This window comes from Nothobranchius furzeri, chromosome 6 (assembly GCF_043380555.1).
Source record: "Nothobranchius furzeri strain GRZ-AD chromosome 6, NfurGRZ-RIMD1, whole genome shotgun sequence".
Taxonomy (NCBI): domain Eukaryota; kingdom Metazoa; phylum Chordata; class Actinopteri; order Cyprinodontiformes; family Nothobranchiidae; genus Nothobranchius; species Nothobranchius furzeri.
This window is the reverse complement of record NC_091746.1, coordinates 60,893,913-61,034,953: the sequence shown is the minus strand read 5'-3', so window position 1 is coordinate 61,034,953 and position 141,041 is coordinate 60,893,913. Positions and strand designations below refer to the sequence as shown.

Here is a 141,041-nt window from a genome sequence, read left to right as displayed (position 1 = left end):
TTGTTCTTTTTCTTCTTCTTCTTCTTCTTCTACTTCTTCTTCTTCTTCTACTTCTTCTTCTACTTCTTCTACTTCTTCTACTTCTTCTACTTCTTCTTTTTCTTCTTTTTCTTCTTCTTCTTCTACTTCTTCTTCTTCTTCTTCTACTTCTTCTTAACAGAAACTGGAAAAGTTGTGTAGTCAAGCCTGTGATTCACCAGCTGTGTGCAACCACCTTCAGCAGCAATCTGTTTCTGCTTGACTTTGCTCATCTTTCACATCATTGTGAAGGAATTTTAGCCTAAATTTCCTTATGAAATTGCTTAAGTTCAATGAGATTTATGGGCACTTGTTCGTGTGCTCTCTTACGGTCCAATCACAGAATTTCAATCACTCACATCTGGCTCTTGGTCTAGATAGACAGATAGGTTCCTGGTTGACTCAGGTGTGTTTCCATTGTTGGAACTTCAGGGTAAATTCTGGGAGGGTGAAACTGAACAGGAGACATGATGGCCATGTCCTCTCAGGTGTTGTGTCTTCATACACATTCAGTCCTTTCAGGATTTTGCACAGATGTCAGCTTATGTGCATGCCAGGAAGTTCCAGTAAAATTACCCTGAAGTTCCAATGGTACAAACCCACCAAATGACAGCAAAGTGCCCAAATCATGAGCCCGTGCTGATTGCAAGTGTGAGGTATTTGTGCTGATATATCAATTTTTATTTTCTCCAAACATACAGTGTCCTTGAGGTTTTTTCAAGGTAATTATACCCGACCTTCACAATATGCTTATCTCCATTTCATCGTCCCGAAAGAACCATTTTCCGAGCCATTTCAAGGATCAACCATGTTCCTGTTGCATTATATACTCACACATGGCCCTGTAGAGCCACGCTGCTTAAAAATCACTGCTTCTAAAGTCCCAGTGCAAAAAACAGTGCTGATCAGAAACAATTCTCACTCCTGAAACGGTCGTGATATGCTGATATTTTAGCAAAGTTCTGAAAGCATTACAATTATTTTTAACACAGCAAAAGTGTTGTTATTCTGAGGCTGGCGTTTTGACTATCACTATAGCCTTCCTCAGAACTTTGCCACTGTTAGCGTCTTCTCCGTTTATCAGCGGGCAGCAGAGGACGATGTTACCCTGTACTGCCTGCAATCTCCTCGCAATGACAGCTCCATGCGTAATCCAATGTGAATACCCCATCGTCTCTATTCATGGTTGTGTGTCCACATCTCCTTATTTCTATTGCTTCCATAATCCATCGTTTGCGTTTCTGTTGTTCTGTGTTTATGATCTGTGTTCTGTCCCGGTCCATTATATTCCCTTGTGCAGTGGTCTGTTACGGCTGATTTCTTTAGTATACTTTCTGCTTCTTGTTTTGTGGCTCTTGTGTGTCTTCACTTTGTTTACTTTGGTTTGAAGACACCCAGGCTTGTAAGTCTAAGATGCAGCTCTTTTTCTTGCAAATGCCTCTGAAATTGACACGATTTGACCATAGTTTGAAGTCACCTAAGTGTTTTGATTAGCAGAACTTTGTTGTTATTTGCAAAACGGTTAATCTAGATGCCTTAAACATTTCTTTAGTTTTATACCATAACGCATGAAGAAAGGCTAAACACCTTATAACTTGAGTTTTGAAACAGCCTGATGATTTTTTTCTCTCACATTTCTTTACAAACTGGAAATGTTCTGCTCATCTTCACTCAAAAGCTTTCACTTTATCTGAAAACACAATAATAAAAAAAACAATAATAATTAAACAAAGAAATTATATATATATATATATATATATATATATATATATATATATATATATATATATATATACATTATCACAATTCTGACTTTCTGAAGTATGGAAAGGATAATTAAAAAAACCTTTCATTATAATGGAATCAAATTTAGAAGCAAGAATTACATCATCAAAAAGTTTAGGAAAAATGTGCACCATGAAAAAAATGGTTCCTTTTCTAAACACAAAGAGAGCTTGTTCCATAATATCACTGTAACATTTATTGCTGTTTTCCACAGTACTGCCTCACATTGTCATCATTGTGAGAATGTGTTGGTTTCCATTCTCTCATCCAGTGACGAACACATGAAGTTCTATGCTGGTTTTCATATTGGATGAAATCATTAAGACATGCTTGCATGCAGCTTAAGCTAGGTTATGTTTTATTTTTATTTTTTATCATTTCCTTCCTGTTTGTCTTTTAATGATAAAATACTATTCTGAGGCAAAGTCTCTTTTATGCGAATTGTTATAATTAAACAATTCTCTTCATAATTTTGTGAGCTTTCACTTGAGGCACCAAGAACATTTTTTCATTAAAAAACCCCTAAAAACCCACAACCATACATGAAACCAGACATATTTTAAATGACTCATCTATTTGGATGAGTACATCCTAGACTTTCTTAACTCCCAGAAGCACAGATAAGGTTTATTTGTACTCCTCCCAAAAACTATTCAGATTTTACACTGTCTGTTTTTGGAAAAAGGTCCCAACCTTTGTGTGGCTCACTACATTTGGGAATAACATTATAAACCCAATGTCCAATGAAAAAATGTTTATTGACCATTTGTCTAAATCAGGGGCATTCAATTCTGAGCCTTGAGGGCCGGTATCCAATACGTTTTAGTTTTTAACTCTGTTTCAACACACCTGATTTCAATCGGCAGAAGATTAACAGGCTTCTGCAGAGCCCGATGATCTGCTGCACAGGTGAATCAAGCGTGTTGAATCTGAGAAACCAATAAAACGCGCTGGACCTCGAGGACTGGAATCGAATACCCCTGCTCTAAATACTTTTGTTGTTTACCCTTGTACTGCAACTATACAGTGCAGGTAGAGGTGTGGTGTTTTTTCCTTAATCCAAATCACTAAAAATATTTCAAGTTCAATGACAAAACATTAAACATACAATAAGTAAGGGACAGCGGTAGCTCAGGAGGTAGGGCGGGTTGTCCAGTAACTAGAAAATTGCTGGTTTGATTGTGGCTCTGACCATTCTGCTGTTGTGTCCTTGGGCAAGAGGCTTTACCCACCTTGCCTGCTGGTGGTGGTTGGAGGGACTAGTGGCGCCTGTGTTTGGCAGGCCTCACCTCTGTCAGTGCGCCCCAGGTCAACTGAGGCTTCACTTTAGCTCATCACCACCAGTGTGTGAATGTGTGTGCATGGGTGAATGACTGATTGCTGTTGAAGTTCCTTGGGGGTTGTAGAACCCAACGAAAGTGCTATACAAATGCAGGCCATTACCAATTTACAGTGAAATAATCACAAAACAGTCAAATGTCTAAGTCATGTTGGAAGGAAGGTTACAATGAAACAGATTTCGTTCTTTTCGTGTTAATTTTTACCACTAATCTCTGGAAATATCCATCGAAATGCAGTTGAAAATGAAGTAAATGATGCCAAGTTGTTGAAAAATGATGGCGGTTTCATAACATCTAAGCCATAAAAATCCAGTATAAAATACATTGGCGTGGGTCTAAGTCTCTGTACGATGCCATAGACACGATGTTTCCTTGTACGTGAGCCCGTGAGGACAAAACGCATTTACTGATTTGTAACAAGCGGTTACAATACATTTATCATTCATAAACGTTGTTTTGCACATTTACCTCTTCTCTTGTTGCCAGTGATGAAAGGGAGTTTGATGTGCTTGTCTTTTTGCTCGAAGTTGAACAATCTGACGAAGTACTTGTTTGAAAATTGCGGCTTTTTGATGGTAATGGCCATCTGTTGGTAAGGTCTTACTCAAAGACAAAAATACAGCTTGCTTGCAATGATTAAGGTATGTACTGTCCCCTATTGCCAGGGAAAATAAACATCTTCACTTAACCTTAATCACTTTTCTTTCCTAACCTAGTCTAGGTGTTTGATTTCACAAAGCTGAGTTGATGAACACAAAGTTCATCAACTCTGCATCAGCTGAGGTATTCCTTAAATTTGAAGCAAATAAGCGGTAGTCCAATGCTATTGGTTACTTCTGGTCGGCGCTCAGTTTCCTATTGCAGGGAGCTCTGCGGGGCAGGGGTCGTGCGTAGCAAAAAAAAAGACATATTGCTTACATTATATCATAGTACATGATAAGATGATCACTTTTACGGATTTCTGACAAATCGTACATACTTTCTGAAAGGGGAAAACTCCGGAAAGATACTTTATCATTTTTCTGCAGCATCATCCATCCACCCCCATGTTTAACTCCCCTGTCTTGGACATCTCTACAGATCTTCACTTTGCAGGGATGTTTCTCAATGTCATGGTGCCTGGCCTTGCGAGGCAATGTCTTGAGATGCCAGGCGCCTTGCTTATGAGGACACGGTCCTTCCTTGGTCAAAGAAAATGGTTAAATGGAACAGACTTGCATCACATGACCACAGCTTCCATGGCGGTCACATAATGTCACATGACACGGCAGATGGCGTTATATTTTATACGTATAAGTTTCAATATAAATACCGTAAATCCTCTAATACAGGCCCGGGCCTGTATTTGACTCAAGCTCATCAAGCTCCAGGCCTTTATTGGAAGGAGGACCAGAATTAGAGGCAGGCCTCTATTTCTATTTGAGCAAAATGAACTAATGGTTCGCTGGAGTTTTTGACAATTAAAATTGCGCCCACATTTTCAAAGTTAAACACATTTCTTTTAACAACGGTAGTTTCTGCTTCAGCCCTCTCCCCCCTCCCCCTGCGCAGCGGCCGCAAACTCACTGATGCGCCTGCAGCCTCTCGGAGTTCCTGCTGCTCTAAACATTAAAATAATTATTTCATTTTCTAATCCTCACTTCTGATTACCTTCAGTGGTGTCTGTTTGTTGCAACCACCAGGTACAAAAACTAACTTGTTTTTATTTGACTATTTTTCTGTCCTGCCTGTTTATTATCTTCCTGCATCTCCTCTCAATCCTAAAGAAAAACTGCTACCTGGGTTCATATATATTCACCTTATGAGTTACCTTTGAACTGCAGTTCTAAAAGATCTACCGACCGTGAAAACAGCGGAGCACTCCCTGCTTGGCTGCCGTATCAGTGATCAGTGCGTCGGAGGACAAGGTGATGCGCGCAGCGCCCCGCTCCACAGCATGCAGCGAAACGCATGAGGCGCAAATAAAAGACAGAAAACATCAAAGGAAATGAACTGACATGAACGATCGCGTGTCAGTACCGACGCTCTGCAGCGCGCCCCCCCCCACCCCCCACCCCCCGAGGGCTGCATCTTGCCGGTCATTATCACGTGACAGCGACTAGTCGACGACAGGCATAAAATGTCATAGTGAAGTCGACTAGTTCATACAACCCCTGCTACTGCTCCCCAGTGTGTTCTGCAGCATAATCAGCATGTTCGCTTTGAACTTGATATCAAATTGCCTCCTCTTCGTCTCCACAGAGTTAAAGTTACCCTCGCGGTCTATCACTGTCAAATCAAAAGTGAGACGATGACACAACCGCCCCCGTACTTGCTTGTTACCACATTCCACCCGGCCACAATAAGAGACCGGCCATTATTCACCTCCGCCGACTCTGACACCGGCCAAAATTGGAGACCCGGCCTTTAATTGAATACCGGCCTGTATTAGAGGATTTACGGTATATAACAAGCCTTTTACTTTTTAAATTGTGTATATATTTGTTAAATTAAATATATAAGTGAGTTACTTCCTGTTGGCCACTGAAGCTGCAACTACTAAGCAACTGATGGATAACTGCTTTGGATCTAAAAAAAAAACTTTTTAAATTAGTTGACTTACTTTTAAACTTGAAATTTGCCCCCGAAGCATCTGCCGGCTTTTGATCTGCCACCCTTTTGAAAATACCGCAGTGCATTCTGGGTAATTTTTGACCAAGGCTAGGCTACAAGACACCTCCCGTGTGTCCTCGCTCAGCTAGCTAAACGGCTAACAAACGGAGAACACATGCCTCGGTAGAACAAGAACATTGGAACACGTCTGATGAGGTATCTCCTAGGCAACCGGGACGGGGCCAAGACATCAAGGCGAGGTTCCTTGGCACTGAGAAACACCTCAGTTTCCTAAGTCATTCTAAAGGTGTTTTTCTTTCAATGCTGTGATACACTAATCCTTATGAAAAAGCATACTTTTGAAGCAGCTATATAAAACTGCAAACACGAGCATAAACCCAGTTCAGTAAGTAGCTGAGAAGAAAACGCCAAAGCATTTGGCATTTCTACATTTTTGGCACAGATCTGTAAGTGTATATGTTTAATCTTCTCATCTCAAGTTCATCACATTTCTGGGATGTTTCAGCCCCTCTAATCTCTAGTCTGTGTGGTGATGAAACAACATCTACAGACTAAAGCTCTTTCAACTGGAAAAACTCACTTTTCACCCTGATGACAGATGATCAGATTCTTTTTGAAACAAAAACCACGTCTCAGGACTCATAACTTGCTTTGTGCTGAACTGGATGTCCACTGTATGTGTGTTAGTCTGCTGCTCAGCTTCACATGAATGACCACAGAGTGACTTGTGCTCCCATTGAATATGGTCTCTATGCCCTTCTGTTATTTCTGAGGGAGGGAGCTGAGGAGAGGGACGAGCTATTCCACGGCCATTTCCAGCAGTAGTCAAACGCTTGTCCTGTCAGACCCAAGGAGGCTTTGAAACCCTCTGAACTCCTGTTCAAGTAAACATTCTGGGTCTACGGCCCCTCCTAGGGTCAATATGCCATTACATCACAGAGCCGGATTCATGGACACTTCACAACAAGAAGGACACAGTGCAGGTGTTTATGGTCACATTTATTAGACTCTTCTAATACACTTTTCTTGCTTTGTTTCTCTCGTTCTTCTAATCACTCCTTCCTTTGTCATTACAGGGCCAAATTCAGTATGTGTTGTCTCGCATGCATGTCTTTCATTGCAGACAGCACATATACTGTATTTACACTGCCATTCCATTTTCCTTGGATCAAGGTAAATGAAGGCTCTGAGAGAGGGTGAGGTGATTGTGGCCACTGGCTGCCCTCACCGCATGTTTAAACCAGCTTCATCATCTTCCCTGGGAGGGTTTGAATCTCTTATAAAAGCTTCATTGAGGAGAAGAAATGTTGCCTGATAGACTCCATGTTAATAAATCTGACCTTTTGAGTTCAAATCACTGCTCAAATTTCTAAGGGAAGTTTGACAGTAACACCCTCAAGAAGAATACTACCTCTGGTGGCAGTTTGTGTACAGTGCAGATCTAGGGCCATTTTAAGATTTCATTGAGTTAAAAATGTTTTATTCATCTCAAAAGGAAAATGTATGTTGTGAAAAGAGAAAATCCATGTAACAGAGTTTCAATTTACAGCGGCGAACTATGGGGAAATTATGTGGATTATTTATTACTGATTATTTACAATATTGTAACCAAAGACAGGTTAAATAGAAAGCTTTGCTTATTTTGTTGCAGGGATAAAGTGAGTAACACTTTATTTAAATTTAGTTTTCTTTGTTTTAACAGCATTTCACAATGAATGTCATCTCAGTCTATTTTACAAATGAGACAGGTTAATTCAACGTTACTGCGTATTAAATACAAACCAGTTGACATATAACAAAAGTTAGTCAACTTTAAAGTGGCGGTTCACTGAGAAAGGTGTTTGTTCTTTTGGAAATATGATCAGTCACTCCGAGTTTCACATGCTGCATTAGACGCAGAAAGGAAATATGGGAAAAGAAGCAAGTCAGAAAAAGCCAGTCTCTTTTATGTCATCAGGAAAAATTAGTTTTCATGGACTCACTCAACTTGGCTTGTGATGGGGAAGGTTGTGGTTGATTTAGTGTCCAGGAGAGAGCAGAGCATGTAGAAGATAACTGTTAGCATTAGCAACTCCACAACATGGTAGAACTAATTCAGGCTTGTGTTATTTGCGGGGATGAAACATCAGTGTTGCTAAGCAAACAAAGACAGTGAAAGAGTCTTGTTGCTGTTAGCCAATCAGAAGCAAGATGTCTGAATATCAGGACATAATAATTAGCAAGGCTCCAAATCTTGCGTTGACTAACTTCTACATCCTGAAACAAGAGCGCCAGAGCTTCTTTTTCCACAGAAAATGACTGCATTGCATTCATTTATGCAAGAGATGACTGCAGATTTATTGAAATAACAAGTGGATGAGCTTTAAATGTTAAAGGTATGGCAGAGGATGTTTTCAGGAATAAACCACCCTCCATATGTTTTGAAAAAAAAATGCTCATCAGAGACAATGCCTAGTTATTCTTGTGCACACTCTGTTTACAAGTGATATGTATATAAGCCTTCCTAACTGCAATTACAGATCTAATTAGAATTATGAGTGATGAGGCTATTTTTATTATATTCATAATTTCAACACTTTTCTAATCAGTTTCTCCAGAAAACGTTTGTTTTTGACTAGAAATATGATGAAATAGTGATTAAATATTTACATTTTTGACACGTTTTATTTAAACACATTAGAGACTAAGGTTTAGTGAGTATTTTTATATTATTATTTTTCAGCCAGTATTGCTGGCTGTTGGTTTAAAAAACCAGGAATAAGTTACAAGTTTTTTAAAGATTTATTACGTTTTTTTAATAAACCGTAATTGTTTTATGTATCTGCCCATAAACCATCATTTTTTAAGGAAGCAAATGGATAAGAAACATGTTAACAGTACAAATTTATTAAAAAATCTTGTTATTGAAATGCACCTTCCCACAACAGATCATGCAAATCTTGGCTGGCACGCTCTTTTCGGCACAACTGTTAAATTTTGCCACACCAAAAAAAATTTTTCGCCAGCCTCCACTGGCGGACAGCAGGATGTCATACAGCATTTGAATAAGGCTCACTTTGGAGTGCATGTTGAAGGATGTTAAAGGTCAAACACATATGACTTTGATACACAGCAAACATCCAGAGATTAAATGAAATTACAGATTTTTTACGCTAAACAATTAAAAGCTAGAATAAGAAAATCACAAACCAACTGAGCAAATCCAATCCCATAATCCCCATTACAAGGAGAGGGCTTGTTACTGAACGTCTAATAGTCAAGAGACAGAAAGAAAATTAGTAGCTAGCTCCAGCCAACTATATTTTTCTTTGAGCATATACAATAATTAACTTTTTATATATGTTCCCAGACCCAATGCTTAGCCATCCCCAGCCGTGTATTTTTAGTGCCAGCGACCAGGCTGAAGCCACTGTCATTTCCCAACAGGGATCCAGTCTTGTGCTGCCTGGGCTCCCAGCTGTAAACCACCACACTTGTCCCAGTAAACCAAACCTTAATGACAGGATAGTCTAAACTTGGGAGTCTGTAAAAATCCTTCAGGGCACTTCCATTTGTCTGTGTCTATTTCCTAAATATTCTGCTCCAAGTTTATGTGTTTTTTTTTTCTCGCTTTCTTTTTTTATTTGTGGTTTTTGTTTCCGGTTATGGAAGAAAATGTTATTGCAGCTGTAAAACAAAAAGAAATAAAATTTCATCACAGTGTTTGTCCTTCACCAACTTTAGAAGTTAAGTGAGATGCACTTTTCTTTTCTTGGAGCGGTAGGTAGGAAAGAAGCTCAGATAAAGCCTTGAGGGGCCCCTTTTTTCAGGAGCTGATTTGAATAGAACCCTTCTACAGAATTCATTAATATCACAGCACAGTCACACCTACCATGGCTGGATGAACTTCCTGCAGAAATCCAAACAGGGCAGAAAGGGACAGACTGACTTTTGAGAATTCCCCATGTTTGCCTCCTACTAGAAAAGCACATCTGTTTAGAGCTAGCGACCAGCTCTATGAAGGCCCCTCACTAAAGCATCGCCGTGATTCATTTAACTGAAAACATGCCTCACAAGGCTTCATTTAACTAAACATGAAAGGTGAGCCTCCCTTTACCCCGAGCCTGGCCTGTTGACTCTCTGATCTGTTTATGTTCAGATGCACAAACATGAAGAGCACCTCTGAGGCTCCTTCCTTTATGATAAGTGATCTCATATTGCTGCTGCTAGTCTCATATTCTACGTGATGAAACACTATTGCTGCCACGATAAATCAAATTCATCCTCTGTTTTGAAATTTATGCAGGAAGCTTAACAGGTAAGCTCAGCTCAACACTACTGGGCTTCATTCTCACAACGGATTTCAAAGCTGAACTATCCTTGCATCCAAAAAGTATATCACTACCACTGAATACTGAATATTTTAAGTACACTGATATTATGGAATTATTGCTATTTTGTGTAAAACTAAACACAATCACTTCATGCCGTATGGCTGCTCTCGCGGTCTGTCTGTATCTGTCCTGTCTATATGTGTGTATGTAATCTTGGTCAGGCTGGAGTCATGTTCCAATGCTCTGGATCGCTGGAGCGCTGGCAATTAAATTCTTTCTGATTCTGATTCTTTAATAAATCAACAATTTTTTCTCAATTTATAGTTTATTTTTAGTTTTCATAAAGAAGCTGTTTTCATGTCATGAATGCTTTGTCACGTCCAAACTAAAAAAGGTGAAGTGAAGTAAATTCTTACAACTAATTCAAATATTATACTACCGTAAATCCTCTAATACAGGCCAGTATTCAATTAAAGCTGGGTCTCCAATTTTGGCCGGTGTCGGAGTCGGCGGAGGTGAATAATGGCCGGTCTCTTATTGTGGCCGGGTGGAATGTGGTAACAAGCAAGTACGGGGGCGGTTGTGTCATCCGTCTCACTTTTGATTTGCCAGTGATAGACCGCGAGGGTAACTTTAACCGTGCGGAGACGAAGAGGAGACGAAAATTTGATATCAAGTTCAAAGAGAACATGCTGATTATGCTGCAGAATACTCTGGGTAGCAGTAGCAGGGGTTGTATGAACTAGTCAACTTCACTATAGTGACTTTTTATGCCTGTCGTCGACTAGTCGCTGTCACGTGATAATGACCGGCAAGATGCAGTCCTCGGAAAAGACAGCAGCCTGCTGTCAGCAGGTGACAAGCTCCTGCGCTGGGGGGGCAACGCGCTGTACCAGAGCGTTGGTACTGACACGCAATCGTTCATGTCGGTCCATTTCCTTTAATGTTTTCTGTCTTTTATTTGCGCCTGATGTGTTTCACTGCATGCTGTGGAGCGGGGCACATCACCTTGTCCTCCGGTGATGCACCGATCACTGATGCGGCCGCCAAGCACGGAGCACTCCGCTGTTTTTGCGGTCGGTAGATCTGCCTCCTGAGAACGGCCACAGTAACAATCAGGTGTCGCCACATTTAACACGCGATCGTTCATGTCGGTTCATTTCCTTTAATGTTTTCTGTCTTTTATTTGCGCCTGATGTGTTTGGCTGCTGTGGAGCGGAGCACATCACCTTGTCCTCCGACGCACCGATCACTGATGCGGCCGCCAAGCAGGGAGAAATCCGCTGTTTTTGCGGTCGGTAGATCTGCCTCCTGAGCACGGCCACAGTAACAATCAGGTGCCGCCATCTCAAAAAATTATTTAACACGCGATCGTTCATGTCGGTTCATTTCCTTTGATGTTTTCTGTCTTTTATTTGAGCCTGATGCGTTTCGCTGTGGAGCGGGGCGCATCACCTTGTCATCCGGTGACGCACCGATCACTGATGCGGCCACCAAGCAGCGAGCACTCCGCTGTTTTTGCGGTCGGTAGATCTTTTAGAACTGCAGTTCAAAGGTAACTCATAAGGTGAATATATATGAACCCAGGTAGCAGTTTCTCTTTAGGACTGAGAGGAGATGCAGGAAGATAATAAACAGGCAGGACAGAAAAATAGTCAAATAAAAACAAGTTAGTGTTGGCAAAAGGAGATCTGAGGCACTCAGGAGGTACAAAAATAAAAAGCCTTTATTAGTACATGGCTTAAATTGTTAAAAACATCAATGCCAACGCGTTTCAGCCCACAGGGCCTTCGTCAGGGCTCAAAAAACGCGTTGGCATTGATGTTTTTAACAATTTAAGCCATGTACTAATAAAGGCTTTTTATTTTTGTACCTCCTGAGTGCCTCAGATCTCCTTTTGCCAACATTTATGTGGATCCCTTGGCTGAAGAGCACCAGTGAGAGCACCAGATAAGATTTCTCACACCCCTGCAGCACTTCCAGCATTTTTTCTATTTGCATTTCTTAAAAACAAGTTAGTTTTTTTACCTGGTGGTTGCAACAAACAGACACCATTGAAGGTAATCAGAAGTGAGGAACAGAAAATGAAATAATTATTTTAATGTTTAGAGCAGCAGGAACTCTGAGAAGCTGCAGGCGCATCAGTGAGTTTGCGGATGCTGCGCAGGGGGAGGGGGGAGATGGCTGAAGCAGAAACTACCGTTGTTAAAAGAAATGTGTTTAACTTTGAAAATGTGGGCGCAATTTTAATTGTCAAAAACTCCAGCGAACCATTAGTTCATTTTGCTCAAATAGAAATAGAGGCCTGCCTCTAATACTGGCCCTCCTCCCAGTAAAGGCCTAGAGCTTGATGAGCTTGAGTCAAATACAGGCCCGGGCCTGTATAGAGGATTTACGGTATGTTCATCTCTTATATTAACAACAATTTTAAAATAATAATATTGTTTCAGGTTTTCACCTTAACAACATTTTTTTTACTGCGCTGTGTTTAAAAAAAGAACAAAGTCATGGAATATGGAACTAACAGCTTTTTCAGTTCCCTGACCATCAATTAAAAGCACAAGATGAAAAGGGAGAAGAATATTGTTTTTTACCTGGCATCATGGCGGAGCCTGGAGGTAAAAGAAACAGTAACGTCTTTTGAGGTGAAACAAAGCTAAAACCAGAGTAAACACCAGCATGGCCTACACTTATTTGAGTAAGCTAAATGGCACTTCTAAAACATGGACTGATGGTGACCTGGCTTTGTTGCTACTGGACTTCCAAGTAATAATTAATTTTTTCCATTAGTGTGGATCTTTTTACTTTGTGGCTTACTTTTGTACCAGTTAGCTAGTGTTAGCATTAGTCATAGCAGGCTGCATCGGGTTGTTTACGACAGTTGTAATTCCGCTTTCAACCAGTCAGAAGAAAAAGCAGGAAACCTATGTTGTGTTGCTTTAAGTGCAGCATTCTTCAGTAAGCTGTAGAAGCTAAAATCTGCATTTTGACCAGAATGTCAGTGAGTTGAAAAAAAAAATTCTGACTAATAAATCTAAACACATAGGGCAGCAGTATGTTTTTAACATTGAATAAGTTTAGTGGTGGTTAAAAAGTTAAAAAGAAAGCTCTTTTGCTGTGGTTAAATTTGCACCATGTATATGAAAGAGTTGTTGAGTTTTATTTCATTTTATTTTATTTTGTCATTTTAAAAGACTATATACTAATGAACACCATGTACCATCATTTGCCAAAAAGTTGTTTTTCATCTGTTGCATGTTCATGAACGTAATTTTGGGTGTGTGTGTGTGTGTGTGTGGGGGGGGGGGGGGGGGGGGGCATGTCCCCAACCCCCCCCCCCCCCCCCCCCCCCCCACTTTTACCGTCCAAAAACAATATTACACCATATTAAATAGGCACTGGTTGAGCACTAGGACCAAGTGGAAAACAGCTGTTTATGTGAAGCCCGTTTCCCATTTAGAACATACTGAAAAGCCCCCCCCCCCCGTCCTCATGCCGGTTGTGTGTCCCCACTGGACTAGCCAGCTCAAAAACAGCTAATCAGAAAAAGATGGAAAGGCCGACTGTACCTCGCGACACTGTAGTTTTCTAGCTGTAGTAAAAAATGGTGTCTGGAAACGGAGCAACTATCTTTTTTTTTAGAAGAAAGGCTTTTAGCGCTTCTACTTGTTGTGGCTTTAAAGACCAAGTTATTTAGAACAGAGGAAAGAGCCGCAGCGTACTCCGCTTCTGTCGCCATGTTTATGAAAAAGTACAAAGTAATGGATCAGGTTGTTGTTTATGGCCCAAGGAATGTTGGTCCACTCCTCTTCAATAGCTGTACAAAGTTGCTAAATATTGGCAGGAACTGGAACTCGATGTTGCATACGCCAATCCCAAACATGCTTTATATAGCGCCTTTCAGGGTTCAACCCTTAACTTAGTGACAAGCTGAACAGGCAGTCCAACCATTGAATCAGGTGTGTTGGAGTAGTGAAACAACTAAAACATGCATGGAAGTGACTTTTAAAGACCAGACGTGGACACCACTGCCTTAAAAAACACGTTTCACTCTAACAGATCATAAGGATGCATTTTTAAAGGCATCTGCTGTGCGTCACCTAAAATTTCCCAGTATACCTAGAAACAACAATAAAAACAAATTTTACTCTTTTAGATGTTTTTCATAGGATCTTCTATAAATTACTTTCAAACAAATCCAGTTGGCCAGTGTGTCCACACTTTCTTTCTATATTATTGATGTATTTATTTATTGTATATTTCAGGTAAGTATCTGACCAACTTAAACTCTTATACGGTGCATTACTGTGCATCATGCCATATTTTTTAATTTCATGCTCACAAGGTGCCAATCAGCTGTGGATGTGTGTAGTTACATGAATTCTGTCTATAAATTCACAACACACTAATCTTGCGTGTATGTTCATCAGATCTATTGTTTTCAAATGAAGGCATGATAAAAATACTTCATCAAAACTGAAAAAAAATCAACAATTTTGTTTTAGCATGTGATTCTGTAATTTAAATGGGACATATTGTGCAAAACTCATTGCATCCTTTAGTACTGGTGGGTCTCCACTGCCTCTATAAACACTCCCAAGCATGAAAAACCCAGCCATCTGTTTTCTGTCAGTGCTTGATTTTAGGGATTATGCGCCTAAAAACAGGTCCTTGTCATGAGGCGGTGGTGAGGACCCAAGATGCAGTACCCAGGATGACACGAGGCGAGGATGATGATAAAGTAAAAGTTCTTTATTTTTAGGTGAGCCAAAAACCAAGTATATCCAAGCTGGAAGCCAAAAATCCAAAAACCAGATAAATATCCGGGGATCAAAAACTCTGGAATAAACACAGAGGGACAAAACTGACAGAACTACAAACAACATTAATGGACGACACAGGACAAAGACAAGGCAGGGCTTAAATAGACTGGGAGAGGCAATCAGGAAAACAGGCAGCAGGTGTGCAGAGTGAGCTGCTGGAGAGAAGGCAGGTGACGATAATAATCTAAATGGGGAAAAAGAACAGAGAATGGCAGATAACCCTAAAATACAATATTTAAACCTAAAGACTGAGGGAAAGGCTCACACAAACTATCTGGAGGAGGACATAATACAAACACATATACACTCATACACACACACAAACACTAACTGGGCAGGACACGCACACACACAAACACAAAAACTCTGACACCTATAAACAGAACTGGGAAATGACCAAGCACTAACACACACACACACACACACACACACACACACACACACACACACACACACACACACACACACACACACACACACACACACACACACACACACACACACACACACACACACACACACACACACACACCGAGAGCAGGGGACTGAGAGGCTGGGGGCTACAAGGACGCAGAAAATGAAGACCTGGAAGGGCTGGGGAGGAATGAGGTGACACGGGACATGGGAGGAATAATTGTACCGGTACCACATAAGACACAAATACTGAGACGAAGACAAGGACACATGAGGGCGCTATGAGACACAGAAGGGAATCTAGAGAGGGATGGAGGACACCAGGAGGCACAAAAAAGGAGGGGGCCGACGCAGACCATGACAGTCCTGCCCCAAGTGGAGGAGTTTAACTATCTCAGGGTCTTGTTAACGAGTGAGGGAAAGATGGATCAGGATATCAATAGGTGGATTGGTGCTGCATCTCCAGTGATGCAGGTTTTGCACCGATCTGTTGTGGTGAAGAAAGAACTGAGCCGGAAGATAAAGTTCTCGATTTAACGATCAATCTAATTTCTTACCCTCGTCTATGGTCACGAGCTTTGGGCGGTGACTGAAAGAACGACATTGCGGATACAAGCAGCCGAAATGAGTTTTCTCTGCAGGGTGCCTGGGCTCTCTTTTAGAGACCTGCTGCTCCTCCACATTAAGAAGTGCCAGTTGAGGTGGCTTGTGCATCTAGTTATAATGCCTTCTGGACACCTCCATGGTGAGGCTTTTTGGTCACGTCAAACCGGGAGAAGATCAAAAGGAAGAACCCAGGACACCCTGGAGGGACTATGTCTCTTGAATGGCCAGGGAACGCCTTGGGATTCCGCTGGAGCAGCTGGCCCGAGTGGCTGGGGAGAGGGAAGTCTCAGCCTTCCCGCTTAGGCTGCTGCCCCTGCGATCCGACCTCAGATAAGTGGAAGTGAATGGACGTATGGATGGTGCCTAAAAACAAGCCATCGCAAAAAGTCCTTGTTTGTGATGTCATAAACAGGAAAAGCATGGAACCACCTCTCACATGCATGTGAGAGCTGCTGCTGCTGGAGGAGCAGAGTACTCCAAGCTCTTCCCAAATATTGGAGCTTCTCCGCTTATAGCAGCCTGAGCAGCAGATAGGTGGGCGGAGCCAGCTCCAGCTCGTTTTCTTAAAGATACAGAGTCCTGAAAGGGCTCATGCTAGAAGATATTGAAAAAAAAAACTGCTCAATCATTTTATGTGAGAGGGATTTTAAGCAAAGAAGTTCACAAACATGTTTTGTATTAACCATTGAACTACCATAAAATGTCCCCTTTAAAAATGACCTGACATGTTTTTTTTCATAGAGCCTAAAATAACTGCACAATCATCAGCAGACTGTTGCAGAATTAACGTGGCACTGACTCAAACAAAGATGGTTTGCACCGTATTTTGTGTATTTCAAATTTAAAAGGGTGGTGCTCATTTATTCCAATTAGAAGACTACACTCAGGCTGCCGCAGGATTAAAAAGGAATGAATGTGGGTGTGTTTGGAGCGCCCAGACTGAATATACAACACAAAGTGTAACTTGTAGTACATCAAAAGAAACTGCACCCCTGCTACAGAAGTCAGCACTGATTACGAACACACACCCTGCAGAAAGCTGGTAGTACATTAGCATATAACTGGTTATTAGCAGTACATCACAAACCTGAAGGATCCAGAGAAGATGCAGAGCAACATGCTCCTTTTATAATGTTTAGTAACTCTATAGCAAACTTATTTAAAACGTGCAACTTTATTTCTTCCAGGTACTCTATTCCTCTCTGAGTTTCTGCTGGCACGAGCTTTTTGCAAGACTTTTGTTTTGTCAATTACTTGTCAGTCTCATTGTCTGTTTTACTCATCATGTCAGTTAATTCCTGCCATTCAGAATTTTTTGATGTTTCTAAATTTACTCCCATAGAAGGCAATTCTCCATTTATGCTTTGTTTCCTATTCATAACAGTTTTTATGTATTGTTTAAAGAATCTCGTGTATAAATTGACTTATATTTGTTCAGAGTACCATGTGCATTGGAAGATGTCTTTGCAAACTCGCCTCCACTGAAAGTAGGTCTCTAATGCTAACTTTCTCTGAGTTGGGGGAAAAGATCTCCTTCCTGCAGCGGGGGTGTATCAGTCTCTGACTGAAGGGGCTGCTTAGCGCACCCACCGAGGGTGATGTGCATTGTTTAAGATGGATGTCAGTTTAGCTAACATCCTCCTCTCGCCCACCACCACAGACTCCAGAGGGCATCCCAGAGCAAGACCTCTGCACCAGTTTGTCAGTCCTGCTTCTGTCCCTGTCCTTGCATCTGCCCCCCCAACAGGCCACTGCACAGAAAAGGGCAGATGCTTCCACCGAATCTTAAAAAGTTTTTTACAGAGTCGCGCATACGCTGATGGACCTCAGTCTCCTCAGCAGGTGGAGTCGATTCTGGCCCTTCTTATACAAGGTGTCTGTTTTTGTAGACCAATCCATTTTATTGTTGAGGTGAACACCCAGGTACTTGTAAGAATCCACTATCCTATTATCTTTTCCCTGGATGTTCACCCCTATTGTAGGGGGTGACTTCCTCTTGAAGCCTATGGCCATTTCCTTTGTCTTGCTGGCATTGATCTGAAGAGCGTTGGTCCCACACCGTCCAATAAAGTCAAAGATGACCCCCCCATATTCCTAATTGTTCCCATTTGATACGCATCCGATGATGGCCGTATCATCCGATAACCTTTGTATGTGTACTGGCTGAACTGGAAGAGTAAGAGAACTGTGCCCTGTGGTGCTCCCATGCTGCCCCCGTGCTGCAGATTACCACCTCAGACACAGTCATGGAGCCTCATATGCTGTAGTCTGCTGGTTAGGAAATCAGTTATCAATGCTGTCAGCTGTTTACCCACACCGTCTTCTTCCCTTTTCCCTCTTATAGTGCAGGCTGGATGGTGTTGAAAGCACGGAAGAAGTCAAAAAATGCAACCTTCACAATGCTCTGTGCCTGCTCTAGGTGAGAGAGGAATTAGTGCAACAGGTAGATAACAGCGTCATCCACCCCGATTCCAGGCCGATATGCAAACTGCAGGGGGTCCAACGCTGAGCTTACCAGTGAGCAAAGGTGGTCCAGTGTCCTGCACCACTTTAAGTTTTACTTTAAGAAAATTCAATTATGAATAATATTTAAGGGTGTATGTTTAGCTTCTGATCAAACAGCAGAGATAAACATTCAACATTCTTTTTCTGGCAGAAAATCATGACAAGTGCACCAGTCTGCTTCTTTCAACTCCCAAAAGTTCTCTGTAGTCACCAAATACAGAACTTGATCTAAGTTTTCATATCTGACATGTCATTTGTGCTTGCACAAGTGGGAGTGGGAGTGACTAGGAGGATAATTGATGAGAAAATGAAATTGTATCTTTCAAAATTTAAAGAAATGGAAGACAGGTTAGAATCTGAAGCCTAGAATAATTCTCAATCAAAAATAAAACTACCAGAGCCGAACACATAAAGTCAAACATAACTAAACATTTCTGTGTCAATAAAATCTTTGTACAAAAAGAAAAAAGGATGAATCTTTTTTAAAGGTCTTAGAATATCTGTGGGTTCTATACTGCTAGCTGAACTGAAAGCATGTGCTGCATTACAGTAAAGGACAGTGGCTCCAGGCTGACGGTGGCATGCTGAATGTGAAGAATATTGACGATAATCTTATACTAACTTTAGCTTTAAATACATGAGCCAGCAAGGCAAGGCTACCAAACATCAAACCAATCATTTGCCAACCATTCTCATTTAAATGAGCCAAACAGTATGACACAAATGCCAGAATTGAAACCATATAATTTACACAATAAAGGAAAAATTATTGACAAAATACCAAAATATACAACATGGTACGCATACTGGTACGTATTTGGATTAAGATTTTTCAGAACAGAATATTCAGTTCTGCACCCACATGATAAATAAATGGTAAATTACCTGTACTTGATATAGCACCTTCTAGGGCTTTACAACCCCCCAAAGTGGTTTACAACACAGTCATAAACCACACACGTATGGCGTTCTCACATGGACATGTATTTGTGTTGCACACATCAGCCTCTAGCCATCAACACAAGCGTCTGTGACCAAATTCAGGGGCTGCATCCTTCAGAAGATCCAGCTTACCAGGTTAAGCCCATGTAGACTGGTGTCGATACATTGGGTCCCTCGCTGTCTTACCAGCTGTGGCATATGAAATTTTACATATTTTAAGGCAAATCGGAGCACCTGGAGAAAACCATATGTAGTCTGAAATAGGGATCTACATTTACGAATTCCATGGCATACTGGAGCACTAGACGAAAAGCTTACATAAATTTGAAATAGGAACCTAGTTTTTAAATATTCTAAGGCATACTGGTAGCCTAGAAAGCTAGACAGACCGTGGCCGAAGTAAAATAAATTTTCTCTGCATGTCAGTCTAGCCACACTCTACTGGAACCTCACACCAACAGCATGCGGAGAGTTTGACAGACAATCGTAGATTCTACCCCAAGACTGAGACCCATCGATGGGTCATGGCCAGACTACATATTTACATAGGACAGCTTGCCAGGCTAGCAAACTGGGGCAACTAGAAAAAAACAGTTCATCATTTTAACCTTGCCAGACTGTGTAGTTTTGAATAATGTTTTTAAAAAGTGCCTGAGAATTTCTGCTTTGTGCATCCATAGATAAGAATCTGTAATGTGGAAAATATTTATGTGGGTAGAAGCAACCTCCAGATGAAAGGGTTCCAGCAGGTTCAAACAAGGACCCTTCCTGCTGTAAGGTGGGTCCCACCCTGCACGATGCTATGAAAAGGTTACCACATTGGCCACTTTTCAAGGATCATTTCTACACATGTTAAGGTTTTTAGTGTGTCATTTTACGCTGCTAATATATCATGTTGATGTTAAATAAAACAAACTCTGTTGAACTTGCAGAACACTGAGGTATTTAAGCATTAACAGATGTCTTCATCCTCTGGCAACTGAAACAAAGCGAGGGGGAGGGACTCTGCCAGCGCAGAGTCCATCAACAAATTCAGTGAAAGCCTCTAATAATATGCGATCTGATATCCTCCAAACAGACACGAGTCTCCACCCATGACAGGAGTGAGTGAGGAGCTCTTTGATAAATCACTCAGTGCTTCAGGTCTTTGACAGGCTTGGCCCACCTTAATAGTTTCTTTGAACTGACAGATTTCAAGATGACTGCAGGAAAAGAAATCTGTCACATCATCTATCTATCACATGCCAATGTCTCGGAAGAACAGCGAACAAAAAAATAAATAAAAATGATGAGGTGCTGAGATAATTCTGTCTTTTTTACTACAAATGCAAGTTTTCCCAAGCTGTAATCCAAAAAATGGGATCTGGTGTAGATCCAGAGCTCTAGAAAACTACTTGGATGAAATCTGACCAGATTTAATTATTTTCTAAATAGCAAAGGTCCACATTATCTGCAGTTAAATTACAGTCAAAAGTTTGTTGAGTCCCAGAGGATGAACTATGAGGAGTCACCAGTGTGAGACCGGATGGGGAACTATGTGAAATTTAATGTTAATCACAGATAATTTTGAAGAGGATGTCTTTCAAACAATAGGGAGAAAAGAAAGTTAAAAAGTTGATTGTGTAATAAAGTACATATATTACAGTATAAAAGTGCTATCTGTTTCATTTTACAGTTTTGTTAACAATATAAAAGAGTTATTATTACTGTTTTAATAAAGTTCTTCATTCAAAAAGTGATGGATTTAATAAAGTGAGAGTGTCAGGCTTTTTATTATCCTCTTTTTCTCCACTCTTTGGCAATGACTGGCAGGAGGGTGTCAGAAAATGGTGCTTGTATCCCTTGGGTCTGAGCCAGATGCACCATCAGTGTCTTGGATTTGCTGAGTAATAAATTACGGTAAATGCTGTTACCTGTGGAGCAGAAAGCATGCAACCTCAGCATGACTCTTCCTCAGACTTTGACAGTCCTTCAGTTAATTCAGTTGAGAGAATGCAACGCTGATTGTAGTTTTCTGGCGCTGTAGTCAAGGACGCCTCCAGAAAATATTGATGGGGTGGCCAGACGGGGCCAAAGAAATTTTTGGGGTGGCACACCAAATTGGTTCTTGTGGTAACTCGGGAAGAGTTTAGCCTGTGGTGATGTATTGCATTGCTCCTTTATTCGTATGTGTATGTATATATATATATATATATATATATATATATATATATATATATATATATATATGGCTGCGCAGTGGCGCAGTGGTTAGAGCTGTTGCCTTGTAGCAAGAAGGTCCTGGGTTCGCTTCACTGCCTGGGTTAATTGGTCTGTCCAAATTGCCCTTAGGTGTGAGTGTGTATGTGCATGATTGTTTGTCCTGTGTGTCTCTGTGTTGCCCTGCGATGGACTGGCTCTCTGTCCAGGGTGTACCCCGCCTGATTGCCCGTTGACCGCTGGAGATAGGCACCAGCCCCCCCGCGACCTTGCATGGACAAAGCGGGTTCAGAAAATGGATGGATGTGTATATATATATATATATGTATATATATATATACATATATATATATATACATATATATATATATATATATATATAACAGTAAGTATCCAAAACATTTAACTTAAATTTTACAAACACAAATTCAGAAAAAAACATTTCAGTGATTAAAAATGTTATTTCTAAATCTATTTTAAAATGTATTTTTTTTTTGTTTAATTCACCTGTTGCTGTGTTCACAAAAAAACTATGGAGATTAAAACCTTTTTAAAATGGTGAGCAGCAGAAATTGTTTTTTATTCCGATTATTTCTTTACTCATTCATTTAATTCTTTTTATTTTGCTTTACAATTATGTCTTGAATAAACAAGATCAATTCATGGTTTGACTGAACATAATATGATTTATTAACACTGACTTTTCCGGGGGGGGGGGGGGGGGGCCTTGGGGGCGCCACTGGTTGTAGAATCTGGATCTGCTCAGGTCCTGCACCTGCCGATGACGTCACACTACGGCAATACTGCTCTCTTTTTCAATCCTGTTCTTCCACATAGGTTTTGAAAAGAGTTTAGCAATTCTGTTATTAAATTTATGTTTCTTACTGCTTCAATGTTTTTGAACATGGTCATACGTTCAGCCGATCATCTAGTGTGATGTCATCAACAGGCGCAGGACCCCAAGCTGGCCAGAAGGAAACATGGCGTCTGTCATGATGTGGAGATGTGGTGGTGGTGGTGGTGGTGGGGGGGGGGGTAACGAGGGGCAGGTGAGTTCAATCAACACTAACAAGGGAGCCTAGACACCAGAGACAGGGTATACCGAAGCAGGTCCTGACAACTAATATAACGTCCCCCAGAGGCCGCTGCCCTTTGTACTTCAGATACGATTTTTATGGTTATATGTTACGAAGTCGCCAACATTTTTCAACAACTGGACATCATTTTATTTATTTTCAACAACATTTCAATGGATATTTCCAGAGTTAACGGTAAAAATTACACATTTTATCTTTTAAAAAATTAAACTACGCACCCAGCTTTAATTACGCTCTTTTTAACCCAGTATTTACTAGGTGTGCTACAATTCTCTTGTGTATAAAGTATGTATGGGGTGACGGTACCACAGGAGTTAAGTGCTCGCCCCGTAATCAGAAGGTTGCAGGTTCGATCCCCGCTCAGTTGTTGCTTCCGTTGTATCCTTGGGTAAGACACTCAACCCAACTTGCCTGCTGGTGGTGGTCGGAGGGACTGGCGGCACCATTGTACGGCAGACTCGCCTCTGTCAGTGCGCCCCAGAACAGCTGTGGCTACATTGCACAGTAGCTCATCCCCACCGGGGTGTGAATGAGTGAATGACTGACTGTGTTGTAAAGCACCTTGGGGCATTCCAGGACTCTAGAAGGCGCTATATCAAATACAGGCCATTTTACCATTTACCATGTATTGCCTCAATAACCTTAAAAAAAAGCCTGCCGTCTCTTCACTGCTGCTTCTCTTCACCTCCATCTGGATTCTTCTCCTCCCATCAGAGCTTGGACCATTGCAGTGTATCTGTAATCCTTCAGTGCTTCTCTTGCACTTCATCATTCACCCGAGATTTGGGAGTGATGGTCTTTTCCCCTCCCCTGGAACACCCAAGCCTTCAATGTCTAGACATCAACCTTTACAGTAAACATTAATTTAACCCTAACCTTTATTGTCCACCTCAGTTGTGTCCAAGAGTTAAAAAGCACGGTCAATTCACTTTGAAATTTAAGCAGCAAATGTTAGACCTTTAGGGCTCGAAATGCAACGGTGGTAATGTTTATAGGTGAAACTCTACAAACAACTTTCTTACTGCTAACTCAAGATGTGCTGTGAAGTTTTTTCACTTGAATGCATGTATGTTTCTCCAGATGCATGTCTTCTTTTTTTGGACTAGAGGAGAAAGTCAAAGCCAAAACTTATAGAATCCATAATTAAAACGCAAGAAGTCAAACGCAGCTGTGCAGAAAGGCACAAACTTCTGGCTTGGAAAACATTCCAAAACCTCAAATCATGGATTATGGAGTGTACAAAAAGGGAAAGGAAAAATAAAACACTGAAAAAGAGGGTTTATCCTTGAGGTTACAGCTTCTATGTAAATGAGCGTGGGCTGGAGGATTACATAAAACACTGACCCCTCAGCTCTGAATGTAAAACCTTACAATTCATCAGCTTTGACACATAAAACACAAACTGCTTCTTCAGTTTCACATGTGATGAATAGCAAATTATTTCTTTCAACTGTTACATCAATTCCCACCGACCATCCCCTGAAATCACCAACCACGTCTGTGAAGTTCTTCAGCGTAAACACTCCAAATAAACTTGTCTCCTCTGGTTTGATGAGCTCCTCCCTTCAGCGATGCTTCTCTCTGAGGAGAGCTATTCATTAGACACACCACCCACATGCATCTCACCGACCCCTCAACCTCACATTAACAATCCCTACAGGCTTTCTTATGTCTGTCTGTGTGTGTGTGTGCCTACGCTCGGTTTTGGTTTAGGAGGAGGTGACTACTGATGGGTTCCCTCGCTACCCAGACCCTGTTTCCACTTTCTCTTGGAATTTTTTTTTGCAAACCTCAACAAAATTCAGAGCCAGAAGCTTCTGTGGAAGACTCTGAATGATGAATAGCTGGACTCAAACATGCTTTTGGAAAAAGCTGAATGCCACAGTAGCAGGAAAGCACAGACTATGAGTTTTGGAGTGTTATATGTATATATATATATACGCTAAGAAGGCGCTACACAAATACAAGCCATTTACCATTCTTCATGCAGTCAACTTCCTTGGAATTTCACTGGAAACAAGTGTGACGATAAGCTGGGACCACAGCAAGAAAGGTAAATGCAGATATGATAAAGAAATAGAAAGACAGATTATCAACCCTGCAAAACCATCAGAGTTTTCATAGATTAGACCCCACTCACTCTGCTGTAATGTTAATTGTCCGTCAGAAACACTTTACACACGCGCTGGGACGTCTTCTTTAAAATACGTTGGTCCACTGCAGGGGGACGGACGGCCCCAGGAAAAGATCTGCAGACACAGTGGAATGTTTCCCAGGTGGAATCGAGTGTTTCAGTGTAAACCACCGGCAGGAAGACGGTTGTAAAACAACCAAACATTTTGTTTGGTCAGCTCAAGATGCTGGGATGGAGACCAAACCTTCTTCTGTGGAATTTTATAACATAAGGACATAAAACTATGGTTTTTATTTATTTATTTTTGTCTGGCAAAGTCAAGAAAGTATCATATTGACCTGGAAGACTTTGTTCATATTTACTGTTTCACTTTTCAGGTCAGAAAAATAATTATTACTCAGTCAACGTAGTCTACAGAACACCTTTGATACAAGTCTTCATTCTCTTGTTGTTTATAGCGATTTTTACAGACTTGTATACTAAACCACAGTCAAGTGTATTAACTTTTAAATGAGCTAGCACTTAATTCAATAAAGCACTTTCACTGTTCATCTTCAGATGTCATTTCCTAAAACATCCTCATTATCTAAAATAATGTTCAATTGCATTTAGGTCTCCATGTAATTTAAAGGTGCATTATGTAGAAATAAAGTAAATATGACATCCTGTGGTAAAATGTGGTTACTGCAACCACTTTAAACAGCTCTGGAGCTTTTTGCTGGCCTTCGTCAAATTACAATCATCCGCGCTGCAGTATTAGCTCGCAGGAGACATGGCAACTCCACGCTCATTGATGGAAAACAGTGGCAACGTCCCTCCTTATGTTTTGGAAGGAGAAAAACTGACAATCCCTGCAGCCAGCTGGATATGAAATATGTTTCAGTTTAACCTTCCTTCCAAAAGGACCCTTTTGGGATTTTCTCACTGTAAAACTGAGAGAATTATTATTCATGTTTTCAATTATCATGTTTTATGCTTTTATTACAATTAAAGATTGTTTCATTTATGCTTTCATTACAATTAAAGAATGTTTCATTTGTCATGTTTTATGCTTAATGATTATACCATTTAAATGCTTAAACAGTTGCTGTATTGTAAAATTCCCTCATGAGACTTTAAGGGTGTTAAAATCTGACCTAATGTGATCCAAGGATGACCTGAGGAGATCTGCTGTTCTGTCAATTGCTGAATCGTGCAAACTGTTTGCTACTCATCGTGTGATTAGACACTGAAAGTTCTTCGTGTAATAATGAATGCTCTTTGTTTTAAACTTGTAACAATTTAGGACTGAGAGCTGTGTTTCCCCCCTCCCTTTAGATCAGCTCTCAGGCATGTAACCAGGGAAGCTCCAAATTTGTAATAAATAGAGGTGCTCGGATTTCAAAGGCCAGAATGGTTTGGGGAAGCGTCAGCTCAGTGGAGACTGGGTTGGTGTGACTTTATTCCATTCTCCTCGAGCTTAAACAGAATTCTGACTTTTGTGTCTCTTTCCTTGTGTTGTGTTGTTATATGGTGTCTTAGGTGCTTAAACCTGACAAAAACTATCACTATATTCTTACATATTGCACCTTTAAGGTACACTGAACAATTATTTTATAATGTTCCCTAAATTAATAAAGAAGTAGGTCGTTGTGCATTCAAATTCAAAGCTCCAATAGTCTCTTAATCTCTTTAAGGCATCATTATATGATCATATGCAAAATACATGCCCCTGCGTTTGACTATACCCACTCTTAACTGTCACTTAACTTCATTATGCTGAACTGTACTGTACTTGCACGTCACGTTTTATATCTGAACGTCTACGGTTACCGCATTGAAGCATTTAGAGGACAGGGATTTGAGAGAGGGTTAAGATTTGTTGAGCTGTATGAATGTTGTTGTGAATGGGAAGTTTTGTTAAGGGTATTGTTGCTTGTGCAGCTTGGAAACAAGATGATGCTTCTCAGGGGATTATCCTTCAAATATAGAGGATAAAGTATGACTGGAGCAAACTGGTCCTCAGCACTTTAAAAGGTGCAAAACAAACAGAACTGACGTTTCGACAGATTATGTCTTCTTCTTTTACTAAATTTCAAATATCTTTGATTTATTCAAAACTGATGATAAACTTGCAAATCTGTCCCTTAAAAGAATTCTGCATGCTGAATTTAGAGCAATTAAAATTGTTGTAGTCGAACTGGTAAGAAATGTGATGTCACTGCTGAAAAATTCAAACTGAAGGAAATGCTCACATAGGTGTTTTTTCTCACAGATTATTTATTGAAAAGGTTAAAATAGATCATAGTGGGTCCTGGCCACGGGTTGTTCCTGTTGTCTCAGAAGGATTACTCTTTCCAGAGTAAATATTTAGTACAAACATTACGTTTTAGTTTCCTTTAGTGGGATCTGTGACAGTACGTCTTTTGATACAATGTCAAAACAGTCTCCATTCCGTAAATATGTTTCCAAATAAATAAAAGCGGGAGTGTTAAAAGATTTTTCCTTTGTGGAATTCATTTATTAGAAAACACTTTTTTAATATTGAAGCTTTCACAAAAAAACAACTATGATGTATAATTTTTATAGATATAGCTTTATATGTATGGGGGAGGGGCTCCCTCTATTAAAGCCTCATTCCTCATAAGAAGTAAATTTTTACATAGCAGTGTTTGACATCAGACATTACAGGCTGAGCAGTGTACGCAAACAAGAAAAATACGATCAATTAGGGGTGTACCATTAATATTAACCAACACTGGTTTTAAATTGCAATATCTCTGTCAATTGTTACTTTTTTCATGAGAAAACATTTTCATCCCATGCCCTTCAGCTTCTTCTCCTCACACTCAAAATGCCAAAATATGACAGATCCACGGTTTCTATTTGATATACTTAAGTTTGTTTGGGACAACTGGCCTAACTTAAATCAAAGTAGTTGTCATAGTTTGCACATGATATGACATGGGGTGTTAGTTACCTAAAATTATTATATCATTTTTATTTTGGAAGGCGGGGGATGTGCGTTTGCATTTATTGGTACTGATTTATATCACATCGGAAATTAAGCGTTAGATTTTATCGATCTACTGGAAAATGGTAAAAAAGACAATATCAAACATCCCTAATTAGAATCCCGTTTCTCCGTTTCCACTGAAGAGGGACAGTTTGTCTAAATAGGTGCGAACCTTACAGACCACCAGGCCATAATACGTCTTTAACAGCGAACATCTTCCACCTCGCTGTTGTAGGTGAGTCCAGATCGTTTCTAACTCCTGGCTCCCCATTCTCGCTGAGCCGAACAGATACTTGTAGCAGCAGGCATTATAGTGGATGTGTTTCTCTCCTGGGAACCTGGCACTGTGGGCTGGTGTCACACCAGCTTTCTGAGCACAGAGACCCACAAAAACGTCAGCAGGCACAGGTAAAAGGATGGCTGCAGATGCCACGTACACTTTCCGGACAACATCCTGGGACAGAACATAAGCTGTTCCGTCGCAGTATTCAGGCAGGTGTTTTGGGGGATAGACCGAGGGAGGGAGGTAGCCAGGACTGTTGGAGTCCCTGTTAGGAGAGTCATTTTGGATCACCCTACCTAGATACAGGTCTTCGGGGTGCCTGTGAAGCCCCAACAAGTAGCTTCCAATGGCGGGGAGGTTGACAAACACAGCCTCATTAGTCAGCAGAACAAAACGTGCTAGAGGACAAAATGTGATGATCCAACGAAGAGCCAAGACTGTCCTCTCTCTGGATCCATGGAAGGATGAATCATCTGCAGAACGGCCCTGGACTATATCTCCATAATGCTCAGACTCTCTCAAGAGAACTTCCTGAGTGTCTGAAGTCTGAGATGCTCCTATAAAGAACAGTGTCTTTACCGGACACCCTTGAATTAGTGTTTGGTTTGCCCATGTTCTTCTGACTGCATCTCTCTGAGTGATGTTAGCAGGAGAGCTGAAGACTAGAGTCAGAAGGAGGAGGTCGGGGTTTCTGCAGGCTTCAGGATTGGTGATCGAGTATGCCTGGGATAGGTTCTCCTTTGCAGCGCTAAGGTCCAGTTTTCTCGCTTTCTCTCTCACACTAACGACCATACCATCCGTGTAAACAATAGGTGTGGGCTGCAGGAGATACTCCTCAACAAAATCTGCCCCAAACAACAAGGCATGGAAAAGCATCACGTTGAAGAAGAGGAAACACCACTGATGGGTGCGCAGCTTGCACAGGAAACACTGGAATTGAATTATTTGAAGAGAGACAGAGAGTATAGGTTAACAAGGTGATATAACTTAATCTACAATTTAGGAGTCAAATATAAAAAACATATCAGTACCTGCATGACAGCTGATGACGTTGGATTGTTGTTCACCTGTGTTCTAAGCTCCAGGTGATGAGTGGACCTGCTTTAGGCTTTACAACAATAACAGGGTTTCTGCTTTCATGACACTCTAGAAGCATGTAACCCTGCACCCCGCACCCAAAGTCAGTCCTCGTTTAGGGGAGTGTTCCGTGCATTGTTCATGCAACTTTAATGATATGTGGAAGGGAGCTGTTTCAAGCCAATACCCCTTCAAATACCAGCAATGAACTACTTTTACTGTGTACTTTTTCAGTTATTGTACTTCAAATTACATACAAAAAGCTCTATGTGCCGTGTTTGAGATAGGATAAAACGGTATTTGGGGAAAAGGACACTAGGCCACCTATACATGCTTACTAAGTACCTCGAGTACTACCTGGTACCAAAGTATGAACTACTTTTACTGTGTACTTTTTCAGTAATTGTACTACAAAATACGTACAAAAAGCCAAAAGTGGAGAGTTTGAGATAGGATAAAATGGCATTTTGGAAAAAGGACACTAGGCCACCTATACATGCTTACTAAATGCCTCTAGTACTACCTGTTACCAAAGTATGAACTACTTTTACTGTGAACTTTTTCAGTTACTGTACTTCAAATTACATACAAAACGCTCAATGTGCCGTGTTAGAGATAGGATAAAACAGTATTTGGGAAAAAGGACACTAGGCCACCTATACATGCATACTAAGTACCTCGAGTACTACCTGGTACCAAAGTATGAACTACTTTTACTGTGAACTTTTTCAGTTATTGTACTTCAAATTACGTACAAAAAGCCAAAAGTGGCGAGTTTGAGATAGGATAAAATGGCATTTTGAAAAAAGGACACTAGGCACCCTATACATGCTTACTACGTACCTCTAGTACTACCTGGTACCAAAGTATGAACTACTTTTACTGTGAACATTTTCAGTTAGTGTACTTCAAATTACGTACAAAATGCTCAATGTGCCGTGTTACAGATAGGATAAAACAGTATCTGGGAAAAAGGACACTAGGCCACCTATAAATGCATACTAAGTACCTCGAGTACTACCTGGTAACAAAGTATGAACTACTTTTACTGTGCACTTTTTCAGTAATTGTACTTCAAAGTATGTCCAAAAAGCTTAGGTGCCATGTTTGAGATAGGATCAAATGAGATTTGGGAAAAAGGACACTAGGCCACCTAAAAATGCATACTAAGTACCTGTGTCAGGTTTGTTGGCAGATCTGAAGCGTGACTGAGAGTTCTGTTGCCCAGACGCGGAGAGACGGAGATAACCGGCGTGGTTATTTCCTGTCGGTGTAGCTTGAGGGTTTAGAGGGCTGGTAACCCTGGAGGCTCGATGCAAAGTCTGGTGAGAACGATGACTGAGCAATGAATGAAACGCCGGCACTTCCTTAAGTAGTGTCGGCGTGATGACGTCAGTCGCCACGTTAGTGGCAGGAATGAATGGAATGCAGTCAGCTGGAGGAGTTCGTGACAGGACCCCCCCCTCTAGGGACGGCACCCGAAGTCCCAGGACGGCGGGCCCAGAAGTCTGCTAGCAGGGCAGGATCGACAAACGAGCTCGTGGGCTCCCAAGAGCATTCCTCAGGCCCGTACCCCTCCCAGTCCACGAGGTACTGCCAACCTCGTCCCCGGCGGCGGGCGTCCAGTATCCTGCGGACCGTGTAGGTGCGATCCGCCTCAACACCGCGGGGCGGAGGCACCCGGACCGGTGGAGGGTGGAGAGGAGAGGAGATCACCGGCTTAAGCTGGGAGACGTGAAAGACCGGGTGGATCCGGAGAGTAGCCGGGAGGCGTAGACGGCAGGTGACTGGATTGATGACCTTGAGGACAGGGAACGGACCCAGGAAGCGAGGAGTGAGCTTCCGGGAGCCAGCCGGCATCCTCAGGTTAGCGGAGGAGAGCCACACCTGGTCGCCAGACCGGAAGACGGGGCCAGGCCGGTGGCGGCGGCGATGCTGACGGGCATACTCCGTGTTGGCCCGGGTGATGGCCGCACGGGCCCGGATCCAGGCGAGCCGACAGCGGCGGACCAGCGTCTGGGCAGCAGGGACCTCCACCTCGGGCACCTGATGATCAAACAGAGGAGGCTGATACCCGTAACAGGTCTCGAAGGGAGACAGACTCGTGGCAGAGGAGGTCTGGAGGTTGTGCGACAGCTCCGCCCACAGGAGGAAGCGGGGCCAGGTGGTCGGCTGGGACGAAGCGAAGCAGCGCAGGTAGCGTCCAAGCTGCTGGTTAGCTCTCTCTGTCTGACCGTTTGTCTGCGGGTGGTATCCAGAGGACAGACTGGTGGAAGCACCGACCAGGCGACAGAACGCCTTCCAGAAGCGTGAGACGAACTGGGGTCCTCGGTCGGAAACCACGTCCTGAGGGAAACCATGGAGCCGCACCACCTGTTCCAGGAGCAGTTCGGCCGTTCTCTTGGCAGTGGGGAGGCCGGCCAGGGCCACTAAGTGCACGGCCTTGGAGAAACGGTCCGTGATAGTCATTATAGTGTCCAGGTGGTCGACCACCGGCAGTCCCGTGACAAAGTCCAGCCCGATGTGTGACCACGGCCGTTTGGGCACAGGGAGAGGCTGCAACTCTCCAGCGCCGGGTCGGTTGGAGGACTTGGAGCGAGCACACACATCACATGCAGCTGCAAACTCGCGGACGTCCTTCCTCATGGACGGCCACCAGAGAGCCCGACGGAGGAACTGGAGGGTACGGGCTTGTCCTTGATGTCCCGCGAGCCGCGAACAATGCCCCCACGTGAGCGCCTCTTGCCGGCAGGAGGCGGGAACGTAGAGACGGTTCGGTGGGGTCTCCGGCGGCGCTGGATCGCCAGGAAGTGCCGCCTGTATGGACTGCTCCAACGGCCATTGGAGGGAGGCCAGGAAGCGTTGAGTCGGCAGAATGGTCCGAGGCTCCGGGGGGGCGGCATCTGGTGCGAAACGCCGAGAGAGAGCGTCCGCCTTGAGGTTCTTGGAGCCGGGCCGGTAGGCGATATGGAAGTGGTACGGCTCGAAAAAGAGGGCCCACCGAGCCTGACGTGGGTTGAGCTGGCGGGCAGTCTGTAGATGAATGAGATTCTGGTGGTCGGTCCAGATCAGAAAGGGATCGGTGGTCCCCAGGAGCCACTGCCTCCATTCCTCCAGCGCCCATTTTATTGCCAGCAGCTCTCTGTCGCCGACCCCGTAGTTCTGCTGTGTGGGGGAAAACTTCCGGGAGAAGTAGGCACATGGGTGGAGCTTAGAGTCTGGACCCCGTTGTGAGAGAACGGCACCCGCTCCCACATCAGAGGCGTCCACCTCCACGACGAAGGGCCGGGTCTGGTCCGGGTGGAGGAGGATGGGTTCCTTAGTGAAACGTCCGACCAGCTCATGGAAAGCACGGACAGCCTCTGGAGTAAGGCGAAACGGGCGAGGCTGATTGGTGGTTTTGGTGAGTGAGGTCAGTGGTGCTGCGAGGGAGCTGAAGTTGCGTATAAACCTCCGGTAAAAGTTCGAGAAACCCAGGAAGCTTTGCAGCTGCTTCAGGGTCGTGGGTAGAGGCCACTGAGCTACGGCCTGAACCTTCTGGGGGTCCATCTTCAGGCCCTGGGAGGAGATGGTAAAACCCAGGAAGGAGGTGGACTCCTGGTGAAACGCACACTTCTCCAGTTTGCAGTAAAGTCCATGGTCCAGGAGGCGGGACAGAACCGCTCGAACATGACGGATGTGCTCTTCAGCCGTGCGGGAGTAGATGAGGATGTCATCTAGATAGACAAAGACCCAGCGGCCCAACATGTCTCTCAGCACATCTGTAATGAACCGCTGGAAGACGGCGGGGCTGTTGCAGAGTCCAAAAGGCATCACCAAATATTCATAGTGGCCAGTGGGCGTGATAAAAGCGGTCTTCCACTCCTCACCTTCCTTAATACGGATGAGGTTATAGGCGCTGCGCAGATCCAGTTTAGTGAACACTGCGGCTTGGGTGATGGCGTCCAGAGCGGTGCCCATGAGAGGGAGAGGGTGACGGTCCCTGATCGTTATTTTATTTAACCCTCGATAGTCTATGCAGGGCCGGAGTTCCCCCTCCTTCTTCTTAACAAAGAAAAACCCCGCGGCCCCGGGGGATGTTGAGGGTCGGATGAATCCCTTCTGCAGGGCATCAGTTATATAATTGTCCATAGCCCGGGTTTCCGCCGGAGAGAGGGAGAACAGGCGACCCCGAGGGGGGGTGGTGCCGGGCTGGAGCCTGATCTCCAGGTCGTAGGGTCGGTGAGGAGGTAACCTGGTAGTGGGTTCTTTAGCGAAGACCTGAGCGAGGTCATGGTATTGAGGAGGGATGAGCGTCAGGTCTACGTCTGTGGGAGTGGCTGCTCTGGTCCGAGGTGCAGGGGAGTCCCGGTGGTTATGGCAACCCGTGCCCCAGGCCAGGACTTTACTGGTGGACCAGGAGATGTGAGGCTCATGGCGGCAGAACCAGGAATGACCCAGGATGAGTGGCGTGGCCGGAGCCTGGATGACCAGGAAGTGGAGGGTCTCCCGGTGTTGGTCAATAGTCATGTGGAGACCCTGAGTTCGGTGGGTGAGAGGGTACGGCATGATGGGCCGGCCGTCCACAGAGATCACGGGAATGGGTCGGTCGAGGGCGGTGAGGGGTATCTTGAGCCGAGTAACCAGTCCGTGATCGATAAAACACTCCGCAGCCCCAGTGTCTAAAAGTGCCTCCAGTCTGGTCGGGCCTTGGTCCAGGTGGAGGGAGACCGGGAGAGTGGTTCGGTGTGGAGCCGGAAAGGTGGAGACTCCAGGTGGGACAGCTCCTACTCCGACCCGGAGGGACCTTTTCCCGGTCGTTTTGGGCACGTGCCACGGTGGTGACCCAAATCCCCACAGTAAGCGCAGCTTCCCTCCTGGTAGCGCCGTGCCCGTTCCTCAGGGGGAAGATGTCCCAGCTGCATCGGCTCCTCCGTCAGTTGGTGAGCCGGCCGGCGGGGTGACGTCCTGGTGTGTACGGGGGCTGACATGGTGCTCGGCCGGTTCAGGATGCAGCGGTCCAGTTGGAGAGCCAGATCCACTGCCAGGTCCAGGGAGGTTGGGACCTCGTGCCCGATCATGCCCTCCCGGATTCTCGGTGACAGTCCCTCCAGGTAAACGGCCTTTAGGGCGGCGTCATCCCACCTCAACCGAGCTGCTGTCGTCCGGAAGCGAGAGGTGTACTGAGCCGCCGTCTGGGAGCCCTGGCGAAGCTGAAGCAGCCGCGTCTCGTCCGAGATCTCGCTGCTGGGGTGCACAAAAGTCTTTTTCATCTCCTTTACAAAAGTCTCATAGTCATTGCAGGCAGGAGATTTCTGATTGTAAAGAGCCGCCGCCCATTCACCGGCTCGACCTGTCAACAGTGAGGTCAGCAGGGCGACACGAGAGCAGGATGTGGGGTAATGTGCCGGTTGGCACTCGAAAGTCATGGCCAGGGTCGCCAACATGCCCTCCGGGGATCCCCTGGTTCCGTCCCACTTCTCTGGAAGGCTGAGGCGTGGTTCCATCCTGTCAGGAACAGCTGCGGTCTGACGTTGCAGAGCGGTGGTCAGCTGGAGTACTAGCTCGGTGAGTGACTCGATCTTAGTTGCTTGGCGATCAGCTATGGCACGGAGCTGGTTCATTTCTGCCGTATGCTGATCCAAGGTTGCGCGCTGTTGAGCCACTTCGGCACGCAGACGCGCAAACTCCGCTGGGTCAACTTTGGGCTCAGTCATCCTGTCAGGTTCGTTGGCAGATCTGAAGCGTGACTGAGAGTTCTGTTGCCCAGACGCGGAGAGACGGAGATAACCGGCGTGGTTATTTCCTGCCGGTGTAGCTTGAGGGTTTAGAGGGCTGGTAAGCCTGGAGACTCGATGCAAAGTCTGGTGAGAACGATGACTGAGCAATGAATGAAACGCCGGCACTTCCTTAAGTAGTGTCGGCGTGATGACGTCAGTCGCCACGTTAGTGGCAGGAATGAATGGAATGCAGTCAGCTGGAGGAGTCCGTGACAACCTGAGTACTACCTGGTACCAAAATATGAACTACTTTTACTGTGAACCTTTTCAGTTATTGTACTTCAAATTACATACAAAAAGCTCAATGTGCCGTGTTTGAGATAGGATAAAATGGTGTTTGGGAAAAAGGACAGTAGGCCACCTATACAAGCTTACTAAGTACCTCGAGTACTACCTGGTGCCAAAGTATGAACTACTTTTACTGTGTACTTTTTCAGTAATTGTACTTCAAATTACGTACAAAAAGCTCAATGTGCAGTGTTTGAGATAGGATAAAACGGTATTTGGGAAAAAGGACACTAAACCACCTATACATGCTTACTAAGTACCTCGGGTACTACCTGGTACCAAAGTATGAACTATGTTTACTGTGTACATTTTAAGTAATTGTACTTCAAAGTATGTCCAAAAAGTGAACGCGTCATGTTTGAGATAGGATAAAATGAGATTTGGGAAAAAGGACACTAGGCCACCTATACATGCATACTACGTACCTGAGTACTACCTGTTACCAAATTATGAACTACTTTTACTGTTTACTGTTTCAGTTATTGTACTTCAAAGTATGTCCAAAAAGCGAACCTGCTGTGTTTGAGATAGGATAAAATGAGATTTGGGAAAAAGGACACTAGGCCACCTATACATGCATACTAAGTACCTGAGTACTACCTGGTACCAAAGTATGAACTACTTTCACAGTGTACTTTTTCAGTAATTGTACTTCAAAGTATGTCCAAAAAGCGAACGTGCCGTGTTTGAGATAGGATAAAACGGTATTTGAGAAAAAGGACACTAGGCCACTTATACATGCATACTAAGTGTAATGTTTCTTGAATTAAGCACGACGTTTCATGTTCTTTGTAAAATATGTTTATTTCTCTTCTTCACCAGCTGTTTGTCATTGACCTCATCAACACTCTCTACCCTTAAAGAGATAATCTAATACCACCCCCTTGTGTGCAGAGCCATAACAGTTATCACTACATCCCCATTTGTCCCACAAAAAAAAACTTTATTTTTTATTTTTTTTATTTTTTTCATGCACTATTAAAGATTCAATCTCTCTGGAGGCTTAATAATGCGAGTTGTCCTTCTGAGTCCACAGGATACAGGCTCAGATTTGGCTCCCTCTGCTGACGAGACGCTGTCCTGCACAGCCATCCCTGCTGACAAACCATGCCGTGCAGTCGGCTCAACAACAAGAGACGAACTATAATCAAAGTCCTGTCCCTGGAGTCTCTTGAGTCTTCAACAAGTCACGACGGTTGCGCCTCAATGTCTGGCCATCTTCAGTCCTGACCACATAGGATCTAGGACCAACTTCCCCCATAACAGCAGCTCTCCTACTCCAGTGATTGGAATCCTCAACTCTCACTGTATCATTCTGGACCAGCGGCTCCAGTGATCTGGTTGACCTGTCTTAATTCCTCTTCTGTCTCATTTGCAGATATTTTCTTCGGAACCCCAGATCCCGGGGTACCCCATGAGGGACACTGAATGGGAGAGTGGTCCTCAATCTTCGTCGCATCAGAAGCTCAGCAGGAGACACACCATGTTCAAGTGGTGAGGCTCTATAACTCAACAGAGCCAAATGGGGGTCAGCATGGTTGTCTTTTGCCTTCCTGAGAAGATGTTTCACGATCTGGACCCCCTTTTCGGCCTTCCCATTGGACTGAGGAAACAGTGGGCTCGAGGTGATATGTAGGAAATCATAATCCACAGCAAACTTATGAAACTCTTGGCAGCTGTAACATGGTCCATTGTCACTGTAAACAACATGAGAGATCCCCTGTCGGGCAAAAATTGATTACGATTGTGAAATCACAATAACAGCAGAAATATTGCGGAGGACCACTACTTCCGGATAATTGGAATAATAGTCAATAATAGTCAATCACTAACAAGTACTACCGGGTAAAAAAATATGAACTGCTTTTACTGTGCACTTTTTCATTAATTGTACTACAAAGTACGTACAAAAAGCCAAAAATGGCGAGTTTGAGATAGGATAAAATGGCATTTTGGAAAAAGGACACTAGGCCACCTATACGTCCATTTTGGAGCAGTCCGGGGGGACGGTGAACTCTGAATGACCTATAAAATAAAGTTTAATATCTCAGAAACCATAGCAGCACAAACGTCAATTTTACCTGCACAAATCAGCACAAACAAAGCACTAACCGAGCAGCCTATTTGCCTGCAATTTTGAAGCTGACAGGGGGTCAGCTTCATAGAGCTTGAGAGATTGGAGGTGTGGCGTGAGAGCGTGTGAAGAGGGTCAAATGCGTGAGTTGGCAGCCCATACGTGCTTATGCGCAATACGTCCGAAAGCGCAAGTCATTTGCATGTACATTTACATTAGTAACTAGAACAAAGGGCCACATTTCTACGCCTTTGTGGCGTCACTAAACTTAAGCAATATATAGGTCAGATCTGTCAGACTAAAATCTCGTTTAGAGCAGTCACTTTTACTTCTGCTGAAACCTAATTTTTAGAGATCAACATGTCTCAAAGAAAGCCTGTAGATGAGACTCCAGGCAAATCTCGTAGACTTTATTTTTCAGAAAGAGGAAATGATCGGCTCTCTTCATCTGAACAACATGCTAAAATTAGAAAGTTTTCCAAAAATTAGACCACCAGTTTCAAGCAGAAAAAAAATCTCAGAATCATTGTTTTCAACAGAGACTGAGCCAAGCGCGGGCACAGACATGACATGTTTTTGGACAGTAGAAATTATCGACCGTGTGTGTGTGGACAGCCAAGCACCTCGGGTACCAGTAGGGTAATACATCGTTTACTTTCATCCAACACATTCTCACTCCCAGCGCGTCAAAAAATAAAAAATAAAAAAACGCTTGGTCAGCCACCCTCCACGTCATACCCCTGACGCCAAAAGTGCCCTTTTTCGTCACTTATGTGTGTACCGTGAGGAAATATGGGTTTTCTGTGCCAAAGGTTTCATTTGGCCCGGCTGGGTCAAAGCTGGGTCGCTCAGAACTTTCACACACAGATTGAGACCTTTGCCGACATGAAGTCTGCAAGAGTCTGCTGCAAACCATAACATTTGCCACCTGCAGTGCCAGAAGATGGTGTTCTCATGGAAGCTAGTCATAACATAACAAAGTCTTAAACTTCCTTTCCTTTATTTTAAATGTTAAATAATCATTATTATCATTTTGCTCATGATGAAGGTGTTTTAATCAAATGAATGATTATTATGCTTTGGGTAATCATAATGACCTATAATGAATCAATACTTAATTAAATAATGTTTGAAGATGTTTGGTAACGAACTTCACGCACACTCAAACACTCACACACACACACACACACACACACTCTCACAGTAAACTCCAAAACACATTTGCTCTGACGCACAAGTTTTGCTTTGGGAGGAGAAGTGGTTTTTGGTAAGTTTCAGTTCATGTTGTTCAGTTCGTGTTGGTCAACGAGAGAGAGAGGACGTGTGAACAACCGCTAACGGGGGAACGGAGCCCACCGGCTCCTTTCTCCCCCCCCTCACGCTATTCCTGCCAAGCCAGACAGGATAGCCGAATTGCAACCAGCTAACGCAGACTCGTCCAGTCTTTTGATTTCTGAGTAATTTAAACTTAAGAAAGCGCATCTGCAAACGCTTTATCATCACGTGTACCGAGGGCAACTCTGGACCGGGTCACCAGCACACCTCTGTCTCCTCTGCCAGCCAAGGTGTCATCTGGAGTACCACCCTCCTGGGTCCCGGATCTAAAAGAGGGTCCGAATACGGTGAGGCAGTCCACGACAGATAGCGTTTGATGCATCTTTTCCAACGAAACCTACGTTTATTCAAACCATCACTTTTCACTCAGACACCTGTTTCTTCCTGAAGCAAAATCAGACGCACACACGCATTCATCTCACCTCATTCTCAATTTTCACACATTCAACACAAGGTCTATTTGAGCAAGTTTAAAATATCAACTGTTAAAGATTGTTCAACAAAGTTGCCAATGTTGATTGTTGTTCCTATGCTTGTCATTTCAAAATCATTAGTTAATTTGAAGAATTAAAACTTTTAACTTTCAAACTTTTCTCTTCATTGAACTGAAACACAGACACACGGATATGATTGTCAGTTTATCGATGAAAACAACCTTTGAGTCTTCTTAATTCTATAAAATTTGGTTATTAATTTATTACAAATTAATATCACAAATTAAAATGTAGAATGGTTCCTCTTTCATAAAAGAGCATAAACCATTACACTACATGTGCGAAAAAGAGTTTTTCCCTTTTCTTACTGCAGATCCCAATGCAGCGTAAAACTGACGCAATGGGATGTTCGCAGCCAGGGCACCAAACAAGCTCATTGTACCTCACCCTAACCTTATCCTCTTGTTATTTCACCTTCCCCTCACCCCTATCCTAACCTTAACCATCTTGCTAGCGAACACGTTAGTGATGTGTCGGTTGCTCTAAAAGACGGCTCTATGAAGTGAATGGTGGGAGCCGTCTCGTCATTGGTCGGGTATGGACCGAGGCAACGAGAGGGGTAGGTTTCAACTACCAAGGTGGACGTTAAAAGTAGAGGGTATTTGTTACCTCCCCCTTGCCAGATGGTATGTTCCAACGTTCCCCTTGGGTGGCAAATATGAAAATTCAGTCAGAATGCATGGGAAACAAACGCTTAATCACAGTGAGAATAACGTTTTAGGTAGCAAGAGGGTTAAGGTTAGGAAGAGGGTGAGGGGAAGGTTATAAATAATAAAACGTTAAGGTTTAGGTGCGGTTAAATGAGCTTGTTTGGTGCCCTGGCTGCGGACATCCCATCGCGTCAATTTCACGCTGCATTGGGATCTGCAGTCAGAAAAGGGAAAAATCCCATTTCGCACATAAGTGATGAAAAAGGGCACTTTTGGCGTCAAGGGTCCAACGCGGAGGGTGACAACAGCAACCCAAAAAAAGAAGGGTACCTTATTTGTGAACTCAGAGAGGTAGATTACAAACAATCCTTTCTGGGATCTAGCATTTGCCATACAAGATGACCTAGATGCAATCCAGCTGCAAAAAAGGTCAGATTGAGCAAAAAGAGAAACCTCTGCTGCTGAATCGGACCAACATAACAACCCGATTGCTTTCGAGCTGCAGAAAGACGACATTCCTTTTGCAATCTATGGCTTCAGAATCTGAGCAAGAGGTCATTGAGTGCCACGAGAAAAGACAGGACACACTCCTGGGTTCAATATTTGAAGTCCAGACTCCACCTGAGGAACCAACACATTCTCACTCCCAGCGCGTCAAAAATAAACGCTTGGTCAGCCACCCTCCGCGTCAGACCCTTGATGCCAAAAGTGCCCATTTTCGTCACTTCTGTGCGAAAAGGGGTTTTTCCCTTTTCTGACTGCAGATCCTAAGGCCGGGGACACACCGGCTGCTGAAGCGTCGCGAAGCGCCGGGAGGCGAAGCGCTCATGAAATTCGGCTGCTGCTCGCTGCTCCTCAGTTCAGACCAGACGCTTGTTTCTCCGCTCCGGTCGAGGTGCGCCTCGTAGTTTTTCTTTTAACCACTTGGTGCCCTCCATTTCCTCTGCCTTTTCTCTGCTCTTTTCCTCTACAGCCCCCTCTCCCTTGCTGTTTGTGTGTGTGTGTTTGTACGTGTGTGTGTGAACCTATGGTGTGAACCAGTTGTTTAGCCTAGTGAACTAGACCAAATTCTTGCTTTGCAAAGAATGGTCTAGGCACGCTCCATTGGAACCTCAGCAGCTCCTACCAGGACTCTGGGTAGCCAATCACAGGTCTCTAGAGGGGTTTCAAACACACAAAGAGCTGTGATTGGTCCATAATGGTGGGCCAATCATAGTGCTCTATCTGCTTAGTGAACAAATCACAGAGCTTTATCTGCTTTGTGGGCCAATCAGGGCACTCTATATGCCTGGTGGGTGGGATGCTGCAACAGAGTGAAACAAGAGTATGTCACATTCATTGTCCAGTGGAATGCGGAGATCATTTGAAACAAAACGGTAGAACCCGCCCCACAACCGAGAGCCGTCAATGGAGCATGGCCAGACTAAATAATACATTTATTTAGTCTGGCTTGCCAGGCTACCAGTTGTTCATAGCTGGCCTAAGACTTTCTGCCTCTCTGTCCTGTTTGCTCCGGTTGAAAGACACCCAAAACCACACCCCCGTCTCGTGGTCTCACACACACACACACACACACACACACACACACACACACACACACACACACAAGTTCGCTGTGTGTGTGTGTGTGTGTGGTTTTTTGGCAGTGTCTGTTTATGAAGACATTTGACTACCGCGGAATTGTATTTTGAAATGCTTTATTTTGTTAAATTTACCGGCCTGCCTCTTATGTCAAGGTTTCACTTCCTGCCAGAATTGAAGCGGTTCACCCGCGGCTCGCGAAAAAAATAGAGCAGACACTGAAACGATTGCTGCACGGCATAGGCGCGCGGCCCATGTGGTCTATAGAATAGGATAACAAGGGTGCCGAATGAAGGCGTTCCCCTTTTTGCGGCGCTCCAGTGGCCGGTGTGTCCCCGGCGTAATGCAGCGTGAAACTGACGCGATGGGATGTCCGCTGATGCAGCACTGAACCAGCTCATTTAACCGCACCTAAACCTTAACGTTTTACTATTTATAACCTTCCCCTCACCCCAATCCTAACCTTAACCATCTTGCTACCTCAAATGTTACTCTCACTGTGATAAAGTGTTTGTTTCCCATGCATTCTGACTGTGAATTTTCATGTTTGCCGCCCAAGGGGAACGTTAGAGCATACCATCTGGCAAGGGGAGGTTACAAATACACTCTACTTTTAACGTCCACCTTGGTAGTTGAAACCTCCCCTTCGCGTTGACTCGGTCCAAACCCGACCATTGACGAGGCGGCTCCCTCCGTTCACTTCATAGAGCCGGCTTTTTGAGCGACCGACACATCACTAATGTGTTAGCTAGCAAGATGGTTAAGGTTAGGATGGGGGTGAGGGGAAGGTTAAATTGCAAGAGGGAAAAGGTCACAATTTGGTTAAAAGTCCGTTTTACGGCGGGTGTCAGTGACGACGCTCTGGCACAGCGCGTTGCCCCCCCGACGTGCAGGAGCTCGTCACCTGCTGACAGCAGGCTGCTGTCTTTTCCGAGGACTGCATCTTGCCAGTCATTATCACGTGACAGCGACTAGTCGATGACAGGCATAAAAAGTCACTATAGTGAAGTCGACTAGTTCATACAACCCCTATTGCTCCCCAGTGTTCTGCAGCATAATCAGCACGTTCTCTTTGAACTTGATATCAAATTTTCGCCTCCTTTTCGTCTCCGCCCCTGCCAAATCGCAGTCTATCACTGGCAAATCAAAAGTGAGATGAATGACACAACCGCCCCCCCTGTGGTACTTGCTTGTTACCACATTCCACCCGGCCACAATAAAATACCAGCCATTATTCACCTCCGCCGACTCCGGCCAAAATATGATACCCGGCCATTAAATTAATACAGGCCAATATTAGAGGATTTACGGTAAGTGACGAAAATGGGCACTTTTGGCGTCAGGGGTCTGACGCGGAGGGTGGCTGACCAAGCGTTTGTTTTTGACGCGCTGGGAGTGAGAACAGAGATCTTGCTCTACCTCAGAAGTACCAACTGCATACCAAGAGAAAGAATAAGCATCATTTACCAACTTAGATCAGGTTAAGTACAAACAAACTCTTTTCTGTGATGGAACAGCTGTAATATCTGAGAACTTGGATTCAACCGAGCAGCTGGAAGGTATTTAATAGAGGTGCTGAAAAAAATCGATTCAAGTCTGAATCGGGATTCTTATTTATAAAGATTCAGAATCGATTCACAAAGGTTCAGAATCGATTCCAAGAACTCAAATGTTTGGCATGTTACAGGTTTGAGATGCACTTTTGTATGTTTTTTTGGTCTTTGTTAGGAGAGTTAGCACTCTGTTTACTTTTGTGGTCCCATAAGTTGGGATCATTTATTTTTGAATCTGCTGATAAGTGGGGACTAGAATGTAATTTTTTTTCCATACCCAGCAATTTGAGATATTCTCATATTTATTTTCTAAGTTGATAAGTGAGTACTCAGGATTACTCGTGTTTATTTGAAGTTATTGAAAAATGAGAGAAAAAATTTTCCTTTGCAAGAAATCTGAGGCAGTTATTTATAGAGGTTGAGGACTCAAATGTTAAACTTGTTTCCACACATACTTAAAAAGTATTTGACCATATTACTTTCAAAGCTACTGTTCGTTAACTAAAGATTTGTTATATTTTACAAGGTAAGCAAAAATAAATGTTGCCTTTTGGTCAAAAGATTGTTTCTGTTTACAGTTTTAGAATCACTTCATTTTACATAGTAAATTAGACATTTTTTTTTAGCATGACCAGTCTAAAGTAAAATAAAAATTTTCCCATAGCTTTAACTAACTTGCACAACAAAGTAGTTAATCCTGGAACTGACACTCTGTTAATATTGATTGTGGATTGATTCTGAATCGAATCGGCGCCCCGAGAATGGGAATCGAATCAAATCGTGAGTTGCTCTGAGAGTCACATCCCTAGTATTGAATCTCTTACTGATTCTCAAGAGACAGAGCCTGCTTCTACTGACGAGGGAAGTCAGTGGGGCTCCTATGCAAAACTTCAGACACCAACAACTTTATGTTTGAGTCACTCTTAACCTTCCAACAAAGAGGACCAGGTCCCTTCTAAATAAGTCCTGCACAGACGTCCACAATGACTGAACAGGGCTCAGGAATACTTAGTTACCTATTCTTAGTAAAACCCACCCCTTCTTCCAATCCAATCCAATCCAATTTTATTTATAAAGCGCATTCACAAGGCATTACAACCAAACAAGGCGCTGTACACTAAAAATGTCAGCTAATTAAACCGGCGTTATACAAACATGTCGAACACAAATAAAAGATAAAAAGGAAATACAACAAAATTCCCAAAACTAACAGCTAAAAATCAATAAGACACAGGGAGAATAAAAAATTTGAAAAACATTTTAAAAAAGAACCTCAATAGTACGGAAGTTGATATTGTGAAGTCCATTTTTAAACAGTGCAGATGTAAGTGAGGTTCATAATTAATTAATTAATTCTTCAGCAAAAATCTTAATTCATTTTAATCTGAAAAGCACTTAATACAGGGCTGCACTCTTCCAGTTGAGAGTCATGAATGTTGCCCTCCTGTGGCCAATTAAAACATTAAAAGACCAACAGATTAGCAAAAATGGAATGAATCAGTCTAAAAATCATTAAGCTCTGTCTCAATAAAAGGAAAGTTAAAAATCTGGTGTCACTCTCTTGTGTTTTTTTTTTTTTTTGGTAAAACTACAAAAACAAGTTGTCACTTTCAACAGCCCAGCAGATCAATTAAAACACGTCAGTCCTGATTAAAAAATGTAATTTATAATAAAGCTGTAGAATTTTACATTATACACCAAATATCTGAGATGGTTGATGCCAAACTTTCAAACCACAGCCCACTGATAATAATGCTTTGTGTACAGATCAGAAGTCATTTGTTTTTGTGTAAACAGAGGTAAATAAATACGTTTAAACCGTATTCAACGGGAATGAAGAACTTGCAACTGCAAAAAAATAAAAATCATATGGAATTATTTGAGAATTAGATCGGCCTCTTCACTGTCTGGTTGTAAATCCCTTTTGAAAACCTATTTTTATGATTTGGCTTTTGACTCAGCATGAGAGTCTTTATAGTGTTAGTTCTTAAGCTTTAGTTTTGATGCATTTTTATCTTGTGTATTGTTTTTTAATGTTTTAATTTCTGTGAAGCACTTTGGTCAGATTTATACCGCTGTAAGGGGCTATACAAATAAAGCTGCCTTGCCTTTGTGTGGACTTCTGAAATCACGTGTGGTGTTCCGATTCTCCTGTGATTTTTTTTGGACGTCACAGGATCAGCTGTGTGGAGCTCTGTCACTTTCAGTTAGCGTCAGAATTGCTTCCAGTTGGAAATGAGTTTGCGGTTAAAACGTCACCATTACATTATGTGACTACTTTCATGGCCGATGGAAAGAAGGGGTGAATCTAATAGCTGAAATGTCTCCCTAGCTTTCCTTAGTGTCTACAGGAGTAATTAAAAGTATATTCAGTCTAGCAGAAAATAACTCATTATCTGAATGAGCTAGTGCCGCCTCTAGCTGTCACCAGGTAAGAGACATAAGACACCCTGGGCAGGTGACTAACTCACTCACACCTAGGGATAATTCAAATACACTAATAAGCTTAACCTGCTATGTTTTTGGTGTTTGTGGGGGGAACTGGAGCACCCAGAGAAAACCCACGCATGCATGAGGAGAACGTGTTAACTACGTAGAAGTCACGGGTGAAATCTGAACCTGCAGTCTCCTTGCTGTGATTAAATGTGTCCCCATGCAGCCCCATTTTTGGTTCTAATTTGGTAAAAATAATATAACTAAAACAAGTTCTACATATATACTAAACTACCAGGGTTTAAACAAGTAATGTCTGACGGAGTGGTACTTTTTGATGAAGAAGTTCTTAATCTTCGCAAGGCTTGTATTTCTTTCGGCATGTTTTACTCCTTTCTGTTGTTCGAGATACTTTTTGAACTCTTTTGACCTTGGACATTTGGGGATTTTAATTTTATCGTGTGGAGGGATGTTTCCTGGTTGGAAATGTTTCATTATTTTACGAGCGTTTTTCACATAACGTTGATTTGGAGCGCCATCAAGATGCTCCATTGTGAAAAAAGGGTGTTTAAGAGCATCAGCTGGGAGAATCCGCTTTTCTGGATCCACTGTTAACAGTTTTTTCACGAGATCAAGAAAAGCTTTAATATCTTTCTTTTCAGTTTTTTTTTTTTGGGGAGTTTAGGAAAAACAAGTCCTCCAGGGATGTTACCGGTACCAAATCATACGTTTCCCTATAATTCGCTCCTCTCTCCTTAAATCTCCAACAATGTTCAGTCCCTTCCTTATCTTTTATGAAATATTTTGAGACTTGAGTCGCCTTGTCTAGTAGGTTTTGGTCAGGATGACCAAGGAGCTTTATAATTGTTCTCAGATGATCGTATTCGTTTTTATAAGGGAACGGATAATATTTAAGAAACAGAACAGACAAGAGACAGCCAAGACTCCAAGTGTCTATCACTTCATCTAGTGGTAGACCAAGAATTATCTCTGGAGCTCTGTATGCCATCATGGGAAGGATACCCTTTTCTTTTAAAGTTTCAGTCTCACAAGCAAACTCAAAATCAATCAGCTTTATTCTGAATGGTTGATCGTCATGATTTACAAGCATGACATTATGAAGTTTCACACCTGTGTGAGTAATACCAAGCTGTTTTAAAACAGTAAGTGCTTCTAAGATCTGCTGGGCAATTGGTCGGATTTCAGCCACATTTAAAGATCTACCTTTGTTCTCCAAAAATGTAAACAAATTTTTATCCAAAAGCTCAAATTCCTGATATAAAAAGCCTTGAAAGTAGAAACTGTCGTTCAATCTGATAAAATAGCTGTTGTATTGTGTGGGTTCGTTCAGACTTTCTAATATTTTCATCTCATTGAAAAAAGAGCTGTAATCGCTTTCTTGTGCTATTTTCAAAGCTACGACCTCATTTGTTTTCTGTATACGGCATCTGACCACCACTCCAAATGACCCAGATCCAAGTACTCGTTCTACAGTATACAGGTGCTGGCCAGTAAATTAGAATATCATCAAAAGGTTGAAAATATTTCAGTAATTCCATTCAAAATGTGAAACTTGTACATTATATTCATGCAATGCACACAGACCAATGTATTTCCAATGTTCATTACATTTAAATTTGATATTCATAAGTGACAACTAATGAAAACTCCAAATTTGGTATCTCAAAAAATTAGAATATTCTGAAAAGGCTGAATATAGAAGACACCTGCTGCCACTCTAATCAGCTGATTTACTCAAAACACCTGCAAAGGCCTTTAAAAGGTCCCTCAGTCTTGTTTTGAAGGCACCACAATCATGGGGAAGACTTCTGACTTAACAGCTGTCCAAAAGACAATCATTGACACCTTGCACAAGGAGGGCAAGACACAAAAGGTGATTGCTAAAGAAGCTGGCTGTTCGCAGAGCTCTGTGTCCAAGCACATTAACAGACAGGCGAAGGGACGGAAAAAATGTGGTAGAAAAAAGTGTACAAGCTCTAGGGATAACCGCACCCTGCAGAGAATTGTGACGACAAACCCATTCAAAAATGTGGGGGAGATCCACAAAGAGTGGACTGCAGCTGGAGTCAGCGCTTCAAGAACCACCACAAGGAGACTCATGAAAGACATGGGATTCAGGTGTCGCATTCCGTGTGTCAAGCCACTCTTGAACAAGAAACAGCGCAAGAAGCGTCTCGCCTGGGCCAAGGACAAAAAGGACTGGACTGATGCTGAGTGGTCCAAAGTTATGTTTTCTGATGAAAGCAAGTTCTGCATTTCCTTTGGAAATCAAGGACCCAGAGTCTGGAGGAAGAGCGGAGAAGCACAGAATCCACGTTGCATGAGGTCCAGTGTAAAGTTTCCACCGTCAGTGATGGTGTGGGGTGCCATGTCATCTGCCGGTGTTGGCCCACTCTGTTTCCTGAGGTCCAGGGTCAATGCAGCCGTCTACCAGGAAGTTTTAGAGCACTTCATGCTTCCTGCTGCTGACCAACTTTATGGGGATGCAGACTTCACCTTTCAACAGGACTTGGCACCTGCACACAGTGCCAAAACCACCAGCACCTGGTTCAAGGACCATGGTATCCCTGTCCTTGATTGGCCAGCAAACTCGCCTGACCTTAACCCCATAGAAAATCTATGGGGTATTGTGAAGCGGAGGATGCAATACGCTAGACCCAACAATGCAGAGGAGCTGAAGACGACTATCAGAGCAACCTGGCCTCTCATAACACCTGAGCAGTGCCACAGACTGATCGAGTCCATGCCACGCCGCATTACTGCAGTTATTGAGGCAAAAGGAGCCCCGACTAAGTATTGAGTGCTATACATGCACATTCTTTTCATGTTCATTCTTTTCAGTTGGCCAACATTAGAGAAACAAACATTTTTTCATTGGCCTTTAGAATATTCTAATTTTCTGAGATACCAGATTTGATGTTTTCATTGGTTGTCACCTATAAATATCAAAATTAAACGTAATAAACATCGGAAATACATTGGTCTGTGTGCATTGCATGAATATAATGTACAAGTTTCACGTTTTGAATGGAATTACTGAAATATTTTCAACCTTTTGATGATATTCTAATTTACTGGCCAGCACCTGTAAACCTTTGAACGGCTTTCAATCTTCATACCTGGGAATAGGTTTGAAGGTAAGCTTTCTGAGTCAGATGAGTCTGTCTCATCTCTGTCTAAGGAAGATGTGTCTGTAGATTGGTCTGGTGAAAGATTACCCATATGCAGTTCCTCTGTGTTTACTTTGCTGTTTTCCTCTAACTTTTTGCTACACGTTGCTTCTTCATTCTTCGAGAAACTAAGTAACTCATTCTTCTCTCTGGTGTCAATAGAAGTTTTCTCTGTAACGTTTCCTCCTTCACATTCTTTTAAATACAACTTTACTACTTCTTCTGAAGTAAAATTTGAACTGCATGTTGATGTATCACATTCTGCCATTGGTAAAGATCTATCTAAGTCTGTTTGAACACCTGGCACCTGACTGGGGCCAGGGCATTTGCTGATTTCACTTTCACCATCTGAAGGAAATGGTTGGACATTTCTCATTAATTTACGTGCTTTTTTCACATAACATTTATCTGAAGCGCCATCAAGATGCTCCATGGTGATGAAAGGGTGTTTTAGAGCATCATCTGGGAGAATCCGGTTTGCTGGATCCACTGTTAACATTTTCTTCACGAGGTCAAGAAAAGCTTTAATATCTTCATTTTCAGTTGAGTTTTTAGTATTTAGAGAGAAAAATAATTCATCCAGCATTGTTAAATCATCATAGGTTGCGTGTGCCCTCCTAGACAGCGCTCCTTTCTTCTTTTCGTATTGTTTCAGGGTTTTAAATCTCCAAGAGCATTCAGACCCGTTCTTAACTTTTATGAAATAGTTTGAGACTAGAGTACCCTCGTCCAGTTGTTTTTTGTCAGGTTGACCAAGGAGCTTCATAATTATTCTCAGATTATCATATTTGTTTTCTTCTGGGAACACAAAACAATCAAGAAACAGAGCAGACAAGAGACAGCCAAGACTCCAAGTGTCTATCGCTTCATCTCGTGGTAGACCAAGAGTTATCTCTGGAGCTCTGTATGCCAAATTGTGAAGGATACCCTTTTCTTTTAAAGTTTCAGTCTCACAAGCAAACCCAAAATCAATCAGCTTCACTATGACTGGTTGTTCTTCATGATTTACAAGCATGATATTATCAAGTTTCAAATCTGTGTGTGTAATACCAAGCTGTTTCAAAGCACTAAGAGCTACTAGGATCTGCTGGGCAATCACTCTGAGTTCAGCCACCTTTAAAGTGTCACCTCTTTTTTTCAAATAATCGAACAAAATTTGATCCAAAAGCTCGAATTCCTGATATAAAAAGCCTCGATAGGTGAAACTGTCATTCAATTTAATAAAGCAGTGTTTGAAATTTGTCAGTTTGTTCAGAAGTTGTAGCGTTTGAACTTCATTTAAAAATTCGTTTTCATACTGTCTACTCATTACTTTCAAAGCAACCACCTTATCTTGCCCCTTTATGCAACACCTGGCCACCTCTCCAAACGTCCCAGAAACAAGAACTTCCTTTACATCGTAAATCTTTGAATTCCCCGTAACTACCATACCTGGCATTAATATTGAAGGGGTGCTATCTGAGTCAGTTGAGGATGACCCTTCGTTTGTGTCTGAGGAATCCGTTTCCCATCTGATAGACCGGTCCAGCTTTGAATCCTCTGAACTATCTTCTTCAAAAGTTTCACTGCTAAACAACTCATGGAAATTTACACCATTAGATGAACTCGTCCTGGGGTCAGAGTGTGGCGTGTTTTTCGATTCAGCTTTTGTTTCAGTGCTACTGGTTCCTGTTCTGGTTTTGGTCTGAACTAAATGTGAGGAATTTCTCTTTCCCTTCTTACTAAAATCCAGGTCTGGGGTCTGTTCTCTGTTGCTGCTAGGGGTGGAAAGAGAACTATAACTGTTTTCTTCTTCGCTGAATTGGCATTCCTTCATAATCCTTTGGGATTCTGTTAAATAAAATTCATCTGAGATATAACGTAGATGCTTCATTGTTATAAATGGGTGTTTTAAAGCATCCACTGGTTTGATCCTAAGTGCTGGGTCCACGTTTAACATCTTCCTGAGAAGGTCGATAAAAGCCTTTGTGTCATCATAATCTATTGGCTCAGGTTGGTTGGATTTAGACAGAAAGTCATTTAAATCAGTTAAATTATTGCAATCTGTTTTCTTAACCTCACTTCCGGTTATTTCTTCAAATTCCTTTGGGGTCCAGAGTCTCCAAACGTAACCAGACCCCTGCTTCACTTGTTTAAAAAACCGATGACTTTGACATCCTTTTTCCAGTAGTTCATTTCCCGGCTGGCCCAAGACATCTACGATAAACCTCATGTACTGATTTTCACAGTCCACAGGGCTCATGTGTTGCCCTAAGAACAGAAAAGCTAACGTACATCCAAGGCTCCAGATATCAAGGCTTTCATCTAGTGGACAGTCCAGGAACACCTCTGGTGCGGTGTAACCACAATCTAATGCGATCTTTAAGTCACATAAGTCAGATGTCTTTGCAGAGTTGGAAAAACCAATCAATTTGACACCATACTGGTGTGAAAGTCCATCCATAGTCATTATATTTTCTGGCTTTATATTAGCGTGAGTGATTCCAGCGTAGTTCAGAGCTCCTAAAGCAACTAACATTTGAAATGCAATTGCTCTGATCTCAGTAAGGTGAACAGGTTTCCCATTTGCTGCTAAAACTAATTCCAGAAAGTTTGAATCCAGCTTCTCATAGGCAAAGCAGGTCCTGTCTTGGTATGAAAAACACTCAGAAAAGTTGACAACGTAGCATTCGTGGAGATTTAAACTCTTAAGTTGTTTCAATATCCTCACCTCTCTATTTTGAGAATGAAACTTCTTTTTGACAAATTTTATAGCCAAAATTTCCCCTGTTCTCTCATTTCGGCACTCAGCAATCTGACTAAACTTCCTGTAATGTGATACTTTTTGGATTTGGTAAGCATTGAATTTACTTGCAACAGAAATACCTTCCTTAATTCTGAAAGTAGAATTATCTAAACATTCCTGTGTGGATTTTGCCATTTTAAAACTTCTTGTGGGAGTCAAAAAACAAGCTTCTCTCTTCTAGACAAAGTGCCTATGAACGATGTGCTCTCAGCTCTTAGGTCTATAGGTTCTGCGCCTTTATGACGTCAGACGTCATAAGCAATAGACAACGCTCATCTCCTAATATGTAAATGAGCTTACGCGGGAGTCACGTGGTACGTGGAGCTGCGTCGTTCCGGTCGTTCTTTTTTTTTTTGTTGTTGTTGTTTTTTTTTATCCGCCTCTGGTCGTTCCTTGAGAAGGATCTGGTCTGGCTGCAGCCACTGTGGATCTCCAAGAGCATCTGGCTGCGGCCACAGTGGAGCTCCACAGTAACCGGATACACGTGACCTCCACAGTAGCCGGAAGCACGTGACCTCCACAGTTGCCATAAACACTCATGGATACAGCGGACGTCTTGCAAGTCGATCGCAAAGGTTGGGATAGTCTTGTTTTTGACCTTGTGCTAAACCAGGAAACACATCCACTGGGTTGTAGATTAATTCAGATAAAAAGTGAGGAGCAAGCATGCATGTGAGTCATCAGTCAGCCTAATTGTTTAGATGGAATGTTGTAATGTATAAAACTTCAAAATTTAAGATTTGGACAAATTAGAGCAAAGGAAACTAGCTAGAAAAATGTTTACTTATTTCCATGGAAATGTAGCACAGATTCAACAGGTTAATCCTTTACTGTATATGCATTTCATACATTTAGTGCCTTTACCAGTCAAATGCTTTATTGGACCAAGCTGGGATGAATGGTGATGTGTTGATCAGCATCTTTGTTGAGAAAAGGGAGACTATATTGGAGCAGGCGGAGGGAGACTAGGGGCCTTAGCACACCTCTGTTGTCACTTGGCTTCCTGGGGCTGGAGGCTAGGAGGAGATCCGACCCTCTGGCTTGGGTCTGGGGTGGTGGGTTGCTGTGCTCAGCGTTGGGCGGGGGGAGCCTGCTCATCAGCACCCCAGCAGAAAGAGTCAAACTCTGGTAACCGGTAATGGTTGTACCCCTTGTGCAGCAGTACCGCGACCAGAGTGAATAGGGTGTGTATGGGGAGCATGAGTGGGCGTCCGGCGTGCATTTTTGTAAGTCTTTGGTTGTATGTGTATGTGTGAGCATGAGGGAGGGAGTGTGTGACTGTGTTTGTGTATGACTGTATATGTCAGGTGGGGCCTTTGACTCCTCCCCTCTCCTGGGACTTCTTTTGATGATATAGATCTTCGTCTCCCCTCCCTCTGCCACACCTGGTGTGGAGTGTGGTGCCTTGGTCTGTTCTGAGTGTTCGTGGCTCCCGGGTCAGGGGGTTTAAGATTTTTGGCGTCTGCCTGATCAATCCCGGTGGCTGTCTGGTGGGGTCTGGGTCCCTGGACTCTGCTGGGTCCCCAGCGGGGGTGGTCACCCCTGTGTCCCGGGCTCGGCCGGCTAGGGCGTGGGAGGCTGCGGGCGGGCCTGTGGGCTTGCCGCTGATAGCTCCCGGGACTCTGCCGGCTGCTGGTTGTGGCCCCCCGAGGCGATCCTCTGTGCCTCTCGAGGGGGGTGGGGGCCTTTCTGGTTGCAGTCTCCTTGGGGTTCCTGTGTTCTGGGGCAGCACCTGGATCTCTTGGACTTGGAGCTCCCCCTGTCTCCTACACATCTTTGGGGGACGGATCTGTGGTCCCTCACACTCTCTGTTGGACGCTCCCATAGAGAAACCTTACATATACAAGCATGTGTACACACACAGGTGCTCACATGGTGCTCTCAAAAGTATGGGCTTGGGCACGTTCAACACATGTCTTAAGGCTGTCGTTGCCACTAAATGCACTATGATTTATTATCATGTGATTGTTCAGTTAAACAATGCTGATTGTATATTTCTTAAAGTTGACAAAGTGATAACTTGCTCCTGTTGTATTGTTGTGTGTCCCATTTTTTCTCTTCTTTCTCTTTCTGCAGGTCTAGAAGCAGACTCTTGTTCATTATTGTTTATTTTTGTGGACACCCCCCCCTCCCCCCTCCCCCCTCCCCCACCCTTTGTCTTTTGCTTTCTCTTTCACCTCTGTCTCTGGTCGGATTTACAAAACATTCAAAAACAATAACAATAAAGTTTTAAGTGTCAGGCGTGACATTAAAAGCAGATGCTTTGATGCTCCACCTGAGAGTAAATCTGTAAGGCTTGTCACCAGCATTCAGACATCAATTCTGTTTGCTTCACAGCCAGACAGGACACGAGGGGAAAATAAAAATAAAAAAGAGAAAAGGGAGACTGGTTTAGATCTTTGTTGAAACCTTTTTGTCAATGTTAAGTCAATTTTAATTATTTTGTGGTTTATTGCATGAGGTCATTATAAGTGTTTTTATGTAATTTATTTTATCGATCATTTAGTGTTGGTTGTTTTGTGTGTTGTTATTTTTGAGCTGAATTTTTTTTTTATTTTTTTTTTTTACTTTTTTACCTCTTGAGTCCTGCTGTTCTTGATAGTTGGGAATAGTGAGGCCTACTGAAATAGAAATAGAAAAAAAAACAACTTAAACATTATTTTTAGAAAATCCTTATACATAAAAAATGAAAAATTCTTACATTTCTTTCAGAGAAACAATGTCAAAAAAAAGAATAAAAAATCTAAGTAAGTTCATCTGAATTATTAGATCAGTTCTAAGATGAAACAATACGGGGTCTCAGAGGGTCAATGCCTATTTACGTCACACAAAAGGATTTCAATTTATTAAATAAGTAAGTAAATAAATAAATGTAATATTAATGTAACCTAGGCTCTTGTATCAGGGTGCTATTCCCGCTCTATCCAGTAGGTGGCGGCATTGGAAATGCCCCGCTTGATAAGACGGAAATAATGCAAGAACAAGACAGAGTCGTTTCCAGAAACAGTGATGGCAGCTACCATTCAGAGCTTGCTGGAGGAAATCTCCGGCGTTGAAGACCCAGTCGAAGAGCTTCAAAGCCTAAAAACTGCTCTGTTGTCGATTCCAGTCAGCGCTCTGAGAGACGCAGTGAGCGGACAGCGTTTCGATTTAATTTTCTCTTTGCTCGACACTAATGAGAGGTAGATTTGGCTAACTCATCTTGTTTACATTGTTATCAAACTGCTGCGTGATAACTGCTGAGTCAGAGAGCGTGGGGTGGTTTTGTCGCCAACATTTGGCCATTTAAACAAAGAATCTGCATAACAATAAAATGTTATGCAAAAAATGTTTTATTAGATTTTGGTTGGAACAAGCTAATTTGCTTACAATGCTACCAAGAGTTTAGCGTCACGTAAACAGTCACTTAATTAGTCTTGAAGCACAAGTGAGAGCATACATCTTAATAATGCTTGTATGCTAAACTTGGTTATCAGCTGCAGCTGTAACACGGTAGGAGAACTAATGCGGTTTTGCTCACAGGGAGCAGGTTGAGTTGTGTGTGGACATCCTTGAACGCATCCTGTTGGCCCTCAGTCCTGTCCATGTGGTCCAGAACTACAGAGCTGAGCTGCAGAGCGGGTTGAAACATCCTAATGAGACTGTTAAGATACTAGCTTTGACACAGGTAGAGCATCTGTCCATACGTGGAGCAGAAAACAGCCAGGAAGATATCAGCTAACCCTAATGTTTCTGTTACGTCCTGTTAGATTGGCAGAGTGGTGGAACATCCGGACGCTTCCACCGAAATCCTCAACAATCATGAACTCTTACAAGGGATGATCTTATGCATTAGAGAGGAGAAGATGGCAGTGGCTAAACGGGTGATTATCAAATCCCTAACAGGACAGTAAATCTCTTCAGAAATCTGCATCTCACTTTTTTTCCTCCTCTAGGCCATTGAGTCGCTGTCTAAAATTAGTCATTCCAAGCCTGGGTTAGACAAGTTATTCCATAGTGACCTCCTGGATGTTTTGAAGGATGTGATGGCCTCAAGTGACATCATCCGATATAGAGTATATGAGGTATGGAATTAATAAATTCTCCATTTCTACATCTGAAAAAGCATTTTTCTGTATTTGTTTTTGTGTAATCAGATAATTGTTGTAATGTACAGTGGGGCAAAAAAGTATTTAGTCAGCTACCGATTGTGCAAGTTCTCCCACTTAAAATTATGACAGAGGTCAGTAATTTACATCATAGGTACACTTCAACTGTGAAAGACAGAATGTGAAAAAAAAACATGAATTTACATGGTAGGATTTTTAAAGAATTTATTTGTAAATCAGGGTGGAAAATAAGTATTTGGTCACTTCAAACAAGGAAAATCTCTGGCTCTCACAGACCTGTAACGTCTTCTTTAAGAAGCTTTTCTGTCCTCCACTCGTTACCTGTATTAATGGCACCTGTTTGAACACATTATCTGTATAAAAGACACCTGTCCACAGCCTCAAACAGTCAGACTCCAAACTCCACTATGGCCAAGACCAAAGAGCTTTCGAAGGACACCAGGAAAAGAATTGTAGACCTGCACCAGACTGGGAAGAGTGAATCTACAATAGGCAAGCAGCTTGGTGTGAAAAAATCAACTGTGGGAGCAATTATCAGAAAATGGAAGACATACAAGACCACTGATAATCTCCCTCGATCTGGGGCTCCATGCAAGATCTCATCCCGTGGGGTCAAAATGATCATGAGAACGGTGAGCAAGAATCCCAGAACCACACGGGGAGACCTGGTGAATGACCTGCAGAGAGCTGGGACCACAGTAACAAAGGTCACCATCAGTAACACATTACAACGGCAGGGAATCAGATCCTGCAGTGCCAGACGTGTTCCGCTGCTGAAGCCAGTGCATGTCCAGGCCCGTCTGAAGTTTGCCAGAGAGCACATGGATGATACAGCAGAGGATTGGGAGAATGTCATGTGGTCAGATGAAACCAAAGTAGAACTTTTTGGTATAAACTCAACTCATCGTGTTTGGAGGAAGAAGAATACTGAGTTGCATCCCAAGAACACCATACCTACTGTGAAGCATGGGGGTGGGAACATCATGCTTTGGGGCTGTTTTTCTGCTAACGGGACAGGACGACTGATCCGTGTTAAGGACAGAATGAATGGGGCCATGTATCGTGAGATTCTGAGCCAAAACCTCCTTCCATCAGTGAGAGCTTTGAAGATGAAACATGGCTGGGTCTTCCAAAACGACAATGATCCCATCACACCGCCCGGGCAACAAAGGAGTGGCTCCGTAAGAAGCATTTGAAAGTCCTGGAGTGGCCTAGCCAGTCTCCAGACCTCAACCCCATAGAAAATCTGTGGAGGGAGTTGAAAGTCCGTGTTGCTCGGCGACAGCCCCAAAACATCACTGCTCTCGAGAAGATCTGCATGGAGGAATGGGCCAAAATACCAGCTACTGTGTGTGCAAACCTGGTAAAGACCTATAGTAATCGTTTGACCTCTGTTATTGCCAACAAAGGTTATGTTACAAAGTATTGAGTTGAATTTTTGTTGTTGACCAAATACTTATTTTCCACCCTGATTTACAAATAAATTCTTTAAAAATCCTGCCATGTGAATTCATGGATTTATTTTCACATTCTGTCTCTCACAGTTGAAGTGTACATATGATGTAAATTACTGACCTCTGTCATCATTTTAAGTGGGAGAACTTGCACAATCGGTGGCTGACTAAATACTTTTTTGCCCCACTGCCCTTCCATGGAACCAGTACGGTCAGTCATGGCTCCTCTGCATTTTCTGAGACAAATCTGTGGGAACAAATAAAAAGACTTGATTGTTTTCTTTCCATTTCCAGCTGCTGGTAGAAATCTCATCTGCTTCTCCCATTTCTCTCGGTTACTGTGCCAGCAGTGGCCTCATCTCCCAGCTGCTCGGAGAACTGACGGGGGATGATGTTTTGATTAGGTACCACTGTTTTTATCATCGATAAATTACTTGTGTGACATCCTTTCATGCTTTCCCATCCTCTCTTGTCTATTTATTTCACCAGAGCCACAGCAGTAGAGATGGTGACCAGTCTGGCTCACAGTCAGCATGGCCGGCAATATTTAGCTCAGCAGGGGATAATGGATAAGATCTCCAACATGATCAGAGGAGCAGAAATGGACTCATTTTCTTCACTCTACCTTCCAGGTAACAATTTATATCCGTTTCAAACTTAGCATAAGCTAGAAACACTTGTAATTAATTTGTAGTTATTAAATGTGATTTAACTGATCCAATACATTAAAGTTGGTTAAAAGGGGAGAAGAAGTCACAGCTTTGTCTAAATGGTCAGTATTAATTAAGGAGGAACACAGAAGGTTCTTACCATGGAAGTTGGACTGGTTTTAGGTTTGGTGAAGTTCTTTGGGAACCTGGCCATTATGGACAGCCCACAGCAGGTGTGTGAGACCTACCCAGCCTTCCTGAACAAGGCGTTGGAGATGGCCCTTGATCCGGACCCTGCCATGATCGGCGTGGGCCTCGACACTTTGGGCTTGCTTGGGTCTACAGTTGAGGGGAAGCAGGTTCTACAGAAAACAGGTGGGTTAGAGGCATTTGTGAATTTATTATTATTATTATTTTTTAAGAATCATGATTGTTTCATTTGTATTAATGTTATTTTAGTTAAAAGGGACAGATAACATAAGTTTTTCTTCTTTCTGTCCCCTTTTTCATTTTGGCTTGTAGCAATTTTTTTCTGTAATTTTATTTTAATGTCAATAAATGAAAAATGAAATATATATATAAAAAGATTGGTTTACGTATAGTTTATTTTGAAAGGGAAATTAGTTGTATATTTAAATTTCTGTGATCTTTTAAACTTATTAAAACTTAAGAACTCTAATTATTAAAGCCATACTTTGCTGCTTTATCATGTTTTAAAATCATTTTCTTGACCCAGTATGTGCTAAAATAATCCTTTACAAGGTTAATGAAATGTCACTCAGACCCCGCCCTGTGGCCAGAATACTGGATCTGCAGCTTCAGACTGGCAAGGTGCTCTGTTGGGACTTAAGAAAAATAGAGCTGACATACCTGGTGCTGCAGTCTGCTTTCAACACATTTCCTGCATGTTTTAGATCATGAACACAGCTGGTTTGTTTAATTCAGTGACGAGTCACTCCTGTGGACACTAATGAAGGCTGGGAGACATTTCAGCTGTTGGATTAAGGTGTTAAAAAGATGAACGCACAGAGATGAGATAAGTTTTGCTTTCGGTTTGACCAGAGAATTAATAACGGACAGTAGGGGGTGGTAAAAGCAAACAAAACTATGAAGTGTGCCTTTAGACTTCTATACCATTTGTATCTTGTTTGATACACAGATTTTTTTAGCCTCTAAAACTTCTACGTCTTTAATACAATTAGTACCTGCTATATAGGTTCTAATGCTTTTTCTCTGCACTCTGGCGGAGAATCTGATCAAACATTGTAAAATGAGTGACGGCATTATCAAGTCAGTAGTCCTCACGGGACACAAATATTGGATTTAAAAAAAAAAAAGAAAAAATGTATAGTGTGTATGTGTATATGTATGTGTGTATATATATATATATATTTTTTTTTGTGTGTGTACACCTAAACATTAGTCCACAATAGACATTGTAGCAAAACCCTGAATGTAAAAATATTACTAAGTGTTGATTTACATCAACAGCCTACAGAAGAGACAAAATTCAGTATTGTAGAAATGCAAGTGGGGGCCACACGAAATCACTCCACCGGGCCTGTGGCTGCACTTTTGACATGTGTGATCTAGAAAATATAGGATTACATGATAAAATATGATGTATACATTTATTATTGCATTATCGTCCAATAAACTGATTAAACAAATAAAATAAAGCATTCTTTTTCATACATCTGAATTTAAAAGGGTAATAATAGGGATGCACACTGTATCATCGGCCGATGTTTGTCATGTTTTTAACATCATATCGGTTCGATAATAAAATGCAATTAAAATTATATAGATATATGTATGTATAATAATAATAATTAGGGATGTCCCGATCAGGGTTTTTTGCCCTCGAGTCCGAGTTATTTGATTTTGAGGATCTGCCGATACCGAGTCCCGATCCGATACTTTCGATACATTAAAGAAATGGAAGAAACAGTTCCAGAATGTTCCTTATTTTTTATTTCATTACCTTTTTATTTTAATTTTTAACTACAGATCACTTCTGTGAGGTAGCTTTAACAATCAATAAATAACATAAATTCTTCACTTTTGGACTTTATTGCAAATATAAAAAGTCTAATATAAAAACAGATTGCACTTCAACTTAAAATACCTGGCAGGGGTCTATTTAGCCTCGGCCCCCAAAATGCTTAGATACGTCCCTGGGCGTGGGACGGAGTTTTGAAGATGATCTGAATTGTATCAGCTATATAAATACTACATGCTGATAAATTATTGCTTTATACAGGTACAAATGTGTCGTGGGATAAATCTACCTAAATTTTATTTTTTTAAGAACTTTGTTTTGTTTTCTTGGGTTTTATTTTCTTATCATCCTGTCCTGTCTGTCTCTGATCTTCCTGCATCTCCCAGTCCTCCAAAAAAACTCCTGCCTGCTTCCTTCTTTTCACCTCACAAGTAACTTTTTAACTAGCAGATCAAATTGATCTATTGACCGCAAAAAAAGCGGAGTGTGCGCTGCGCTGCCCGGCTGCGCCAGTGACGAGCGCTGCAGCCGGGGCAGCGTGAGCGCGTCCACACGTCATGCTCAAATACAGACAGAACTTACCAGAGAGAAAATGAACGGACACGAATGACTGTGTGTTAATTGTATATATTTTTGGTGACACCACTTAGAAACTTAGAAAATGTTACTGTGGCCGTGTGCAGAACGCAGCTGGAGTTCATGAATAATCAGCGGTCTGCCTGCAGCTCTCTGCATCTCTGCTCAAAAGAATCCCCGCTACTCTGAGTCCATGTAAATAATATAATATGGGTAGAAACTGGATCTCTTTTGTGCTCCTTCTGGGTGTGTAAGTTAAGGGCATCGGGGGGCCTGACAACCTTTAAGGAGAACCAAGTTGCTCTCCTGTAATCTGAACCCAGTATCCAAGTCCGGATCGGGGCGTGGATCGGGAAGTAAAGCCCGAGTCCCGATCAGTCTGAAACCACGTGATCAGGGCTATTTCCGATCATGTGATCGGATCGGGGCATCCCTAATAATAATAATAATAATATTGGTAAATATCAGCTATTGGCAATAACAGCAATATTGATATCGTTATCGGCCCAATAGTTTTATATTTTTGCAGAATTCCTAACTTTTTCAATGTTTCAGTTTATTTTGTTCTTCAAACTGCTCTTTTTTCCTCTCTTGGCCATCCTTATAAGGTTTACAAAATCTATCCACTCATTTCTAATCAAAATGTTTTTATAAAATCAGGAGAAAACTTCAAAGCTGTGATTTTGAGAATGAGCCAGCTTGCCAGTTCTGGAGCGAATGAGCTTAGAGTTCGCAGCTTGGACGCCATATCGCAGCTCCTTACCCTACAGGTATGGATAACGTTTCGTCGTGAAAGATTTAGCTCGAGTTTACCAACAGGAGTCTGAGCGGTCTCTTATCTTCTTGCAGCCAGAGCAGCAAACAGAAGACCTTTTGTCCCTGACAGAGTCCTGGTTTCACCTTTTATCCAACAAGCCAATGGACATGATCCGTGACATCAGCACTCAGCCTTTTCCGGAGCTGCACTGTGCAGCTTTACGGATCTTTACTGTAAGTGTTGGTTTCCCTACTTATTACTTTTTCACCTGAAAGACTGCACAAAAAATGCTTTGTATACCACAGCAGTGATGATTTAGTGTGTGTGTTTTTTTAGGCCATTGCCAGTCAGCCTTGGGGTCAGAGGATGATGATCAACAACCCCGGATTCATGGAGTTCATTCTGGATCGCTCAACTGGTCAGACAAAGGAGGCCAAGGATGCCAAGTTCGAACTGGTGGGGTCTCTTGTGAGTTCGTCTACATCTGCAGAAATACTGGGCAGTCAGAACTACATCCGTCTGAAGATGTACCTCAAAGAAGGACCTTACTATGTAACGGCCGTAGCTTCAGTTGGCACAGAAGGAGCAGAGTGATTCAGATACAAGAAGAAACGTGGAAAACTGGTATTTTCTGCTTAAGCGATGGGCTTAAATAGCTTATGTGATGCACATTTTATTTTTTTACAATAAGTACTAACTGTGAAATAAACGGAACAAATTTGGAAACTGGGATATTCTAATAATTGCATTTCCTTAAAAATAAACTGGCAAAATACTTGGATTTCCCATAAATCAAAACATAACCACACCGTGGCATAATTCATCTTAAAACTTGCTCTTGTTGCATTTTCAGCCAACTAAACTTGGTCTCGCTTATTTTTACACTTTTATGCCAAACTATTATGTTTCATTAGTAAATGTGGAGAAACATCAGATTAAAAACCTGACAAGATAGAGCTCCTGTTGCCGGAGTCTCTAAATAGGTTGATGTCATATTTTCTTTTTCACTGAATTTAAAGGTTCTGATGAAATCTAGGCTCAGATTTCTGATCCAGAATTTCAGTCATAAAAGTTCAATGTATTTTTATTTTTTTCAAATTTATTTCAGTTTTCTCAATCTTTAATTACAAGAAATTTATTTCACATATATTTGAATGTTGCCCTAAAATATTTGCATGCAAGAAACGATTTTCAAACCACGTTTTACACATGGTCCAACAAAAGCTGCATCAGATGTGGGACAAAAAATGTGTTTAGTTTGTGTGTTTACCAATGACTTTATTTTAATAAAATCCTCAGATGTAACTGGTTTTTCATCCAAAAATTCATCTGACTGCCTTCTAGACATGAATGAGTGAAGCTGTATATTGTGTCAGTTATAACTTTTTTCATTAAAAGGTCATTTTTTGTAATAAATACAGAAAATTCTATTTCATGGATTGTATTTTTCTTGTTGCAGAAGGGCAATCACAAATTGTCACATAGTTTTACTAAAAAAAACTGAAAATCTACTTACCTGGAGCCTTACCTGGAGTGTTCTTTTATTTCCACTGCTGTAGTGAAGCTTTAATCTACAGGTTTTTATATTTTTATTTATTTATTTTTACTTTGCAATAAAGACGCAGAGGATTAACTGTCCATCTCCAGGAGGTGGAATTGAGTCTTTGGGTCGTCAACATTCTTAAAGAGCATAACGTGATTAGAGGCAAGGAGTGGCCTGGAAATGAGGTTAAATTAGCCAGATTTTTATTTAATATTTCTTAGATCAAAAGATGAACAAAAATTATTTCTACAACAAACATTTATAATGCTGTTCATGCACGGGAATATTGAAAGACCAAGTTCACTGAGAAACCCGTTTTCTCAGTGCTGATATAAAGTAGACGGGGAAATTCTCAGTTTAGAAAACCCAGACAGATCTACAGTACAGGCCGAGAGTTTGGACACACCTTCTCATTCAATGTGTTGTTTTTATTTTCATGACCATTTACTTTGGGAGATTCTCACTGATGGCATCAAAACTATGAACACATGAGGAGTTATATACTTAAGCAAAAAAGGTGAAATAACTGAAAACATGTTTTATATTCTATTTTTTTAAAGTCACCCTTTGCTCTGATTACTGCTTGACACTCTTGATAATGCTTCAAGTGGTAGTCACCTGAAATGGGTTTCCGACAGTCTTGAAGGACTGCCTCTTGAAGCTCATCGAGCGAATGCTGAGAGTGTGCAAAGCCGTAATCAGAGCAAAGGGTTCATGAACTCTCCCATCTTGGCACATGACGTGGAAGGCTGTTGTTGGTTTAGCATCCAGGAAATTGCAAAAAATGTCTTGGCTACTACAAGCTAACTGTTAGCCTTAGCAACTCCACAACACGGCAGAACTTCAGGCTTGTGTTATTTGTGGAGATAAAACATCCGTGTTGCAAAAACAAATTCAGTGGTCAAGTCTCTATGTTGGCCACTAAGAAGGGAGATGTCCAAATCTAGCAATAAAAACTCCAAAACCTGCTGCTCCGGCTAATTTCCAACAGGAGCGGCGCCAGAGCTTTTTTTTCCACAGAGATTGACTCACAAGGCATTGTTTTACACTAGAGACCACTGCAGATGTATGGAAAATAAATGAACAAATGTAGTCGTAAATGTAGCTCCTTAATGCAAAAAAGGCATGAGATTTGTTCACATGAGACAAAAGGGGTTGGGGGGTGGATTTATAGACCCCTAGCTGATTCTGAGGGGCTCTAGCTGGTCCTCATTAAAGAAGGGTGTTGGACCAGTAACTCCGCAAAATAAAAATTTGTCATCGGTTTTATATACATTTAATACACATTTTCAAATAAACAGGTGAACAGTGGCTGCAGACACCAGATGGAGATATTGTTGTCAGAGGTCAAAGGTCAGGCTTCTCTGAATTTAGAAACAAAGCTTATGTGAACTACTTCACATGGAATTTTCCTGAGCATGACAGATGTGTTAGCTGCGATCACATCACTGATCACTAGGGATGTGTATTGGTGAAATTGTGTGGATGTTGTAGGGCTGTCATGGTTGACACGTCTCTACAACATTGCGTGGTCATCGGGGGCAGTTCCTAGGGAGTGGCAGACCGGGGTGGTGGTCCCCATCTTTAAGAAGGGTGACCTGAGGGTGTGTTCCAACTATAGGGGGATCACACTCCTCAGCCTCCCTGGAAAGGTCTACTCCAAGGTACTGGAGAGGAGGTTCCGATCGATAGTTGAATCTCAGATAGAGGAGGAGCAATGTGGTTTTCGTCCTGGCCGTGGAACTGTGGACCAGCTCTATACCCTTGCAAGGGTGATGGAGGGGGCATGGGAGTTTGCCCAACCAATCCACATGTGCTTTGTGGATTTGGAGAAGGCTTATGACCGTGTCCCCAGGGGCACCCTGTGGGGGACGCTCCAGGAGTATGGGGTGGGTGGCTTTCTGTTAAGGGCCATTCAGTCCCTTTACCAGAGGAGCGTGAGTTTGGTCCGCATAGCCGGTAGTAAGTCGGACCTGTTCCCAGTGAGGGTTGGACTCCGCCAGGGCTGCCCGTTGTCACCGGTTCTGTTCATCACTTTTATGGACAGAATTTCTAGACGCAGCCGTGGTGTGGAGTGTGTCGAGTTTGGTGGCAGGAGAATCTCGTCTCTGCTTTTTGCGGATGATGTGGTCCTCCTAGCTTCATCCAGCTCTGACCTTCAGCTCTTGCTGGGTAGGTTCGCGGCCGAATGTGAAGCGGCTGGGATGAGGATCAGCACCTCCAAATCTGAGACCATGGTTCTCGACCGGAAAAGGGTGGCTTGCCACCTCCGGGTCGGGGGAGAGGTCCTACCTCAAGTGGAGGAGTTTAAGTATCTCGGGGTCTTGTTCACGAGTGAGGGTAGGAGGGATCGGGAGATCGACAGGCGGATTGGTTCGGCGTCTGCAGTGATGCGGACGCTGAGCCGATCTGTCGTGGGGAAGAGGGAGCTGAGCCAGAAAGCCAGGCTCTCGATCTACCGGTCGATCTACGTCCCAATCCTCACCTATGGTCATGAGCTTTGGGTAATGACCGAAAGAACGAGATCGCGGATACAAGCGGCCGAAATGAGTTTCCTCCGTAGGGTGGCCGGGCTCAGCCTTAGAGATAGGGTGAGGAGCTCGGACATTCGGGAGGGACTCGGAGTAGAACCGCTGCTCCTCCGGATCGAAAGGAGCCAGTTGAGGTGGTTTGGGCATCTGGTCAGGATGCCTCCTGGACGCCTCCCCGGGGAGGTGTTTCGGGCATGTCCTGCCGGCAGAAGGCCCCCGGGTCGACCCAGGACACGTTGGAGAGGTTACATCTCCAATCTGGTCCGGGAACGCCTTGGGGTCCTGCCGGAGGAGCTGGTGGACAAGGCCGGGGAGAGGACGGCCTGGAGCTCCCTAGTTGGGATGCTGCCCCCGCGACCCGGACCCGGATAAGCGGAGGAAGACGAAGACGAAGATGACAGATGTGTTAGCTGCGATCACATCACTGATCACTAGGGATGTGTATTGGTGAAATTGTGGCGATACGATACGTATCACGATACAGGGAGACGATACAATATGTCACGATATATTGCCATGCATTCAGCCAGACAATATTAACAATTTTTAGACTGAATTTATTGTAGGAAAATTCAATAAATAGTCCAAACTGATACTTAACATATTTAACATGAGGTTTCTGAACCATAATAATAAAGGGATTTACATTTCAATGGTGGAAACAAAACCCATTGCACACTGCTGCCACCTAGTGGTCGGCTTTGAAATGCACCAAAATCTAATCAAATCAAATCAGAATTTATTTATGAAGCGCTTTTCATGCAAATGCAGCTCAGAGTGCTTTACAATATTAAAAACAACCAGCCAGCAGTCGGTTTCCCACCCCTCCCACACAGATTCACATAAGAGAACTCCTTTGTATCTATAATAATAATAATGCATTGAACTTATATAGCGCTTTTCTAGACACCCAAAGACGCTTTTTCACACACTCTCACATTCACACACTGCTAGTGATGGTAAGCTACTTGTAGCCACAGCCGCCCTGGGGAGGTCTGACAGAGGCGAGGCTGCCATTTGGTGCCGTCGGCCCCTCTGACACAGGCAAGTTGGGTGAAGTGTCTTGCCCAAGGACACAACGGCAGGATACCCCTGGCGGGAGCTGGAATCGAACCTATGACCCTCCGATCATGAGGCAATCCACTCTACCACCTGAGCTACTGCTATCTCCCTCCTCCCACCCTCGATCCTGTCCCAAGCAGAAGCAAACTCCTGCACACACACACACACGTAATAGAGAAAGGGCAGCTGGCTGAGTGCAGATGTAGTAGGTACAAAGAAGACGAAAACGCCATCAAAGGAGCCAACTGCACTGGGAGCACCAAGATTGGCAGCAATAGCCTTGACAAGAGTAGACATGGGAAGCACCCCGGCCGCCACAGCCCACCGCTGCCCCCGGGGCAGCCGGCCCCCACAGAGGAAACACTAGTTTACTAATGAGACTAAGATAACAAGTTAAGAAACAAATTAAACATTAACAGCTGATAAATAAAAATCTAAATAAAACACAGTGATAAAAGATAACCAAGTAGAAGCATATAATTCAATTTATAAAATATTGTACAACAAAGTATTAAGACTGGTTAAAACTAATAATTATTACAAGTTAAAATAAATATGTGAGAAAATATGTGAAGAAAAGAAAATACACAAATGTTTGCATGTAAAGTCTTCCAAATATTTGATACACAGCTTTTGAATATGATATAATATTGCAGGAGAAATAATCACAATATATTGTCATCAATATTTTCTTACATCCCTACTGATCACACTTGTGGATTTTTAATTATTGTTTGGAAATACTGATTCATTTATGAGCCGGTTCTAACGTCCTGATCCTAATGATGACATTTTACTGAACTCTACCTTCCAACATTAATGTGGAACTGTCTAATGTATTTGTAACCAACATTAATCTTTTACACATCTAGACTCCAGGTGGAACATCACAGATGTAGTTTTTCTTCTACCCCCACAGCACTGACTCATTCCCAAATGTCCATCATGAACTTGGAAGTCTTGAACAACCTCACGTCACCGACTCCTCTGTGAATCATGTACCACCTCACCCCCGTCTCCTCCAGATGCGTCACTGGAGAGAGGAAAACATCCAGTCAGATTGATGTATGATTGCTGCTTCTCCTTTACATCAGTGGCCTTAGGGACGGAAAACCTTTCAGCTAGACTTCTCGCAGCCTTAGTTATTTAAAAATAGATTTAGAGAGGGTGTCTGCTTTTCATTACACGTTATTATAGAAAGTCCAACGGTTCACGCTGGATTAGAGCATTAACACTGCTGACCTTGTGACCTTTCACCTGTATTCAGACATTCTTTACTCCTACATTCATGAAATGTTGGCTGGGGTGAGATTAATTTACAAGAGGAATAAAGTGGAAGAAAATGTTGAATTTTGCTTGAATGATGAGTCAACCCATCATCATCCTTTAGGTGTATCTGTGCAGTGATGTCTGAATGTTTTTGTATATTTAATGTGATTTATTTCAGCTGTTAAGTATGACGTTTTAAAACTCCATATGACTGGTAGCTTTTTGGGGAATAACGGGAACTAGATGAAGCAAAATAACACAAAATTATTCATGAGTGACTACCAAGAGTCAAGTTTTGTGTTGTAGAGTTTTATTATTTGTTTGTACTGCATGACTCAGCTAAAAAGGAGCAAAGGAGGCAGAAACCTGAACCTGCTTCTACCTGTATTTTCTTATTTTAGCTCTTTAAATTGCCTTTACTTACATGTACAGATTGTTCCTCTTGTCTCATCTTTTTTTTTTCTTAGAGAGGCGCTAAATTAAAAAAATCATTCTTCGTAGGGGTACAAGAAATAACTTATGGGGCACTCCTGTTTACTGGCTTTGGTGTTACATCGATTTGAGTTCCCTCCTCGAGATCTGTTTCGGCTCCACCAATCAGCAAGTTGGAACCGTCCACTCACAAACAATGTGTGTCCTAAGCCTTACCCTAACCCTAACCAACTCTAAAACAAACAAAAAAATCATGCTAGACTGAGTTATTTCACACATTATAATTATGCTATACATACATTTTTGGTGTGTGGGTGGTTATGGTTAGGGTAAGGGTTAGGGTTATTTTTTGTGAGTGGATGGTTCCGTCTCACGTCTGGTTGGAGCCGAAACAGGTCTCGAGGGGGGAACTCTGATCGACATAACACTGGTATTGAATTACAAATGCCTGCTGCGTTACCTCGCTGCAGATTCAGCACCTTCCCAAACTCACAGACTGTAAATAGTAACTACTTCCAGCTTTTAATTAATCTTCTTTGAAAGGAGAAAAACTGACCCCCCCCCCCCCCCCCCCCCCCAAGCCGCCTGAGGATGAAGTCTGTTTCAGTGTAACCTTCCTTCCAACATGATTGAGACATTAGCCTGTTTTGTAATTATTTCACAGTAATATAATTACATATTGCACCGTTAAACCCCATAAATTTTAAACTCAGGTCACATGTTACAATAATAGCGTACTGTCTATGTGTACGTACATGTACTTTTATTATTTTTCTTTGAATTATTCTCTAAGTGTATGTGCTGAAGTAACAAGTGCATTTCCCCACTGTGGGATCAATAAAGTCTATTCTGTTTCTTTTGGATGTCATGGTTTACATTTCAGATGCAATGTCCCCAGTCTCCACCAGGTGGCAGTAATCTCTCTATCACCAGGTATGTCTGAGAACAGTTGAAGCAGGAGAGACCTGTCCTCTCCATCATCCACAACATTCACACTTCAGGCGCTGCCAGCTTCATTTCCTGCATCCAGCAACACATTCCTGCCTTCATCTTTTATTTAACCATTTTTAACAGCTCACGAGATAATTGGGACTAAGTTTTCATAATTTCCTCAACAAAACTCCCACCCGATCAATGCACCTGTATAGGTGACATACAACAAAAGGAGGGCTAACTTTAATTTTTATTTAATTTTTTTTAACAAGAGCGCGTCTTTCTCTGCGGGAGTCCACTCCTGTCTGGTTGATCGACCTCAGATGCAAATAAGGCAGGAAGACGACTTTGTGCAGGACTCCACGCCGACCACCGCAGCTCTCCAGCCCGCCGGAAGCGCCGGATCTCCGGCCACAATGTGCAGCGAATGCTACGTGAATCAGTCATTTGTGAACGATGACGGGACCGTGAGCGAGCACAAACCACGGTGAGAAACACCGACACGAAACTTTATTTATTAATGAATTTATGTTTCAAAAAGTTCTTATAAAAGGAGATATGTTCTTTTATTAGGAAATGATCAAATATGTCGAATAAGGTTGTTTTTATTGTGCCATTTGGTCAATTTCTCATCCCGATCTCTTCTCATGGCCTCACTGTTCAGTTTTAAATGATTACATCAAAACATCCACATGAGCTCAAGATCTGCAGCCTCCGTCATCACTTAGATTCCTAAATGTGTGCTTGACTTTTGGCTTGTTCAGTTGACAGAATTTCATAAATCCAGATGGATCCTAATGCTGGATTATAGCAAACAGACAGAAAGGAGGTTCCGTCTTTAACTTCCCTGTCTGTTAATGATGCCCGGGTATCGTCTCTAGGAGACCAAAACCAGCACCTTCTTGATGTCTTCACACCAAACCATCAGAACTTCACTCTGTATGGTCATCTAGAAGAAGATCCATAAAAAAAATCTTTTTACATCCAAAAATCTAATAAGCGTTGAAAGTAGCGCATTGATTTATCAGAAAACTGCATGGGGATACATCAATTCTTTACTTTAACCATTGTTTGCAGGATCAACTATAACATCTCACAGCTTTAAATGTAATCCAGGTTCAACATCTGCATTAATTCAGAAACAACAGAATAGCAGCATCCATGACTAAATAAATTAAAATCGAGATAAACTGGAAGCACTGAAGTTTTCCAATTCAATTTTGGATTGAATAATGACTCTGAAGATTATATATCGGTAGGCTGATATATCGAACCGATGTTTACCGGTATTTTTATGCATCGGCATCGGCTAGTAAAGCCGATTTGAAGTCAGGCACATCCTCGGGCAGCTTGGTGCTGTTGCAGAATTTAATTTAAATATATTTATGTTCACTAATAACATCTGTGTGATAAAAATATAAATAATTAACTTTATTTAGGTGTCTGGCTTTAACACTGAGCGGTGCACAAAGTTAAGATGTAATAGTTGGTGCAATTCTGAGTGAAACTAGTTAGCTTCAGACATTTTGTGCATCAACTGATGTTGTTTGTGACATTTTTGCATGAAAATGATGTGGAAAACATCTAGATATTGACCATGAAAATCGGCAGTACATATTGGCCGTCAGCTGACCATTGGCATTGGTATCGGCAATAGTAAAACCAATGTCGGTCGACCGCTACTCTGAAGTATTGAATTAATTGGTTCTCCTAACAACAGCTAATGTATTAGTCTAGAAAACGTCATTTTCTCATTAAAATAGCAAGTTTAATCAAGTAATTTGCTCCTTAAATAGTTTTTTCCCACTGAAATACATTCAGATTTCAGCTCTTTTACTTAAATAGTCGCATGCGGAGGTTTTAGAGGCTGTATTAGTCCCAGGAAAAGGAAGTGATCTGTATGCTTGGTGATCAAAATGAAGGTTTGCTTGTGTGTATTCCTGTAAAAGTCCACCTTTTCCCATGTTTCTTCTTTTTCTTTCCTTCCTGTTTCCTGTGCATCCCTTCATGTTTTACAGCACTTTGTTTTCATCCTTCTTTTCCTTTCTGCTGCTTTGCTGTCTTGTCCCTCCTCCAGCCCTTCTCCAGCACCACTTCAGTCTAATAGCAGCTGCAGCAGTGGAGTTATCTTAGACATCTCCTCTCTGAAGATGGAGCAGATGGAGAGCGAGGTGCCTCCGCTGCCGCCCCGCTTCCGCTTCAGAGACCTGCTGCTCGGGGACCAGAGCTTCCAGAATGAAGACAGGTATGAGTTGTGATGAAGAGAAGCTGTAGGGTGAGAGGTGTGGCCAAGGTCCAAGAGGTTCCTTTAGAAGTTAAAACATTTGTAAAGTTGTGAAGGAGATACCAGCTCTGTGTAAGAGGAGAGAAGCTGCAGAACTTTTTCAGTAACCGCTGTCTATGTTCAAAATGTTTCAGCAACAAATTTAATCAACAGCTGCTTTGATAAACCTTCTAAAAAATTATTTTACACAAAGGTTTGTTGTTGCCAAAAAGTTGATTTTGTAAATAATTTCTTTTGAGGTAAAATAAATACTCTTATTTCACCCACCGCTGATTGCAACATGGTTAGCATTTTTGAGACATCATTCAAAGAAACAGATAACAAAAAAGAAGAAAAAAGGCTAAAACTGAGCAGGTGCATTGATATTACGCTGCAGATCGTCTGCTTGTTTCAAACAGGATCTTTACCTTTAAACCCAAGTCCAGCTGCTATAATTATCCATCATAGTCACCCTGTTGTTCATTTTCAGTGTCATTTGCATGCATTAGCTGCATATGTTTGTCACTTGCTCTAGTCATCACATATGGCTTTTTTTTACTTTTACTGATTGCTAAACCTCTTTTTTATGCAGCTAACAAAAGCCTTTAATTGACATACACCCCCGATCCACTCAGGGGCCACTGTTTTCAGTCATTATACAGCAACAGGAACAGGAACATGATTGTGCTTGGAGGTTTTCACCTTTTCTACCTCCTGCAGTCTGAGAAAACAAAAGTGCATTTAAAGTTTTTTTTCGTCTCTTGTTTGGATAGTTTTCCATTTAAGTTTATTTAAATAAACATAGAAGCTCCAAGATTTTCTTTGTTGTTTGTGGTACTGTCCATGGTGCTGAAATGGGGAAAAAATGCATTATCTGGCTTATGCTGCATTTTTATACTTACTTTATTTATTTTATTCTGGGAGAGCAAACATTGCCACAGTTATAAGTTGTTCCTGGAGAAGTTACTTTGCATGTTCTTGCAACTTGCAAGCAAAACGTTAAAATTATATAACATATAAGTAAGGTTGTTCAATTTTTAAAGTCTGACAAAGGTAAAAGAAAAGTTCCAGTTTCTTTTAAACATAATTATTAAAACGAAAGTGTGTAGTTTCCTGCCACTAAGGGCAGTACATACATTTCAGGGTAGTTTTACACCACATCACCGTGACTGTTGCTAGTTAAAAAGAAACATTGCAGTGAATGTTACCTGTGGAGCAGAAAGCATGAACCGTAGCGTAACTCCTCAGACTTCCATGGTCCTTAAGTTAATTCCTTCGAAAGAATGAAATGCCAATGCTAGTTTTCTGGCGTTGTAGTTTCTGGATCATCTTGGGGTCCCGAGCCTGCTGATGACATCATCACACTACAGCAATATCACTCGGCCAAAACATATTACATCAATTCTGTTCTTCCACTTATGTTGTGCAAAGAGTTTAGCAGTTTTGTTTATAAATTCTGGCTTCTTACTGCCTAAATGTTTTTGAACATGGTCATGGAACTTCCATAAGTTGTACAACTAGCCAATCATCTAGTGTGACATCATTGAAAGGCACAGGACCCCGAGCTGGCCAGAAGGAATCATGGAGTGTTTCTCAATGTCAAGGAACCTTGCCTTGATGCCTTGATGTCTTGGCCCTGCCCCAGTTGCCTAGGAGATACGTCATTAGAAGCCGCCAAGACGTGTTCCAATCGCTTCCAATGTTCATGTTCTACCGAGGCGTGTGTCCTCCGTTTGTTAGCTGCTTAGCTAGCTGAGCAAGGACACATGGGAGGTGTCTTGTAACCTAGCCTTGGTCAAAAATTACCCAGAATACACTGCGGTACTTTAAAAAGGATGGCGGATCAGAAGCCGACAGCTACTTCAGGGACAAATTTCAAGTCAACTAATTTAAAATGTTTTTTTTTAGATCCAAAGAAGTTATCTATTGTTGGTTAGTTGCTTAGTAGTTGCAGCTTCGTTGGCTAGCGGGTACTAACTCACTTATATTTTTTATTTAATAAACATATACACAATTTAAAAAGTAAAAGACTTGTTATATATTTATACTGAAACTAATACGTATAAAATATAACATTGTCTCCCGTGTCACATTTAAAACAAAATTCATGATTTTTGGTAACAGGAAGACAGATGATTCTGCTACTTTGTCCATGGATGGTACTTCAGTTGAAAGAGTAAATGAAGTAAGATTTTAGGGGTCATCTTGGATCATAATTGGAAACCCCATATAAAATATATAAAACAAAAACTGAGTAAAAGTATTGGACTTTTAATTAAAGTAAAATTATTTTGGAGTCATCAACACTTCATTTATTATATTATCCATTTATTGTTCCATACTTGACTTATTGTATAGAGGTTTGGGGCAACACATATAAAACAAACACTAATCCTTTGTTTTTATGACAGAAGAAAGCTATGAGAATTAGATATAACGTAGATGCTAGAGAACATACCAATAGACTTTTTATTGAATCAAAAATTATGAAATTCAAGGATCTGGTTAATTTGAAAACTTTACTAATTATGTTCAGGGCAAAAAAGAGGTTACTGCCAGTGAAGTTACAGAAGTTTTTTGTTTTGATTTCAAATGATGGAAAAAATAGAAAGAAGCATGAGTTTAAAAGATGTTTTGCACAAACAACATTAAAGCAAATGTGTATTTCAGTAAATGGAATAAAATTATGGAATAATCTGGATCATGACCTGAAAAAATGTTTAACTACCGATCAATTTAAGAGACTATATAAAGAAAAAAATCATAGAATCTTATGATTGATAAGTAAATATTGAATGAGTATATTGATATGTTTTATTGTGATTTTGTTTACAAAGATAAGGAAGTTCTATACTTGGTTTGTGTGTAAGGCCATTCTGTACATTATATAGTATGAAGTAGAAAGGGGTAGGTCATACAAGACTTCTTCTTCCTCCCCCTTTTTTCACTTAGGAGACTGTTGATGATTGTATTTTGCATGAATGATGAATGAAACTGCTGAGTGAGAAAATAAATTAACAATTAACATGACGTTACGTGACCACCGTGGAAGCTGTGGTCATGTGATGCAAGTCTGTTACATTTAGCCGTTTTCTTTGACCAAGGAAGGACAATGTCCTCATAAGTAAGGCGCCTGGCCTTGCAAGACATTGCCTCGCAAGGCCAGGCGCCTTGACATTGAGAAACACCCATGGCGTCTAATATGGCATCTCCCAAACACGCTAGACCCGCACTCTATGTACTTTAGACTTGATTTTTATGCCTATATTTTACAAAGCCGCCAATATTTTTAAATAACTGGACATCATTTTATTCATTTTCAGCAATGTTTTGATGAATATTTCTAGATTGATGGTAAAAACTACACTTTGTCTCTTTAAATTATTTTTTTAAGCTCCAGAATGTAATAACAATTAAATGCATTTCTTAAGTCTGTCTAACAATATTCGTTTGTTGCGTTTGAGACTAAACAGCAAAATCATGAAACTATATTTAATTTGACTTTTTCACAAAAATCTCTCTAGAAAACTTTTCTTTCCTTTCAAAAACATTGTTTTAAAATCATAAATTATTGAATCAAGAGAAAAAAAGATCTGACACATTATTTTATTTCACTTTTCTTGCTTTTCAGGTCTTCTATATATTTTCTGTTACCTTCAAATAGCTGTGCTGTTCAAAATTACCTTTCAGTCCAAGATGACCTTTTATTCAGCACAACAATCCTTATTTAAATATTTAGCAATGTTTTCTGTTCTGCCATTTAGTCCAGAAGCTTCAGGTTGGATCCACAGTGGTCTTCACCCAAACCTTACAGAAGCTCTCAGTGAATTCAAATGTTCCCTTCTTTCAAGGCTGCAGAAACACACTCAAATAGACACAAAGGAGCAGCTAAATATCAACCATAGTTAGCATTGTGCATTACCGCCTTCTATCTGCAGTTTGAGTTTTCACATTTTCCCTCATTTTAAGAGCTTTCATTTCCTGACTTTGAAGTGGGGAAGCCTTTATGAGCTAAATATAGAGATGACAAATGTCACATAATTCACAGGCAGAAGTCTCATTGTGATGTAAAGGGTTCACGTGGAACTCAAAAAGCCACGCTGAGTGGATGGACCCGCGTGGGCAGAAGCTGGTTCAAGTGGAGTGGCCTCTTCCAGTAGTTTCAAAAGCACTGACTCATGAAAGAGGTCATCTATAAATTAGTGCTTCAGACTTCACGTTCGGAGAAGGAAAAACATCCAGAGGTTCAGACGGCAGCTTTTAGGCTTTTCCTTTTGGTTTTTATTAAATCGTTCACATCACCAGAGCAGGAAAATGAACAGCGTAATTTATTAACACAATGAACAGGATTTCAGGGTCGTCAAAAACAGAAATCAGCGTTTCTGTCAAACCTCCAGAACATCTCAGCTGATGTCTACCTCTTTCCATGGTGCTGCATGGAGAGGTCCCCAGCACAGCAACATCAGTGTGGATTATTCCTTTCGTTGCTGTGGCAACAGGCCCGCACACAGGAAAGAGAGGGAGAAGAAAAAGATTGTATACACCTCTAAAAATATTCACATTCTTCACGACTAAATGAATCGTCAAGCCAGCGCAGGTTTATTTTCCATGTTCTGATCTGTTACTCAAAGAACGACAGGAAGATGTTTGTCTGAGCTGCATGTTGAAGAAGCTCGTTGATCAACCAGATTTAAAGACTTTGGACTTGCTGCCCTTTGCAGCTACAAGTGTCGTGCACGATGAATCCAGAATGCATCATCCACACCTGGGTCAGTCCAGCTGTGGGTACGTGGAGGTCAGACGCTTTCGGCAGTGGCGCGGGACAGAGGTAGGGCCACATGGGGAGGGTCTCCTCTGCTGTGAGCTTGTTGTCTGCAGAAAGGTGGTGTTTTTACTTGTGTCTTTCCATGTGTGTGTGAGTGTTTCTGCTAGCAACAGAGAACCGTACTGGAAGGATTTTAATAAATTCTCAGAAAATCTTCATTTTGTAGTAATCCAAAGTAGATCTACTCTGGAAAAAACACAATATAACTTATGTTTGCTTTATTTATTTCTCTTAAATAACATCTCATGCATAAAATACTTGTTTTATTTAAATGTTACGCCCATTTAACTTACAAAAATGTCATTATTTCAGGACGAAGTGGTAAATTACTTAAATGCAAGGAGGAAAATAACTGAATTGAAACTAAAAATGTAAACAGAGAAAATATCTTAAATTACCTTAAAATCCAGGAGCAGTTTTGTACAACAAGACCAAGAAATGAGAAATATTCATTTAAAATAGGTTTAACAGTGAAGATGTGGATTATTGAGACAGCTGGACTAATTAACTAAATACATTTCAAGTGTGACAGATGAGGGAAACACAGGATAAACACATACACGCACACAGGCAGTGTTACCACAGTTACCTTAAAAATGTAATTTAATTACTGACACACTGATACACTATAATGACTACTATTTAAAGTAACATATGTATTTAACTTTAGAAATAACTAGGCTAGATTAGAAGTGACTTCATTAGCTACATTTAGCATCAAAGTCCAGCATTTCCTTTTTGGGAATAAAATAAAAAATTAATAGTAACAAAAAAATGGGAATAAAATACATGCAAAAATACACAATATACATGTGTGATCACACACACAACAAAAAAAGGAAGGAAGGATGAAAACTAGGATTTTTCTAAACTGTATTTATCTGAATCTAAACTTCAGCATAAGTATTAAAGTATGGAATACTTAAAACCTAAACCTAAAACCTTAAAACCTTTTTCTGAATATAATCAGTCAGTTTTTCATGCAGACTGAACATGAAAATTGTCTGCTACAGCTATCTCCTGCATTAGCTTCTGATAGAAAATTGACGCTGAAAGTCTAGAAAATCCTGACAGATCTACGTCACACTGTCACTTAGCATTCGTGGACTCACCCATCATGACAGAAAAGGCTGTTGTTGGTTTATCATCCAGAAAAAGCACAGCACAGAACGTCTCAGCTAGTAGAAGCTAACTTTTAGCATTAGCAACTCCACCACATGGCAGAACTCCTCCAGGATTTTGATGTTTGTGGAGAAAAACATCAACGTTGAAAAACAAATGGACTCATTGGTAGAGTTGCATTGCTGTTAGCTAATCAGAGGTGAGATGTCCAAATATCAGGAAATAAAGACTACAAATCATGTTCTGTCATGCTTTCCTCCACCTGACTCCTCTGTGCTGATTCTGGTGCTTCTGGACTTTTTTTTTACCCCGGAATTCAACTTACAAGGTATTAATTCCTGCTAGTAACCGCTACAAATGTACAGGTCCTTCTCAAAAAATTTGCATATTGTGATAAAGTTCATTATTTTCTGTAATGTAATGATAAACATTAGACTTTCATATATATTAGATTCATTACACACAACTGAAGCAGTTCAAGCCTTTTATTGTTTCTAATAGTGATGATTTTGGCATACAGCTCATGAATACCCAAAATTCCTATCTCAAAAAATTAGCATATTTCATCTGACCAATAAAAGAAAAGTGTTTTTAATACAAAAAAAGTCAACCTTCAAATAATTATGTTCAGTTATGCACTCAATACTTGGTCGGGGATTCTTTTGCAGAAATGACTGCTTCAATGTGGCGTGGCATGGAGGCAATCAGTGTGTGGCACTGCTGAGGCGTTATGGAGGCCCAGGATGCTTCGATAGCGGCCTTAAGCTCATCCAGAGTGTTGGGTCTTGCGTCTCTCAACTTTCTCTTCACAATATCCCACAGATTCTCTATGGGGTTCAGGTCAGGAGAGTTGGCAGGCCAATTGAGCACAGTAATACCATGGTCAGTAAACCATTTACCAGTGGTTTTGGCACTGTGAGCAGGTGCCAGGTCGTGCTGAAAAATGAAATCTTCATCTCCATAAAGCTTTTCAGCAGACTGAAGCATGAAGTGCTCCAAAATCTCCTGATAGCTAGCTGCATTGACCCTGCCCTTGATAAAACACAGTGGACCAACACCAGCAGCTGACATGGCACCCCAGACCATCACTGACTGTGGGTACTTGACACAGGACTTCAGGCATTTTGGCATTTCCCTCTGCCCAGTCTTCCTCCAGACTCTGGCACCTTGATTTCCGAATGACATGCAAAATTTGCTTTCATCCAAAAAAAGTACTTTGGACCACTGAGCAACAGTCCAGTGCTGCTTCTCTGTAGCCCAGGTCAGGCACTTCTGCCTCTGTTTCTGGTTCAAAAGTGGCTTGACCTGGGGAATGCGGCACCTGTAGCCCATTTCCTGCACACGCCTGTACACGGTGGCTCTGAATGTTTCTACTCCAGACTCAGTCCACTGCTTCCACAGGTCCCCCAAGGTCTGGTATTGGTCCTTCTCCACAATCTTCCTCAGGGTCCGGTCACCTCTTCTCGTTGTGCAGCATTTTCTGCCACACTTTTTCCTTCCCACAGACTTCCCACTGAGGTGCCTTGATACAGCACTCTGGGAACAGCCTATTTGTTCAGAAAATTGTTTCTGTGACCCTCTTGCTTGAGGGTGTCAGTGATGGCCTTCTGGACAGCAGTAAGGTCGGCAGTCTTACCCGTGATTGTGGTTTTGAGTAATGAACCAGGCTGGGAGTTTTTAAAAGCCTCAGGAATCTTTTGGGTAAACTAATTAGAAACAGCTACATTTGTACAGGTCCTTCTCAAAAATTTTGCATATTGTGATGAAGTTCATTATTTTCTGTAATGTACTGATTAACATTAGACTTAATGTTTATCAACTAATTAACTCTAAATAGAGTTAATCAGTTGATTCAGATGAATAGGTTAATAGCTCGTTTAGAGAATCTTTTCATGATATGCTAATTATTTGAGAAAGGAATTTTGGGTTTTCATGAGCTGTATGCCAAAATCACCAATATTAGAAACAATAAAAGGCTTGAACTACTTCAGTTGTGTGTAATGAATCTAATATATATGAAAGTCCAATGTTTTTCAGTACATTACAGAAAATAATTAACTTTATCACAACATGCTAATTTTTTTAGAAGGACCTGTATTTATTAAACGGGTGTTCAACACACACTTCTGACATTGAAGCTCATGTGTGATATTCGTTCCCCCACGAGTAGCTAGTGTCTTTAATTTTAACGTAGCTGAATGGCTCTGATTAGGCTGCTGGGTCCTTTCAGCTCTCATATTGTTCATTTCCATTCCTTATTACAGACAAACTGTTGGAGTAATTATGGGTTTGTTGGGGACTAAAGGAAAGGCCAAAGGACATACTCTCCCTCTGACCAGCTTGATTAGCCTCACTCAAAAACAGCTGGTGCACATAACTGAGTAACTGCTTTACTTTTATCGGTTCAATTCAATTCAAAAATACTTTATTAATCCCAGAGGGAAATTGATTGCTGTAGTAGCTCAGAATAATAATAATAATCAAGTCATCAAAGAGTTGTTGTATATTACAATGGCTGTTGGCAGAAAGGATTTCCAGTCTGATATTTGTATGTATTTTTATTCTGGCATTTATTCTGGTATTTATTTTAGGTTCTGTTTCGGAGTTTGTCTGTACTGGACCTTTGAGTCCGTTACTAAAGTACATCTATCTATATCATTGATGTAATACCTAGTGTATAATCCATGGCACTAAAGAGTCTAGATTTTTCCACACACTGTTAGCCTAGAAATCTAGACAGACAGTTGCTGAAGCAAAATGATTTTGCTCTGCAGGTCGGTCTAGCCATAGGAGCCTCAGCAGGCCTAGAAGAAGAAGAAGAAGAAGAAAATATCATTTCTATAGCGCCTCTCAAGATAAAAAATCACGAGGCGCTTCACAAAAACAAAAAATAAAAAATTTTAAAAATATAAAAAAAACATTTAGAAAATGTTAAAAAATATATTTAAAATGAGCAAAAATAAGCAGTTGTGATTTTAAAGAAAACATTTTAAGAAAGAGAGAGGGAATAGGAAAGAGGGAAATCAGTGGATCCTGAGGAAGGTGGAAAAGGTGGGGAGAGCAGAATAAAGAGAGAGTGATGAAGAAGGTCATACAAAAGCCAGCTTGAACAAGTGAGTCTTCAGCTGCTTTTTGAAGGAGTTCACTGAGTCCACTGATCAGGCTACCATTGGCCTGAACAGTATTGTGTTTTGCCAATCACAGCGCTCTATCGGTTTGGTGGGTAGGATGATGCAATAGAGCAGAACAACTAGGATGGCGGTTTGAAACGGCTTTGGCATCAACTTTGGACGATTTAGACTTGGGCTTTTCTCTGAGTCAAGAGCAGGTAGAGGTACTTAAATCCTTTACTTAGAAAAAGGACACACGACCCTGTGGTGCTCGTCAGCATGGACTGAAGAGCGTTTGTGTGTGTGTGTGTGTGTGTGTGTGTGCGCGCGCGCGCGCACGTGCGTACGTGTGTGTGTGTGAATATTTGGTGTTGCTAAGCTGTTGCTCGCTCGAATCTTGCCGCCCATGGATGGATGAGTTTAATCCAGTCATTTACACGTTCACTGCCAAGTCGCCATTTGTATTTTTTACTGTGTGGGCGTCGGAATGAGCCCCCGCACCATGAGAACAAACATCTCAGCTCTAAAGCCGATCTTCATCTGCATACGTCACACGCATCGGCATAGAAATATTGGACGATGGGTTTCCATAGACTCCAATAACACGTTTTTGAAGAAAAATGGGAGGTGGCCACCACCGCCATTTTGACCGTGTCACAGGTTCCGTCAAGCCCAGACAATTCCATAAAAGGGAAGAGAGGTGGAGCTGAGGGTGGGGCTGTAAGGCTGGGATCAACTGACGACACCTGGTCGAACTAGCTACAAGCTAACCTGAAGTTAACCCAAACCTAACGCAGAGGTGGGAGCTAAGCTAACGGAGGTAGCAACCTAGCTACAACCGGAGTTAACTGTGCACAACACCAGAGCTTCTGAGTCAGAGATACGCCGGGCTGACCGCTGGGTAAAACCGGGTGGAACACAGAGGTCTCCCGAGAGCTCCACAACCCAGCAGCCGCACAGCAGACAAGCGCCGCTGCAATCTGAGATGTGCAGAGCTGCCGCTGGGGAGAACCGGGTGGAAAGGTTTCCATCCCAGAGCTCCACAAGCCGGCAGCCCGCGCAGCAAACAGAAGCCGCGATCAGACAGAGATAGACCGGGCTGCGGGGAGGGAAGAAACGGGTGGAAAACATCGGCCTCCCGAGAGCTCTACAAGCCGATAGTAGGAACCCAGCTCCACCAACATGCTATATTTCAACCCATTTTCTAAAGTGCAGCATTATGTTAAATGCACTGGGTTTTACCCTATTACATTTAAATTTCATGGTTAAACAGTACATGTTAAAATCTAAGCTCAGCTCGGCAGTGACCTAAAATACATAAATATAATTTTACTTACCGAAAAAAATGAAGTGGAGACTCCTTGGACGCTCTATTAGTGCAATTAATGCCACAGCAAGTCATTTTATCCAACAATTGCACAAATAATATCCAAAAAAGAAGTCACAAACGCTACAACTAATGGTCTAAGTTGAGAGACTGAAAATGACGGAACAGTTTTCAGGCGAGGCCGAGGCTCTACTGAGGCCTTTCCCTGGAGCTAACTCTGCGGTCACGTGGGTCTGATGGTCATTAATTATACAGAATTTTAGGCTTTTAATACACTTAAACAGAAGAGTGAGAAATAAAATTCACCCCCCTCAGAGTTGTCATGAGTGTAAACTAGATAATTTAAACAAAAAACATGTTTTGGTACCAGGCTGTAAACTTGTTTATTTCTGCTGTGAAATTGGTATTTTTAACATGGGAGTCAATGAGGATTTGCTCGCTTCTGACACCAGCCCCCAGCGGATGAGGGTGGAACTGCAATTTATTTCATTTCCGCGTTTGCTTCAATTTATCACCCACATTGTGGGGGCCTGGTCACACGTCACGTGATCAGGAAGCAGAAAATCCATGTGTTAGGAGATAGTTTTGGGCCGCTGCTGCAAAAAAAGCGAGGCGCGAACCGGAAAAGCTTCTGCCGATCACAATTCAACAACGGATTATGAAAGAACGGATAAAGCTCAAAACGCACGGATTCTTCTTGATGTAAGAGGTGAGTCTCTGCTTTGTATTGGCTGTTTTGATGTTGACATCATCCTAGCGTGCAACGTTCTGTGACTCGTAAAAATGGTGCCCGGGTTAAACCCCAACACACAGGCAGAGAGTCTTGGGGCTAACAAAAAGCCAAGCCCAGCCCTCCGCCTCTCATCCGGAGCAACTCCAGTAAAGGAGAGTGTCCATCCCCTCTCAAACACTTGGGTTCCAGAGCCAATGCTATGTGTCGAGGTGAGTCTGACTATATCTAGCCGGTACCGCTCAACCTCTGCCACAAGCTCCTGCTTCTTCCCCGCCAGCGAGGTGACGTTCCATGTCCCAAAAACCAGTTTCCTTGTCCGGGGATTGGACCGCCAAGGCTCCCGCCTCGGTCTGCCACCCGATCCACATTGCATCAGACCCTTCCTGATCCTCCTGCAGGTGGTGGGTCCACAGTTGGATGAGCCCATGTATCTGGTTCGGGCTGGGCCCGGCCGGGCCCCATGGGCGAAAGCCCGACCACCAGGCGCTCGCTCATGGGCCCCAACCCCAGGCCTGGCTCCAGGGTGGGACCCCGGTAACCCTCCGGGCCGGGTACTCTGACTCTTTGCTTGTACATCCATGAAAGATCCACCTTTAAGTTGATTTTTTAAAATTATACATGTATCTGTTTTACATTTGTAAGAAAAGCATGGTTATTCCATCTTGTAATTATTGAGTCAGTCATTGACTAACCCTTGTAACTTTTTTGCCTTTGCAGTGTCTCGTGCTGCAATAAGCACCTCCTGAACTGACCTGATCTGTGTCCAAAATTTGCTCAGCCACAGTTAATCTTTTAAATGATCTAATCTGCAGCTCATCTTCTGGCCTGGACCTTCAACGTGACACTAAAATATGACTGATTTCAGATCACTTAGACCTGTATTAGGACAGCATCTTATTAAGGGTCATTGCATACACCATTGTGTGTACGTGCTCATGTGTGGGAGGAGAAGATGGGACAGACAGGCAGCAGTCTGTAGGACAACCATCTCTCTGTTGAAGTGTTTCACAGCTCATCTCTGCCCTGTTACAGGCCAGGTGTCACAGCTGCTTTCAGATTTCATTGCAGAGATGCTCTCTCCATCCTCTCCATTTCATCTCTGGGTTTTTCTGCACCCTTAAGTTCATTTTTAAAGTTTAAAGGCCAAGAATGCATCCATGCAAGCCAGACTTACCCGCGTAACCTCCCGAGGCTTTCACCCTTTCTGAAAGATGTTAACCTCTTAGTTGTTGTTTTAACTTTATTTTCTCTTCTTTCCTCATCTGGACCTTTGTCTGTAAGAAATTATTTGAAGATTATTCATTCACAGATTAATCACTCCTTATATAGTTGTGCTTGTTCATGTTTTTCCTCTTTTCTCCCCTTTGGGATTTATGTTGTCTTACAAATTAAAGGTGCAGTTAGAACAAATTCTTATGTGAAATAATCACAAAACAGTTTAATATGTCAGTTATGTTGGAAGGCAGGGTGCACTGAAACAGATTTAATTCTCAGCCAGCTGAGGGAGGGGCTGTCCATCTTTCTCCTTACACAAAAAAACTAAAGAGGGATGCAGTTACTGTTACCCTCTGTGAGTTTGTGAGCTAACGCAGCAGCGCAGGCATTTGTAATTCAACACTGACTGGCACAAAGCTCCAGAGTTGTTTAAAGAATCAAAGCCAGTAAACAGGAGCGACCCAGAAGTTATTTGTTGTTCCCCTAAGAAGCCACAGCATCTTTTGTTTTATTCTAATATTGGGTGAAGAAGGCTATAGGCAAGCATTAAGCTTACAATGCTAACAGTGAATTAGAAGCAAAAGTCGGCTCTAAAAATATCTCAAGCTACTTTTTCATTTACCACTCAATATAACTGTGAAATGTATGTGTGAAGTGACACACGTGGCATTTTATTTCCTTTAATGAGTCGTTCAGAACTATAATCGCAAGCTAACAGCAAGATAGCAAACAGCAACACTTCCTCTAATGCCGGAGGCACATTACCATAAGTGTAGAAAATGCTCCCTACTGTAAAACAACCAAGTGTGCTAGCACCAACTATGACAATGTATTCATCCACGTTCAACTTGCTGTGTCTGACTCGTCTTTGCCTGTCATCTAGAATCTTCTGATGCTGATCCGTAAATGACAACAGCCATGAAACTCAAGGAACGGCAGTGAGAGGGTGATCATTTTGCACTAAAATATGGGATGCAGTAACCACATTTGACCACAGGATGTACTTTTTACAAGTTGCACCTTTAACTATATATTTTTTATGTAAAAGAAATTTCTTACAAGAAACTTTTTATTTTTTACCTTACATCAGTGTGTAGAAAATCATAAAGGAATTTCAAGATTTGTTTACTAAGACAAGGAATGTTAGTTTTAATGACATTACTGATTATTCTAAACTGGGCTACACTGCCTTTTATTTGATTAAAGATAAGCAGAAGATTCAGTTACAATAAGTAATAAAATGTCATTTAGCATCTTTTCTTTCTCTCGGTTTCTGTCTTGAGTTGTAACAGATGCTCTTTGGTGCTTTTATCTCAAGTGTAGCATCATGAATGTCCTGTTTGTGACCTAAAGGTCATGATCTGCTGTGTCTGCTCGAGCAGAGACATAAAGTATCTGACAGGCAAATCTACATGAGATGGTGGCCAAGGTCTTTCATGCACTCTGCTCATCTGAACTGCTTCACCTCTGTCAGCGAAGACAAGAACTATTTTGAAAAATACATAATCAACAACTTTGTTAATTACCAATAATGTGAGCCCAATGTTCAATCAATCTGTGAAATGACAATGTTATTACTTGATATTATAATCCTGTGATCAGTAGTATTTTACAAGTCATTGTAATCTTGGACATTTGCACTAGACACGTAATGTTAAAGTCACACGACACATTTCCTTTTGTCTGACCCAATCAGAACCTTCGTTTCTGAAGCGAGGCATGGTTTTCTGTGGTGTTTGTATAAACCCTCTTTTGCATGTCAAATTCTGATTCGCCAGTAAACCAAAATATGACAATTATAAAAACTATTCCACGCCACCTTTTCGTTAGTTCAAGCATTCTGGAGAAGTCTCGGACGGGCCATCCGGACTTCCTCTTCAACCAAAAGAACCTCGACAAGCTGGATAAAATCTGTTGCAAGTTACATCTGACCGCAACGGTTCCTTCAGAATAAAAGCTGAACCTCACGACCCCTTCAGGGTCTCGGAGATGCCAGTGATAACCTGTCGTGACCTGGAAGCATTTCAAGACTAGTTTGGTCGGCACCGCTGCTTTTCTACTGGCTTCGGTACCAAAGAGGGTCCACGAGGACCTCGGCATTCTGGATCTGATCAGAGGCTTCCCCTGGGTACGTAGACCGACAGATGGCATTTCATGTGTGTTATAAATCTCCTACTAAAGTTTAGAGCGAAACATTCGCTCCCACTCAGAACTAACTGCTTCTCCGGATCCGCTGGTTCTGATAATAGCATTCCACACACACACCATCATCATTCATCACGTCTCACTCCACCTTAGTCCATCAGTACACAGAGTGTTAAAGTTAGTCTTGTTTAAATTATGTGTCACGTTTAGGAGCAGGAGGTTAGGACCCAAGATGCAGAACCCAGGATGACACAAGGCAGGAGTGGATATGTAAAGTAAAAATCCTTTATTTTGAGGAAGAACAAAAATAAATCCAAATGGCAGTGAGCCAAAAAACAACACCAGAGGAACGAGCAGACTGAACAGAACAAATAACGCTGACAAACAACAATGGACCGACAAGAACAATGAGACAAGGAGGGCTTATATAGACAGGGAGGAGCAATTAGGGAAACAGGAAGCAGGTGTGCGGAGTGAGCTGCTGGAGGAAAGGCAGGTGACAGCAATTATCTGGATGGGGAAGAGGACCGGTGGAGGGCAGATAAACCTAACACTATATAAAACACAAAACTAAACCTAAAGACTAAGGGAAGAACTCACACAAACACATACACATACTGACACACACAAACTCATACACACATACAATGAACTGGGGAACAAGAGGCTGGGGCTACAACTTAAGACACACAACAGAGATGCAGACAAAGGACACATGAGGGCGCCAAGAGAACACAAAAGGCAATCCAGAGAGGGATGGAGAAACATTAGGAGACACATGGGGAAAGATGCAGACAAAGGACACATGAGGGTGCTATGAGACACAAAAGGGGAATCTAAAGAGGGATGGAGGACATAAGGAGACACATGGGGAAGACACAGATGCAGACCATGACATTATGTAGAATTAAATTTCTTAACTATTTTAAACCTGACTCTCTTTCCTTGGAGTTAATACAAAGTGTCGCTTAATCCCTACAATAAAGTTCCGATCTTCTGGTTAAAATAGTCAAAGATCCATCAGATTGATATTTCATATTTCTATGGAAACTCACATTTTATGGTTCATAAATAAGATGTAAATGACTCATTCTTTACACAAGTTCCCTAGTCCAAAGTTTTGCTCTCAGCTACATCATTTTAACAGGGAAGTAAACATTGGATATGACATCTAATTAATTTAACACCTTTGTGTCCTACATCTGCTTGTTTTATGTGACAGCTGCTTTCCTTCTTTCTCTTTAGGGTGCAGGTTGAGTTTTATGTGAATGAAAACACCTTCAAGGAGCGTCTGAAGCTCTTCTTCATCAAAAACCAAAGATCAAGTGAGTGGATGGTGCTGCAGGTCTCTTAAAATCACATTAATTAAAGGCTCAGTTCAAAACGGGAAAAATTAAAGCCAACTTAAAATGTTCATTTCAATGAGAACCAGATCTTTAATAAAAAGATCTTAATGAAGTCATGGTCTTGTGCATTTGTCCTGTCTATCCCTCTTTCATCCTCAGGTCTCAGGATTCGTGTGTTTAACTTCTGCCTGAAGCTGCTCACCTGCTTGTTGTACATCATCAGAGTGATGACAGACAGGCCCGGCCAGGGCAGCGGTGGCAGCCACGCTGCTGCTCAACAGAGCACTACGAACGGGAACAACAAATGGTTTGTTGACACAAACAGAAAAGTGGAAAAGCGCTGAGTTGAGTGCATTGTTACACAGACATCTCTCACTAGACACCACGTACAGAGGCAACAAAAGAACAATAGCAATGAATGGCTGTTGAACTGGAGGACAGGATGGCACCAAACTGGTATTTTATTGTGGGACAGGTCTCTGTTGGTGAAGGGACTCTTTAAAGTCACAAACTGTTCAATGCAAGTTCATTAATGATAAACTTTGTTTCTAACAAAACGTCATGGAATGGTAAATGGAGGCTGTCTGGAACAATGATCTGTATTTCTTAAAGCGTCTTGGGGTTCTGCAACCCCCCAAGGCGCTTCGTAACACAATCAGTCATCCACACATTCACACACTGGTGATGATGAGGTACAATGTAGCCACAGCTGCTTTGAGGTGCGCTGATGGAAGTGAGGCTGCCAAACACAGGCGGCACCAGTCCCTCCAACCACCACCAGCAGGCAAGGCGGGTTAAGTGTCTTGCCCTAAGACACAACAGCAGCATTCTCTGGTCAGAGCTGGGATTGAACTTGCAACCTTCCAATTGCTGGACAACCCGCTTTACCTCCTGAGTTTCTGCTGACTCATCTTGAGAGATCAGATCATTTCCAGGGAGGACGGTGTTGCAGGTTCTGCATCCCGAGCTGAAAACAAAGAAAAGGAAAAACGAACTGAATCTGTCATTAAATTGAAATAATGACAATTTGAATACAGCAAGATAAAAACACATGAATATTCAACTGTTAAAAAGCAAGATAGGGATTTTTTGAGACAGGGATGCTCGATATCAACTTTTGTACTAATATCCGATTAATTAATACAATTTAACTCTTAATTTCCAATACTAAGATAAATCAATACAAATGACATGACACACTGAATCTGTCATATTTTTTATTTTGAGTGAGAGGAGAAATATCTGATGAGTTTGATGTGTGATATGCGCCATTAAAAGAGTAAAAACTGATCCCAATCATTTCCAATATTACACTTTAACACCAATATCAGGTGTCCCTATTTGAACCCTTATGGATGTGGAGGGCAGTGAGAATTTATGTGAAGAAGATGTTCAAATCACCATAAATCACATTTATGAAAGCCTGCAGAGTTTCAATGACTTAGTCGCCTTAACAGATGAACTTTACTTCCTGGGAAACTAAAGATCATTGCTTTTATTCTTTATTAATTTTCCATGTTTCTTTCTTTCTTTGGTTTTGTTTCTTTACTATTATGTTGCAGCATTGATTGCCTGCTGAATGGATCAGTGCAGGATCGAGAAATTCACTGGTGAGCAGAAAGAAATGTGACAATTTAGCATCAGTCATTTATTATCATATATATTTGTGCAGGGAAACGCTCAGCAGTTTGATGGTGTGTTTTTTTGTTAGGGAGTTGATCTTTTGGGTGGATAGGAAGGCTCCTGTCTGGGCCATTCAAGTGAGTCACCTCAAGAAATAATGAATAAGAAATTGTCCCAAGATGCAGCAGTTGTAATTCATTTGCTTGTTATGTCTATTGTGCACAGGTGATTGTTGCCATCATTAGTTTCCTGGAGACGATGTTACTGATGTACCTGAGCTACAAGGTGAGGCGAAAACACACAAAAATTTGCAGAAATCCAGCATGATTAATGCATTCTGTACAACTAATCGTTTTTCCACGTGTTAGAGTGACAATCCATAAGCGGTGTAATTAGCTGGAGTCTTTTGTCACATCAACATTAAAGATCGATGGTAATTACAGGGTCTGTTTGAGGTGAGGAAGTAAGTGGTTGCTGAATCTGACAGGCTACATGAAAAAAGAAGGAATCAGCGCCATGACTCATTATCTATTGTGTGTTTCTGGATAAGACTGTGAAATGGTTGTGCTTGAGAGTTGAATTGAGAACAACTGGACTTTTCTTGTTATCTTGAAGATGTTTGGCCTCTCATCCACAGAAGCTTCTTCAGTTCTAAAGCTTGGGTTGGGAGTAAGAGACGTAGCGGTCGTGATGGTTGTTTTTGTTTTTACTTCTAGGGGAACATCTGGGAGCAGATTTTTCAGGTGTCCTTTCTCTTGGAGATGATCAACACCGTTCCTTTTATTATAACGGTAAGTTTTTACCTTGAATACACACTCAATGGCCACGTTAATCGGTACAACTTACTATTATTAAGCTCTAGTGTAGCATAACCCCCCCCCCCCCCCCCTCATGACAGATGGTGGTTTCTGCAATAGACCAGACTCTGTGGTCACCTAAATCTAATTTCTCACACTATCTAATCTATCTTTAAAAAAGTAACCTTCTCCCCATCTAGATATCTAAATGCTGTGAGTTGCTGCTGTGAAATTAGCTAATTAGCCATTGGATGTGTGTGATAAGGTTTGTGGGGAGGTTATATTTGTTTGTGCAAATGGCCATGAAAACGTGAAATAAACCCATTCATCCATTCCCTGACAGTGTTTCGATTTAGGAATTTTATGGCTAAAACAAGATGCTTAAAAAGTCCCTGTTTGTGATGTCACAAATGGGGAAATTAGCTTAGAACACTACTCACGTCTCCAGGCTAAGGGAGAAGCAGCTCTTCTGTGAGCTCCTCCTAGGAATCAAAGCTTCTCAGCTTATAGCAACCTGAATGAGGGAGTGGTGGGCGTGGCCAGCTCCAATTTGCTTTCTTAACATGACAGAGACCTGAAACGACTCATTCTGGAAGGTACTGAAACTGTCAAGAATAAAACTGTCAAGAATGAAACTGCTGAAGTTGCTTTTTGAGAGATGGATTCAGTGAAAAGAATGTCATTAACACCTTTTTTATTGACCAAAAAACAATTATAACTTAAGAATGAAGTCCTACGTCCCCTTTAAATGAATGCCTTACAATTAAATATCAGCATAATAGAAGTGACAGGAATCCATTAGAACATGAAAGCTGATTAGCATGGAGAAGCGTGGGCCTGTTCTGTAATGTGGACAGGTCTTTGTGCATCCTTTACCTGATGAGGAAGAGATGGTTGCAGGGCCAGAGGCTCCATGGCAACTAGGATTCCTGAAGGGGTTATTGTACATCTGCCACACAAAACAACTATTCAGACATGTTTTGATGTCCTGAGTGGTTCAAGGTGTTAATTTTGGCTTCAAATTCCTCAAACCACAATCCAATGATTCAACTGTTACATAATATAAATAATACTTGCTGGAAAAGCGAGGCCGTATTGTATTCCCTCATTTGTAACATACAATTCTTAAGCCTTGTTTAATGGCTCATCTTTTTGTATATGAAAAAGTAAACCTTAATCAATTATCAATGTAGTTTTTAACATCTGTCAAAGCAGCAGCCATAAAAATGACTGGAAGCAACAATTCTTATCAAACAAACTCTAAAAATTATATCTCAAGTATCACATGAACTTTCTTTTCTCTCGTTTTTGTCTTTTACTTAACTTTCAGATCTTCTGGCCGTCGATAAGAAACATCTTCATCCCCGTGTTTCTCAACTGCTGGCTGGCTAAATGTGCTTTGGAGAATATGATTGTGAGTGGAAGCCTTAAACTTAACTGTGTCTGTTAACGAACTGTTTTCATTTATAAGTTTATTAACTTTGCTCAGGAGAGCCAATCAGCACTGGTTTTTATAGCTCTTCACACTCAAAGTTGGTCAACGTCTCTTGGTTTTGTTCAGCTGGGTTGTGTTTAAACAGACAGATATGCACTAATACAATCTTTCCAGCTAGTATTTTATAGCAGAATGAATGATCTTGTTTTTCCAGAACGACGTGCACAGAGCAATCCAGAGGACGAACTCGGCGATGTTCAACCAGGTCCTCATTCTGATCTGCACCTTGCTTTGTCTCGTCTTCACAGGGTGAGGCTGTTTCTCCAAGGTCCTCTACCTTTTTCATTAAATCACATTTCAAAAGGGATTGTGGGATATACTAAATTAGTACGTGTGTGCATTCAGACACAATCAGTCATTCACCCATTCACACACATTCACACCCTGGTGGCGATGAGCTACATTGTAGCCACCGCTGCCTTGGGGCACACTGACGATGTCCGTAGTGAGAATGCAACTGTGAATCTGGCTTGTCAACTTGGTTGCGATTGTATGCCAATTTCAATGTTACAACATTATGAAACCAACCCCACTGGTGCAGCTCCTTGAATTTTCCAAAAATACAAAATTAAATTAGTAAATTATCTCTAAATGAAATTCTAAGATTTGTTTCCATTCTCCTGGACAAACAGCTGTTAAGAAGCTGATCAAGTGGTGCATTCCTGTCCAGGTTGATCCGGTCAGGTCTTGGTTAGGTCAGCTCGTCCCAGCGCGGCCAGGAGCTGCCGTGGGCTCCTCTCACAGCAGTCAGTTTCTCGTTCTCCTGCAGCTGGAGCAGCAGGTCCGAGCTGCAGTCAGAGAAGATGTTTACCCCACTACATCCAGACTGATAATGAATCGTGCTTGCGGGAAGCTGCTGCTGGCTGTTGCTACCGGCCAATCAGAGGCTCCCTCTATAGTTAGGCATGAACATCAGCTGACCAATCAATCGGTAGCGGGTGTGTTGGGTCAGCTCTGCATGAAGCTGACCGCTGGAGAGCAGGTATAAAAACAACGGTCGTCTGAGCATGGAAAAATGCACCGATTACCCAGATGTGCACACAAAGATTAAAGTCCCAATAGTCGTCACACACACACCTATGTGCAGTGAAATGTGTCCTGCACATTTCATCCATCCCCGTGAGGAGCGGTGAGCTGCAGACACGTCCTCAATCGGGAACTATTTGGTGGTTTAACCCCTAATCCAACCTTTTTTGAAGCTGAACATCAAGCAGGGAGTTATTGGGTCCCATTCTTGAAGTCTGACTCGACTGGAATTTTTACTCTCCCAGTCCCTGGACATACACTCATACCATAGGCCACTGAGCTGGTTGAGCAACTTAGGGCTCGCCCAGAGCAACCCAGATGTGAATGCGCCATAAATATCATATTTATTTGACACAGAACATGTGGGATTCAGCACCTGGAGCGAGCAGGTAAAAACCTCTCCCTCTTCAACTCCTTCTACTTCTGCATCGTCACCTTCTCCACCGTGGGCTTCGGAGATGTGACCCCTCGCATTTGGCCCTCTCAGCTGCTTGTAGTCATCATGATCTGTGTGGCTCTAGTGGTGCTTCCTCTGCAGGTAGAAACAAAATCACCTGTGCTAATTTTTACATTTTCGTCTGTTTAGTTTTTTTTAAACTGCTGATTTGGTGTAAGTTTGAGGAGCTGATCTACTTGTGGATGGAGAGACAGAAGTCAGGAGGGAACTACAGCCGTCACCGAGCTCAGACAGAGAAACATGTGGTTCTGTGTGTCAGCGCGCTCAAAATAGACCTGCTCATGGATTTTCTCAATGAATTTTACGCACATCCCAGACTGCAGGTGCCAAAAAATACCCATGTACATTTTAACTGTCTCATTCTGCTGATTCATGCATGCTTCTTGTTCAATCTTCAAGGATTATTATGTGGTGATCCTGTGCCCAAGTGAGATGGACCTTCAGGTGCGAAGGGTGTTGCAGATTCCTCTGTGGTCTCAGAGAGTCATCTACCTGCAAGGCTCGGTCCTCAAAGACCAAGATCTGCTGAGAGCAAAGTAGGAAAATAAAACTGCGTTTTTGCATCGTTTAGAGAACTAAATTTGACATCCACCTTTTGACCGTGAGACCATTCACTTTTTAGTCCCGACATTTAATCAAAGCACTGGACTTAACTTCGAAAATAACTATTATAGTAAAGAAATAAAATTAAATCTTAATAGTGAGACAATCAGTGTGACTTTTCTGGAGTCGGGTCACAGTGGCAGCAGCCTGAGCAGGTAGGACCAGACTTCCCTCGACCCAGCCACTTGGACCAGCTCCTCCGGGGAAATCCCAAGGTGGTCCCTGGCCAGCTGAGAGACATAGTCCCTTCAGCGTGTCCTAGTCTTTCTTTAGGTCTCCTCCTGGTTGGACGTGCCCGGAAAACCTCACCAGGAAGGTGCCAAGAGGCATCCTCACAAGATTGCCTGAGCCACATCAACTGGCACCTTTCAATGTGGAGGATCTACATCTACTCCGAGCCCCTCCCGGATGACCAAGCTTCTCACCCCATCTCTAAGGGAGAGCCCAGCCACCCTGTGGAGAAAACTAATATTGGCCGCTTGTATCTGCAATCTCATTCTTTCAGTCACTACCCAAAGCTTGTGACCAGGTGAGGGTAGGAACGTAGATCAGCTGGTAAATGGAGAGCTTTTCCTTTTCGCTCAGCCCTCTCTTCACCACGACAGATCGGTACAATGCCTGCATCACTGCAGACGCAGGTAGCACCAATCTGCCTATCGTTCACGTGCTTCATCTTTCCCTCACTCGTGAACAAGATCCTGAGATATTTTAACTGCTTCAATTGGAGCTGGACCTCATTCCTGACCCGGATTAGGCATTCTACTGTTTTCCGATTCCAGCCCATGGTCTTGGATTTGGAAGAGCTGATCACCCCAGCCGCTTCACACTGCAAACCGCTCCAGCAAAAGCCTGAGACCGCATTCTGATCTGACCTGCAGAAGGCATTGGAACGTTTAATGCCCCAAATTTAAAACAAAATATATTTGACAAATTATATGTTTTTTTCACACTAACTTTTTTGTGACACATAGATATTTTTCATTATTAAAAAAACTAAATGAAACATTTTTGTCCTGGCAGTAACAGGCACAGGACTGTCACACGGATCCCTCTTTTTAACCCTTTCTGTGTTAACAGGGTGAAAACAGTTACCATACACATTGTTTGGATTATCTGTGGATGGTCAGTGTTGGGGACCAGTCAGCTGACAGCAGAGCTTGTACGAAGTGCTGATGAATGATAAATGACCTAAACATATATATATAGCGCCTTTCTGAGTCAGATGACTACAAAATGCTTTACAATACAGTGTAACCTTCATCCATTCACACACTGGTGGTGATGAGCTACGATGTAGCTACAGCTGCTCTGGGGCGCACTGACAGAGGTGCCACCAGTCCCTCTGATCACTATCAGTACGCAGGGATGGTTGAGTATCTTGTCCACGGACACAACAGCAGAATTCTCTGTCAGGAGCCGGGATCAAACCTGCAACCTTCCAATTACTGGACGATCCGCTCTACCTCCTGAGCTACTGATGACGTCAGCTCTGACTCTGACTGTTATTTTATACCCAAGAGGCTCTGAACTAAAAACGAGCTTGTGTTTTGTCGGAGGGATTGAGCTAACAAGCTTTATAAAACACAAAACCGCTGTTTTGTTTAATAACTCATTTATAATATCCCACCAATTCGGTCATTCTGATGCAGCAAATCAGTTAAATATTGTCATTTATTTTTTATTGGTGATACAACCTCCCCTCAGAGGACGGTCTGATCCATCTCACACTCACATCACTTTGTGTTCTGAAAGTTTGTTCAATCAGACAAAAAATACTTTGAAGGAAAGGCAGCGGGCTAATTCTGACTGACAGAAAAACAAACTGCAATCAACAAACACAACATATCTGGTAACTTATTATTCTAATGAATATTGTTATCTGGAGATTAATATACTATTTACTTGAAAGAGTTCCACTGACCTCACATTTCAAAATAAAGGCTTTAATAAAGGCAGGTTATGTAACTAGAGCGTTTACATTAATCTGGGTTTTATTAAAGCAATTAGAACTGAAGGCCTGGGTCTGCGGCATGCTTACATCCTTCATCTGGCACAGTTTCCAGTCCTCCCACACTTGTTTTGCATTCTGCGCTCCGCTGTTAATCATATGCAGAAACAGTTCCACCGTCTCAGAACATTTGATTTACAGAGCGTTTCAGGTTGTTTGTGTGTCTGATGAGATGCAATCAGTGTTTCACAGAATACTGGTTGAAATTATTGTTATCTGCAAATTGTTCAAACTCCCTTTCTGTAGATTCTTTAGTGTCAGAATTGGCTTTTTGTTTCATTCCGATTAGTGTAATATCTGTCTGTATGAGTGTTTCCGAACTTTGTCCCACTTCTGCAGAATGGATGACGCCGAGGCTTGTTTCATTCTGAGCAGCCGTAATGAGGTGGATCGCATGGCAGCGGTGAGATGCAGACAGACACCTCTGATTTCAGTCTGCCTGTCTCTCATTGGGGAGAAAATATGAAGTGTTTTGCTGTTTGTTTGTTTTTGCAGGACCATCAGACGATCCTTAGAGCTTGGGCAGTCAAAGACTTTGCTCCAAATTGTCCTCTTTATGTCCAGATACTCAAACCTGAAAACAAATTTCATGTCAAATTTGCAGGTTAGAGTTTTAAACCATCACTACAAAACTTTATTGTTGAATGTTGTGTTTCTTTAATATTACTTTAGGCTTTTTGTTTATTTTCAGATCAAGTTGTGTGTGAGGAGGAGTTCAAGTACGCCATGTTGGCTCTGAACTGTGTGTGTCCTGCCACTTCCACTTTGGTCACGCTCCTTGTGCACACCTCCCGCGGACGGTCAGTCTTAGATAACCTCATACAAGGCATTTTGAGTTCTCTCCTAGTGTTGCACCAAAGTTCACATTTTCTCACGTGTGTCCATGTCAGCTGATGTTTAAAAGGAGTCCAGAGAGTCGCCACAAAGAGTGGAGAAGAAAGCCAAAGCACAAACGTCTCGCTTTATTGTGGAACTCGGCAGGAAGTAGAGCGAGTCCAACAAAAAAGGAGAATGTGCACACACCAAATAGATTTTTTTTTCAGCATGTCTGTGTAAAACAGTTTGAATAGCTCCGTGGTGGCAAATGATTTTTCGCAGCATGCAAACAGGCGACTGATGTCAGTGGTTGAGGCAATAAGGCAATCAACTACCCACACTGGGGGTGAGGGTGGAGGTGCATATCAGTGTTAGTCAGAGAGGGAATATGGGGGCTCTTTCTGCCTAAATAGGTAATAAAATAAATTGATGAGTAAATTAATTCATCAGGCTCTGCAGAAGCCTGTTAATCACCTGCTGACTGACATCAGGTGTGCTGAAAACTAAAACGTGCTGGACACCTGTCCTTCCAGGACCGGCATTGAATAATCCTGTTCTAAATGGCAAATGGCCTGTATTTGTATAGCGCCAACCTCCAACCCCCCAAGGCCCTTCTCAACACAATCAGTCATTCACCCATTCACACACATTCACACGCTGGTGGGGCTGAGCTACGGTGTAGCCACAGCTGCCCTGGGGCACGCTGACAAAGGTGAAGCATGCCGAACACTGGCGTCACCGCTCCCTCCGACCAACACCAGCAGGCAAGGTGGGTTAAGTGTGTTGCCCAAGGACACAACAGCAGAATATCTGGTTGGAGCCGGGATCTGGGCTAATGTTTATTATGAATTTTGCAAATGCATGATTTTAAAAACATTTAGAGATGTAAAATAAAAATTTCTGTTTAATTTTTGTCACAATGACAAAGCTGTTTGGTTTGCTGAATACTTTTCCTCTGAACCGTTGCAGAGAAGGACTGCAGTCCCCGGAGCAGTGGCAGAGGATGTATGGATGTTGCTCCGGCAACGAAGTCTACCACATTCGATTGTGTGACAGCAAGTTCTTTGGAGAGTATAATGGCAAAAGCTTTACGTACGCCTCCTTTCATGCTCACAAGAAGTGAGTTGACGTGTAAGCTAAATCATCTCCCTCAGACACGGGCAAGTTGAGGTTTTACAGGGATTTTTATGTCCGATTTAATCATGCTGAGATGAGTGAAACTTTGTTTTATGTCGGAGGGGAAGGATACATTATTTTCCTGACAGCAGTTTCCGTGGATTATGTTTTGATGAGATGTATGAGTTCTGCAGCTGTGTAGGTGGCACCCATCAGAGCTCCGACGCTATGAAGCAGACTGTTGCCTCGAGTGTCGCATCACCTCAGGCTGATTTCCCACTCCTTTTAGATGCTTGTGCTTTCCCATTTTTCTGTTTTCAACACATCAGCTTCAGCATTCACGACCCTTTACCTTTATTTACTTCACATGTCAGTCAGTGGCTGTCTCAGAAGCGTAAAGCTGGTTTGTGTTCTCCAGGTATGGCGTGTGTCTCATCGGTATAAAACGGGAGGACAACAAGTGCATCCTGCTGAATCCCGGCCCGCACCACATCATGGCTGCCTCAGACACCTGCTACTACATCAACATCACCAAAGAGGAGAACTCAGCCTTCATCTTTAACCAGGAGGAGAGGAAGGGCCGCCCTGCTGGAGGAATCTTTGACGGGCCTTCACAGCTTCCTGTGCACAGCATCCTTGCCAGCATGGGTGAGAAACTAAGCACTAGAATTTAACTAGTTTTTCTTAAAAGATTAAATTAAAAGACCAAATGAATGCGTTCACAGGTACCGTTGCCATAGATCTTCAAAATACAAGCCCACCCAACATTTCTGGCGGTAAACTGGTTCCGCCTGCGGAAAACGGAACAGGCGGCCGGCGCCCAAGCATCGCTCCGGTTCAAGAAATAGCCGACTCTGCCTCGATCCTCCCATGTGACCTCTTAGGTGACCAATCAGAAGACGACACTGTCCTTACAGACGAAAAAGGATGCTCATCTACTGAGTGAGGATTTTTTTAAATGCAGTTTTTAACACTTAAACCAATTTCCTTTGAAAGCGGGGTTCAGTGCTCTTTACCTTCTTAATGGCTGTTAGCCAAATATATCATATAGGAGATGCACATGATGATATTTGAGAAGTGAAACAAAGGTTATAGGAAGTACAAAAATTGTGCAATAATTGTTTAAACAAAATCCTTATGCTTAAATAACTCAATTTTAGTCTCATCAGTCCACAGCACCTTATTCTAAAATGAAGCTGGCTAGTCCAAATGTGCTTTAAAAAACCTCAAGTGGCTCTGTTTGTGCTGTGGGTGGAGAAAAGGCTTCCTCTGCATCACTGTCGCATACCGCACCTCCTTGTGTGAAGTGTGCCGAATAGTTGAACGATGCACAGAGACTCCATCTGAAGCAAGATGATGATGTAGGTATTTAATGCTGGTCTGTGGGTTGACTGACTGTTTTCATCATTCTTCACTTCTGATTATCCAAGATTTTTCTTGTTCTGCCAATTGGAGCCTTAACTTGAACTGTACCTGTGGTCTTCCATTTCCTCAATATGTTCCTAACTGTTGAAACAGACAACTGAAATCTCTGAGACAGCTTTCTGTATCCTTCCCCTAAACTATGATGTTGAACAATATTTGTTTTCAGGTCATGTCAGAGTTGTTATGAGACCCCATGTTGCTACAATTGGCTAGCCTGCCCTACCAGACTCGTCGTCTGTTCAATTCCGCACAGAGAAAGAGTCTGGTAACTCACAGGCATAGAGGCACACAAGGGGCGGGACTAGGCAGTTAAAAATAACCAATCAGAAAAATGATGGAAATGCCGACTGTACCGTGCGACGCTGTCGTTTTTTAACTGTAGTAAAAAAGGCGTCTGGTAATGGTGCAAACATCTTTATTTTTTAGAAGAAATGCTTTTAGCACTTCTATTTGTTTTGGTTTTAAAGTAGGGCTGCAACTAACGACTATTTTAATAGTCCACTAGTCACTGATTATTGAAACGATTAGTCGAATAATCAGATAATTATTAAATTTTTCTTAAATTTAGCATGAGATTGCTCTAATTATGTGAAAAATGATAATAAACACAAGAATGATGGGTATTTCAATGGAAAATACATATTTTATTGAACTTTGCTGCTGATAGGCCAATTCACACTAAAAGTAAATTAAAAATACCCTGTCTAACACCAATTAGGCACAGTGCTCAGTCAGTATAGACATAAATGCATAAACAAAATTAAAACACTTTTGTCAGGCACAGTCGGGCATAACATTAAGTCTCTCTTTTTTAAAAGAGAAAATAAGTAAAAAAAAATGTACAGTGTACATCCAAAACAAAACGTATTGGCTTCAAGTTATTTAAATCTTACCGAGGTGAGTCAGACTGTTTCATTCAACTGTCCGACGTGCTTTCTCTTTAAGTGTTCATGCATCACCGAGGTGCTGCCGTGATACGCAAGGACTGCTTTGCAAATAATGCAGGTAATCTTTTTATTCGCCGAATCCAGACTAGAATGCTCCCAAACCTTAGATGTTTTGGTACGCGTAGCTGCTGTGTTGGACGTCGCCATTTCTGTTAGTTGGAGCCATCGACATAAATATACTGGACATCTCCTTTCCATAGGCTCCAATAACACGTTTTTGTATTAAAAAGGGAGGTGGCCACAACCGCCATTTTGACCGTGTCACAGGTTCCGTCAAGCCCAGACAATTCCATAAAAGGGAAGAGAGGTGGAGCTGAGGGTGGGGCTGTAAGGCTGGGATCAACTGATGACACCCGGTCGAACTAGCTACAAGCTAACGTTACTCGAGGTGAACCGTAAGCTGGACAATGTCCTCGCTGCGTTGCCTGTGTTAGTGCGCAAAATGGATTTGATCTCGGAGAGGGTCGCCGGACGATGCGGGGATGTGAAATGTAAAATTGGCTTCACTGGTGGACATGAATGACCACTTAAAGACTCCAAGGCGGAGAGGAAGATCATCTCTGCCTGCCCTAAACAAAGTCATGTTTATCCTTATCTGACGCCATAGCAGCCTCTCAAGGCTGCCTCAACACACCCCCACAAAAGGAGGAATGCCGACAGATGCTGTGTCCCAACCTTCACCCTCTTCCTTCAGGCTGACATGTCTGCAGGAACTTCAATGTGCTCTCTGTTCCTTATCTCTCCCTCCCACCTGTTGGTCTGCAGCTGGTCGATGCGCCGTAGTGGCAGCTCCCATTGGAGGCTTCAGGATCCCGCCCATCCCCACCTCCCCATCGGACTCTGATGTTTGTATCTGTGCTGTTTTGTGCTTCCATGTTGAAAGGAGTTTTTTTTTTGTATAATAGAGTTACTCCCCGCTGGGGCTAACTCTGCTATGCCTTTTTTTTTTACCTACCTCCACTTATCCTCATGTAACACCCTTTTCATCTATCTATTAAGGTAGCGCGACTCATGTTGCGAATGACCGCAGTCACCAATTCTTGTTATGTGTCTTACCCACGTATGTCTGATCTTTGAATTGTGTGTGCTGAAACTGAATTTCATTTCTCTGCATGTCCTGCACATGTGGTAGAAGATGATAATAAATGACTTTGACTTTGACTTTTGACTTTGACCTGAAGCTAACCCAAAGCTAACACGGAGGTGGGAGCTAAGCTAACGGAGGTAGCAACCTAGCTACAACCGGAGTTAAATGTGCACAACGCAAGAGCCTCTGAGTCAGAGATACGCCGGGCTGACCGCTGGGTAAAACCGGGTGGAACACAGAGGTCTCCCGAGACCTCCACAAGCCGGCAGCCGCAAAGCAGACAAGTGCCGCTGCGAACTGAGATGCGCAGAGCTGCGCTGGGGAGAACCGGGTGGAAAGGTTTCCATCCCAGAGCTCCACAAGCCGTCACCCCGCGCAGCACACAGAAGCCGCGATTAGACAGAGATGCGCCGAGCTGCGGGGAGGGGAGAACGGGTGGAAAACATCGGTCTCCCGAGAGCTCCACAAGCCGATAGTAGGAACCCAGCTCCACCAACATGTTATATTGCAACCCATTTTCTAAAATGCAGCATTATGTTAAATGCACTGGGTTGTACCCTACTACATTTAAATTTCATGGTTAAACAGTACATGTTAAAATCTAAGCTCAGCTCGGCAGTGACCTAAAATACATAAATATAATTTTACTTACCAAAAAAAAAATGAAGTGGAGACTCCTTGGACGCTCTATTAGTGCAATTAATGCCACAGCAAGTCATTTTGCACAAAAAATATCCAAAACAGAATACACAAACACAGAGACTCAAAATCCCAGAACAGTTTCCAAGCCAGACCGAGGCTCTACTGAGGCCTTTCCACGGAGCTAGCTCTGTGGTCACGTGGGTCTGATGCTCATTAATTATACAGAATTTTAGGCTCTTAATACACTTAAACAGAAGAGTGAGAAAAAAATTCACCCCCCTCAGAGTTGTCATGAGTGTAAACTAGATAATTTAAACAAAAAACATGTTCTGGTACCAGGCTGTAAACATGTTTATTTCTGCTGTGAAATTGGTATTTTTAACATGGGAGTCAATGAGGATTTGCTCGCTTCTGACACCAGCCCCCAGTGGATGAGGGTGGAACTGCAATTTTTGGTACTTGCAGGTTGGGCCCAATTTAGGCATTGTGGTGGCTTGGTTGGAGCTCTGCAGAGAAGCTATTGCGCATGTGCGACTCTCGGCAGAGATTGTAATGAAGTGAGATGCCTCACTCGGTCGGAAAAAACATGTCTGGTGGCAACGTCGACAATGAAATTCATTGTCGACTATTTCTATTGTCGATATTTTTCTACAACGTCATCAAATCGTTGCAGCCCTATTTTAAAGACATTCAAGTCATTTAGAACAGAGGAAAGAGCCGCAGGGAACTCTGCCATTGTCTTCGTTGCTTATGAGAAACTGAGCGTCGCTGTGTGTGACGTCCGCGACACTGTAGTTTTTAAGCTGTAGTTAAAAATGGTGTCTGGCGACAGCGCAAATATCTGTCTTTAGAAGAAAGGCTTTTATCTTTTCTACTTGTTGTGGTTTTAAAGACATGGTCAAGTCATTTAGAACAAAAGAAAGAGCCGCAGTCAACTCTTTTCAGTCACCATGTTTATGACAAACTCTGCGTTATGGTGTGTGACGTACGCTACTCAGTGCTGATTGGCTCGGTTATAATTCTCAGGGGGTGGGGTTATTGGAAAGGAGAGTTCCCAGACTCTTTCTCTGTGCAGAATTAAACAGAGGAGGAGTCTGGCAGGCCAGGCTAACAATTGGCCCCTTAATTACTCTTTCTCATAACTGGAGTCACCTGTGTAGGGAGGTCAAGGGTCACCAGGCTTACCAAACTTTTGAGTTCCAATAGTTTGTTCTAAAGGTTTTGGAATCAATAACATGACAACAGTGCCCAAATTTTTTTTTGGTTACTGTTGTTTTTTATTGCACACTTTCTGTAAATCCCATATGCTGTGCTTCACTTCTCGTCTCCTACATGATTTAACTGATGTTTTTTTAATCATAACAAGATTAACAAGGCTGCCCAAACGTTTGCATCCCACTGCATAATATTTTAATTGTAAAAAAATAAAGCTTGAATTGTGACACCTGTATGGAACCCTATTCCTGTCACTCAATAAAATAAAACATTTTGTTAATAATTTTTATAAATGACTTAGCTATCTCATTATGAGATACTGTCTCATTATAACTTAGCCATCTAATACATTTGAGATAGTATCTTACTGTTATGACTGGAAAATACCATAATTATGTGATTGCTAAGTCGTAATTATAAGATCGAAGATTTTTGTATCAGTGTGGTGGGAATGGCCTTCCATACTCATTTAACTTAACTTCATGTTCTTCATGGTTATTTCAATGCAGCATCTTGCTTTATTAGGTAGTACACTGGACATAAAGAAGGAATGAAGGAAGTCTAAATGGTGACTCAGCTGCTGAGGGCACTTAAGCCCATGTGATGTGTTCTGCACCACACTGTTATTTGATTGTCAGTCACTGAATTTCTCTGGCAGCTCCAGATAAATGTTACTTTCTGGCCTCAATTTTAAAATATAAAGCAGCTGATTAGCATATAATGTTTTTTGATAGACATGTATTTTTTTCCTGCAATTACCTTTTTTTGTCTGAAGCATAAATTATATTTGGCAGATTTTAGTACCTATTTTACTGAAGTTTGTATCTCTTCCAGCGTTTATGGTTCTTCCAGTCAGACTTGTATCTCATGGTTTGTATTTTCTATTCTGCAGATCAAATAGCATTAACACATAATTTAAGTTTATCATCTTTCATCTGTGAATATTTGATCACTTCTATTATGGTCTGAATGAAAACATCCAAACACTTTAATCTGCAAACATTCTCCAAAATTGTACAAACCAAATTTAGAAAATCAGATCAAAAACTGTTATTTGCTCATTTATTAGCTGTAAATGTTTTGCTCTTTTATCCAAGCAAAATAAATCAGCTTTAATCTTTTTGGATTATAGCAAAGACACTCAGAATGATTTATTGAAATGCGTCACTTGTTCATCCTGGGCTTGTTTTCAGGTATGTGAAAGGTTATCCTCCTAACTCTCCGTACATTGGGAGCTCACCCACCTTGTGTCATCTGTTGGCTGAAAAAGCTCCGTTTTGCTGCCTACGACTGGACCAGGTGGGCAGTCGCCTTTCCTTCAACTTAGTCACCCAATTACACACCGCCTCAGTCATTCCCTTCACTCCTCTGGTTGTCCTTCGCTTCAAAAATGCGTACTTAAAATGCCTCTGTGTTCTTCTTCTCCTTGTGCAGGGATGCATGCACAACAGCTTTGAGGATGCGAAGGCTTATGGCTTCAAAAACAAGTTGATCATCGTGTCGGCAGAGACTGCAGGAAATGGTCTCTATAACTTCATTGTGCCTCTCAGAGCTTATTACAGACCCCGAAAAGAGCTGAACCCTATTGTGCTGCTGCTGGATAACCCGTGAGTTTTAACACATACAGTACTACATTGTTCCTCTCTTTTCTCTCAATCCGTCTTCCTCCGTGTCACGCTGGGAAACATAATGAGCGCTGAGGAGCTCACGTCAGCGAGCACTTAGGACAAGGCTGTGGAGGTGGGACTCCTTTGTTAATCCTGATGTTAGATTACCACTATTGCTCCCATTTACTGCATGTTTTTAGTGACAAAGAAAATAAAACTCCCTGTACTTCCAGACGGTAACCATGGAAACGTGATTTGCCTTGAACCTGGATGATGTATATTTTGCTACAAGGGGGAGAAAATTATTTCTTTGAATAGCACTACGCAAACTTTCCTCCACAGGCCTGATGTGTCCCTTTTCATCCCCCACACGCCAGATCTTAGGACTCTCAGAAGAAACACACACACACACAACAGTAAAGTCTCCCTTCACGCTGATCTCGGTCTCTCCCATCCCACCGGTGTCGCACACACACACAAATGCAAACACCCACACACTCACAAACGCAATTCAAGCACAGCCTCGGGTCTGGAGTCAGCTGGACTGGGCAGATGCAGAGTCAGCTGATAATAAAGTGAGATGGAGTTTTCCCTCAGCCTGAAGAGGCTTTAACCAGAGAGGTGACTACTGCAGATGTTCCTGAGGATCTGGTGAGCAGTAAACTTATCCCTGAATTAGATGTAATACATCAGAGTTTTTCTACACATTTACACCAAAGGGTTTCATTGGTTTGATTTACAGTTGTGTTTTGCTGCTATATATTTGATCCAGTCATTTTTAGGGCACTGACACTTTTTTTTCCAGCTCTTTTTTTTTCAGCTCTTTGCTAAAATATTCAGAAGCTATTTTTAAGGGGTTCACCTTATTTTTTCAGTATTTGTATCCAGTTTGAACAAACAAAAGTAATTGTTTACTGCCTTTTAAATTTTAATTCCTGTAATTGTTATTATAAAAGTGACTCAAAAGCAGTTTCTTTGTGATTACATGATCAGTTAAACAAGTACAACAGGGATATCTGCTTTTTTTTATCCATATCCAATGTTCCAGTGTAGTTGAATTCTTTGAGAGATATTGTTAATTCGTCATGAGGAATACACTTTCCTGTGTCAGCTTCAATATTTTCTCATTTATTTTCTGCCCTGCTTAAAGAAGAAAGTAGCCGTCAAGGCACTTCTCCTCCCCTTGAATCTAGTCTTGAATCTGAAACCTGCATCCCCTGAAGTAGCTCTCTAACGCTAACTTTCTCCTAGTTGTGGAAACAGAGCGGCTGATTTCATGCTGCAGTTAATGAAAACGTGATCCTTATGTCACAGATGACTGCTTTAAACCTCCACCGGTACCAGAGTGGATATTCTGACAAATTAAAAACATGCATGTTGTCCACAAAGATGCGTGTAATGGGCAGTACAGGAGATGTGTCATGGCGACTATTGTTTTGTAACAAACTTGTTAGCTTGGTGTTTAGAGTAACTCACTGGCATGCTGTTTTGCATCGGTTTGATCCCCGGTCATTGTAGTAACGGTTTTCTTCTTTTTTAGCAACACTTGCCAGTATCATGTTTTCAACCCTTTATTGGTAAACTGTTTTAAAAGTAAAGACCAATACTTTGTTACAATCTTTGTTTATTGAGCCAGTGTGAGTCCATGTGAGGTGAGCGGAGTGTCAACTACAACGCTGCTCACACAGCAACACGCCACAGGCTGCAACAGGTGATGGCAGTGTTTGAAACCCTCCCAGCGGGACAGGGGAGCTCAGCCCGCAGCAGCGCTGTGTACATAATTTGGTATATAAGTCACTTTGGTATATAAGTCGCAGGACCAGCCAGACTATGAAAAAAAGTGCGACTTATAGTCCGGAAAATACTGTACACTTTTTTACAATTATACACTTTAATTACACAATAAAACACTTTAACTTACTATGTAATTACCATGTAAGTACTTAGTAATTAGGGGACTGTAAAAGGAAGCATTACCCATTTTGTAAATGTACATGACAAATCTTCTTCATACTCCAGGGTTACTTGTGGAGTACCACAGGGTTCAGTGCTTGGACCAATTCTTTTTACTATATATAGAGCTCCGGACCCCACGTGACTCTCAGTTAGTAGACGCCCTATTGGCAGGTAAAAGAATCTAAACAAACACGGATGTAAACGTGAACGGGATCGGCTTGGATTTTACTTCGTCCGAGTTTACTTCACTCTTTAAAACCGAAGAAATTGTTTTATATAGTCAGAAATTAAATAGACTAAACATCTCCGACCCTTACCGTGACCCTGGGATACTTTTTAAAAACGCTAGAAGCTGTCGGAGTGGACTTCTTACCGGACCTGGCCGGGGAACCCCTTGGGATTCCCCCGGAGGAGGAGGCGGCTGGGGAGAGGGAAGTCTGGGACTCTCAACGCTACTGCCCACTCCGACGCCAGAAGCTGTCGGAGCGGACTTCTTACCGGACCTGGCCGGGGAACCCCTTGGGATTTACCCGGAGGAGTTGGCTCAGGTGGCTAGGGAGAGGGAAGTCTGGGCCTCTCAACACTACATGCCCCCGCAACCCGACTCCGGATACGCGGATGAAAATGTATGGATGGACAAATAACAGATTTACACGAATGTAGTTTAAATAGAGTGTTGTGCTGTTTAAATGTATAAACTAAACACCAAGAGAAATCACTAGTTTGATTTTTTCCGTGAACAAAATAAATATGTCAGGCAGGAGCGTCTCAGGATCTGTCTGAGATCTCTCTCGGTGAGACAGATAATAGCAATACAAAGTGCTTTTTATGTGTGATCTGACAATTGATCAACCATTGCTTAAAAATTAAATACAGCATAGCCGGTTAATTGCTGTGATCATAAAACACGTAAACAACAGCACGCAGAAATCACGAGGCAACGTTTGCATGACGTTTACTTGTTGCTATGAGTAATAAGACAGAAAAAGCCACACCTAAATAAGTTTAGGAAGCCCACTAAGAATCGTAATAAAAGCATTTAAAATAAATACCATACACAGTTGAGGAAACGTTGGTTTAAGTACCTGATATGAAATGGTTGCTGCATAAGTGAAAACCTTTACTCTCTGGATCCCACAGTTTCATTTTAGCCCAGTCACTAGCGCGTTTTATTACAATGATCCAACGTTTGCGGCGCTCCAGATCTTGGGGAATCCTGTAGATGGCTCATTCCTTATGTCGTCCGTGTCTGTTCTGCATCCTGGGGCACAACAGGAATCTACCATATTTCCTGTCTGATTGTGTTTTCTGACAATAACAAATAGTCCAGCTGCCGGCTGTTGCATGCTGGGAGAAGTGACGTCAACTCCCGGAGCTCTATATATGCTTCCAGTTGGTAAAATCATTAGACAGCATGGGATAAACTTCCACTGTTATGCTGACGATACTCAGTTATATCTATCCATTAACCCTGATGAACCTAATCGGTTAGTTAGATTTACAGGCTTGTCTTGAAGACATAAAAAAATTGTACGACTCAAACCTTTTTGTTTTTAAACCAAGACAAAACTGAAGTTCTCCTCTTTGGACCAGAAATTCAGAAAAGGAAATTGCTTAGTCAATCACCTGACCTGAATTGCATTAAACTAGTCTCCGAGAACAAAGAAAGGAACTTTGGTGTTATCTTTGACCAGGACATGTCATTCAAATCCCATGTTAAACAGGCTTGTAGGATTTTCTTTTTCCACCTTCGGAATATTGCTAAGATTAGATGCTTCCTTTCAAGGAGTGATGCTGAAAAACTAGTTCATGCATTTATTACATCAAGACTGGATTACTGTAATTCATTACTCTCAGGAAGTCCACAGGATGTAGTTAAGTCTTCAGCTTGTCCAAAATGCTGCAGCTAGTTTCCTCTCCACTGTCACTGCATGCTTGCTTAGTATGAGGATTGCTGTAAAGTCACTGCCACTAGTCAGTGACTTGATGCAATTTGCTGGGTTCTTTATGTAGGAAACTTTTTTCTGATTGTCTTAATAAATTGACCTGTATCGGAATGTTTATTATGTGAAGTGCCTTGAGATGATGCTTGTCGTGATTTGGCGCTATATAAAAAAACTTGAATTGAATTGAATAAATCCCTGTTTGTCCTCCTGCAGCACTCCCGAAGGGCAAAATACATCAGTAACAACCTAAAAAAAAGTCTGACATGTTGTGTGAAAATTGCTATTTTTAGCATATTTTTAGGTCCGACGTGTTGCTACCAGACGTAAAGTGTGAGCAGTCAGGTCGCGTCCGAGAACTGGGTCATAACGTAAACACATGACTCGTGAGATTTGCTCTGCGAAGATGTCGTACAGTTTGAGCTGAAGCTAAGTGCTACGAGTGAAAAAGTGGCACCGTGTCCGCTCAGCTTTAGACGCTGTTGTAGGTCCATTTTGTCTGAGCGGTTGTGGGCGGAGCTTCGCTTAAACAGACCATTTCATTTCTGGGTAAGAATTTAGGCTGACAAAAATAACTCATATTTAAGTTAAATGACATCTCAATAGTGCCAACAGTAATAGTTCATCATATATTGTTCCTACCTTTCCTCTCAAAGATTTAAAACAGCACGATATGGAACATTTAATTTCTGATACCAGTATTAATCTATGTCAATATATCCAGAGTCCCTCCCTGACAGAATAACTAAATAATTTTAGGTAACTAACATCACATATCTTTTATCATGTATATGTCAACTTTAATCATTATCTGTGCAAAATATGACAACTAGTTTACGTTAGGCAATGGTAAAAAGTTCCATTTTTATTTTGTCTCCTACAACAGCTGATTCACACTCTGCCTGAGATAATCTTGACAAACACCCACTTCACAAGTTCACAAACAAAAATATCTCTAAACTATACCTCAGATCGGTCATATTTGAAACTTTTCAGTAAGAGAAGTAGCTCGACAGTTTGATGTATAATATGTACATGGTATGCAAAAATTGTGTCATTAGAAGAAAAAAAAGATACCCATATTTTCCTATCTCACACTTTGATGCCAATATCAGCCGATAATGTTGGACATCCCTAAAGTGCACATGTTTAAAAGAATGCAAGAAGTTGCAAGTCCAAGGTTGGCACATTTTGGAAATAAAATCAAATAAAAACACATTTATTTGTTTTGCAGAATCAAAAGTCAGGGAGCATCTCATGACTGTTTAATAAATGTAGGATTTTGATGTTCAAATGTTTCATTGTGAAGACCTTTAATAATGTGCAGCTGAAACATAAGGACCATAATAAAGAGAAGATTTAATAAAGCAAATGAAAAAGCCAAAAAAAAAATAATAATAATAATAATAAACAAAAGCACACAAACATTTAAGGCAGAAAACCTCTGGTGCAACCTTTTTGGATAAAAAAAATGATTTCAGTTTGTAGCAGAATGACTCAAGGTCAAAAGAAGACACCTTGAAAGGAGATAAAGTATGCAACATCTGTAAACTTGATTAAGGCAATGTGGTTTTAGGTTCATAATGATGTGACACATAAAAAGATAAATGAGGTTTTAATTCCACCAGGATTTACTGTCTGCTCAGATGAAAGGAAATAAACAACCAAAAACATGCAGCAAAGTTATTTTGAAAATCAAGTTGTTCTAAATGAAACACTCAGGAAACATCAGCAATACTTGCATTTTTTTTTTCAAATCAAATGTGTCCTTTTGTTGATGCTCAGTATTCATGAAACTTGGCTTCTTAGTTTTGTTTCCTAATCCAGCAAAGAAACAAACACAGTGCAACTGGAAAACACATGGAACAAAGGGAAAAATAAACCCATTTTGAGGAAAAGCTGTTGTTCTTTTCTAAGCTTTTTCTGAGTAGCTGGCATGCTTTCCCAACTGACTAAATACCAATCTTTGCATTTATAAATTATAGATCATAACAAAAAAATAAATCTTATTTCAGTATGACATCTGCTCCCTGCAGGCCTGATAATCACTTCCTGGAGGCCATTTGCTGTTTCCCGATGGTGTATTACATGGCTGGCTCCATAGACAAGTAAGGCTGCCACACAATCCTCAGCAAACCCACATTTTGTCAAAATTGGTGCTACATTTTTCAGAAAACATTTGCACTTTATTTAGATGTGATCTGATTTTTTGACATGTTTCTGCATAGTTTGCTGTTTTTACAGTCTGTGTGTTTACACGCAGTGTCAGAACAGCAAGTATTGCTTTAGTCCATGTAACTCCTTAATCAGGTTGAAGTCAAATCAAACTGGACTTATCCTAACCAGCGGTTAGAAAAGCAAATTTCTCTGCATGTGAACAACATCCCAGCTTAGCGGAGCTTTGACTGGCCCGTGCACTGCCCCTGCTGGAAGTGATGAGACCGCGGAAGCGGTCTTCTGATAATATCATCGCCACAATGTAACACCCGTAACACAGAAACTGAACTTACCTGATATACCGCCTCAGTCATGTTGTCATCAATTCCTTCAGACTGCATATCCTGCTTTTACTTTGTCAGCTTCCCTTTCACCAGAGACCGTGTACTATTTGTGTGTTTCTATAGGCTAACCGGAAGAATACGGACATGAACGGGTGCATGACGCCACCTACCTTCGCATAGTCGAATGCACTTCATTCAGTAATTAGATTTTCTAACAAACATGTAAACTAGTACCCAGGCAAGCCATCTTATATTTGTAAATATATAGTCTGGACACCCGTAGACAGAGCTCAGTCGTGGGGTGAAGTATACAGTTGTCTTTCGAACTGTCTGTGCTGGCACAAATCAAAGCAAGGAACGACGTGACATACTCACCACCACGGATGTGTGTCAGTCACCGGGGTAGTTCGCCATACACCACTGAAGAAGAAGAAGCAAATACATAATTTTTCGAAATGAAGGACTTAAGAACCTCTATCAGCTCATGTCTCAAAGGCAAGCCCAAGTCGAAACAGTCCTAAGTTAATGCTAAAGGTGTTCTAAACAAGCACTGTTCCTGAACAGACGCCAACTTTGTAGTTTTTCACCATTGCAGCTCTGGTGCAAAGCCCACGCAACAAACATAGAGCACTGTGGTTGCTATAAAACTGTTCGGTGTGTGTGTGTGTGTGTGTGTGTGTGTGTGTGTGTGTGTGTGTGCGTTGCAGCCTGGACAGCCTTCTCCAGTGTGGTATTATCTATGCTGATAACTTGGTTGTTGTGGATAAAGAGAGTACGATGAGTGCCGAGGAGGACTACATGGCTGATGCTAAAACTATTGTCAATGTGCAGACCATGTTCAGGTAACTGTATTCTTGTCATGTCTGTTGCATTTTAAAGAGACATGATCAGTTTGGATTAAATCTATTGAGTCTGAGTGTCATCTTCAGCAGCCCTTTAAAATGTTGAAACAGACATTTTTCTTTTTTCTTTTTATGATATTCAGGCTGTTTCCTAGTCTCAGTATCATCACAGAGCTTACTCATCCATCCAACATGAGGTTCATGCAGTTCAGAGCAAAGGACTGCTATTCGCTGGCTCTCTCCAAGCTGGAGAAGGTTAGACAAAGGCCAGAAGTCTTAAAGGGGACATATTATGCAAAACTCTTATTTATTTATTGAATCCTTTTGTGCTGCCATGTGGACCTCTACTGCCTGTATAAACACGAAGCATGAGAAAAACCCATCATTCTGTTCTCTGTCAGTGTTTGCTTTTACCTAAAACAGGCAGTTTCAAAAAGTCCTCGTTTGTGATGTCGTAAAAATGTGGAAAGTAGAACAGAACCACCTCTCAAGTGCAAGAGAGAGCTGCTGTTGGACAAGCAGCGGTGCTACTCTGAGCCCTTCCTAGATACCTGAGCTCCTCAGCCTATAGCAGCCAATCAGAGGGTGGGTGTGGTTAACAATGGCTTGTTTTCTCAAAATGACAAAGCCCTGAGACTGATTCATTCTGGAAGGTACTGAAACTGTCAAGAATAACAATGCTGAAACATTAGAGGGACTTTATGCAAAGAACTTCATGAATGTGTTTGGTATCAACCATAAAACTATTACAACTTAAGAAAATGAGTCCTAATATGTCCCCTTTAAAGAAATAAAATTTAATTGCAATCCTCTGGACTGTTAAAAAAGGTGACAAGCTACTTAAATGTTGCTGCCTTCCACAGAAAGAGCGTGACAAAGGCTCCAACTTGGCCTTCATGTTTCGTCTGCCCTTTGCTGCAGGCAGAGTGTTCAGTATCAGCATGTTGGACACCCTCCTTTATCAGGTTGGTACACAAACAGCCAAGCACATGACCTCAGATGCTTCAACGCATCGCCTTGCAGCACAGGAAAATAAAGGAATTAAAAGACCGCTAAACCAGCTAAACGCACAAGTGCCCTCTTGTGTTCATTCGTTAGAATCGTCATCAACTTTCATTCTATTTTTTTTATTTTAAAACTGTTTAAACATTGTTTCTTTCCTGTGCTTTCCAGTCTTTTGTGAAGGACTACATGATTCTTATAGCAAGGCTGCTGCTTGGACTGGACACCACTCCAGGATCAGGATATCTCTGTGCTGTGAGTCCCATAGAAAAAGAGCTTGACGCTTCAACTTCAAGTCACTGCAAGAGCAACCCTCTTCATATCTTGTTTTAGATGAAGATAAAAGAAGAAGATCTCTGGATCGGCACTTATGGGAGATTATTCCAGAAACTCTGCTCCACCAGTGCTGAAATTCCTATTGGAATCTTTCGCACAGAGTCTCACGTTTTCACTACTTCAGAGGTGAAATTTAAAAATGAATTATTCTTTTTTTTAAATTACATAAATCTCCAATTTTCAATTAAATTTGCCCCCCACCTCAGTCACAGGTGTCAATGAGTGTCGATGACTGCGAAGACACAAAGGAAAGGGGGGAAGAGTCCCGCACCAACGACCAAACGGATCACCCCCTGCTCAGGAAGAAGAGCATGCAGTGGGCGCGGCGTCTGAGCAAGAAAAGCGTGAGGTGGCAGGGCGTGAGCCGCGACTCGAGCAAAGACCATGCCCAGCGCATCGCTCAGCAGCGTCTCAACCTCTACAGACGTTCGGAGAGGGAGGAGCTTTCTGAGTTGGTCCGCAATCGCATGAGGCATCTGGGCCTCCCCACCTCTGGATATGGCAAGGATAAAATTTCCTTTCACCGTATTTTATATTTATGTCTTTCTCGTGACTTCTTGTTTTAAAATGTTCCTTATCTAATCATAGATGATCTGACAAATCTGACAGCCAGTGATGTCATGAACAGGGTCAATCTGGGATACCTACAAGGTGAAAACCCTGATCCCATGTCAGATGAGGTTGGGCTGAATATTAAAAGTTATTTATTTACTTCTGGGCTGATTGTTTATGTTTTTGTTTCAGATGAGCAGAACGACCACCAGAACACCCTGTCCTACGTACTCATTAACCCGTCTCCCGACACCCGGCTGGAGCTTAATGACATTGTGTAAGTTTTACTATACTTAATTTATATTGGTGAAAAGTTTATGTTTGTGGATTAAAATAAAATCATAGAACAAAGAAATGAAAAATGCAGCAGCCCAGGAAGCAGCCGGGTAATTTGGCTCACATCTTTTATTATGACCAAGCGAGGTCAGAAGCATGAGCAGGAGGTACAAACATAACACAAGGAACAAGAAATTAACCGAGGAGGCAAAATACGGATGAAGACAAAACACAGTCAAATTAAACAAGGTGATACTAGAAACTAAAAACAGAGAGAACAAAAAACAGGGTAACACCTCTCTTGAAGGTTTTTGAGCCACCACTGTGAGAATAGAAGGCCAGAATACAGATGTCAGAGAGTTTGAACGTGTGTTCTCCCACAGGTACTTGATCCGTTCAGACCCACTGGCTCATGTCCCAGAGGAACCCCCTGTCCACAGCAGCAGTCTGAAAGAGAAATGTGAGTCCAGCGTGGACACCAAAGAGGACACCCAACTCTAACACAATGTTGGCCTTTAACTGGTTCGCATCCCCCAGATCACTCCTTTGTTTATATCAGAGTTCTGGTTCTGGCCACAGGCCCAGTCTGAATGATGGCAGCATTTGAATCTCAGCTCTGCAGTCTACAAATGTATTAAGTGAATTTGAGTGTGTTACGGCTACCAGCCTGGCCACTGGGATGTAGGAGCCAGGATCACCCAGCCCTGGTGATCAGCCCAACACCGCCCCTCCTCCTCCTCTCTTCCAGGCTGCTGAGGAGCACAGCTGAGCTGAATCCTCCTGATGACCCACACCTGGGATAAAAAGGCTGTGCCCTCAGTAGTCTGGGAGGCAGCAGTGCAGGGGTTCTGCTGTCCTCCATGCCTCATTTTGTTTTCTGCCCCTTTGTTTGTGATGAGTTTTAACTTTTAAAGTTTTAACTCTGAGTTTAGGAGTTTAAAGGGATTAACTTTGAGTGATCCATAGTGATCTTTGGTTGATGTCAACTTAGTTGACTGTTTTAAGGTTAACGCTGCTTTGGTTTTTAGACTTTTATCAACTTCGTTGTGTTTTAAAACACCTTCAGTTTAGGTAAAACTTTTAATGAAGTTTTAACCAGGTGTTTTATAAAGTTCATAAGTTGTCTTTTAACTGTTAGTGAATTTTTCGTTTAGCATTATGTTAATAATGTGAGGTGTTAAAATGTGAAGGAGGGGGTAACATAAGAATTGCAACAGTGGATTTAAAATGGGTTTAATTGTTATAAAAGGTTCTAAAAACAAGTGCAAACAGATGGCGAGCATTATTCAAATAATGCAAAACAAAAAATTCACTAAGGTTAACAGTTTAAAGACAGCTTATGAACTATATAAAACACCTGGTTAAAACTATTAAAAGTTTTACCTAAACTGAAGGTGTTTTAAAAAAAACACGACGAAGATGATAAAAGTCTAAACCAAAGCAGAGTTACCCATAAAACAGTCAACTAAGTTTGACATCAACCAAAGATCCCTATGGATCACTCAGTTTTTCCCTTTAAACTCCTGAACTCAAGAGTTAAAAGGAAAAACTCTTCACAAACAAAGGGGTTGAAAACAAAATGAGGCCTGGAGGACAGCAGAACCCCTGCACTGCTGCCTCCCAGACTACCTCTTCTTCTTTTGTCGTTTAATTGGTGGGTGGCAACCAACTTTCAGGTGCATTTCCGCCACCTACCGAATGAGAGTGTGAGTTGAAGTGGGGAGTATCCTACTAAAAAAAAAAAAAAAAAACTAAATTCTGTTAAGTATTCCACTTTCCCTTAAGTCTATGACTAACTTATAAACCACTATTCCCCCATTTAACAGAATATTCAAATCAAATTTCTTATATCCTTTAACTTTTAATTTTTCAACTAACATTTTCCTATTCCCCACGTATTTTCTTCATGTACATAATACATGTTCTACTGTTTCCCTAGCAAGTCCACAGTCACACATACCGGTAATATGCCGTCCAAGAATAAAAAGCGTACTGTTCAAAGCTGTATGTCCCATTCTCATCCTTGTTATCACTGCTTGATTTCGGTTACTCATTTGAATGACTTCCATTCTTCCAACCTTTCCCTTTAAATTTGTATAAATGTCTTCCTTTCATATCCCTTATCCATTGTTCTTGCCGTTCATCCACAATCTGCTGTCTAATAACTGATTTCACTTCTGCAACACTATATGGAACCTCCATAGTATCCAGTTTCATTGCCTGCTTTGCATAATAATCAGCTTTTTCATTACCCTCTACTCCACTGTGAGCTGGAACCCACATAAACCTAACCTCTGAATTAGTCTTCATCAACCTAAACATGCACTCAAATATTTCATACAAAATATCTGACCTCTTATCAGCTGACATTTCTTTAATTGGTAACAATACTGACATGGAGTCTGAGCAAATAATACTTTTCCTAACACCATTTTGTTCTATCCACTGTAAACTAAATGAAATGGCTAACATTTCCACTGTAGAAACTGACAGATTATTAGATGTTCGACTTTCATGATATATACTAAATTTCGGAATCCAGAAAGAAAATCCTGTTATATTTCCTGACTCTTTCGACCCGTCAGTATATATAGGGATGAATGCTTGATGAGTGTCATTGAACCTTTCTTCCACAATATCATCCCAGTTTCCCGCACCTTTCCGTATATTAATTTCATTTTGAATATGAAAATCTATCAGTACTTTTGGAAATAACCAAAACGGAGAAGGCGAATATAAAAATGTCTTAACAACTTTATCATTTAATTTAAAGGCTTCCTCCAATTTACACGATTTCTTAACCATACTCTCATACTTTCCATTGAAACATTGCCCTCCTACTTTCAACTCTCCCTTAACCATGTGCTCATCCTTTTCACTACCTTGTACACTAGTCCAATAATTTAATTTCAGCAACTTGAATCTTAAATGGCATCGCTCCCATTTCCACTTGTAAGGACACTATCGGTGTGGTTCATTGCTCCACAACAAATTCTTAAAGCCTGACTTTGAATAACTTCAATCTTCTTCAATAATGTTTTACTTGTGGAACTATATACAATACTACCATAATCAATAACCGATCTGATCATTGCTATATATACCTGTTTTTAAAGCCTTGGTACTAGCCCCCCAATCATTACCCCTTAAACACCTCATAATATTCATTACCTTTTTACAGCTTTCAACTATGTTATTAATATTCTCCTTCCAAATCAACCTTTCATCAAATATAACACCCAAATATCTAAAACTATGAACTTACTCCAAAGGTTCCCTCTATAATTTAAGCTCAATTTTAACATTTTTCTTTGTAAAGACCATACTTTTTGTTTTGTCCACTGAAAATTTAAATCCCCATTCAAATGACCAATTCTCTACTTTTATTATTGCTTCCTGAATCTTCTTCTGCAAGTATTGAATGTTCCTTCCTCTTTTCCATAATATTCCATCATCTGCAAACAATGCTTTCCCAACATCATATCCTATCTCTTCAATGCATCATTGATCATAATAGAAAATAGAACAGGACTGATCACACTTCCCTGTGGTGTCCCATTGTCAACCCTATAACCCTCTGACAATCTATCACCTATTTTTATCTGAATGTATCTATTAAACAAAAAGTCCTTAATCCAATCATATGTTCTTCCCCCATCTCCAACTTTTTAAATTTAATCAGCAAGCCCTCCTTCCACACCATGTCATATGCTTTCTCAATATCAAAATAAGCCATAACTAAACTCTCTTTATTGTTTTGTGCTTTCCTAATGTCATTTTCCAGACTCACTATGGTGTCCATCGTTCCTCTGCCAGTTCTAAACCCATTTTGATATTTCATTAACAAATTCCTACTTTCTAAATAATAATTTAACCTTTCCGTAATCATTCTTTCCATTACTTTACCTATATGAGATGTTAAAGCTATCGGTCTATAGTTCTCCGGAATACTTGGATCTTTCCCAGGTTTAATTATCTGAATTATTACTGCCTCTTTCCAATTTTTTGGTAATTTCTCTTTTTCCAGACTTTTTATATAACTCCAACAGCCTTCCCTTCAACTTATCCCCTAAATGTTTAAGCATCTCATAATTAATATCATCCTTACCAGATGATGTTACTTTAGTTCTCCCCATCGCTCACTGTAGTTCAAAAACTGTTAATGGAGCATCAATTGTCGTCAGTCTCCGCCCACCATCATCTTCAACAATATTAGTCCTTATGGTTTCTTCTCTTCTTCTCCATCTATCTTCTGACAAATTATCATCACTATTAATTTTTATAAAAGCTTTAGCCAACATTTCAGCTTTTTCTTCATTGCCAATAGCAACCTCTACACCTACTTTGAGAACCGGGTATCTAAACTCTCTATAAACTCCCTTAATTTTCCTTATCATACCCCAAACGTCACTTACAGACGTAGTTCTTCCTATTTTATCACAAAACCCTCTCCCAATTTTCTCTTTTCGCTCTCTTAACTACTCTTCTTGCTTCAGCCTGTAATCTTTTATATTTTAACAAACTGTCAAAATTATGAGTCTGTCTCAAAACTTTCATACTTTTATTTCTCTCTTTAATAGCCTTTTCACATTTTTCATTCCACCATGGAACATTCTTCTTTTTCATGGTCCCTTTACTTTTAGGAATAGTAACGTCCGCCGCTTCAATTATCACTCTCCGAAAAATTTGTTCCACTATGTCTATATCCTCTTCCATATTAATCCTTCCATTCTCTTCTTCACACATATTTCTAAATTTAGCCCAATCAGCTTTTTTAAATACCCAACGACCATCACTTTTGTCCAGAGATACTTCGTTACTCCTATAGTTTTGTAAAAATTATATAATGATCACTCCCCAGATTACGTTCCCGAACTTCCCAATTACAGTTTTCCACTAACACTATTGTTAGATCTATAGCCGAGGTTTTACCCGTAGTTACGTTTATCCATGTCCCTCTACCATCATTTATACAGACTAAATTCATATAATCCATGAACTCAATGATTTCCCCATTCTTATCCTCCTTAATTCCTCTCCACAAAGAACTATGAGAATTAAAATCCCCACACATTACCACCTGATCATAATTCCCTTCCATAATTAATTTAAGCTTATTAATATCCAATTTTTGCATGGATTACATACAACTTATTATTTACATACATTTCTATTCCTATATATTCATCAGTTCCTATTTTAATTATTCTATAATTCAGACTAACATGAATAAAAGTAGCACAACCTCCTCCAATACCATCTTCCCTATCACATCTAATTATTGTGTACGGATAATTTAAATTCTAATTGTTTATTTAACCAAGTTTCTTGAACACAAATAATATCTGGTTTCTTCAATAATTCATCAATATATCTTTTAAATTCTTGTCCGTTAGCAATCAGACTCCTAGCATTCCATTGTAAAATCCCTACCATTCACTATCCCAACCCCTCTTGACTGGAACTCGCACTAAGGTTGTTCCTGACCTCCTCCCATGACAACTCAGTAATGCCCAGATGATGAACAGCTGCTTTCACAATATCCTTTCCGTTTTTTATTTTGTTTCCATCGTTGCATTTAATACTCCTGCAATGAAAGTCACAAATTTCTTAACATCTATCCACACTTTTCCAACCCGTCCAGATCCTTGAGCTGAATCCTGTGGCATCATGTCATTCATTCTCACTGGAGCCTCTCCCACCAATTTAACTGCTTCTGTTTAAGAAACTTTACTTTGAACTTTTGTACGTTGTACCTGAGTTTCCCTCCTCATCACCAGGTAACCTGCATAAGCTACACTATGTCCCCCCCCCCCCCCCCCCCACACACACACACACACTTTGGTTTTGTTCTATTTCTGCGTTCCTCAAAGCTATGTTCTTCTCCACATCATGGGCATCTCTTCCGTCCTTTACACACATTTGCCATATGTCCAAATCTCTGACAGTTGAAGCATCTAATCGGTTTCAGAATGTACTCCCTCACTGTGTATGACATGCAGCCTAAAAACACTCTAGATGGTAGAACATCACCCTGAAATGCTATCAGCACTGAATCCTTTTCTTTCTTTGATCCATCTTGAAATTCTGTAAATCTTTTAGCATCTTTCACTTTTGCTCCTGTTAAATTGGTTTTTATTTCCCCAACTGAAACATCCACCGGTATTCCCCAAATCACTCCTCTTGGTCCCGTTCCACTCATTCCCACCTTACTCACACTGATTACTTTGTTTTCCCACCTCTTATTTCACAGGCCTTCTCTCTCTGATCTTCAGTTTTACAATCAGCAAATTTCCATCTCTCAAAACTTAAGCTAGTTTTATGTCTCCAACTTGATTTTTTAAGATAAGACGTTAGCTTAACTGGGTTCACTGTGTTCACTCCATTTCCCTCACTGAATCTCAATATGATTTTGAACCCTCCTTCTCCTTAATCTGCACTTTCACTCGACACAACCCTTCTTTGCTTCCTAGTACTATCGTCATCAGGGTTGTTACTTCTCTTTCCCTTCGACTCCCGCCGAAAACTCAACTCTAAATTACTGTCTTCGCTCTCACAGTCCCCCATGTCTCCCCACCCCTTCTCATTAACCAAACAGCCTACCCACCATTGTTTTCCTTACAACCAAGGTCTTCGCTCTCTTTGGGCAGCGGCTTCTGTAGCTCATCCACCTCTAGAGCCACCGAAAAGCGCCTGCAGAACCCGGTCAGCCTCCGCCAGTCTGACCTCAGTAAAAGTCTGTCTGCGCACTGTAAAATCCATCCCCCGATTCAAAATCTCCACCGACCGAGAGAAATCTCCTTCCAGGAGGAGGGTATCACTGCAGACCCGGAGACCGCAAGCCTCCCAGACTGCTGAAGGCATAGCATTTTTATCCCAGGTGTTAGTCTCAGGATGATTCAGCTCAGCTGTGCTCCTCAGCAGCCTGGAAGAGAGGAGGAGGAGGGGCGGTGTCGGGCTGATCACCAGGGCTGGGTGATCCTGGCTCCTACATCCCAATGGCCAAGCTGGCAGCCGTAACAGAGTGCCTACCCATTGTTCAATGACATCAAAATCTGTTTGTGTGACATCTTCTAGCCACAAATGTTGTAAATAAGACTAATGCATCAGTATTTTTCTCTTTTAAAGGGGACATGTTATGACATGCTTTCACTAGAAAACAGGTAACCAGGGATTTAATTAAAATTGTGCCCACATTTTTAAGTTAACACACATCTCTTTTAGCAACGGTAGTTTCTGCATCTTTACTGTTCCCCTGCTTCAGCCACAAGCCTGAAGGAGTTCTACTAATTGGTGGAGTTGCTATTAGTAATGGTTAGCTAAGTTGAAACTTTCTCCGCTGTTTCCTGGACACCAAACCAACAACAGCCTTCCCCATCTTAGATCGAGATGGGTGAGTCCATGAATGTTAGGTGACAATGTGACATAGATCTGTCAGGATTTTCAAATCCTAGAGTTTCACCATCTAATCTCTGTCTAACGCTAATGCAGGAAACAGGTGGGACACAATTTTCACGTTCAGCCTGCATGTTAAACTCAGGTCAAGGTCAAACTCAGAGTGACCAGTCAAAAAGAATAAAAGTTTAAATGGTTTCTCAGTGAAGGACCTCTTTAAAAAATAAGCTGTTGCTGGCCATGCCCATCCATCCCCTGATTGGCTGCTATAAGCTGAGAAGCTTGGATATCCGAGGGCTTGGAGTGGAGCATGTGATAAGTTTTTTTCTATTCTACTTTCCCAGTTTGTGACATCACAAACGGGGACTGTTTGAAACAGCTTGTTTTAGGCACATAATTCATAAAACCAAACATTGACAGAAAATGGATGGATGGGTTTTGCCTTGTTTGGAGAGTTTATAAAGGCAGTAGAGACGCACATGGGAGCACAAAAGGATATGTCCCCTTTAATGCATGGACTGAAGGGATTTAAGTCAGGGTCATCACATCTGCATCAACAAAATATTTCTGATCATTAGAATCTTTAATGAACTTGCCATAAAACGCCTCCTGAGGATGTGGGATGTTTTGGAATGCAGCTGTTTCTGCACGTTTCTGTTTACCACCTAAAGTCAAACACTGAAGCTAAACAGCCATAAGTGACTTAGATTAAACATGTGCTTTATAACTTTTAAAATGTACTTTTTGCAGCTAATCTATATATAGTTCTCCTGTGGCATCAAGATCCATGTTAGTAACTATCTTACAAACATTGGTGGTTATTTATGTTTGTTGCTGGTTTTAGCACCCAAAGGGCTCAGCTCAGCCCTCTGAGCTGGCTATTAGGCATTGTGCTATACAGGTTTCATTTGTTTTGTACAGTGTATGAAAAATCTGTTTGCTCAGTGGAAAATACTCAAATGTATTCCTAGTTGCAGTAGTTTGAAGCTTTGTCTGCAAGTATTTTTGCATTTAAGCCTGACTTTGTATAAACATCACTGTTGACTAGATTTGTACTTGAATTCAGTTTTATGTTTATGTTTTATGTATTTAGCAGACACTTTTGTCCAAAGTGACTTACAAGTGATAATCGGCATGTTGCCCTTGAGGCTAACAACAACAATAAAATAAAAACCAATTTCCAGTCAGTCGTTAGGTGGCAGTGAGGCAGCATGATGAATCATGGAGAGGACGGAACAAGGAGTGGACAGTAGAGAGGGGGACGGGTGCAGGGAGGGTACTAATTTAGAAGATGCTCTCTGAAGAGTTTTATGTGCACTTGAATGTGCTATAAAATAAATTATAACTGTTTCAAGGCGTGAAATAAATTTTACTCTTGAATGCATTCCGTGAAAACTAATGAAGGAAAGCTGATTTATTTATTTTTTATTATGGAATTAATCCATCCTGTTTCACCCTCCTCTAAATATTTCACTTGACTCATACTGCAAACAAAAATCTTAAATCTTTATACATTTTTACCTCATGGGCTTTTACCACAATAAAAAAGCATATTTTTTAATTTTAACCTATTTATAAAAGGTCAAATCATTGCTTTCTCTTTATTTCTCTGGTTGCAGCATATTTTTTAATCTTCTTAAGAATAAGAATAAGAATAAGAATAAGAACAACTTTATTTATCCCGAGGGAAATTCTTGTGTCATGTACATGCTCAAAGCAGTTGGAGAGACAAAGGAACAGGTGAAATAGAAATATGATATACAATATATTCATTAAAAAAAAAAAAAAAATAATTAATTAAATACATGACTGCATCCTTGTGGATAAGTAATTAAGCCGTCGGTGCAGGCGATTCACAAAAGTGATTAAAGTATTGTGTAAAAGAATATGGGTTTGTAGCAGCATATGATATGATGGGGGGATAAAAACATATTTACAATCAGAACTCTTGGGTAATATTGCACAGTCGGTGAGGGCACAGAATAACCAAGGTAATAGTATTTGGAGAATCACCTACAGCGTGAGGAAGAGTTAAACAGTCCTATTGCCACCGGTACGAAGGATTTCCTGTGGCGGTCAGTTCTGCATTTCGGGGCAATGAGTCTTTTGCTGCGTGTGCTTCAGTGGTCCATCATGTGGGCGTGCATGGGGTGGGAGGGGTTGTCCATGATAGAGAGAAGCTTTTTTAGCATTCTCCTCTCAGACACCTCCTCCAGGTTCTCCAGTCTAACACCCAGGACAGATCCAGCCCTTCTAATCAGCTTGTTCAGCCGGTTGGCATCTGCTATCTTCACCCCACTGCCCCAGCACACAGCTGCAAAGAACACAACGCTCTCCAACACCGAGTGGTAGAACATGGTCAGCATTTTCCTCCCAGCATTGAAGGACCCGAGCCGCCTCAGTAGGAAAAGCCGACTCTGCCCTTTTTTGAAGATGGCATTGGTGTTCTTAGACCAGTCCAGTTTACAGTCCAAGTGTACACCCAGGTACCGGTAGTTCTCAACGATCTCAACGTCAGCCCCTCTTATGGTGACAGGAGTAGGAGGTGGGGCCTGCTTCCTAAAGTCCATAATCAGTTCCTTAGTCTTTGTGATGTTAAGTTGTAGGTTGATTCGCTCACAACACTCCACAAAGCTGTCCACCACACTCCTGTACTCCACCTCCTGACCATCCCTGATACAGCCCACGATGGCAGTCATCAGAGAATTTCTGCAGATGGCAAGACTGAGACTTGTACATGAAGTCAGATGTGTAAAGGGTGAAGAGGAAGGGTGATAGGACTGTCCCCTGCGGCGCCCCTGTGCTGCTCAGGATGTTATCTGAGCGGCAGCTCATCAGTCGGACATGCTGTGGTCTATTTGTTAAATAGTCCGTAATCCAACCTACAAGTGGGGCGTCCACCTGCATTTCTGTGAGCTTGTTCCCCAGCAGTGATGGTCTGATTGTGTTAAAGGCACTAGAGAAGTCGAAAAACATGACCCTCACAGTGCTCCCAGCAATGTCCAGATGAGAATATGCCCGGTCCAGCAGGTAGATGAGGGCATCCTCCACACCGATACGAGGTTGATAAGCAAACTGCAGGGGATCCAGCCAAGGCTCCACCAGCAGCCGCAGATGTTTTAGGACTTAGCATTTTAATTAGTTATTATTTAAAGTATGACTGTGTGAAAACTACTTAACAACCAAAATATTAGTTTCCCTGTTGCACCTTTGATGCTGCAATAAGTCTGGTCTTAATTCTAAGCTTAGATTTGATTTTATACTTTCAGCTACTGTTTCTGGCCATACACTACAAAAAAGGGTTGGTCAAAAAAAGGAGACATTATGTAATTTAAATACATGTTCATTGTCCATGTAGGTTTTATTACATAAAGTCAATGAAAGATCCACTTTTAAGGTAACTTCATGTTCATCTTTATTTGAATTGTGTTTGTTTTAAAAAATAATAGTAAGGATTTTATTAATGTTAGTTAAGTCTTACATACAAATTTGAATTTGTGATTATTAGGACCAAGAATCATTTTGGGGTGCATGCACAGTTTCATCATTTTTTTCTTCAGCCCAAAGAAGTGGAAATGACTGAATTTGCTGCCATCCCCTTCTTGAAAATGGGATGTGATTAAGTAGGGTCTACTAAAGAGACTTAGTTTAGGTGTACACTTAATACATTTGTTTAGTTTAACCATTTTGATAAATACCAGTTGTGATTTTATACATTTGAGTTAAATTGGTGGTTACTAGGGCCAAGAATAATATTTCTGAGTGTATAGTGGTTTGTGTTTTTAAATATCTTTCATACACATGTGCGCGCGTACACACACACACACACACACACACACACACTGATAGTGACAAAGAACAGAAATAAAAGCTGAGAAGAGAGAAAGACAATGAAAGGCTCGACACAAATGCTAAAACTTTAGCAAGAGAACATATCTAGTTGCATTTTATTATCTCTTTTTAAAATAAATTAACATAAAATATAACTCAAATAAGACAAAACACATTTTAACAGAAATAAACTGCAAAATAGAGCCTAGATTTTGGTAAACATAATTTGTACTTTACGTACAAAAAAATACTATTCAAAAAATGTACAAAATGCAGCAAACAAATATCAAGTATAGTATAGTTTACCAAAATATCATCAAATCCAGTGAAAATCGATCAATAGCAGGAAATTGCTGCATTACTGTGATTGGATCACATGGTTACATCTCACCAGAATCCAGAGAGCAAATTATGTGCAGAGATCTCAGATGAGTGTGAAGGTAACATGTTATTATGCACAAATCACATAATACAGTCCAAAAAACACTTCCTGTTTTGGATGAAAAGTAGGACGATTTCCCTTCCTGTTTAAAAAAAGTGATTTTCTCTTCCCCAGTAACAGCAGCAGGTAGCTCAAAATAAACAACGGTATGAACATTTCTGTTTTGTGACAGTAGTTTTAAAGCATAATAATCCATTAAACACATTCAGTCTCCAGTGCACATTGGAGTGCATTCTGCTTGCCACTAACACAAAGATTCACTCAGATCTGCAAACACACAAAGGAAAACCAGACTAGAAATCCATGTTTATAAGCTGAAAAAGTCCCTTCAAAACTCCCTCCTCCTCCAGTGGCAGAATGTATGTGCTGTCTGAATGAATCACAGCAGTTGGGTATTTTTTTGCCACGCTGAAATGGTAAACTTTAAATGCAAGACAAATATGTAATAGAGGTTGATCGATTAGGATGCTGACCTTTAAAAAATTGGACAGCCAGTAGCTGATATATAAAGCCAGTTTGTTAATTATCAGCTCATTCACCTACTAGAACTTTCAAAAAAAGAAAAATTAGCTGTGATTGAAAAAGTTTGGGCCAGCAGGGTAGAGCATAGTCAATAGTACGAAAAGCATAGTTATGATAACCCTCTCACATTTGTCCTGAGGCATGTTTATTTCTAAAAGACCAAGGATCACCAACTTCATCCTACACATTTTACCTGTTTTCTTGCTCTGACACACTTGGTTTTAAAGGTGCAATGTGCAAGATTAAAGTAAGAATGACATCCTGTGTTCAAATTTTGGTACTGCAGTCCATTTTCAGGACAAAAAGTGACTTTCACTACCATCCCGTGAGTTTCATGGCTGTTACCATTTACGGATCAGAACCAGAAGACTAGGTAACAAAGACGTGTCGTACACATTAGGTTGATAAGTAGATAAATACATTGTCATATTTGTTGCTAGCACTCTTGGGTGTTTTACAGCAGGGGACACTTACTACACTTATTAAGGTAGTAAGTCTCCTGCATTACAGGAAGTGTGGTTGTTTGCCATCTTGCTACTAGCTTGCTGTTTTAATACTGAACGACTCATTAAAGGAAGTAAAACGCCACGACTGAATCATTATTCACTTCACACATACACGTCACTGAAAATCAAGTTGTTGGTAATTGAAAAAATAGCTTTAGATATCTTTAGAGCTCACTAATTGCTTCAAATTAACTGTTGGCATTGTTAGCTAAATGCTAGCCTCTAGCCTGCTTCACCTGATATTAGAGTAAAACAAAAAGATGCCATGGATTTTTGGGGTACGATAAATTTTGGGTCGTTGGCTTCAATTCTTTTACCAACTGTACAGCTTTTTGCCAACCGGTGTCAAATTACAAATGCTGACACTGCGGTGTCAACTGGCGCAGACTTGGCAACCCCGCAGGCTCACAGATTGTAAATGACTATTTCCTTCCTTAAAAGGACTTTACGGAGTTTTGAATTTTTATGCTCGCGATTGCCCCCTCCGGCCAAATGCGTAACTGCAGCTTCAATAGGAGGCTCGTGCACGAGTCACGCATGCTGTACGTGCACACTCCTTAGCGAAAATAACAGCTGAGACAGTCCCTTATGTGTGTGTGTGTGTGGCCCAAAGGACAGGAGAACGCGCAGCTAATTCATTTGGTTCTGTACCTTTCTCTTCAGCACAGCCGACCAAGATTTATGATGGGTCAGTCCTCCTGCATGCTCAGATAATTCCCTTCCCTTGCTTGAAAAATTGTTCCAAAATGAAAGTTGAACCCACATCTTTTTTACCTGTGAATTCAATGCCGTTCGGCGAGTCTCAAATAAAAAATTGGGGCATCTTACTGTAAAAAAATATATCATTAATGTAAAAAAGAAACTCTAAAACAACTATGTCACATCCAGAATCAAACCCAGGTCTTCCGCACGAAAGCCCGCAGTCTTATTAGACGAGCTTAAACCACCAGTGACGTCTTCTGTGTCTGTAACATTTATATTCTTGATGACAGCTGAAACAACGTTGAAAGAACGGTTTGGAGAGCTATGCCTGAGCGTGAACGCTCATGAAGCAGCCTGCTCGACCCGAGCAGCTCTCTTTTTCTGTGATTTTACAGAAAAATAGGCAATCACAGTAAAAATGCCAGGGCTCATTCTACAGGATCAGGGCATTGCAGGAGAAGGTATTAAGGAGAAATTTATTATTTCTATACATGTTTTGGCTGTCAAATTTCCATAATGCCCCTTTAAAATTTAAATATTCTGCCTAAAACTGTCAGCGATGCACCATCGTCAGGCAAAAACTCAGTTGGTCTGCTAAGCAACAGCATTTGTTGCATTTTGCAAACAGGAAGTGGCAGTTGAGTAATAATCTGGCAGGGGATGACTTGCTCTTTAAAGTTCATTGATTGAGTTTAGAGTAGTCAGCTAAGCGATATAGCATCACACCCAAGCAAACAACTGGAATGAAGAGGTGGTTGACTGGTAACTATTTATTTATTAATTGACTGATTTATTTACTCCCCGTGTTTAATCAGCTAGTGAATGGCTCAGAGAAAGATGTGCAATTTTGGGCTAAATTATTAAGTAAAGCCAAAGCTCTTTGACATTATTAATATATATAATAGTTGTACTTCAAAAAGAGGAGCTCACATGTTAGTTTTTCTCTTTGCATTTTATGAGTTCATATTTGTGAGGGCTACGTTACATTGTTTAGAAAGGGATCTAACAGAAATACCTGAAAAAAATATATAACAATAAGAATGATCAGTTTCAACATTGAATATCACTCTGTTCGCTGTGGGTAAGATGTCCTGTCATGGAAAAACTCTGCTGTTAGAAATATTCATGTTGTATTTTGTGGTGATATAGTTTAAGTTAACCAGAGTGTTTGCATTTATTTTAGCAATGGGGAAAAAAAGTCTTCATGTTCCACCAGTAGGCAACCCCTAAACATTGACCGAAACTATCTCGGACGTGGCGCCTATGGATGTGTGTACAAACGTTTTGACCAAGCAGCAAACTGCTTTTTTGCCATCAAGAAATTCACGAGTGAGAAGGCATTTAAAAAGGAGGTGAGGAAACGATCTTTGTGTTTCATAAACATTTACAGTCAAACTGCAAGTCATGTCAACCTTTTTGTGCCTTTTTAGTTAAAATGCTGACGTATCTAATGGAGAACAATCTGCATGAGCAGAACATCATCAGGTTTTTTCATTCAGACCTGAAAAATTTGAGTCTGGCTTTGGAGCTGTGCAGCATCAGTCTCGCAGATTATAGCAAACAACTGAAAACGCCAATGCCTCTACAGGACATCAGAATAGTCATCCAGCAAGTATGGCACCTTCAGAGGAAACAAGATTCCACACATTAACAGATTTTTCATTTCCAGATTTTCTATTTTTGACCCTTGTTTGCAGCTTGCCACTGCCTTCGATGCATTAAAGAAGGTTGGAGTTATCCACACTGATGTGAAAACAAACAACATCATGTTGGTGGATCAAACGAGAAAGCCTCTGCAGGTCAAGCCAGGGGTGGACCTTTAAAGCGCCCGAGCGCCAATGGCGCTAAATTTTCTCGTCGGGTGGTAAATACTTGACGACTTACCGCCCGGGTGGCGCCCAAGCTTTATTTGTCATTTACACACCGGCTTTCACCTACATCATGGCCCCGCCCTGTAGGAAGCTGCCGTTTTCGTTTCGCGGCGTGAACCTGCGCGCCTCTAGCCACGTACTGCACTTGTACGATTCGTGCACGTACTGCACAATTCTAGTTATAGTCACGTGAACTATAAGTTCACTATTAAAGACGAAGTGGAACCACGCTAGAAACACACAAGCACGCAGGAAGATGGCGCCACCACAGGGATGGGATTTCTTGATGAAAACTCCGGCAAAACACTTTAAAACTGGTGAGGAGAAGCGAGACAGTTCGAAACGGTATTAAGCAGAGAAGCGTGTGCATAGGTGGAATGATTCTTGGTGGTTTAAAGAAGACGGGAGGTGCAGAGAATGGCCGTGTTCGAGTTGAGCAGCGCCTCGCCTGGTACACAGACGAGAGCAGACGGAAGCAGCAGGGGGAGTGGCTGAAAGCCGGCATTTAACGCCGGGGACACACCAGCCGCGAAAGCGCCCGAAGCGAATCGCTCACGAAGTCCGGCCGCTGCTCGCCACTCCTCAGTTCAGATCAGACGCGCCCCATTTGAGGCGCGCCTCGGCTCAGCTGTAGTTTTTCTTTTAACTACTTGGTGTCCTCCATTTCCTCAGCTCTTTTCCTCTACGTGTGTGTGTGTGCGTGAGTGAGAGTGAGAGTGAGAGAGAGAGAGAGAGAGAGAGAGAGAGAGAGAGAGAGAGAGAGAGACTATGGTGTGAACCAGTTGTTTCTGCCAGTTGAATCTCTTGGACTTCCCTACATGTGTAGCTCGGGGGTGACGATGGATGAAGATATCGCGTTAGCATTCACACTTGTTCAATTTTAATTCTGGTGCCTGTTAGCAGCTGAAACACACCCTCACGTGCTTGTGGATATCATATATTGTATATGAAGACATGACTGTAATAATAAGTAAAGGTTATCAGCTGTAGCTTTAGTGTGCTCATAGGGAACGTGACAAAAGAAAACAAAACAAATTTCTCTTCATGGCCTATATAGTTGTCATCATCAACATGACGTGATTTACAGAATACATGTGACCAACTAACATTTCATGTTCTACCACCGGATGTTTGGATCAAAATATGAACCAATCAGATCTTAGATCAGGTGAGAGCCAGGCGTTTCCCGTCATCCTCTAGGTTTTGCAGCCGAGGGAGAGCAACTGCAGCGCCTTGCTCCAAAATCTGCGGCCGCTTTGATCTCACGAGGTTATCGTTGCCTACGTATGCATGACGTCAGAGCAAGTCGGTGTCAATTCGGACACAAATCTAACCGGCATGCACTGCTTGCTGATCACCGGTGGTCTAATCTGCGCAGAACTGGCTCATCTCGAACACGGTCAATGGCTCAAATACAGCAAAGCGGAGTTGGTGATGTACTGCGTTGTATGCGATGACGAAATCGAGTTTTGTTGAGGGACCAAACAAATTCAAACTTGAATACGTTATTATGTTTGTGAATGTGTACAAAATAAAGGTTTATTACATTTAAAACGGTTCAGTTGTTATTTTGACTCGTTTTGGCAGCTGACCAGCGGGGCCGGTAGATTCTTGGCGGGGCCGGTAAATATTCAGAGTTACCGGCCCGGCTGGCCGGTTGGTTTTGAAGTTAATGTCCACCCCTGCAAGCTGATTGACTTTGGCTTGTCTGTCTTCACAAAGGACGCCAAGTCCATCAGAGTTAATCACGTTCTTCGTTACAAGTCATGTCAACCTTTTTGTGCCTTTTTAGTTAAAAATGCTGACGTATCTAATGGAGAACAATCTGCATGAGCAGAACATCATCAGGTTTTTTCATTCAGACCTGAAAAATTTGAGTCTGGCTTTGGAGCTGTGCAGCATCAGTCTCGCAGATTATAGCAAACAACTGAAAACGCCAATGCCTCTACAGGACATCAGAATAGTCATCCAGCAAGTATGGCACCTTCAGAGGAAACAAGATTCCACACATTAACAGATTTTTTATTTCCAGATTTTCTATTTTTGACCCTTGTTTGCAGCTTGCCACTGCCTTCGATGCATTGAAGAAGGTTGGAGTTATCCACACTGATGTGAAAACAAACAACATCATGTTGGTGGATCAAACGATAAAGCCTCTGCAGGTCAAGCTGATTGACTTTGGCTTGTCTGTCTTCACAAAGGACGCCAAGTCCATCAGAGTTATTCAGGTTCTTTGTTACAAGTAAGATTTATGTTAACTCTGATGGTTTTGTTTTTTAAGCAAGCACGTACAAAGCACGGCCCCCACTTGCATTTCTAGATCGATTTGTTTATTTTTGCTGTTGATGATTGATCTAACGTTTAAATATCAGGTTTTTCCCCATTTGCATGTTTTAGACCTAACCCTGACCCAATTACCACAAATTCATGTTAGTATTTAATTTAATTTAATAAAAATAGAATACTTGAGCCCCGTGAAGACCATTAAGGGTGATTCTTACGTCCCCTCCTGAACGTCTAGGAGGATGAGGGGACCTACACAGAAAAATAGGTGGAGGTGTGTGTGTGTGTGTGTGTGTGTGTGTGTGTGTGTGTGTGTGTGTGTGTGTGTGTGTGTGTGTGTGTGTGTGTGTGTGTGTGTGAGGAGAAATAACGAAGTGGTGAGAGTAAAAACAAAAGGGTTTATTAACAAAGGGTGTGTGTTTTTAACAGCAAAATAAGGCTTAACAGGGAACGGTGATGAAAAAGGTGGAAACTGAAAACGTAAGCGGTTAACTGCTTACGAAAAACGGCATTTAGCCGAACTAAATAAAAACCACCTAACAGAAAAGCCCCGGCTCAAAATCCAATGGGGACAAAAACACTGCAATCAGAAACTGACACTCTTTGTCAGCTAACCTCCAAATGAGGAACAAAACCTGTTTCCTATAGAAAAACTCTAAAACGAGCGTACACCACAAGTTAACCGAGCTGAGGAGAATCACAGACTAGCTCTGGATCTCCTTGACTGTCTGCTGCGCTCCTCTTTTAAAGTCCTGGGAGCTGCTTGATTGCTGATTCAGATCAGCCGCTGCTCTTCGTGGCGTGCCTCTCTCCAAGGTCCTGGGCTTCAAAGGAGGGAGAGTGGAGCTGCCCAGGGAACTGTCCCAGGTGCTGAAAAGCCGACTGTGGGGACAGCAGGCTCACAATAGGAAGACGAGGAGGACCGAGGGGACGTGGTTCGTCACAGTGATTTTAGGCCTGGTCTTAAAATATTTGGACAGCCCTGCTTTAAAGTGTTAGCTTGAGCTGCTTCAGTGCATTACTGCAAGGTCTGTTCAACTCAGTGATGTAATTCATTTAGGAATAAAATGTTGTACTTTTAAATGTGTGATGTCCTCTTTTGTTTTTTCAGGGCCCCTGAACTCATATTCGGACTCCCTTATTCTGAGGCTTTGGACATCTGGTCTCTAGGCTGTGTGATGTCAGAGATGGTCTTCAAGTGCAAACCCTTCCCAGGGGCAGATGAAGATGAAGTTATTAGTAATTCAGTATAAGTAGAAATGAAAAAGCCTGTCGCATTTTTTTGTTCTGTGGTTGCAGCCATTTGTGCTATTTAATTTGACTTCTGTGTTTTTTCTTCTACATAACTCTTTGTCACCATCATAATTTAGAAAAAACTCTCACTTTTAATCTCCCGAAAGTGACCGGTCCTGATGTAAGCCTGTTTTGTGTTTCTTTTTTTCAGCTCTACTATATGATCAGCCTTCTTGGACCTCCACCAAAGGACCTTCTTAAACTTTTCTGTTTTACGGCCTGTTTTTTTTTTTACAAGACTGACAATCAATGGCTTCTAAAGGTACGGTAAGCTTGATCAGGGGGTGTCTTTATAATCCCAAAATGCTACTTTAGTAAGTAACTAAGGATACATTCAGATTCAAATGGAACATGTATTTCTATTAATTATAATTTACAAAATCAAAAATACCTTAGGCCATGAATTATCAAACTCTGTTTATTGTTATACCAAAAAAGAAAGTGCTTACCATAATGTATAAAATAAACGTGACTGTTTCTCAAGGTAAATAAAATAGCACATTTGTCACTTATACGTATAAAATAAATATGACTGTTTCTCAAGGTACCAGTAAATAAAATAGCACATTTGACACTTTCTTATAAAGTATAAAATAAATATGACTGTTTCTCAAGGTAAATAAAATAGCCCATTAGTCACTCGAACAACATACAAATGGTCCTAAAGACCCTGAAACAGAAAACTAGCAGTGCAACTGCTTTAAACAAGGAAACGTGTCAAACAGCATTTATATATGCTAAATATTTATGACTTGTTTGACTTGCTGAGAAGCATCATGGGAAGATTCTTTTTAATAAAGAGGAGCATCTCTGCTTTTTCAGGCATGAGTCTATTCCTGTGTTCATCTACAATGTTGGATGCAGCACTGAATAATCGCTCACTCTCTACACTTGTGCAGGGTGCAGACAGGTAGGCTCGAGCTACTTTAGCAAGGTCTGGAAATCTCTCCTTATTAGTTTTCCAGAATGCCAAAGGTGATGCACTCCGAGGGATGGGTGGCTCTGAGAGATAGACAATCATCTCTGATGGTGCTGGTCCTGCTGGAGTGTCAGTGTGAGCCTGCCATGGGGTTTCTTCTGCCAGGATTTCACCAAACATGGAGGAAAAGGATCCTGGTCGTGGCACTTTCTCTGCTGGTGGTCCTGTGTTGCTGGCTTCAGCTTCTTGGTTTGGGTCCCTCTGAGAGGCCTTTGTGATCAGACGAAGAAGCTGTCTGTGTGTCTCGATCTTGACTGCGTCTTCAGAGTAGAATTTGTCTTTGTACCTAGAATAGGGGTGGGGGGACATCACATTCATTTCTTATTAAACTTGTAGTTTCTGGCAACTTGAAAACAAAATAATTAACTATGGATAAGTAAATGCTTACATTTCAGCATTATTTATTTTATAATTTTCTCACCTTGGGTCTATGATGGTGGCCAAACTGTAGAGAGGCTCCTTTTCGATGTCAGCAAATCTTTTGGAGACAGCTTCCAGCAATGTGGCCTTAGTTGTCTTCACACCATGATCTGCTGCAATATCTTTGGCAAGTAGGCGCTTTAAAACCAGCACAGAGGGTATGACATCAGCAGCAGCTGCTAAGCTCAGCATTGACACAGGACTGACATCTGAGCTCCAAATATCACTTGTGAAACTCACAGATGATGAGACGCTTTCAAGGAGTCCCTCGATGAAAGAATACACTGTCTGGTGGAGCTCTGGAAGGGCTACGTCGACGAAATATTTACGTCCCGGTAGCATGTAGCGAGGTTCCAAGTCGGTTATTAGTCAGCGGAATCCGGCGTCTTCCACAACTGAAAAAGGCTGGTCGTCTTGTCCAATAAACTCGATGATTTTACGGGTAATTTGCTTAGCCTTTTGACTGTCACGCTCATATGGGCGAGTGTTTCCAAGCGTCGGATTTGTTAGCTGCCGTCTGACTGTGGCTGCATTAACTGGCTTCTTTTCATTGTCTGTGGTGAGCCTCAAAAACTCACCATGCTCCGCCAAGTGTCTAGTCTTTAAATGTCATATCAAATTTGGTGTGTAATTTTTTTTTTAAGTGCTTCCTCCACGGGGTATGTTTTCATTGCAAGTGTTGCAAGACGCAAACTTAATATCACTCTCGCACACCGTAAAGAAGTTCCACATGGCAGACATGTTTGTCTTTGCGGGTTTGCCGCCACGCGCATGCGCACTAAGCGGGGAGAAGCGGAAGAGTGAACTACAGCGCCTCTACCGGCCGGGAAGAGTAAGCGCCAGTGCCAGATCGGGAATGAAAGGCAGTGATCGACGATCACAGATCACACTTTTCCAGGAAAATCGGCCAATAATTATCTGTGGCCGATCAATCAGAGCACCCCTACTCATAATGCATTCATTCCTATTGGAGACCACTGCAAATGTGTGAAAAATTTGAGTAAAGTTGACCTTTAAGAACAATTCGTGTCTTACTTGTTATAAATAACTATTTAAGATATTTCAGTTGGGAAACAGATTATTTCTTCTCAGGTAAAGCTAAAGCTAACCATTAACTACACCTTTACGCCAGTTTCAAAGTGGATTTCTGACATCTTAAAACCATTCAAATTTCAAAAGGGAAGGAATTTTACTCCAATTTAAAACTTTGTTTCACAATCCACAATTATTTAGACATATTTATACATTTTAAAGTCTGATCAGAGCATTTCCTCTAATTTTCTGCTGTGAATAGATATACAATTCTTCGTAAACAACACATTTTGGCAGAAATATTCACTCTAAAATCTCTGAGATCAGAGATTTTAAATACCATTTAAAATCCCTGGTCAGTAATCTGTTTTGCTACCGGGAGTGTCAGCTCTTTAGTCTCAGTTTCTCCAAAAAGAGGTTGTTCAAAGTGTTACCTACTACAGGTAGGAATTTTTTTTTATTTTTCCACAGAAACTCATTTCAAAAGGTCTGCAGTAGTTTAACAATAATATAAACATTCTTTATTATTTCATAGATGAAAATGTCATGAGAATTACCTTAAATTAGCAATGGTAACATATTCCACTTAATTGTTCGGTAACCTAAAAAGGGTATTTATGGTATCCTATTAAACTTATTGTGACGACCCTCGACCCCTCGGTCCTCCTTCTCATCTTTACCTGAGCCTGCTGTCCCCACTGCCGAGGATTCAGCACCAGGGACAGTGCCAGAAACGGCTTAATCTCTCCAGCGCCCCAGCGCCAGTTCAGGACCTCGGAGAGAGGCACGCTAGAGAAGACAGTAGCCGATCCTCATCAGCTATCAAGCAGCCGACAGGGCTTAAAAGAGGAGCACAGCAGACAGTCGGGGAGATACAGAGCTAGTCTGTGATTCTCCCGAGCTCGGTTACTATACAATGCTAAGGCTAAATCTGTGCGGTACTTGTTTAGGGTTTTTTCTATAAGGAATAGGCTTTGTTTTCCTCATTTGTAGGATTTAGCTGACAGAGGGTCAGTTTTCTTATTTCGGTGGCTTTTATCCCCATTGGACTTTTGAGCCGGGGATTTTCAGTAAGGTGGTTGTTATTTTAAGTTTGGCAGAAAGCCATTTTTCATAAGCAGTTATTCGCTTATGTTTTAAGTGTCCACCTTTTCTTCACCGTTATTGTTAAGCCTTATTTTGCCGTTCAGATACGGACACCATTTGTTAATAAACCCTTTTGTTTTTACTCTCACCACCTCGTTATTTGTCCACACACACACTCCTCCACCTATTTTCCTGTTAGTCCCTTCATCCTCCTAGACGTTAAGGAAGGGACGTAACACTTATAAAATACAAATTTAATTTCTTTTAACAGGATCCTCAGAAATACTTTACAATCACGAGGAGCTGCAGATTTTGCACTCTAGATAATGGAAAAATAGTAAGTATCTCACTCTCACTCGTGCATCAATAACTGAAATGAATAGTTTTACAATCAAATCAATTATTTTGATTGATTTTAATGTGTTTTTTTAATAATCAGATTAAACAAGAGATTGACAACCCAAATGAGGCGAGCGAGAGGAAGGAATGCATTGAGTTACTGAAGGCGTTGCTGAACTGGGATGCAAATGAGAGGATCATGCCGAGCGAGATCCTCGCCCATCCCTTCATCACCGTGGACTACAGCAGCTCTTCCACATGCTTGATCCAGAACCCTGCACCAGCAGGGCTCTAAATCTTCATGAACGCAAAGCATTTGCTCCAAGAATGTGCTGGAAGCCAAGTCAAGAGATTCAAATACCTGTGAACACATCAACCCTTTCCTTAATGTCAAACCAGCTGCAACTGTGGAAGACCTAAACATGGAAAACGGTTTGTCTTGTTCCAGCAAAATACTCAGGGAGTCAAAGGAGGAGACCTTTTTGAAGCAATTATTTTGCTGTTGCATGCTGAAGTCAAATGTTGGGGAGAGTGTTATGGCGAATGATGAAGATAGAAAAAATCTGCAAAATTGACACCTAAGAGACCGTTCTCCAGGGTGTGGCCCCTACAACTGTACTGAGAAGCTGCTCAGTTCTCAATCTTGATCCAATAGGAAGAGTAAATAAATATTTTGTTCAAGCATTACTCATAGTGAAACAGTGCCTTTAATTTTTTTCATGCAATTACAATTTTTTGGGTAATTTCGCAAAAACCTCTTGTTTATTGATTTGTTTATTTTTGCTGTTGATGATTTAATTTAATTTTTATTTAATTTAATTTAATAAAAATAGAATACTTGAGCCCCGTGAAGACCATTAAGGGTGATTGTTACGTCCCCTCCCGAACGTCTAACGTCTAGGAGGATGAGGGGACTAACACAGAAAAATAGGTGGAGGTGTGTGTGTGAGGAGAAATAACGAGGTGGTGAGAGTGAAAACAAAAGGGTTTATTAACAAAGGGTGTGTGTTTTTAACAGCAAAATAAGGCTTAACAGGGAACGGTGATGAAAAAGGTGGAAACTGAAAACGTAAGCGGTTAACTGCTTACGAAAAACGGCATTTAGCCGAACTAAATATAAACCACCTAACAGAAAAGCCCCGGCTCAAAATCCAATGGGGACAAAAACACTGCAATCAGAAACTGACACTCTTTGTCAGCTAACCTCCAAATGAGGAACAAAATCTGTTTCCTATGGAAAAACTCTAAAACGAGCGTACACCACAAGTTAACCTTAGCGAATTGTAACCGAGCTGAGGAGATGCGTAACGGCAGCTTCAATAGGAGGCTCGTGCACGAGGCGCGCATGCTGTACGTGCACACTCCTTGACGAAAATAACAGCTGAGACAGTCCCTTGTGTGTGTGTGTGTGTGTGTGTGTGTGTGTGTGTGTGTGTGTGTGTGTGTGTGTGTGTGTGTGTGTGTGTGTGTGTGTGTGTGTGTGGCCCAGAGGACAGAGGACAGGAGAACGCGCAGCTAATTAAATAGTTGCTGAGGTAGTCAAACAACTATGTTTATGTATTTAGCAGACGCTTTTGTCCAAAGCGACTTACAAGTGATAATTGGCATTTTGCCCTTGAGGCTAACAACAACAGTAACAACAACACATTGACATCAGTCATGGAGAGGAGGGAACAAGGAGTGGACAGTAGAGAGGGGGGACGGGTGCAGGCAAGGTGCTAGTTAAGAAGATGCTCTCTGAAGAGCAGGGTCTTCAGGAGTTTCTTGAAAATAGAAAAGGAAGCCGCAGTTCTGGTAGTGTTAGGAAGGTCATTCCACATTTGTGGAACAATGCATGAGAAGAGTCTGGATTGTCCTGAGCGTGGTGTAGGCACTGCTAGCCGACAATCCTGTGATGACCGGAGCGGCCGGGCCGAGACGTAAGCCTTTGCAAGAGGATTCAGGTAGATGGGAGCCGTACCGTTTCGGACTTTGTATGCTAGTGTTAGCAATTTGAATTTGATGAGTGCTGCTAGCGGTAGCCAGTGGAACTCAATGAACAGAGGGGTGACGTGTGCTCTTTTAGGCTGATTGAAGACCAGACGCGCCGCTGCATTCTGGACCATTTGAAGAGGTCTCACAGTACAGCCTGGAAGACCAGTTAGAAGGGCATTGCAGTAATCGAGGCGGGAGATGACAGTAGATTGCACCAGGAGCTGGGTGGCATGTTGTGTTAGGTATGGTCTGATCTTTCGTATGTTATACAGCGCAAAGCGGCATGAAGGAGCAACAGAGGCAACATGATCTTTAAACGTCAGGTGTTCATCAATCACAACACCCAGATTTCCAACTGTCTTTGAAGGAGCCAGAGATAGGAGGTCATTCGGGATTGAGATATTGTGCTGTATGGATGGTTTTGCTGGGATGACAAGCAGTTCAGTTACACAGCGGCGGAGCCCTGGGGTGGATGAGATTTGTCCTGGGTATCTCAAGGCTATGGATGTTGTAGGGCTGTCATGGTTGACACGTCTCTGCAACATGGCAGACCGGGGTGGTGGTCCCCATCTTTAAGAAGGGTGACCTGAGGGTGTGTTCCAACTATAGGGGGATCACACTCCTCAGCCTTTACCAGAGGAGCGTGAGTTTGGTCCGCATAGCTGGTAGTAAGTCGGACCTGTTCTCGGTGAGGGTTGGACTCCGCCAGGGCTGCCCTTTGTCACCGGTTCTGTTCATTACCTTTATGGACAGAATTTCTAGGTGCAGGTGTGGAGTGTGTCGAGTTTGGTGGCAGGAGAATCTCGTCTCTGCTTTTTGCGGATGATGTGGTCCTCCTAGCTTCATCCAGCTCTGACCTTCAGCTCTTGCTGGCTAGGTTCGCGGCCGAGTGTGAAGCGGCTGGGATGAGGATCAGCACCTCCAAATCTGAGACCATGGTTCTCGACCGGAAAAGGGTGGCTTGCCAACTCCGGGTCGGGGGAGAGGTCCTACCTCAAGTGGAGGAGTTTAAGTATCTTGGGGTCTTGTTCACGAGTGAGGGTAGGAGGGATCGGGAGATCAACAGGCGGATTGGTTCAGCGTCTGCAGTGATGCGAACACTGAGCCGATCTGTCGTGGTGAAGAGGGAGCTGAGCCAGACAGCCAGGCTCTCGATTTACCGGTCGATCTACGTCCCAATCCTCACCTATGGTCATGAGCTTTGGGTAATGACCGAAAGAACGAGATCACGGATACAAGCGGCTGAAATGAGTTTCCTCCGTAGGGTGGCCGGGCTCAGCCTTAGAGATAGGGTGAGGAGCTCGGACATTCGGGAGGGACTCGGAGTAGAACCGCTGCTCCTCCGGATCGAAAGGAGCCAGCTGAGGTGGTTTGGGCATCTGGTATGGATGCCTCCTGGACACCTCCCCGGGGAGGTGTTTTGGGCATGTCCTGCCAGCAGGAGGCCCCCGGGTGGACCCAGGACACGTTGGAGAGGTTACATCTCCAGTCTGGTCCGGGAACGCCTTGGGGACCTGCCGGAGGAGCTGGTGGAGAAGGCCGGGGAGAGGACGGTGTGGAGCTCCCTAGTTGGGATGCTGCCCCCGTGACCCGGACCCGGATAAGCGGAGGAAGACGACGACGACCTTTCTCTTCAGCACAGCTGACAAAGGTTTATGATGGGTCAGTCCTCCTGCAAGCTCAGATCATTCCCTTCCCTTGCTTGAAAAATTGTTCCAAAATGAAAGTTGAACCCACATCTTTTTTACCTGTGAATTCAATGCCATTCGGCGAGTCTCAAATAAAAATTTGGGCATCTTACTAGGGCTGCACAATATATCGAAAAATTATCGTCATTGCGATAACAGGACGTGCGATAGGCCCATCGCAAAGCACGTCAAAAACGGCGATAAATGTTTGGTTCAAACATTTCCATCAGTGTCATACATCAACTTTTTGTAAACCAGCTGATTTTTACGTGGAAGTATTATTTGACCAATCAAATGTAGCCCTTCTGATATGCGGCCAATCAGATAGGTCCGTTCACGTAATATGCCCGCCCCCTACGAGCTGCCCCGCGCTGCTCGGCTGTCTCCATCCGGAGGTTGAGATGTTTGCCAGCCTTACATAACCGCTCTTGTTTTCGGCACCACCACTTCCTCTGCGCGCCAACACCGGAGCGACGGTGCTGCCGAGCGGAGCTTCCCGGGCTGCGCTTACTTTGGGCCACCGTGCCGCCGCCTGGTTCACCTGCTCCAGCAGACTGTATCCCCAAAATCCCACTATCTCCGCTCCGCCCTCGCTTTCCGCTGCCGCTCGCTTCCCTTGTTCGTCATGCTGGCTCAGATTAACGAACGCACTTTGTGCTGAGGTTTCTGACTCCGGTTAGCTTCCAGCTAAAAGGCTACAGCAGCACTCTCCTCCCAGTCCCACCCTGAGCTGCTAAAGAGGGCCTGGAAAAGTTCCCCCACACATCAAAGTGATTTTTCATTTATGAGCTTTTATAACCTTGTTAATCAGGATAGTTGATTTTCTGCTGCACATTAACTGTCATTCAGAAGCTCTGCTAGCCGGTTATCTTAAGAGGAGCTAGTTCAATTTGTTAGCTTGTTACCAGAATCCTAGTTGCAGTTTCATCATCTGAGCTGCTTTTTAAGATCTAGGTAAACTTGTTCAATTTGGGGTTAAAAACAAACATTTTCACATATTTTCCATGTAGTTTTTTTGCCAGTTCCTCTTCTGAAAGGTAGACAATTGTTTTTCTCTTTCCCTCAGACAATCTTAATATTCTCCTAGTTTGGCCCAGCACAGTTCACTTCCCAATTGCAGCAACAGCCTTATATCATAACCACATAAGTGGAGAAAATGCTCAGTAGCAATGAGATAATTTGCTGTTGCATTTAAGTGATGTTAACTATTATTTAACATCTAAACTTATTTTCTGATTTTTTTTATTTATTCAGAAAACCCTGGTAAGGGATGTTTTTCTGTATTTGGAGCATCAGAAAAAGTTTTATGGTGGTGGTGATATTTTAAAGTCACTGAGAAACTGCATGCATGCAGTTTGTTGATTTGCAGCTAATACATTAGCAGGTGCAGCTGCATATTTTTGCAATAAAAATGTTATGTTGTAATGGAATTCATGCATTAATTTTTGTTTGCTTTGAACCCAGAGCAGACGTCACACGCCAGACAACATCAACACTGCATACTTTAGTATTTGTTCATTTATCCTGAGTAATATCGATATCGCAATATTAAGCACTTATATCGAATATCGTAGGTTTTCCTAATATCGTGTAGCCCTACATCTTACTGTAAAAAATATATCATTAATGTAAAAAAGAAACTCTAAAACAACTATGTCACATCCAGAATCGAACCCAGGTCTTCTGCACGAAAGCCCGCAGTCTTATTAGACGAG

The 141,041-nt window shown here is 41.9% G+C and overlaps 4 protein-coding genes across 5 annotated transcripts; 2 read left to right on the top strand and 2 right to left on the bottom strand.

Moving 5' to 3' along the window:
- Positions 1–27,426: 27,426 nt before the first annotated feature.
- On the bottom strand, positions 27,427–36,283 carry LOC107395569 (beta-1,3-galactosyltransferase 9). The gene is made up of 4 exons (XM_070551983.1): positions 36,233–36,283; positions 32,326–32,462; positions 29,099–29,165; positions 27,427–28,997 (listed from the first exon to the last, which is right to left on the bottom strand). Exons 1-4 carry the CDS (start codon positions 36,281–36,283, stop codon positions 27,897–27,899), a joined length of 1,356 nt encoding a protein of 451 aa, XP_070408084.1. The 3' UTR covers positions 27,427–27,896.
- A 17,973-nt stretch (positions 36,284–54,256) lies between these two features.
- On the top strand, positions 54,257–62,265 carry psmd5 (proteasome 26S subunit, non-ATPase 5). The gene is made up of 10 exons (XM_015943007.3): positions 54,257–54,469; positions 54,810–54,954; positions 55,037–55,150; positions 55,223–55,351; positions 57,145–57,254; positions 57,340–57,482; positions 57,684–57,875; positions 60,739–60,848; positions 60,928–61,068; positions 61,172–62,265. The coding sequence occupies exons 1-10, from the start codon at positions 54,297–54,299 to the stop codon at positions 61,427–61,429; spliced, it is 1,515 nt and encodes a 504-aa protein (XP_015798493.3). The 5' UTR covers positions 54,257–54,296; the 3' UTR covers positions 61,430–62,265.
- A 6,272-nt stretch (positions 62,266–68,537) lies between these two features.
- On the top strand, positions 68,538–113,486 carry kcnt1a (potassium sodium-activated channel subfamily T member 1a). 2 transcript variants are annotated; one of them, XM_015943005.3, is made up of 31 exons: positions 68,538–69,092; positions 70,683–70,850; positions 86,591–86,670; positions 86,851–86,998; positions 88,254–88,301; positions 88,403–88,451; positions 88,540–88,599; positions 89,031–89,105; positions 90,442–90,525; positions 90,761–90,855; positions 91,990–92,170; positions 92,248–92,412; positions 92,489–92,625; positions 95,040–95,103; positions 95,196–95,304; positions 95,392–95,500; positions 96,486–96,635; positions 97,051–97,280; positions 97,358–97,574; positions 103,142–103,247; positions 103,383–103,555; positions 109,491–109,562; positions 110,663–110,797; positions 110,941–111,052; positions 111,661–111,762; positions 111,971–112,054; positions 112,133–112,261; positions 112,342–112,636; positions 112,724–112,786; positions 112,880–112,964; positions 113,347–113,486. In XM_015943005.3, the coding sequence occupies exons 1-31, from the start codon at positions 68,929–68,931 to the stop codon at positions 113,462–113,464; spliced, it is 3,807 nt and encodes a 1,268-aa protein (XP_015798491.1). In that variant the 5' UTR covers positions 68,538–68,928; the 3' UTR covers positions 113,465–113,486. The 2 variants fall into 2 exon arrangements, with proteins under 2 accessions (XP_015798491.1, XP_054600458.1); XM_054744483.2 differs by having other exon boundaries at positions 112,724–112,964.
- Positions 113,487–124,270: 10,784 nt separating this feature from the next.
- LOC139070340 (zinc finger BED domain-containing protein 4-like) lies at positions 124,271–135,480 on the bottom strand. The gene is made up of 2 exons (XM_070552400.1): positions 133,209–135,480; positions 124,271–133,073 (listed from the first exon to the last, which is right to left on the bottom strand). The coding sequence occupies exons 1-2, from the start codon at positions 133,547–133,549 to the stop codon at positions 132,554–132,556; spliced, it is 861 nt and encodes a 286-aa protein (XP_070408501.1). The 5' UTR covers positions 133,550–135,480; the 3' UTR covers positions 124,271–132,553.
- Positions 135,481–141,041: the final 5,561 nt, after the last annotated feature.

Bases quoted from the DNA above. Each gene is read 5' to 3' on its own strand.
- LOC139070340 (XM_070552400.1), bottom strand. From the start codon at position 133,549: ATGCTACCGGGACGTAAATATTTCGTCGACGTAGCCCTTCCAGAGCTC. The intron at 133,074-133,208 runs GTGAGAAAATTA...CCCCTATTCTAG, and splicing joins GCCACCATCATAGACCCAAG to GTACAAAGACAAATTCTACT.
- LOC107395569 (XM_070551983.1), bottom strand. From the start codon at position 36,283: ATGGCTGTGCAGGACAGCGTCTCGTCAGCAGAGGGAGCCAAATCTGAG. The intron at 32,463-36,232 runs GTATCCTGTGGA...CGTTTCACTAAG, and splicing joins AGGGAGCCAAATCTGAGCCT to GAACCCATCCTCCTCCACCC. The intron at 29,166-32,325 runs GTTTTCCCCCAC...AGCCTAAAGCAG, and splicing joins TGTGCCTACTTCTCCCGGAA to GTCCACTCATCACCTGGAGC.
- kcnt1a (XM_054744483.2), top strand. From the start codon at position 68,929: ATGCAAATAAGGCAGGAAGACGACTTTGTGCAGGACTCCACGCCGACC. The intron at 112,055-112,132 runs GTGAGTCCCATA...ATCTTGTTTTAG, and splicing joins GATCAGGATATCTCTGTGCT to ATGAAGATAAAAGAAGAAGA. The intron at 112,637-112,723 runs GCAAGGATAAAA...ATCTAATCATAG, and splicing joins CCTCCCCACCTCTGGATATG to ATGATCTGACAAATCTGACA.
- psmd5 (XM_015943007.3), top strand. From the start codon at position 54,297: ATGGCAGCTACCATTCAGAGCTTGCTGGAGGAAATCTCCGGCGTTGAA. The intron at 57,483-57,683 runs GTAACAATTTAT...GACTGGTTTTAG, and splicing joins TTCTTCACTCTACCTTCCAG to GTTTGGTGAAGTTCTTTGGG. The intron at 57,876-60,738 runs GTGGGTTAGAGG...TTATAAAATCAG, and splicing joins GCAGGTTCTACAGAAAACAG to GAGAAAACTTCAAAGCTGTG.